Raw genomic sequence first — 144,179 nt, 5'->3', positions numbered from 1 at the left:
CTCTAAGCACTTTAAATTATTATTTTACTGTTTCACTGAGTTTTCCCCATGTATAATATAATGTGAGAGTTATAGTATACTGTGCAATTTTTTTTGTGATATATAGTAAGTTTGCTCATAGTTACTTCCTTTCTCCCACTATATTATCTCCACAGTGTATTTGACATCTGTTTTTCATCTCCTGCCTCCTTTCTCTCACAGTCTGTCTCTAATGCACGATATCACCGCCAATTTTTTATACATTTAGAAGAGATTAAATGTAATACTGGAAAACATCATAAGGAAGCAGGATAGACTACCTCTGATCCCCTAGACCTTCTCAGGGGGTGCCTAAAGGATCTGTTTCTACTTTCCTGACAGACTATGCTATGGATTCCATATACCACAATAACTTCTGTAACAACATACAAATTATCTACAAAGGAGACGGTCTACATTGAATTTAAAACTCTGCATTGGTACCTACATGTTGGTACTTAAATACGCCACACAACACAACAACTCTATTTAGAGCTACCCTACCTCTAAGCACTTTAAATTATTATTTTACTGTTTCACTGAGTTTTCCCCATGTGTGGAGGGGGCAGGTGTGTGTGAGGGATGTGTGGGGTGTGTCTGTGAGGTGTGTGTGTGTGTGTCTGGGGGGGTGAGGTGTATAGGTGTGTGTAAGTGTGTGGGGTATGTAGGTGTGGGTGGGGGTGTGGCTGTGTAAGCTGTGTGTGTGGGTGTGGGTGTGTGGGGTGTTTGGGTGTAGGTGGAGGTGTGAGTGTGTGCGGTGTGTGTGGTGTGTGTGTGTGTGTGGGGGGGTATGTGTGCATGATGTGTGTGTATGTGTGGGATGTGTGGGTGTGTCTGTGAGGTGTGTGTGTCTGTGGAGGGGAGGGAGGTGTGTGTGTGGGATGTGTGGGGTGTGTCTGTGAGGTATCTGTGTGTGCGTGTGTGTGTGTGCGTGTGTGTTGGGGGGGTGAGGTGTGTGTGTGGGTGTGTGGGGTGTGTGGGTGTGGGTGTGGATGTGTAAGGTGTCAGTGTGGGGGTGTGGGGTGTTTGGGTGTGGGTGGAGGTGTGCGTGTGTGAGGCATGTGTGGGGAGTGTGTGACTGTGGGGGTGTGGGGTTGTGTGCGTGTGGGTGTGTGTGGGACGTACTTGTAGGTACCTAAAACAGCCACAGAACCCAAAAGCTCTTTTCAGAGCTACCCTACCTCTAATCACTCAAAATGATTATTTTTCACTACTATTTTCACTATTTTTCACCAAAGTACGCTCCCTGGTACGCTCCCCGGTACGCGTACCGTGCGCTCCCCCCCGCGAAAATCGAAAAAAAATAAAAAACTTTTTGGACCCGCCGGACCCTTTTATGGCCCCCACATCAAACTTAGGCGGTCAGGGGGGTCTACCCTGCCCCCTTTTGGTTATTTCCCCCTTTGTTTTTGCCACCTCTTGTGTCTCGATCCTACCGAGACACAAGATGGCGGCCGCTGCGGACTGTTTCGAATGTTTACAGACACCCGAGAGCCAATCAGCTTTCCGTGCGCAAGTCGCGTGGCGCGCCCAGAGCGCTCATCGGTACGCGCACCGGGGCACGCTTACAGATATATACATTTTTTTAACCTAAATTACTCAAAAACCTCTGGAGCACATATCTTGAGACATAGCAAATGCACATCGGGCTACCAGTCCCTACAATTTTGCCAAGTTTGGTGAAAATCTATTCAGCCGTTCGAGCTAAAAGTGCGACAGACCGCCCTATGGAAATTAACATGGGGAAAACGCGTTTTGGGACCCCCCTTTTATCTCGGCCCCCGCTTGACGAATCCCCCCCAAACTTTCAAGAAAGGAGCGGAGCACCGCGAGACAAAGTTGCTGAAAATGTCAGGCAGATTCCTCAACCGGCGCCAAAGTTATTCCCAATAGAATGTTGCGATTTCCCTATGGAAATCAATCCTAACTATAACTACCTACTGGCGACCGCCAGTAGGTAATATATATATATAAATGTATATATATATATATATATATATATATATATATATATATATATATATATATATATATATATATATATTACCTACTGACGGTCGTCAGTAGGTATATATAGTTAGGACCTAGTTTCCATAGGAAATCCCCAACATTCTATTGGGAATAACTTTGGCGCTGGTTGATGAATCTTCACAAATTTCTCAAAGAAGATGGCTCGCTCCGCTCCTCTCCTTCCCTGAAAATTTGGGGGGATTAGTCAAGTGGGGGCTGAGAAAAAAGGGGGGTCCCAAAACGTATTTTCCCCATGTTAATTTCCATAGGACCTTTAGACACGGCTACAGCTTGAACCGCTGAAGGGAATTACACCAAACTTGTCAAAATGGTAGTGTCTGGTACGCAGATCACGCTTTTGGTTAAATAGTGTAAATCCCTCCAGTAGTTCCTGAGAAAATTTAAAGAGAAAACAGTTATATATCTGTAAGCGCGCACCGTGCGCGCACCCCGCGATTTTTCAAAAAAAAAATGTGGGGGGGGGGGCTTGGGGGGCTTCTCTCTTTTATTTTAATGTCTTTTTTTTAATTTCGAGGGTGCCCACCCCTCGTTTTACCCCCGAGATCACCGCCGCGGCCCGAGGCGTCTCAAGATGGCCGCCGCCGCCGCCTGGTTGTGGGCGGGGCCAGGACGGCGTGGTTTCCGCTTCCCCCTGCCTGGGGGAAGCCTTCGATGTGCTCGCCCGGTCTCCCGTGCCGAGGGGGAGACCGGGTGATTCTGCCGGCTGGTGCGAGGCTCCCGTGTGCTGAGGGAGCCCCGGGAAAAGAGGAGACGCCGCCCGCACCGCAGCGGGGCCCCCGTGGTGTTGGGAGAGCCCCCGCAGGTGCCGGCGGAGAGGAGAAGGCGAGCCACAGGAGAAGAGCCCCGCCGCACCTGTACCGGTGAGTGCGGGAAAGTACTGTGTGGTGAGGAGCAGCGCGAGAACGAGTTAAACATAGGGCACGATTTAGTCAGCCAATCACACCAACGCCTGCAGCACCTTGATAATCCAATGATTTACTCCCCAGACTCAGAGCATGTTAACCATCAACAGGGCAGTGCACTCAGACGGCCGGACACCCTCCACACACACACACCATGCGCCACTCTTTTGGGGTCACACTCTTTGCGCTCTGGGGTACGTACCACTGAAACTGATGCATTGACACAGCATGCTCTGTCACCTTCAAATAGTTACATATAGTACGTAAGTGTAGAAGGCACGTGGGGTGTCGGAGATGCTGTAACTGGAGGGAGACTGCATCCAGAAATCTGTAAATCTTGGAGTACTAGTGTGCCAAAGGAACAACATGGTGGTGTCAGCTGACCCCTCCTCCCCACCTCTGCCCACGGTAACCGCTTTTAACTTAATTGTGGAGTGGGTAAAGGTACAGAGAGAGCAAGAAAACAGAGGCGCGCTTCTCTGTGACCTTCAGAGTAAACAGATCCACTGTTTGTTATCACCACATATGATATGAGAACGCGGGCACATCTCCAGGACGAAGGACGTGTTTTCGAAATTGGCAGAAGTGGGCAGAAAGGATTTAATTTGAGGCTGTGCTGGATAAAATATGTGCACGCTTTTCCTGCATGGCAGGGGCATATGTGAGAGCCGTGTCAGTATGTGCCATCCTTTGTGGAAGTTTTGTTTGATGTTAAATCGAGTCTTTCGAGTTGTGAGCTCGCTGTCAAGTGACCTGAAGGCAATTGGCACTAGAGAACAGGAGTTGTTAAAGACAGTAGGCCTGTGCTTTTAGTGTAGAGCGTCTGACACATGTAGAAGACGTTTGTGCAGTTTTTACGTGATTGTGGGAGTGTTGGGCGGCAGTGTGCTGTTTGTTCAGTCAACCTAAGTTCCCCTATATCAGGAGTGTGTTATTTATTTTTTGTTGAAGGTGAGTACTAGGTTTGAGTGTGATATTTGTTTGGTGCACAGAGCTGGTCGACTTTCCACAAGTTTGATGATTGTTTGGGGATTAGGGGCTTTACGCATGGTGTGAGTTTGGTGATTGACTTCTGTAGTGGGTTTGTACATCTGATCTGGAATGAGTTTGAATATTTTTGGTGATGTGGGGTTGCACACTTGCCATCACTTTGATGTTTGCTTGTTAACTAATAGGGTGGTATACTTGCGATAATTTTGATGTTTATTGATAGAGCTTGGACAGATGCCATACACTTATTTTTGCTGAAGAACAGTTGACCTTTTGCAGTAACTCTGATGGCAATTTGGTGAAGAGGAGTAGTGCTCTCTTCCCACGCGTTTGAGGATTTATTTGGTGGAAGAGGTTGTGCACTCGTGTGTGTGTGTGTGTGTGTGTGTGTATGTGTGTGTGTATATATGTTTGTTTTTCTCACACGTACTATAAAATTCAGGTCACTCTCATTTATTTCAATTGGCATTGTAGCCGTCAGGAAGGCTTTTCTCTTAAGACTCCCAAGGGCGTCTTCTGGTTTAGGTTCAGGTGGCCCTTGCACATTAGCACAGCTTAACTGGAAAATAAACAGCCTCCAGGAATTGTCAATTTCGGCACCCGATACGACCAAAGCGCTCAGCCTCCCCATAAAGATGATGAAGAGCCTGGCATAAACACGTATTTTATGTTTCTTCACCACTCAGAAGACAAGCATTCACTTAGATGGAATTGTTTCAGTGCCATGCCTTTCATTTCCAGACTGTTTAAGACAATGCAATGCTTTTATCATTGGTTAAGTGAGAGGAAACACCGACAGCTGTGGGAGTTCAAAGAGCGCGAGTGTGTGAGAGTTCACCTTTTTAAAAGAAACAAATGGCGACACCAGCTTTGAAATTGCAGAAATCAATGGCCACATCTAGGGTGGTTTCTGTGACGCAAAGGTTTTTCCTCTTTTTTATACCTTTTGATTTAGTAAGGGCAAACTTATAGACTTAACATTCTTCAAAAACCTCAGCCAAACTAGTCTTTCCATAGACAAACATAATGTAATGGGAATAGTTAAGAATCGTTTGCGGTACCCAGAAGTTCATTTTAATGCAAACGTGGAAACTGACACTTCTCGATCATAGCAACGTGTAAGATCTGTGTGTCAGTGAGTTTTACCTGTGATAGAAGTGGACACTGTTTGCGTAACTGATCCACACTCACAATTTCTAAGTGGGATAGGAATTGTGGGTGTAAAAAGAGGAGGGTCAGAGAAGCAGTCAAAGAAAAGAAAAGCATGTAAAGCATAAAATAGTATTGCTTCTGATATCATATATATATATATTACCTACTGGCGGTCGCCAGTAGGTATATATAGTTAGGATTTTTTCTCTATGGGTTTTTTGAAAATTCTATGTCTAATAACTTTGGCGTTTGTGGACGGAATTGGCTGAAATTTTCAGGAAAATGGCACATTTTGTTTCTGAGCAGCCCTTGAAAATTTGGGGGGGGTTCGTCCAGTGGGGGCCGAGAAAAAAGGGGGGTCCCAAAACGTGTTTTTAACATTGAGTTTTCCATAGGGCGGTTGGCCTCACTTTCAGCCCGAACGGCTGAATGGATTTGCACGAAACTTGGCAAAATTGTAGGGACTGGTAGCCCGATGTGCCTTTTGTAGGTCTCAATATATGTGCTCCAGTGGATTTTGAGAAATTAACGTTTAAAAAAAGATATATATCTGTAACAGCGGACCGGTTAGCGCTCTGGTTCGCGGACTTTTCGCGCAACGGAGCTTTGTGAAGCGAAGCTGATTGGTTCTCCGGCGTCTGTCAACATTCCAAACAGTCCGTAGCGGCCGCCATCTTGTCTCTCGGTAGGATCGAGAGACAAGAGGAGGTCAAAACAAAGGGGGAAATAACTATAAGGGGGCATAGTAGATCCTCGCTGACCCCCTAGGTTTGATGTGGAGGTTTTAAAAGGGCCCCGCGGGGCAAAAAAAAATAATAAAAATAATAATTGAACGGCTGAATGGATTTGCACGAAACTTGGCAAAATATTAGGGACTGGTAGCCCGATGTGCCTTTGCTAGGTCTCAATATATGTGCTCCAGTGGATTTTGAGAAATTAACGTTCAAAAAAAGATATATATCTGTAACAGCGCTCCGCTTCGCGTAACGGAGGTTTGCGAAGCTGATTGGTCATTCTGTCACTGGGCTATAGTTGGGCTACATCTGGCTGATATTTGGGCTACATTTGTTTTTTTGTGTGTCTGGCGGCCATCTTTGGGCTACATTGGGCTACATTGGGCTTCATTGGGCTACATTCGGCTAATTAGCAAATAGCTCATCGCAAACTAGGAATGGTAAAGAATCGCTATTTATTCCTTAAAGTTCGCTATTTAGGAAATGCAAATAACTTTGATGATACATATGGCGGTTCATCTCTAACAAGATAAGAAGCATAGGGATAGATTTATGATGACTGGCGCATCACCAGGGATGTGTTAGTCATTCTGTGCCGCTGTTCCGTCACCTATGGTGTGCTGCATTTACAATGCGGCGCATCACGGGGCAAAAACAGCACAGATGCGTGATGTATCTGTGCCGTAAAGGTGGCGCATTGCTGGAGTTGTATCGCAAGTGTGATGAAGGTCCAGCAAGGGTCGGGGGTGCCCCTGTCGCAGGGTTTCTGTTCTCACACAGAACTGTGGACAGAGGATTGGAACCTCGGCGAATTAGGGTGTCCCAAAACTCACGTTAGTAATCAAAAACTATTTAGCAAGCTAGGTACAGTGTCACATTGGATATAACAAACTCTCAATGTTTAGACAATCCAGAATATGAACTTATAGTACCTCAGGATACGTGGAACTCATGAACAGTCGGTCGTTATATATTTCTTAGAAACCAGAACATGGAGTTAAGAAGAACACATGTGTATTTGAAATGTTTATTTACTAATGCCGTCTTCTCAGGCGTAGTACCTTAGATAATAAAAGTACACATATTATCAGTAGCAAAATTACCAGCATAGTTACTAGTACATAAAAAGTGAATGGTGATAGTATGTTAACATGCTGTAAATGAATAAGAGTTAGCAACACTTATAAGCAGCCGCGGGCCGTGGAGGGAGTTACGGTGAGGCAGGGAGGCGGGGAGGGGGAGAAGCAGGGTGGAGAATACAAGTACACATATTATCAGTAGCAAAATTACCAGCATAGTTACTAGTACATAAAAAGCGAATGGTGACAGTATGTTAACATGCTGTAAATGAATAAGAGTTAGCAACACTTATAAGCAGCCGCGGGCCGTGGAGGGAGTTACGGTGGGGCAGGGAGGCGGGGAGGGGGAGGGGCAAGGTAGAGAGGGCTCCACCCTGCTTCTCCCCCTCCCCGCCTCCCTGCCCCATCGTAACTCCCTCCACGGCCCGCGGCTGCTTATATCTCACCCTCCCTAATACACATATTATATTATTTGCTAAGAAGGTCTCTTTGTGTTGGTTTAGGGCGTGCCCATACTTTAGTGTCTTAGATTTGAAGGAATCACATCAGCATACACCAGCTCTCTCTTCATGTGAACCGCATCAACTGTTGTGTATGTGTGTTCGGCAAAGCAATATAAAACCCGCCTCATGCCCAGAATTGGCAGAAGTTGCACTTATGTTATGAGTATGAAGTCGTGGAGATCAGACCTCATAACAATTCTGTATCGTGTTGTTCTTGAAACTTTAGCACTCGCTGTACAGATATAGTTTAACAAGCAAAGCAGATAGTAGAGCAATAACATATTATTCTCATGTAAACCACGATGAACTACTAGGTTGAAAGCTAAAGCAACAACTAAATGTCGTGTGCAGAAGTTGCAAAAAAGGAAAAATGGCGTTTAAACCGGTAATGAGCCCATGCTAACTTAACACGGTGTAAAGATATCCAGGACCTAGATGACACCTCCTCATGATCCGGAAACGAACTGAATAAGATAATAGAAGTGCCATCTCATGAGAGCAGATTGCAAGTTTATATGTGGACGGTCCGCAAGGTAAAGCATTAAAAACTAGGAAAATTCAATGCTAAAGAAAAATAAAACAGCCAAGTACTTTATCGAGTCTTAAGCCAATAGGCAAGGTAAATAATAAAAACTTGACAATTAAGTCAATGAATTGTCAATGAAATGCTAGTACTCAGCATATGAAACATGAAAAAGGTCTATGACATAACTGTGTATGCAAAATAAGCTGCAACAGCCTCCAACAGGAAGTCACCGTCTTCATCCGAAAACAGTTCAGCCATCCAATTTAAAAGCGGAAAAGAACATACGTGCTCTCCCAGCACCGGATCCTCTATCACCATCAGAGGACAGCTCGGTGGGTTTTCAAGAAAGCTGTGTTCCAAGAAAGACTGTGCTGCCGCCAGTAAATTCCAGGGACCAAGTAGTCCATGCATCAATGCCACAGCCATAATCCTTTCGCCAGGACAAATCAACTCGTGAGTAATGATAGGAGTCATCAGCTGATTAAAGTCGACGTCAGGAGAAACCGGTCCGCAGAGACACAAATCAATGGCCCAATCGAAATCACAGGTCAGGCAGTGAAATACAGGCTGGACACAGGTGAAGTAGGAGAACCGAAAAGATAATCCATATGCCGTGCTTAATATCGCCAACGGCATTGTGCCATAATATTCTAGCATGCGATTGCGGAACAGTGTCAGCAGCTGCAGGGTCGGAGGTTGCATAGGAGGGACATCCATATTTAAAAATGTAAAAAAGTACAAGAGCGTCCGCTGGTAATGCAAGTAAAAATGCAATCCACGAACCAGAGTGGAGAAAATGGAATGAAAGGGAGCAGGGATGACTCCAAAGATTTTCTCAAATGAAGTCACGAGACCACTGGTAACAACTTTAAAAAAGTGTGCCAGGGATTTTGTGGAGGATGCGTTAAAGATAGTCGGAAACATGTTGCTGAAATTGAAAGGCAAACCTGTGTACGGGTGTTCGCTATGTGAAGTACGAAAGTTTCACGGGCCGAACTCAAGGCCACCTCTCTCTGAAACAAAAGAGCTCTTATTCTTGTCATGCCGTTGAAACGTGTCCCAAGGTTGGTATTTGTGGCCAGATTGAAAACTCCCTATGTTCATGTGTGGGAGGAAATAGAACATTTCTGCAGCAAATAACCCGTTCACTTACTGTTACGATAAAAGGAATACTTTTAATTAACTCAGAACAATCTTCATTATTGAGCATCAAATAACTACCATTTTGCAACAACTTGAACGTGGGGATGATAGCAGGAACTGGCGTGCCTTGCATCACGCAAGCCATATTTGGTCGCTGTTTGTTGCATGAATCGTGTAACTGTATGTGCCTACACATTAGTGAATGATCTGGCGTCTCAGTGCATTCCTCTCCATTCAGATAAACTTCTTGATCATCTTTGAAACATCTGTATGTGTATGGAAGCGACCAGACCTCATGAACAAAAGCACTACCTAAAGGTTCATAAAGACCTATTGGTATATATTTCATACAATTTGAAAACTTATATAAAGCAAAAGGCAGCGTTATTAAACCGTCGATAAGGCATGGTGCCAAAAAACCCGCAATCCTCTGCTGATGATGTCACTGAGCATGTCATGAATGATGTAATATGTGACATCATCAGTAGTGGATTATGGGTAATAGTATCTCTAGTTTACTCCCCTATAGCTGTCTTTCTTTTAACATAAGTGTGTGTTTCCTTCCCTTATACTTACTGTTTTTGGTTCGCTTCCAGTTCGCGTACCAGCGAGCGAACTAGGAAGCGAACTAAGAGAAATAGAGGTTGGCACAGTTCCAAATATTGTACCAATTTTTTAATAACGGGGAGGTAGTTCTGAAAATAACTTTTTTTTTTATTTTTCTGAACATTTTTTTACTGTAAGGTTCCCGATTCGCGAAGCGGGAACGAAGAAAAAAAAATATTTAAAAAAATAATTATTCATAAACATATAAAATATATTTTTGGATTTAAAGAAGAATAAATTTTACAGCTACAGATATTAGCTGTTAAAAAACCAATGAAATTCACTGAAAAAACCATAGGTTATAGACCATATATAGTTAGGAATTAGCATTTACAAAACCTTGAAAATTCACTGAAAAAACCATAGGTTATAGACCATATATAGTTAGGAATTAGCATTTACTAAACCTTATTTTACTCACACAAAACCATTGAAATTCCATATATAGTTAGTTGCACTAACTATATATCGCGCACCCGCAATCCACTGCTGATGATGTCACATATTACATCATTCATGACATGGTCAGTGACATCACTGATGACATCACTGATGACATCTCAAATGACATCACTGATGACATCTCACTTGATATCAATGATCACATCACTGATGATATCATTCATGTGATAATACAATGCATCTCCTCACACTCTAATATAACCTCCGTTACACCCAGTGTTAAATAGAGAGTATCATTTTTGAAACCATTGACACACCAATACTAGTTACTACATACGCACTCACTGATTCCTATGTCTACACACACATTCACTCATACAATCATTCATACATACAATCACTCATCTTTACAACACTATCATATGCACTCATACACCTATACAGACACTCACACTCTGCCACTCATCCATGGAGTTACTCACACACCTAGTCAGTCCTGAAAAGAATCAATCACACTTCCATTTTCTTATCTATACAGTTAAACACAGAACACCTTACATTTTTGAAACATATACTAACACATAGTTACTCTCTTATAGAATCACTGATACAAGTACACATTGATCTGCACAGAGTCACACACCTCCCAGCCAGCCATACACACACTCAGTCTCCCATACAAATACTTGTGCAACCAATCAATAACCCATATAGCTACTTATATAGCTACTGATGAACACGTGCAGCAGCTTGCACAACAACAGACATACTGATGCACACTTTTAGACAGTTTAGTCACTAACCCGTGCATTCAGTAAGACGCATTTAATCACTCACTCATACAGTCAATCACGCACCTACTAAAACCTTCATTCAGACACTTATACATCCACTCATTCTTCAATATGTAAAACATATTTAAACTTTACAGAAACACATAATCACTGGATGTTGTCATCAGTGATGTCATCAGTGATGTCACTGACCATGTCATGAATGATGTAATATGTGACATCATCAGCAGTGGATTGCGGGTGCGCGATATATAGTTAGTGCAACTAACTATATATGGAATTTCAATGGTTTTGTGTGAGTAAAATAAGGTTTAGTAAATGCTAATTCCTAACTATATATGGTCTATAACCTATGGTTTTTTCAGTGAATTTTCAAGGTTTTGTAAATGCTAATTCCTAACTATATATGGTCTATAACCTATGGTTTTTTCAGTGAATATATATATATATATATATATATATATATATATATATATATATATATATATATATATATATATATATATATATATATATATATATATATACCTACTGGCGGTTGCCAGTAGGTATATATAGTTAGGAGCTATTTCCATAGGAAATCCGCAACATTCTATTGGGAATAACTTTGGCGCTGGTTGATGAATCTTCGCAAATTTCTCAAAGAAGATGGCCCACTCCCCTCCTCTGGTACAATCAGGGGGGCAGAAGCAAGAAATACGGCACAATCAGGGGGGCAATAGGCATGAAATAAGGTACAATCAGAGAGCATCTAGCTCCGGTACAAAAATCGGATCCCTAGGGCTGCTCAGGTGGTCCCACAGGATATTAACATATTTAAACGTTATCCGCTAATAGAATTAGCATTTTACAAACCTTGCAAATTCACTGAAAAAACCATAGGTTTTAGGCCTTATATAGTTAGGACTTAGCATTTAAAAAACCTTTGAAATTCACTGAAAATACCATAGGTTTTAGGCCTTATATAGTTAGGAATTAGCATTTGAAAAACCTTTGAAATTCACTGAAAAAACCATAGGTTTTAGGCCTTATATAGTTAGGAATTAGCATTTAAAAAACCTTTGAAATTCACTGAAAAAAACCATAGGTTTTAGGCCTTATATAGTTAGGAATTAGCATTTAAAAAACCTTTGAAATTCACTCAAAAAACTATAAGTTTTAGTGGTGTTCTAGTTAGCTGGACATTTTACTCATACAAAACCATTGAAATTGCTCCTATTATAGTTAGTTGTACTAACTATATTTCGCGCACCCGCAATCCACTGCTGATGATGTCACATATTAGATCATTCATGACATGGTCAGTGACATCACTGATGACATCTCAAATGACATCACTGATGACATCATCCACGTGACAATCACATACACCTTTTCATACACTATTACAATTTTTCATCACTCTTTGTAAAATACAGAGTATCATATATAAATCCATTGTCACAGCAATACAAGTATCTAAAAATCCACTCAGTGATTCATAGATGTATACACACATCTAATCACTTACCTATGGATTCACTCATACATGCTGTCAATGAACAATAGAACACTATCAATACTTATACATCTATATCGACAATAAACAACAGCACGCATCCTATTCACATATGAAGTCATCCTACTCACTTATGCAAACAATGGATCATACTTACATATTTACTTAGCAAAACACCAAACACCACTTCTTCTATTCATTTAGATAGTAAGTCATAGTTAGTGAATTATAAAATCATTATTACAAGAATACAGTTAATCAACTATTCACACATCTTTGGACAGTCACACACCCCCCACCGAACCACACACACTTTCACACTCCCATACAAATACTCAGTTAACTAATCAATAACTAATATAGACTTTCACATAGCTGGTAACCAACTGTAATCAGTTTACACAACAACTGACAAAGTGATACAGATATTCACACAGTTTAGTCACTATCCACTATATTTAGTGAGACAATATAAATTGGTCAAGTAAACAGTCAATTACACTGCTACTAAATCCTCCATCCAAATATTTATTTATATATATCCACTCATTCTTCAATGTAAATTGCTATATATATATAATGCATATTTAAATAACGAAGCAAACCACATTCACTGGATGATGTCATCAGTGATGTCATCAGTGATGTCATTTGAGATGTCATCAGTGATGTCACTGACCATGTCATGAATGATCTAATATGTGACATCATCAGCAGTGGATTGCGGGTGCGCGAAATATAGTTAGTACAACTAACTATATAGGAGCAATTTCAATGGTTTTGTATGGGTAAAATGTCCAGCTAACTAGAACACCACTAAAACTTATAGTTTTTTGAGTGAATTTCAAAGGTTTTTTAAATGCTAATTCCTAACTATATAAGGCCTAAAACCTATGGTTTTTTCAGGGAATATATATATATATATATATATATATATATATATTCCCTGAAAAAAACCATAGGTTTCAGGTACGTTATAGTTAGAAATTAGCATTTAAAAAAACCTGAGAAATTCACTGAAAAAAAACATAGGTTTCAGGCACGTTATAGTTAGAAATTTGCATTTAAAATACCTTAGAAACTCACTGAAAAAAACATAGGTTTCAGGGGAGTTATAGTTAGTTGGACATTTCACTCGTACAAAACCATAGAAATTCCCCTGTTATAGTTAGTTCAGCTAACTATACCTTGCGCACCCGCAATGCACTGCTGATAATATCACATATTACATCACTCATGACATGGCCAGTGACATCACTGATGACATCTAAAATGACATCCCTGATGACATCACTGATGACATCATCCAGTGAATGTGTTTTTCTGAATATTAAATATGTTTTATATATGTATATCTCAAGGTTAATGGAAGAATAAATGGGTATATAAGTGTGTAAATGGATGATTGTTTTTATAAAATTGATTGTATATCTGACTGATTAAGTGTATCTTAGTGAATACATGGATTAGTGAGTAATGTTTAAATATGAAAATATCTGTATCAGTCTCTCACTTTGTGTATAAGTGGCTGCATGGGTTGGTGAGTAGCTACATGAGTGTCTATATGGGTTATTAGTTGTTTTTTTGAGTATCAGTATGAGTGTCTGAGTGTCTGCATGGTTCAGTGGGGGTATTACTTAGTGCACAGATGCATAAATGAGTGACTCACTGTTTGTATGTGTTGTAGGCAGCATGTGTGCAGGACTGTATAGGTGGATCAGTGTGTGTATGGATGTGTGAGTGAATGACTGTCTCAATAGTGTGTTTATGAGTAACTACATATGTTTTAAACTAGTATATGTGAGTATTGGTGTATATAAGTGAGTATATGTGAGAGTCAGAGATTGGACTAGTTCCTGACAAATGAGTAGGTGTTTCTATAAGGGATTGTTTAAGAGAGTAAGTATGTGTAAGTTTCTGTAGAATTAAGTATGGTAGTGTGTGTATAACTGTATATGCAAGTAAATGGATGTTTGATACTTTGCATGTGTGACTATGTGTGTGAGTGACTCTATGGATGAGTGGTGGTGTGTAACAGGATGTATAGGTGTATGAGTACATATGATGAGTTAGTACATGTATGAGTGACTGTATAGGGACTGTTGGTGAATGAGTGGATGTGTGTGTACATCTTGGAATTACTGAATAGGTGTGTTGTAACTGGTATTGGTATGTCCATTGTTTTGAAAATGTTAGTTTTTATTTTTGAGTGTGTGTGTCAATGGTTATATTAGGGTGAGAGGATGTCTAACACTCTATCACAAGGGTGATGTCATCAGTGATGTCATTTGAGATGTCATCAGTGATGTCATGAGTGATGTCACTGACCATGTCATGAGTGATGTAATATTTGACGTCATCAGCAGTGCATTGAGGGCGCGTGAGTTATAGTTAGCTGAACTAACTTTAATGGGAACATTTCTATGGTTTTGTACGAGTGAAATGTCCAATTAACTAAAACGCCCTTGAAACCTATGGTTTTTTCAGTAAATATATATATTTTCACTGAAAAAAACACAGGTTTCAGAGATGTTATAGTTAGGAATTAGCATTTAAAAAAACCTTAGCAATTCACTGAAAAATTCACAGGTTTCAGAAAAGTCATTGTTAGATTATTACAATGCTCTCCTGGTCTCAGCTAATGAGTCCTCGTTGTGCAGGTTGCAAGTAGTTCGGAATATTGTGCGCACCTTGTATTGAATGCCCCCCTAGAACTGCCTCCTTTCCTCTCCTCCAACAGCTTCACTGGCTCCTGGTACGCACGTGTATTAAGTTTAAAACCTGCTCCACTGTTCACAAGGCCTTGTTTAACAATGGCCCCTTCTACTTTGCTGAGGAATGTAATCACTAGTCAGCAACGAAATGCATTCGAGATTTAGTTGTGACTTTCATCTGTACTTTGTACTTATTGTTACCACCTATCACATCTTATTGTTCATGGGCAATATTATAGGTGTCCGATGATCTTTTCAAAGGGACTGAGACTTACACCATTTCTTTGTGAAGTTTATTGTAATGATGAATGATGCATAGTCAGGGTCTTGTAGATACTCAAGTATATTTATTCTTAAGTTACAGGAAGATGGTAAGTTCATTAAGTGCCCCACCAGGAGCAGCACTCCTCGCTGCTCAGCCCATCTAGACCAACTGACTCTCACCACATACAAACACATTCCAACATTCTGTATGACCTCATCACAGGCTGAGCAGCAAGGTAGAGAGACACTGTAGGGAGAGTGCAACGAGTAGAGTAAGACTACAACACATCTCCCCCATTACAATTGTGAAAAACAAAATGAAAGTGTGAAGCTGTTAGATATTTGTTAGAGCAAAAGAGGATGCAGTAAAATAAGAGATATATCACCCCCGATTGCCATGAAAACTATAACAGTCAAATGTAAGGAAGTAGTGTAGTGAAACAACAATTAAGAGGAAAGGAAGATGCATGAAATGAAATATACAACACATCCTACCCCCTTGATAATTATGAAATAAAGCATACTATACATCCTACCCCTTTGATAACGAACATATTCTCTAAAATTGCATAGAGATGGTAAAACACATATAACACAGAAAAAGAGGATGCACTACAAGAACAAATAATGCACCCTACTCTGTGGTAATGATAAAGAAAACAAGGAATGCAGAACAAGAAAATACATACTTGAACTACACACTGCGGTTACCAAAAACAATTTACCACATGGTGAACCCATTGCGCCAGCAAAACTGAAAACAACAACCCAGAATTGTGCAAACTAAAAACAAAGATAGGACCAAGACCCATAAAAAAAAACTATTGGTAACTTTAAATCGATATCCAACAAATTATGAGAACATTAATCTCATGGTAAACTTATTGTGAGCTATTCTAACTTAAAGGCAAATAATTAATGAGTTTCACAAACTCAAGGCAAACAATTAATGAGTTTCACAAACTCAAGGCAAACAAAATGCGAGTTTTCTTAACTCAAAGAAAACAATTAATGAGAAACATTAACCCAAAGGCAACATATTTCGGGTATGCCTACACCCTAAGGAAGACATATTATGGGAATATCAATACCCAAGGCAAACACATTTTGGGAATTACCACACCCAAAGGCAAACAAATTTTGGGAATTACCACACCCAAAGGAAAACAAATTATGAAAATCACAAAACCCATGGCAAACAAATGATAGGCTTCCTCAAACTTAAGGCAAACAGATTTTGGGTATATGACTAAACCTAAGGAAAACAAATTCTGTTTCACTTAAAACCCACAACAAACAAAATTTGGGATATTATTTAACCCATGGCACTCACGTCATAACTGAAGAGGGACATACCATGACAAACTGAATAGGGGACAGTCTACCAGAGGCAAAAGAAACACCACACACACTAACCAACCACCACTCCAGAAAAAACACGAGACAAACACTATAAATGACCAGCAAAAATAATAATGTCCCATGCTCCCGTGAGCGGTCTCTGTTGTAAATACGGCAAGATTCGCGACGTCTTCCATAAAACAACATCATTTCGACAAAACACACCTCATGGTTAAGAAACAAACCAACCACAGTAACATGCCCCCAATACAACGTTGTGAAAATGCAGATGTAAAAAGCACAAGGTAATATAACACAACAAACTAAAACAATAAACGTGGTCACCGTAGTCTAGGTAGATGAGTGATACCTCATCCGAAAGTCCCTTCCATAGATGAGCGATACCTCACCCGAAAATCCTCACGAGGCTTCTCACCCAGAGTCCAGAAAGTATTTGTCAGATCCAGAGTTTCCACTGTAGTAGTACCACATTCGCAGTAATGACAACCCAGTTCGAAATGACCACATAAGAGGGGTCAACACCAACAAGGATACAGCAAACCCATCTTGGATTAGAAAAGAAAAACGCTGCATCAGTTGAAAAGAGCGAATGATGAAGTGTCTGGATATCGTAAAAGAACTTGGAACATCAAACAAGTCAAAGTCCATCGCAATCCAATCTCCAACGTCGTGTTTAAAATCAAAACAAAGAAATTCATCCCAAAGTGTTAAAATGGCCGCCACTGCGTCGTTAAGCGTCATTTTCTGAAGGAAATAGGCCACGTTGAGCATGACGCAGGTTACACTGCTGAGATCCGTCACAGGGGTCATCTTCACCAGTACCCCGGGGAATTCGAAATGCGTCATCATAAAGACACTGCAGTGGAACAGAGAGGAGCTCTGTTGGCCAACCGTCACCAACTCCACAACGGTGAGTCAAAGCAGAGAAATGTTCTTCACACGCTTGGAAACAATTGTTGAACTTCTGCTAAAACACGCTGCACAACAGAAGTCTAAAGTCTTATTATTAAATTAGACAAACCTCACGATCACGCAGATGTTCATTTCGAGCACCAAACAAGTAAATGAATTGCTTAAGCATATATTTTTTAACCTGTAGATGGCAGCAACAACACAGAAATCAGTCCGAAATGTAAGGAATTTGTTGAATGTTGTACACATCGAAATATTCCAACCTCATTGCGCTGCTTTTAAACATAGCGCTGCGTGTTACACTTTGAAAAGTATCAAGTACATGACATGATAGCTCACATTGCTTAAAGAAATATTAGCTGCGTGTAAATCTTTTAAGTCAGTCAACATCTGCTGCGTTTTAACTCTTTCTGCACACGATGTGATTCCTTCAGGCCACCGATCACACATGGGAACACTCATCCCAGTTCAGGAAAATCTCTCTTTTGGGGGAACACTCACCCAAGTTCAACAAGCACTGGCACATCCACGTTGGGCCGACCGGTCTATGGTCTCTGGTGGGGCATGTGGACAGCCAGCTTGCTTCTTTTACGTGCGTTTCTTCAGTTTTTAATGTACAAGTCCATCTAAGGTAGCTCTCGCGAGTTCCTTCAAAGTAGAGTTCTTAGTTGCAGTAATACTCAAGTTCTTAGTTGCAGGGCAATCTTTCAGTCTTCAGTCACACGTAGTCCTTTTCCCTCGTCGCCAGTATTGTAATGATGAATGATGCGTAGTCAGGGTCTTGTAGATACTCAAGTATATTTATTCTTAAGTTACAGGAAGATGGTAAGTTCATTAAGTGCCCCACCAGGAGCAGCACTCCTCGCTGCTCAGCCCATCTAGACCAACTGACTCTCACCACATACAAACACATTCCAACATTCTGTATGACCTCATCACAGGCAGAGCAGCAAGGTAGAGAGACACTGTAGGGAGAGTGCAACAAGTAGAGTAAGACTACAACAAAGTTAATACTGGTATTTACAATGTTTTAGTACTTTTAGTGGCTCTTCTTCTGATGTGTACTCTTTTTGCCATTTCTGTTGTTTTTATAATCCACCAAGTTATATTTATTGATTGGACTGTGTCGCTAGATTGTGTATTTTATTATTTTCCAAGTTATTTTTTGCATAGTACTGACTATGATGATTTCTAACTGGTATGTCAGTTTTATGTATCTATGGATCCAAAATAAACTAATGAACTCAATTAAAATAATTTGATCAATTAGAATAACTTTGCTAAAATTCACCTCAGAGATAAAAATATTTTGGTGTAGATAGACAACCTAGAGTGGCAAGAACAACACTTTGATGCCATTAAGAGCAGATGGACCAAATTACTTTTTATTACTAACATCACCCTAACAAGAGATTGCATATCTACTATCATTAGCCTGTCATAGAGCTTCTGGACCTGGGCCTCAACTGAAATAATTTGGCCCAATGATTCACCGGTCATGAAACAACAAGATCCAACTGAAGGAAGCTCAGAGATCCCAAACCTTTCATTAAAAAAAACACAATTTAAAATCCAATCACTGAAGTTCTACTAATACCTAGAGTTACATTCTGCCAATGTCTCTGTTAAACACAGTGAAAGGTGGTACAGGTTTTACCCCGCATTTTAGTTCTTGTTGTGACTTTTCTTTAAAAATACTATGAAGCTCACTTGGTGGAGGAGGAACAAACCCCATTGTAAATCAATATGATCTCAGTAAAAATGTCTGCCTTTCCCGGTATGATATATTTTGAAAATGACTTGGGAACACTTACAACTTTCAAGTTAATCAGATTGGTTATACTATAAAGTTCACTTTCTGACAGTTTTTCTCCATTTTGGACTGTGAACAATTGGTTCAATACATTACAAAGAGCTTGTAGATCTATTGAATATGCTCTGTTTTCAGAGGTTAGAATGTTCACGGAAATCAGAGTCAAAACAGTCTTAGAACATTAAGCCCACAGGCCATTTAAAAGTTGTTGGTCAAACCGTCCTCCAGGGAGACAGGGTAAATTACTCCATGGACCAAGTTGAGGTCCTGGCGGCCAATTTCTGACATGCCAGTCAGGCTGGCAGATATTTAGAGCACTGACATTGTACAGCTCTGCCAAGCATGACAGAGCCGTACAGCAAAGTTACATTTTTTTCTATATAGAAAAAGATAAAGACCCAAAGAGGGATTTTGTTTTTGCAAATAAAAAAAGATGATGCCCCCTCACCCTAGGAGCTATCTCCCATGGTGAAGGGGGTGTTTTGCAATTTTCACTGCCCCTTACTGCCACTGATCACTATGTCCCCCGTTCCAAATTGGGTGGGTGGACAGACAGGTAAACTTCCGGCTGCCCTTACTCAATCGGGCCATCAGAGGGGTGTAATCACAGCAGAGAAGGAGCAGTCTCCGCTGTTTTTACATCATAGGTCCTCTGTATTTAAATCGGACAAGAGGACCATTATGCAGGAGTAAAAGGAACTCCGTCACCATTGCGACTTAGTACCTTCTCCACCAAAATATAAATCAGCCCCCATATCTTAAGACTATTTGAATTGGGCCTTATAACATTGCCTAGCCCCTAAGGGAACGCCATCTTTGTTCTGGGACTAGACAGCTTTGAAAGGAGCTTCGGGACAATTAGGCATACGGATATCTGTTTGTCTTAACAGCGATAACTATACCCAACCTACTGCCTTTAAAGCCTTTTGTGCCATCTGACATATTCCCCTTGCCTGACAGCTTGCCCATATAGAGACAATCTAACTAATTCTATACACACATGCTCATTTCCATCTTATTATTAATACATGACAGGGCAGAGAATATTTGTGCGTATTTTTGCAATACCGCGAACAAGAACCTGAGTGTAAATTTTTCTTGTTTCTTTTTTTGGCTCTTTATTATCGCCAGCTTTTGCTGGGGGTAGCTCTGAATGAAAAACATTCTAAATGATGTAATTATGGGCCCAAATTAAGTAAAACATGTTGGCATGCATGAAACCCCATTGTTAGGGATGATCTGTAAATAAGACACACACACTGCTCCCTTTAATTCCATTGGGACTACATGTGGCCAATACAGAGCTGTGCTTATCTTAGCACCAATGAGTTTGCCCTGAATTTCCATAACAGCTTCAATCCACCAATCAGGTGAGTCAAACTACTTAATTTGCCCATACCGACTTTGAGAGTAGGCTTAGAGACAAAAGGTGAAGCACATGTGCAGTTTATGGATGAAAAGAAAAGCTCATAAAAGAGGTAAAATAGGAAAAAACACTTATAATAGAGAATAGGATTTCCGGTTTATTAGCTGGGTGCCCAGGTTGGTCTGTGATTTTTCGTGCCATTTTAAGATGAATACAACTCTATGAGTCGATGTATTTTTATGTATGTACATTCATTTGTATTTATCCTTTTAAAACTGACACTGAACAGCAGCTCAATTATGATTTTGCGCAGCTCTAGAGGTGTAAAACATCAGCAATGTCAAGTGAAAAAATTATATTTTGACAATGTGCCCGATGCTGCTAAAACATACAACAATAAAATATGCATACGCGAAGCCATCAAATTCAAAGGAAACAACGCTTCTTGACGAACAATGAACTCTTGTCACAATAATTTCAGAAGTGCTGAATTACCGTTAGAATCTGCATTCAATCAGTTTTGTGAAACCCCACCATGACAGCAAAACAGGGTAAAGTAATTCTTTATAGTCGCACAATGTGTTGCTCTGAGAGATAATGCCATTGTACCCACCTTCACCAAACAATACACGTTTAAAACACTTCAACTGATCAACACAAGTGAAAAGTTGTTGCATTCACAGAGACATGCTGGTAATACATTTTTGGAAAAATGAAAGTAGACACAAGGCTTTGGCAGGGCCTGCATCTCCTGCGGTGGGGGAGTTGGGCAATCCTGATGAAACCCATTCAGTTCATGAATATCTGTTAGATATATGGGGCCGCCATCACATTTTGGAGGTAGGGTGGAATCATATTGCGTTATGGCACTCAGTAGGCACCTCTATCGAACTGCTTCCTTGTACTCAATCAAATCTAGCATCCAGGCACTGAAACTTGAAAGGCTTGCATTCTTGTGCATGGCCTTAGATTCCAAATGCAGCTTTTCAAATATTCTTCGAGGTTTATGAAGGCTGCTTGATCCAATCCTATTATCTAGTCACTTTCCTATTATCTACACACTTTCCTTAGAAATGGTCGGAAGACCGAAATTACACTAATCCTCAAAAAAGATGTTCTTCACATAAGTATCTACTGGAATCCTCTTTCGAGGGAGATGGAGCATCTCAATGCAGTAATTAAAGACATAGAAATCGTTAATGCAAATCTACCAAAATTGCCAACCAGTTAACAGATTTCACATTTAGAATAGGAAATTACCTCAGAAATCACTGTTTCCAAATGTGTTTTCACTGGTATTTCCTAATAGCCTGTGTGTTCTGTGGGTATAAGAAACCAAGATTGACCAGTCAAATGTGTTGCAAGAAGCGGTTGTATGTGAGTTCATAGAAAAACTATTTCATTGAGTGCCATTACTGAGAAACCATTTCAGCTAATCTGTTTAATGGAAGCCAGATGAATGGCATTCATGATTTCATAGTAACCAATTCATAGAAAGCCTTTTTTTATGTGAAATTGACTTTTGCATGTTAATTCTTAGAGGTGTAATTGTAATGGTTGCAGGTTTTACTTTAAGAAACATTTTTGTCAGAGGTATTTATTTTGTTGTTTTACTTCAGGGGATATTATTTTGGATTTATATATTTTACATAGACAAACAGTCAATTTGAATGTGTTTAAACACCATCCATCCATGACCCTCTCACAACCCTAAACACCATCAATTCATGCCCTCTAAAAATCCCTCCTTACGCCTATCTATACCCATCCTTGAGCCCTAAACTATACACAGCCCTAAACCCTAAAAGCCCTTTCTATCCCCAACGTTCACCAATACCTGAACCCTAACCACACTTAAGCTATACCCATGATCCCTAACAGCCTCTTCTACAGCTACACTCCACCCATCCTTGAATCCTTAAAACCCCTTACCACATTAACCCCATCCATTCCTGAACCCTAAAACCTTCTGCCCATAAACTCCACCCATTTCCAACCCCCTCAAACTTCTTACCACCCTTAATCTCAACTAGTTTATGATCCCTAAAACCCTTCACAACACCTAAACTCTGCCCATCACTGAACATTAAAAACCCTCCCCTGCCCTAAACTCAACCCATCCGTGAATTCTAAAAACACCTCAACAACCCGACATTCCACCTACTCATGAACCCGTATAACCCCTGACCACCCCTAAACTCCTCTTATCCGTGATACTGAAAAACACCTCACTACTCCAACCTCCACCTATTCCTGATCCCTAAAAACCCTCACCTTCTCTAAACTCCACGCCCCCTTAAACCCAAAAAAACTCTTTCTACACCTGAACTCCACCCATCCTTGATCTCTAAATAGCCCTCGTCAACCCAAACACTTACCAATCCTTGAACCCTACAACCCCTCAATACCCCTAAACTCCACCCAAGCGTAATACTTTTTTTATTTTTCCAGTAACAATAAATTGTGCCCCCACCATGCACAGTGTTGTCATCGATGATGTCATTTCAAATGTTCCAGGGATGTTATCAGTCATGTCATCAACATGACATGAGTGATGTAATATGTGAGGTAATTATTAGTGCATGTGAGAACATGAGTCAAAGTTACTTTAGGGCAGAGTTATAGTTAGTTGAGATATCTATATTGGTGAATGTCAATGGTATTTTTTAACTGACATTTTCACCTAACTATTAAGGCTCTTATTACTAGATTGGCAATCCAATGGACAGCTGAACCTGTGGTAGTAGTCCACTGACCACCATACTGGCGGTCTGCCTGCAGCATCAGGATTGTGGTGGTTGGACCACCATGAGACAGCTGCTTACACCAGGGATCCATGATCCCTGGTGGTAGCACATCGGTCTGAGACCCCTAAAATGCTGGTGGTGCTACTGCAGCACCGCCAAGCATATTAGGGGTTTCCTCACCACCATTCTTTTCATGGCGGTGTCACCCCCATGAAAAGTGTGGCAGTGAGGTAACAAAGGGAAGGGCCCCCTTTTGCCTCTGCACCATGGGGTGCATGCAGGGGGGAACATGGTGTGCCCCCCCCAGTGTGCATGGGACCCCCGTTCCTGCAGGGCATGAACTTGAAAGTCCATGCTCTGCAGGAACTACCTTTGATACTCATATTGTGTTGCCTTTTTCAAAAGCATTGCAGTGGGACCGCCAAAGAACAAAAGTGTAAAAATAAGTCGTACTCTGGCAGATGGTCTTTAATGGGCTTGGCTGTCTCAAAGGTGGGGTGGCAGCATGGTGGCCCCTCTCAGAGACCGCCAAAGTCATAATAAATCCCAAATTCCCTTTAACCTTTGGCTTTTTCAGTGAATATCAAACGTTTTTTAAATGTAAAATAAGATATTATTACAATTACTAACTATAACATCACTTTAGATTTTGGGTTTCTTCTGTGAACCTCTATGTTTTTTAATGTAAAGTAAGATGTCCATTGCCATGCATGGCATGGGTTTGGCCTGGTTCAAGTTCTCTGCCAACCCCCACACCCTCTGCACACAGCTGACTATGTCATGTAACCATATAAAGAGTGTCATTTTAACTAAAGCATACCCACTGGCATTTTGTCAAACGTTCATAATACCAAACTATAAAAAGCGGGCCCAAAGGCTTTATCAAGGGGTAAGCACATTAACATATAAAAGGTATACTTATTGGCCTTATCAAAAAGTCATCAATAACTATAATCAAATGTATGTCTTACAAATGCACACGTTGCAATGTTTACTAATAGTAATTGTCCAATATATTTTCAATGAAGCATTAAAAAACCAAAACTTGTCTTTGAGTCTTTATGTAAACATTTTTCAGGCTGCAAAGGGCAGCCATAGAACCAACCACAAGAAGTTCCAGCACTCCAGCCGAAGAGCATACAGTTCCAGCTCCGAATGCTTTAAAAATAATGGTACGCTTTCCTGGGGTCATGGATTTAATGACCGAGGAGACTTACTGCAATTTGTTTCTTTATGTTCATTGGGAGGCTTCTCTGCTCCCTCAAGCCCCCCACAACATTTAAAAAAAGATTGACGGTCGCACTGGCCCTTCTATAGGCATCACTAGCATCCAAAAATATTTTTGAAAAGCCCTTGCAGGGCATCGTGGCACGCTTCCCAGCTGGAGTAGTGAATGTGTATAGAGCAGCTATTACACTCATTTCACGTTCCTGCTTTTTAAATTGTTTTTGTTTTGGGAAGGAGTGTGCGGCCTCCTAGAGCCATTTCATGGCCCGAGGACCTTATTCCATGGTGCACAATATCTTTTTAGAGGACAGGGGTGCATGCATCCCTCCTCCCCATGCATTTCGAGACCCTGAGGACCCCCTCCCCGAGGGCAATCACTTTTTTAATGTGAAGATTTGTGTGCAGCCTCCCCCTCCCTTAACCTTTCGAGGCCCTGGGAAGCCTATCAATGGGGCTGATTACTTTTTTGATGGGGAGAGGGGCATGCAGCTCCCTTCTCCGAGCTTTGTCAAGGGCCTGGGGACACCATTCCCGGGACCAATATTTTTCTGAATGGGGAGGGGTTGCGTAGTTTCAAGGCCCTGGGTTCCCTATCCTCTGTGGACGAATTTCTTTTCATTTGGAGTGGAAGGCAAAGGCCCCCCTCCCTGGACCATACTTGGGCCCTGTGGACCCCATGCCCTTTGGCCCAATGTTAGCAGTGTCCTGGGTACCCTATCACCTGGGACACTGTTCTCTTCCTTACCACCAAGAGCATTCAAATAACTAACACAGTCCTTGAAAGGGTGTACCACAGAAAGTCACTAAATCAACCTGTGCTTAAGTAAACTGCAGCTTGGCGCAAAAGCAGTCAGGCTTAATTTAAAGGCACTGTGTAAATTGTTTATGCAGCACACAAATAGTTAATAAGTGAAAACACATCACAAGAAAAATGCCACACTAGTTTAGAACAATAAAGTAATTTTTAATAAATTAAATGACACCAAAAGAAACTAAATACATTCCTGAGTTATGAATCTTGAAAGTTTTTAGTGAAAAATAGTGCCTAAAAATATAATAAAACACCAACCCATACGAATCTGGTTACACTAGACTGGGCAAGGTCAAAGGTTAGGGCCAATTGCGATGAAACGCAGGTCGGATACAAAGGATGGATTGGGCCTGGTCTTGGCCTACCTTCGAACTTAAAAGAAATTTCTGAAAAGGTTTTAAAGAAGGTAGAGTCTCACAATATACATATCTTACTTGCTCTACATGTTCGTAATGGAGAAGCCTGTTAAGAAATTAGTATGCATGCTATTAACTACAGATCTTTTGCTGAAAGCAAATTGAGCTTCTGTTGCTAAGGTGGTAAAGAAACCTAATGGACTGCAGCATGCTTTGGATCATTTGCCTGTGCAGTTCACAGCATGAATCAATTTTGTTTTACATTGTTTGGGCTGTACTTAATAGAATTTGGTTCTTATTTAAAATCCAGCATGAGAACCACTAAGCATTGACTTTTACCAAGCTTATGATATTTTCTTTATTTGAAAGTAGTGTGGGAATTATGCACCTGCCCGGCATTTGGGAGAATTGCACAAGGGACTTTGGGCTAGATGTAGGTGGCTAAATACCGGTCGGTAAAGCCGAAATTCAGTAAATTTCAGCGTTACAGACCGGTATTTAGCCATGTGAGATGTAGGTATTACCGAATGCCATCGGTAATAATGAATCGGTAAATTAAGGGAAAATCAGTTACTGATTCCTTATTTACCGATCGTCCGACACCGAAACTCCAAAATACCGAATCGGTAAATAAGAAATCGGTAAAAATTCAGTAATGCGATGTACCAAATATCGGTAATACCGAATTTGTGCAAAATTGGTATTTAATAATCGGTAATTACCACTGACACAGAGCAGGTGGTAAGCAGGTGCAGTGCATAAAAACAGCCCCAAAATGCAACAGTGTGAGCAGAATGTGGGCCCTCTACGTCATGGGAAGGCGGCTACGTTTGCGAGCAGCAGAACTGAGGGTTTGGAGACGGAAAGAGCGTGTGTACAGACTGCGTGTCACACTGTTCCAAATGACTGAGGCTGAAATACTTGACAGGTACAGGCTACACCCACAAACCATCCTAGACCTGATACGGGACTTGCAACCATACCTGGAGCATCTGACACCAAGGGCGCATGCCATACCAACACATATGCAGGTGCTCTGTAGCCTGCAACTACTCGCTTCAGGAAGTTACCAGGGTGTGATAGCTGCAGCAGGTGGTGTGTCACAGAGTCACCTGTGCCGTTTCTTCAATTCCTTTTTGGACGCCATGATACAGAGAATGCATCACTACATATGCTTCCCCAGCACACAGGCGAAGCAGCAGAAGACAAAGCTGGATTTCTACCAAAAGACACAGTTCCCACATGTAATAGGCTGCATCCATGTGACCCACATACCAATCTGCCCACCTGCAGCTACAGAATACATATACCGCAACCGCAAATCCACTAATTCCATCAACGTGCACGTGATATGTGATGCAGACCTCATCATTACTGACATTGTGGCCAAATTCCCAGGGAGTACCCATAACTCCCACATATTCAGGAACAGTGGGATCTATACTCGTCTGGCTGCTGGTGAATTCAGAGAAGGATACCTTCTAGGTAAATCAATGTGACACACCCTGATGTATACCTTGGAAGAATGTACTGGTGACCCAAATTAATGGCACTTTCTTTCCCATTTAGGTGACACCGCATATGCCATCCGCTCATTCATCCTAACTCCATACCTCAACCCATCCACCCCAAGTGAGAGGAGATACAATGTGGCACATAAAAGCACACACAACGTTGTGGAGCGCACCTTAAGACTATTAAAAAGCAGGTTCCATTGCCTCCACAAAAGTGGAGGTGCTCGTCAGTTCCGCCCCATCATCTGCTGCAAAATAATGTGTGGATTTAAGGAAGGTTTAGCAACAAGGTCCTGTATACGGGAAGGCATGGGAGGGATAAAATAAAGAGTGAAAGAAAAGGTTATGGAGTCATAGTTGCATGTTTAGACATAGGCGGAATTAACGGAGGTTATGAGGGGAGTTGTTAAGCCGAAATACACTGCATTGAAACTGCGGAAATTAGAGATGTATGCGGCCTGCACCAAAGTGAAAAATAAAGAGATGTGAGGGACAGGAGCAGGAGAGATCGAGGGTTGTGACATTGGTATGTTTTTAGTGTAAGAAGCAAGCTGTTGCTGGTTGGGAAGAAGGGAGGGTATGGTCTATGGTTTAACGCTAGTAAAAGATGAATTGGTCATTAAACACTGAAAAAAACGAACATGAAGCAAAATATGAGTGAAGCACATGTTATTGTATTAATTGTTGGCTATTTTCTATTGATTGTAGTGACCCCTGAAGAAGTGCTATTAAGCACGAAATGCATTGGGTTTTTAGAAAATAAACGCTGCCCTGAATGAAATATGCTTTATTCGTAGTCTTTTGTAGAGGTCCGGATGGACACAGAGAGAACATAAGAAATTTGGGAAATAGCATTTTCACTCCTCGTGTGGAATTTAAATAAGGTCAAGAATGGAAAAAATGAGTACAAGAAGAGAGGATAAATATTGCAAGGAAAAGGAGTACATGTATAAAGATGTCGCCTAGGATGGCACAGTAACGCAGTGCGATTGGTTTGGGGTGAGATGTCGCCCCACTACAAAGATGGTTGACTAATGAGTGCTTTCCGGGCATTGCACTGTAACCAGTCTGCACGCACAGACAGCAAAACATGAGAAGTTTGGGTTAACTTAAAAAAGAAAGAGTGCATCCCGTCCCCCACATTTGATAATTCGCAAAATAATAGCAACATGTGCAATGCTGCATAACCTTGCCACAAAGAAAGGAACAGCAGTGGAACTAACTGACTCTGAGGATGAGGGTGAGGACTATCCACAGCCAGAGCACAGCGCAGCAGGTGTGGCAGCAGCACCAGATGGGAGACAAGGACGGGCTGAGATAACACACAACTATTTCTGAGTCAGTAAGGAGACATAGCCATTTACTGAATTTGAATGTGCTGTGCTGTGAGCTCTTTAATGATCAGAGCTCACCATCAAGATCAAAAGCAGTATCCATACAAACATGGGTTACATCACACATTTCAGTTCAACCAACTCATGGCTGCTTCTATTTCTTGCGCCCACGCGCTGCACTGCCACATTCCATTGCCCCACTGTCTGCACTGCCAGTTTGTCGAGGGCCAGTGCTGTGGCGTTCACTGCACCTCCTGGATTCTGTGGGAGAGGGCGTGATGAGCCTCCTCACTTTCACCCCATCAGCTGTAGTGGCCACCTTGTCTGTTTGTAGCACTTCCAGTGCAGTGTTCACTGTGACCAGCCCCCTAGCCACATCCCGACTACAGTGTGCCATCTCCTCCTGCATGGCTATTGAGCGTCTGCACATAAGATAGGTTGCAGTGGACAGGCGGTTCACCGCCTTAGTGTAATTATCCAGTTTCTGCCTCTCCCTGCACCTAGACAGACGTTCCTCCTCCAACTTGCTGAAGAGCTGCCTAACAGCCACCGCCCCATCGCTCATGCCCTCAGCCATGGTGGTGTTCATGGCACTGATGCCCTTTTCAATGCTATGCAAGCGAACATTCATGTGTGCTATCTCCCATTGCAATGACCTGATTGCTCTCCCTTGCAGGCGCTGGACCTTCAGCATATTGCCTTCAAGCCCAACGAACACACTGTCATCTTCGGCCTGCATGTGAGGACTGTCTGCTCTTGCCCTGCTGCGTCTTGAAGATGTGTGGGCGCGCTCTGATGGGGACTGTGATCTTGACCTGTTGCCGTCCTCAGCCACTGTCGACTGTTGGCCCCCTGTGCTGTCCTCCTCTGACACCTCCATCTGCTGGAGGGTGGCCACTGCATGCCTCCTGCCTGATGGTGGTGGTGGCATATATTGTGGTGGTGGTGGTGATGGGGGCGTTGAAGGTCGCTGTGGTGATTGTGATGGTGGTGGTGGTGGTGGTGGGGTTGTGTGCTCTGCAGGTGACTGGTCCTCCTCCTCTTGTCTCTTCTCTGGCCTGGGTGCCTTCCCTCTGCTCCCCTCTGCTGCACTGCGAGATGTCTTGCCTGTGAAGACAGAATGTAGATATGCTCACTTATCTGGCAGCATTAGCATTTTAATAAACATAATGCCTGCCAATCACACTGACTGTCCTCTGCTTGCTAATTGCTGTCACATGCCTTTGGGTTTGCTGGACTGACTGTTCTGAACATGTGTTACTTCTGACTACATCTCCCATAATGAATTGCAGGTTATGAGTAAAAAATTTACTTGAGTGGGAGTCCCTGTGCCTCTCTGGGGATTGGGGGTGGGGAGGGGGGTGCACAGCATCTTACCTTGTTTGTTGGCAACTCTGGCAGAGCTCTCTGCGTCGCCACTCACACTCTCCGGCTGGAGGGTGGACTCAACCAGGAGCTCCAGGGCAGTTGGTGCAGGTGCTGTGCTCCTCCCTCAACCAGTTTTGCTGGCCTGCTTCTGCCTCTCTGCCATCCTCGCCTTTGCAGCCTTCCTCAGGTCATACCATCTTTTCTTAAGATCCTCTATGGAGCGCTGGGTGACTCGGATGACATTGATCTTGTTCTGAATAGCAAGCCAGATCTGTCTTTTTTGTGATTCTGGCACATGCAGGGACTGCTTGCCAAACAACTTGTCAAGGTCCTTGTTGACATCTTCGATGAGGACCTCCAGCTCCTTCTCGCTAAATTTCTGCTTTCATTTTTTTCTGCTCCCTCCTTCTCCCTCTCCTGGTTTGCCATTTTGCTTGGTTTTGGATGCAAAAATAGTCTGTGTTGCTCCTAGCTCCTCTCTGCTCTTCTCCCTGCCTCACAATCAGAGCCAGATTCAGTGCAGCTGCCTGGGTGTGGCCACTTCCTGTTCGGGAGGTAATTGGGATGCACAGGATTGGCTGATTCCACAATTACCGAATTTTTAAATTACCGATTCGGTATTTACCGATTCGATATTGGGATTCGGTATTTACAAGTCAGTATTGGTGCTTCGGTAAAAAAATGTTACTGATCCATTCTGAACCGCTATTTTTCACCGGTTCCTTAATACCGAATCAGGAACATTTGGTATTAAGGAATTGGTATTTCATGATTACCTACATCTAGCCCTTTATCTTTATGTTATGTGCATCATTTCACTGTTCTAATGCATTATCTGTCTTGGGGGAAAATGAACACACATCAATATGTTGCTATTAAATGCAGCCACATTGGGTTATACTTGTGATGTTAACAAGTGTCAGGCATTATTTCTGCACTATACCTTCCAAGATCCATTTTGACATGAAGGTAGAAAGAATGGATGTTGGACTTGCTGATGCTGTAGCTAAATAATTAACTTGTCAGTGTGAAAGCTCAGAAAAGGTCAATGCACCTTTTTGTTGAAATTGCACTGAAGCAGGTATTCGAAACGTTGAGCACGGGTGGTATCTTTATGTTTCTGATCTGTACTATATACATTTCATACAGTAAATCATTTTTTCATGAAGATTTATTCGGTGCATTAAAAGAACAATGACCATAAAAGCACATAAGCAAAATGATTACATAATTGTACAGATATAACAAGATTAAAAAATCATGCTTTTCCTAAGCTGCATTGACTTACATAAAAACATGGCAATATAAAAACATACAGTAAATCAACGATTTTGTGAGGTATAATGTGCAATGTATGAAGCACAATTTCAGAAAACCAGTGTCTGGAACTTTATTTTATTTTAAAGGTTTTATATAGCGCTGGCTAGACCCGGAGATATCAGAGCGCTTTACATGAGTATAATACCATAGTTGCAGGTTACATTGTTACTAAGGTTACACAGTTATTAGAGCTTTGCAAACATAGTTAAAGGTAAGGTCGAGACTACAAAAAGGACATAAACGTAAAGGAAAAATCAGGCAAAGGGAGAGATTCAGGGGAGGGGGTAGGAGCAGGGGAAGTGGACAGAGAAAGGAGGAGGGAAAGAGGAGGGGAGGGGGAGAGACACAGCATGGAAAGAGGAGGGGGAGGGTGACAGGGACACTCACCGGTAGACGAGTCAAAGCTGCGTCCAACGTCCAGTAAGCTGTGATCCCAGGGGAAGTGGTATAATTTCTCCATCTCTGTTACAAGGTTCCCTTTATGCAGTGGACTCTCTCAGAGGGGTCTCTGAGACTCCAAAGCATACATACTGGATCTTTCCCTAAAAAGGGGAGAGGGAGTGCTTTGGCAAGGGGTGCCATACCATACGTCTACTGTTAGTGGCTCCCTTGGTGCAGTGGACTCTCTCAGCGGGATCATTGAGACTCCAGAGTATAAATATTGGATCTTTCCCCAACAAGGGGAGAAGGAGTGCTTAGTCAAAGGGCACTAAAAGGACAAGGGGCTAGGTGGTGTAGTAGGCAAGGGGAGAGATTCAGGTGAGAGGGGATAGGAGTAAAGGAAGTAGACAAAGAAAGAAAGAGTACTAAGTGAGAACGGACAGCATCAGTTAGGGGGAAGACTGTTTTCTCTCTGTTGGCCATGAGTTTGCCCCATCTCTAAGGTAAAAACCTAGCACAAGCCATTCCAGAAGCTTTGCCATCCATCGCATGAAGCACATCGTTTATAATTCAAATTATTTTTCACAATTCACAGAAGTTTATAGTACGCTGCTCATCAGCAATCCAGATGTTAACATATTAAGTTCTGCAGAGGATGATGTTCAGAACTAACAGTGTTTAACCCATTCATTATCCAGGGGAGATAGTTCAGAATCATGAGGCTGTTGGAGGAAGATCATGAACTCAATGAAGGACAACTCGTGGACCGCAGGGTTCTCTGTAGAGGACACCTATGGGAGTAGGCATAGGTTCTCCAGAACGTTCAGAATGAGGATAAAGTGGCACAAGACGTTGTAGGTGATGGTGTGTGCAGTGCCTCCCGTTTCTGAGGCCAGCGCGCCTGGTATTCCCTAGTATCCAGGGAGAGGGAAGGAGTGCTGGAGGGTTTGGTGAGCCTTCCGATGATTAGTGGTTCTGGGAGGGCAGCTAACACCCCCTGCGCTTCAGCACCCGATGCCGATCTTTCTTCTCCGAGCCCCGCCGTCTGCAACACATCGGCGCAGGGCTTGGCTGCAAAGCTAGAGGTGCGCTGTCTGCTCGGTACCTCCCTGCGGCCTCAAAACATTGCTGGGAAAGTGATGCTGAACATGAAGCGGCCCAGGTACGGGTCCGCGAGTGATGGGTGCCATTTTGAGGGTTCGCCACCGGCTGCTCCTTCCCTTAGTGTTCAAACAAGCATGGTGCCTCTGCAGCACAGGGTGAGCCCCACCGCTCCCTACAGTCCGGCCCGATCCGGAGAATCGGGCCTAGGCCCCGGAACCAGGAGCGCGCTCAACACATGGTTACCCCAACCCCCGGCCAGCACTCACCACACCAGGCCGCAGCGCAGTGTCCGCTCCCCTCAGATCCGGGTGACGAGTACACCTCTCGGCCATTAGGGTGTGCCAACTCGCAGCAGCTCTCGATCCTCAGCGGGCTCATAGGTCTGTCCCGGGTATGCAGGATGGAGGTGAATCAGCTCCGCTGTTGTCAGGTACGGGGGGTTCTTAGAAGCCAAAAAACTGCACAGTGTTAATTTGGTTACGAAATTGCCATCAATGTCAGCGAGCACAACACCCACGAATCCGCACGGCCCAGCACTTCTCAGGTCAGTTACATAGAGGCATCGGGGCTCAAAAGTTACTGTTTACTGCACCTGCGCGTGCGGCGGCAATATTGTTTATTACTGCTTCTATTTGCCATGAAAATCGCTTTCTTAAGCTCTTCCCTCATTTCTCCGGTGATTATTGGTCAGGATCCGTTTTTCTTTGGCCAAATGCTCCACCATTAGGGTTAGTCTGGTCCTCCAGAGTGGAGCCTAGAGCTCACGCCGCCACGTAAGATGGCACAAAAGATGTTAAAGATATGGCCCGTGGTGTAATGTTGGACAAAATGTTTATGTAAGGATGCAGATTTAGAAGGCATCTATATGCACAGTGATATTTGCTGCCACACTCTTGATAACCAAGCTTCCAGAAAGCAAAGCTCTACTCCTCTCGCACAGAAGTAGAAAAACATTCTTGTGGTACGTATTACCCTGGACTTAAATCTTACTCTGAATTCAGCTGTGAGCCTGTCTTGCACTGCACAGAAATGTACAGCAAAAAGTGAGCCAAAGCCATATGAGTTGTCCTATGCTCCCAAAATGGGAGTGGATGAAGCAAGGGTTTATGCATTTTGTGTAACAAATACATATTAAGTTTCATACTATGGTTGATTTGAGTCATAGTGGGAGCATCCGTCACAAATATTGCTTGGAGCTAGTTCCTGCGCTTCTACTGCTTTGACAAAAGAAGGCATCAAATGAGGAAAAGAGCAGCAAAATACGTTTTTCATATTTCTCCTGAATAATAAATACTCCCTTCAATCATGTTTCATTAAGTTATGATTAGGGGTAACGTCCCTAATTTGCTGTAGCACAATTACATGAAATTACTGCTACATTATACAAGATAAAACAGAATTATAAGAGGAGCATAACCCAGCATATAGCACCATTTTCTTAGTGCAAAATGCACCCTCATATCCAAAAGGGACCAGAGGAGGCATTTTGCACTAAGAAAATAGCATTAAATGTAACAGAAAATAACCAGGAGCAGGCACTAGTCGCTCGTGCTCTCTTCCTGTGTTCTTGCGGTAGCCATTTTCGAACCATATTACTCTGTATTATGGGAGCGGGCATAATCACATAATTCTCGGTGATGTCCCAAAACCCTAAAATAAAGTAGCAGGTAATGAAGGGTATACTGCACACAGGGATATTCAAGAGTGTGGGTGAAGTCTGGAAATTACCACAGCCCAGACACAGCAGCCAACAGAGTATCAGACAAAAACTGAGGGTATGCAGCATCCCCTGGAGCAGAAATGAGCAATTCCACTGTGGGTATCTCACTTCCACCTTCATATTGACTTCAAAATATTGTACAACCATAATATTGTGATCCAAATATCGTGACCACAAAACATTTGTGGACAATGTCTCAAAGGTAACTATATATATATTTTGATTTATCACAATAATATTGAAGTTTAAAATATCATGTACTATCATATTAGTTTCTGTGATAATGTTTTAGTGTGTTGTTTTATCTTTTCTTTGAAAATGATTTAATATCTATCATATGTTTTAATACTTTACATTAAAATTATAGAAATAGTTACTTGTTTTAGGTTATTGAGGTTATGAAGGAATTGGGTAGGATAATGAAAGCTAATTAAATAGTATGTTAGTTATGCAATTTTTAAATTGTTCTTTATTTAATTATTTGTTACCTTTTTTATTCAGGTTGTGGGGATTATTTGGGATTTGGATTGCAGTGTTGCAATTAATCTATATATTAAATGACATTCAGGGGCTCATTACGATGTCAGGCAAAATCACGTACACCCAACACCATTGCATATATGGAATCGCCCAACCTTAGGTCGGCGGTTCTGACCGCAGTATTTGGATGCGACCAACCATAGGGTAGTAGGGAACATCTATTTTTCAATGGAAGCTTGTGTGGCTGGCGGAAAAGGCTTGCAGCATAAACTATCATTGAAAAATGTATGTTTCCAAACATCCTAGCAGAGATGTTTAGGAGGGCACCTGCAGAGCGGCGGGCCAGGAGGGAAGGGGGACCTGCTAGAGGCACCCAAAGTTGCTTTCCAACAGCCTTTCCTTGTCAGAAAGGTTAGACATGGAATGACTGTCGGAAATCAACATCGTAATCCTGACAGCAGATCCGCCATCATTAAGGGATTATGAAGGGCTTCCAAGGGACCGACGGGCTATTTGAGCCCTTAGTAAAGCATTGAATGGTCTCTCTGCCTGCTGCCTCCAACCACACGCATTGTAATGCACTGGTCAGACCACAGCAGCAGATGATGGTCGGATCACAACTGTCATTGAATTACTTTTAGTTTTTTAGTTGTTAGGCATAGTGCTAAATTTCATGACTAGTGTTTTTTAGAATTATATATCAAATACTGTTAATTGATTAATATTTTAATTATGTATTTTTTAAATTCTTCATTCTTTAATTATTTTTATTTTTATAATGTAGGGTTTAGTGGGGGGGCTATTGAGGGAATTAGATGGGTATTATCTTAATTAAAATATAAATTCATTGGTATGAATTGGCAACTCTATTTATTATATGACTTGCTAAATGTTTTGTTATTTATTTCCATCATTTCTATCGAGGGCATCTGCAGCTCCTGATGAATGCCTGAAAGAACACTTCACATAGGCCATTTTATCGTTCACTTCACATTCACAAAACCAGCTCCGCAGTAATCTGGCGTTGTAGCACACTGGGGTGGCATTCGGCCACTCCCGGTGGGGCCTGATGATGAAGCATGTCACGACCAGGTCGTGAGTGAGAACCTTGAAGAAAACCCACTGAGTTTTCTCGCAAGCGACTCCAATTCCGGTTCAAAGACAACCTTTTTGCTGCATTCTGTAGTCATTCTTAGAATTGACGCTCCTACGTTGTTGTGTTGTATCTAAGCCCGAGGGGAATAGGAGCGGACCTGTTTTCCCTTCCTCTCTTGTTGTTACTAATTAGTCGATATTTCTTCCCCACAATATTTTTGCGGCAATGTTTCTGTCCCACGATATTTCTCCGTCGATATTCCTACTCTGCACCGTTTTATTTCACACACGGACAACAAAGAAAAAAAAACGTGTTTCGGGGTTTAACCCACTCCTTGCTCATATGATCTAGTAATCACTTGGAGTTTCAGAAATTGATCTTGCTCTACATTGACTCATGATAACAAACTTCACAGCTTTAGCTGTTTTCCTTATCCTTTAAAATCAATGTTTGCTGAATGAGGCCCCAACAACATGGAGTCCACTCTACGAATGTTTCTGCCTTTTATGTAACAGCCTCACCAGCAGATGTAAGGACTTTGGAGCGCAGAACCTTTGGGCTGGGCTGGGCTGGGCTTGAACCTAAATGATCTCCGTAGACATGCAATTTGAATTTAAAGAAGACAGTGAATAGATACCTGCAATAGAAGGAATGATGGATTCCAAAGCATGTGCAATCTGGGCTGAAGATGACTTGGCTGTAGTCCAACAAAGTCATAAAATGCAGCTTCTAGTACATATTTCGGATACTTAATGTGTTTAAAATTTAAAATGCTCATAGCGTGTGTAAAAGTAAACAAAGTGACAACATTGCAGGTAACCTGAAAGAAAGCATGGCAGTCTGGAATTAAAAAGGTGATGCGAAGGCCAGGGATTTGTGACCGCATAGCTTAACAGTGAATGTTCTCTTGATTTTAACTCTCACAGGTCGTGACTATTTTGATATGTTGGTATTGTGGAATGCTTGCAGTAACTAGATCAAAACAAATCATATTATTGTGTAAATCCCATTTAAAGGGCTTTGCATATTTTTGTGTTCTTCTACTTATACCTGAGGCCACGCCCACGGAAGTTCGCCACGCCCCCTCCACGAATCTAGCTTAAAAGCGAGCTGACTACTAGCCCGCAGTAGAGATATCAACACTCCTGAGGCGAGATAGCCGGGAGCTTCGTTCTGTTTTTAAAATTGCTGTGAAATACTATTTTTAACCAATTGTAATTAGCATTTGCTGCACTTTTATCCCGGCACACCCCCACCCCTACCTGATCAAAATCCTCCCGCGCTGCCGATTCAAGGGCTGCCACGGGTCGGAGTTGTTGCCGCCTTTACGGCACGGTCTGAGGCCACGCCCACGGAAGTTGGCCACGCCCCTCCCCCCACATTTAACAATGTGCCCCCGTCAAACACGCAGCGGGCGCGCCAAAGGCAAGCCCGTCTGCGCCCATCATCGCCAAGACATCGCCTCTCGCCTGTCCCCCTGGCCGAGCTCCACGAGAATTCCATCAATATGATAGAGAACTCCTTATCGCCCTGAACCCTGGACGAAACTGTGAGGAGACATCGGGCAACCTCGGTCACACTTGCCTTCAATGTAAGACTTGCCATTTTACCACACCTAGCCCTCGTCATCCCGGGCAGAGACTAGGCTCTCTGAAACCTACCCCTCTTACCGTCCTCCAACTCAACGTTAGGTCCCTCGCTAAACATCATTAGAGGTAAACACCCTCCTACTTGATGAGAACCCTGACATTTTCTTTTTATGTGAAGCCTGATTACGCGACGACATGACTACTATACCTAACCTCAAGCTACCAGATAACTACTTAATGACGACCCTAAATAGAGACGCGAGAGGTGGAGGTATCGCAGTCATCTATAGAAAGCAGTTTATTTGCTCCTTTACCAAGGAAGATATTCCGGGATGTGAAAGTACTCGTTTCAAAATCACAACTAGCCCTCATTTTGCCCTGTCATGCCTCTACATCTAACGCCCCCCTGGACCTGCCTCTAAATTCATCGAAGCTCTCCTGGAGGTGGCAAATTCTTTAGTGGTGAGGTCAGCCAATTTCACTATACTAGGCGACCTCAATCTCCACTTTGATCTGTCTCAAGACCCCACTATCAAAAATCTTCTGGCCGATTTCGCTGTCTTACAACTGAATTCTCTAATCCAAGCCCCTACACACTCAACCGGGCATACATTAGACCCGGTCTTCACCAACATCCCTGAGGTGAAAACAGATGTGCCCAAACCTACGGGATGTTCAGACCACTATCTCATCAAAATGACTATGTTAGTTGAGGAAGCGTCGAACAAAACTGAGCCAACTCGTCGCCTAAAGAGGCCTTGGCATAAACTTTCTACCAGTGACCTACATGCCACTCTAGGAGAATTCTATCATGAGGCTAACTTGGATATCAACATGACCTATGATGCCTTCCATGGCTGGATCACCAGAGGATTAGATACTCTCATCCCAGCCAAATGGACTAAAGGGCGCAGCTCTCCCTCCAATCCATGGTACAACGACACCCTAAAATCCATGCGAAAAGACTGCAAAAAAGCAGAGCGTATCTGGAGAAGGGAATACAATAATGGAGACAAAGCCCTTTACCTATCCAAACAAAAACTCTACCACAAAGCTATATGCGCCGCTCGCTTCTCCTTCTATGCAGAAGAAATTAGCTTGAGCTCGAATCCCGCTAAAGTTGTTTTTAAACTGGTACAAGAACTGCAGTGCAGCAGTTCTCCTTCCCCCAGCATTTCCTCCGTACAGCAATGTGAGGATCTTGCTACGTTCTTTGTAGAGAAAGTACAAAGAATATACAGATCATTTCCACAGCACCCCTCCAATCTGAATAACTCCACCAACTCCATTACTAATGGCACAACTATGACGCACATTCCAGAAATCTCATATGAGGACCTTACCAAACTCTGCAGGAAAGTTAAGTCTGGCTCCCCAGCAGACCCCATGAGACCTACCCAATTTTTGGAATCACTTGAATTTTTTCTGCCTTCCCTGGCCTACATACTGAACCTTTACTTTTCATCGGCTAATGTCCCGACAGCCTGGAAACAAGCTTGGGTCTCCCCTATTCTCAAGAAGCCTACCCTAGATCTCTCCAAACTGGAGAATTACAAACCCATTTCTCTGCTCCCTTGGCTTTCCAAACTTGCAGAGGCCCATGCTAACAAAGCCCTGTCCCTACACATGGACCAAAACAGCATCCTGGACCCATCCCAAAATGAGTTTAGGCCAGGCCACAGCACTGAGTCTGCCCTCCTGGCTACGACTGAACATCTCCAGGCGATCCTCGATGCCGGTCAGAGCGCTGCGCTGATTCTATTAGACCTCAGCGCAGCCTTTGACACGGTATCCCATAGCATTCTGCTAAATCGTCTGGCGACATTAGGGATCTCAGGAATCGCCCTGGAATGGTTCCATTCCTTCTGTCGTGTATTTCTATAGGTTCTGAATCAGTCCCCCTATTCCTGACCCTATTCTGGTTAAACTAACTATCAAGTTAACTAACAGTCAGCCCATGAGGCAAGAAAACCCCCATGATGCAGATACCGTTATCTGACGCAGTCACACTACGGCACAGGAACGTGTTATCTGATTAGGTCATAACGCTTGAGATCTAATTAGACAAGCGACATTCCTCCAGCCCCTGATAAGGCATACGACGTTCTCATAACAAATCAAACCTATGACAACCTGGATAATCCGTGCGGCCATTGTTTTGATTTCACAGAGAACTTTAGTAAAGAATGTGCTAACGAGCAAGTCGTATGACATCTTTATTGACGTATCTATGTCCATCCTTACGTCAATCTCGGCACCTTTAAGGTATAAATATTGCCGACCTTGCCCTATGCAAACACACGCGTGGTGACAAGACGGAGCAGCCATACTTGCCGAAGCCGAGAGCAGAAGCAGACCCCGCTGGCAGCAGCCCCGCCTTCCTGACGCGCTGAGAGACGCGCTGCTATCTCAAGCCGAGAGACCCAGCACCGGCGCTTCCGGGTAGCCCTCGCAGGCAGCCTGGAATATCGAGAGCAGAGAAAGAGATACCATTCCTCATTCATCCTAACTTCCAGGTACAGAACTGAATACCCCCTCACAGAGAATTCTTTAGTTATTCACTTGGCAAAAACAAACTTAACTTAAACTGTAACTTTCTATTCCCGCCCACGCATTAGACTTAGGTCAGGTACACGGGGTAGGTGTATTTAGAAACACCAGTTGAGTACGTTTAGTCAAATGTATATGTGTATGTAAATATATTTTAATCATTTTAAACATCATATGGCTCAGAAACCATATCAATGTTTTTACAGTATTATTTTATACTATTGCTTTTAATGTATGCACTTTACTTAACTATAAGTATTGCAATAATATCGATCCATTTCTCATGTATGAGAAAAGAGACTGATCAATAAATAACACCTTTTTATTGAACACGCCCGTCTCTTCCTTTTCTCTACATTCTGATGAGACTAAGAATGCACGTACTGACTGAGTAAAATAATTGCCTTGTGCTCACACGACTCTCGAGATTGACTCTTGATTAGGGGAGAGCAAAGTTGTCATGTTCTATGGTTGTCAGAAACTAAATCCCTTCTTGTCTAATCAGGGGAGTTAATTCCTTCCTTGAACATTCGAGAAAGTTTCTAGCGAACTCTGAGCTTAGCTGGCAAACCCAAAAATTAAGTCTAGTATCGACAGTAGTAGACCTAGTTAACGTCTGGCCTAGGCCTTTACTGCTGTAGGTACTATTCCAATGCGCAGAGCCTATTGGGAAAATAGGAGCTACACTACATGGCGCCCAACGCGTTTGGAAAGGGCGATAAAACTAACGTAAGACATTTAGAGTAACTCAGTCGTGCTTTCTCACTCAGACCCCTTTTCCCAAATACTCCAAAGACGTCTGGAGTGGGTGAAAGGTTATATCCTCCAAAACCTCGCAGGAGGGAACTCCTATGTATGGTTCTTGGTCAAGTCAACGTTGAAGGATAAACAGTTCCAAAATATTGTGCATCTAATCTTTGTTCCATAAAGAAACCTGATCTGCAAATAGACATAATACCATCCTGTCTGTAAAATGGGAGACAGTGATGAAGAAAGAGAGGCAGTTAGATTAGCTACTGAACTCGCAGATGCTGATGCTACCATGCAAGCAGCAGACCCGAATATAACACTCATTCCGGTCATTAAAAGGAGATCTATAACCTTAAAACTTATAGAAAATGGACTGACACCTAGAGGTGGCACAGTCATATTCGTAATTGAGGCACACGAATATCGGCAGACAGAGGTATACTATTCATGGATACATTTTCCAGCAGCAAATGCTGTAACAAAGTACTTCCACTATTACAAAATAGAGGAACCTCCTGAAACGTACACTCCTTTCGAGGAGGTGGAAGTACCACTCAAATTCCAAGAGCATTTGCTCTTATTTGATGGCGCCCTAAAACACAATAATCACATCACAAGGCTCGGTCCTTTAGGAAGACCAGGAGCAACTTGGCCGGTCTTAGCCGGATACACACCACATCCAGACATCGATAGAATGCCTGCAGCAGAGCTGTTAATACAGCTAAAACAACTACTAAAATTTCATAGACAATTAGTTCAGTATGTAATGCGGACTTCAACAATTCAGCCAGCGATTAAACTTCCACAGCTGACCCCTCACCAGGGGAACACAAATAAAATCACACCACAGAACATCCAATCCTGCCTAGGTAAAGTTCCAGCTAAACGGGAACAAATACCATTCTGGTTGGCACAGAAAATCACCCAAATAGAGGCGGTGTTTCCTGACACCACCCCGCTGGAAAAACACAGGATTCTGACTATATGTCTCCCAATGGGAATCGCACCACACATTGAGGACTGTGACACTTGGGGTACAGTCTTTGCTTCCATCTATACAAAAACGCACGGTGTTCCATCCATTTCGGTAATACCAGATGTGCTAAAACAAATTCAAGATGAATACGGTCCAGAACCTGCTTTAACTCTTGGTATGAAATTACTAAAAGACTTCAAGCAGGTCTCGGCTATATTACTAGCCAACATAAAAGGTGAAGCAGCAAACGTGGCGCTCCGCCAGAGGTTAAAAGAGACAGATATAGCAGACCAACCAGCTGAAATTGCCAGAATCATAGAAAAATCCTATGAAGAACTAGGCAGAGATAGTCTAGGTGGAATACCAGTAAAACCGCAACTGACTACAAATCCAGAAAAAATATTTTTTAATAATAATAATTCACCAAAAAAGAACTGGGATGGAAACAAACAATCCAATCCTAAAGAAAAGAAATTCCAGTCCCGAGGAAGGTCTCCTAGGCGAAGAGAGAAATCTCCAAACCAAAGACAGACGTCACCGCAGAGTGACCCCTCGGGTAATAGATATAACCTTAGAAATTGGGATAATATTAAAAAACCTGATAGATATCAAGACATTGATACACGTCCCTCTCAATCTTTTCAGAATTCCTCGCAGAAATCGGAAAGAAGAGGACGATCAGAACAAAGAGAAGAGCACGCCAAGTCCAAAGACAAGGAACCTGCTCAACTAAAAAAGAAATTACAATTTCCAAAAAAGAAGGTAGCCAGTATCAAGGTAGTTAACAATGCCGAGAATACTGAGGACACAACTGAAAAACGGAGAGTGGGCTCAGACAATGCTAGACAGCGCAGCAGAGGTGAGCATAGCTCGCAAAGTCCTTATGAATCATCTGGAGACAGTGGACACGAATGAATACCTTCAAGTGGAAACTGCAGACACCAGAGTTAGCAAGCCCCACAAGATATACGAGATAACATTACGTATAGAGGGAGATAAGACTAGGAAAATAAGGGGACTATTTTGGGATAACCTCTCCAAAGGCTATGACATCCTTCTAGCTGAAAAAGACTGGCCGCCAGAGTTTGTCAGGGAGTGCCCTCATGGCGAAGAAGTAATTATGCCTGCCTTCTCGAATCAGATCCCGATTCATAAAAAATATACACTTGCTAGAAAGTGGGCAGTGGCCGTAGCACCTGCTTTATATAAAAATCATGTAGGATGGGATGAGGATTCTCCTCCTCACAAAATCCAGTTAAAATCACAACCTACTGAACAAAGGCAGTACCCAATTAAGCAAGAAGCTAAAAAACAAGTAAATGAGATACTAGATCAGCTAGAATACCAGGGGGTGATTGAAACTTGCACCTCACAAATGAACAATCCTTTGTTTCCGGTCTCCAAACCAGACAATTCATATCGTCTAGTTTTGGATTACCGACACCTTAACACATGTTGCAAAACCTTTGCAGTGCAAAACTCACACAGTGCTGCACTAATGAATAACATAGTGCGCAAAAAATACAAAACAACCTTGGACATCTCCAATGGATTCTTTTGTCAAAACATAGCACCAGAGAGCAGATATTTAACTGCATTCTCAGTAAATGGCACTCAAAAACAATTCTGTCGGTTAGCCCAGGGGTACAAGAACAGCCCGGGGGTATTCTCAGCGAGAGTAACAGAATTACTACAACTATATGATGATGAAGCATTATCTTATGTCGATGACATTTACTTAACAGATGATGACTTGGAAACTCACTTGAAAAGAGTGAACACCATAATTCTTGGGTTCGCTGCAGAGGGTTACAAATTCAACTTTAAAAAATCCAGAATTGCCCATCTGACAGTCCTATTCTTAGGATATGAGTTATCAAGTGAAGGTAAAAGCCTGGCAGACAATTTCCTAGAGAAATGTGCCGTAATCCAAGCTCCTAAAACACTAAAAAACCTACAGTCAATTCTAGGCTTCCTAAATTTCGGAAGAACATACATTGCAAATTACGCAGAAAGGGTCAAACCCCTTTATGATCTAATTAAACCAGACTTTAAAAGATCCAATTGGACTCAAACACACACAGAAATTTTGAGATCCTTACAAACAGACATGCTAGTTAAAACAAAATTAGAAACACGTGATAACACACGCAACCTTGTGATCCGAGTAATCCCAGGGAGATGCGGATTCACATACCTGACCTCTAATGAAGGGGAAATGGTACCAATTGCATTCAAATCACACATGTACACAGAAGCTGAACAGAAATTCAGTAATACAGAAAAAATAATTCGTGCAGTTCAAACCGCAATAGCTAGAGAAAAAGACATAGCTGACGGTAGAGATATCACAGTCAGAACAGCAGAATCAGCCTTTGAGGCACTAACAACACCGTGTAATTTACCAACAACAACATTGAATCCGGAATGGATACAATGGGTGAATTCAATCACAACGGACAAAGTATACTACTACTTTGATCCAGAACTAGAAGAATTAAAAAATCTAAAATATGAAAAGACATATCCTCTGCCAATCGACATTCTCACTCTACGACATTACGCCTGTGTAATCTATACAGACGGACATGCTCAACCCTCCGTTTGGGGAGAACAAGCATACAACCCCACATGTGAGATTACAAAAGAAGTGTGGCGCGGAGGTATATTAAAACCTCTATTAACAAAATCACACTCAGTAGAAACTAATTCAGAACAACAAACTGAAATTATCGCATTGAAAATGGCGCTAGATAATGCGGATCGCGAATTCCCGACACTTATAGTGTCAGATTCATATTACTGCATCAAATCATATAACAGCGATTTGCAGACATGGATTCAGAACGGTTACAAAGATGACACAGATGCACCAATAAAGCAGAGACTGCTCTGGGAACAAATAGCTCTTTTACAAAAAGAACTACCAAAGACTCACGTGACTCACTCACTGAGTCATCAACGTGATGGCGTTCACGTTGTAGGGAATTCATTGGCTGAAACAGCCGCAGCGGCAGCCACTAAATCGGCTCCCGTAGTTCGAAAAAAGCGTACATTAAAATACATTGACGGTGAGACATTGCTGGCGGTGAAAACGTCATCAAAAGGCGACTGCTCAGCGTTACCGATCAACTATCCACTCAATTATACATACATAATCGATGCAAACTCCGTCCCTTTTGCTTGAATCCCTGGAGTGGGGGATAGAGTGATTCCAAACATGGACAGGAGAAGCTTGTTAATCGCAGACGCACATATGGGTGAGGGTCTTGGACACCTCAAACTAAAAGATTCTCTGGAAGATTTACAATCACGGTACTGGTGGCCAGGCATGAGCCTACATCATACCATGTTTGTAAAAAACTGCCCAAACTGCAACAGAAATCGCAGTGGGGAGAGAAAAAATAAAATACGGTGGAATCTGACTGCAGATAACATCACCAGTAAAAAGAATGGCTTGCGATTAACATATACAGGCTAGTTTCCACTTATAATGTAGATCCTCAGCACTCGGCTGACGTCCGGACTGTTATACAAAGATTTGCGAGTCTAAATGGCATATACGCTAAGAGCATGCTACGTTCGACCATTGTTTTCACTCAGGCAATCCAGCCTGGGGGGGAAACATGGCCAAATGAGCACAGCCCAGCGGGAATCTTCTCACTTCCTTCCTGAGGGTACGGGATGGTGTAAAGAAAAAACCAAGGCAGAAAGCAATCTATAATAGAAAGGATATTAGGTTCGGGAGCTGGGTGGGTCAAACATCTAATAAGTGTCCAACGTAGTCTAAATAACTTGCCAAGAAATTCTCTGAAGGGATTCAGTCCGTACGAATTATTATTCGGAACTAGGATGTTGATCTCTGACCTTGATAGTCAGACTTCAGTGGTAATAGAAAAAACCTTTGATGTCAAAGACCGTTTGGCTATTTTGCAGGACTTAAACAAAACAAGAAAAGACATGAGCAACATACAGTTGAAACAACAGCCAACAACCACTGAAGAATCACCACCTGTCCCAGCAAGACCTGTCTGGATTCCAAAAGTCGGGGATCTAGTCAGGGAGAAGATCGCGGTAAAGAAGGAATTTGGGCCTTCTTACAGAAAAGCAGTTCCTGTCTTGTCTGTCAACGGGACAAGATCAGTTGTACTACCGCCACTTGCTGGAAAAAAGGAGAACCGAGTTGTATCCATCGACCTGGTAAAACCACAACATGTGGCCGATAACAAACAGTAGGCCAAGTGGACTCCCAATAAGTAGCAGAACACCAAGGTTTGCTACCAGTACAGAGGTCCTAACAAAGAGGCTCATCACTTTCGAATCGCCTACAGAAGAACAACAAAGACTATGCAACAATGCAATAGAACTAAGACCTCTGAAAACCCAAATAAAAACATTTAGCAGAGACACACCAATCTACAATGAAGTACCGAGTGACAATGCAAGAAACAAAAATCCTGAAGCAATTGGAACAATTGACAGAACTGCATCCGGGTACTTCATCAACTTCGATGATTCCTCTGAAAGCCTCAGTGAATCAAAGACACAGCCATCATCGAAATCCTTTAAAGACAAAGCTAAGGAACTTTTGAAACAACTGAAAGAAACATATCTGTTTCTCCATGGATTGGATTTTGGGTGGGTTTTGGTGCATTTATCCTCATACTTTGGCTCATCATGGTATTTACTTTGGGACGCTTCATTGAGGGAAAATATGCTAAAATGGACACAGCAAGTCAGAACATCAACTTGGTCCTCAAACCACACACATCTTCACACGTCGAGAAAAGAGAACTTTCTTCAGCCAACTTCACAGCCAATCCGATACCTGGTGGGGTAGCCTGGGACAACACTGACTATGAAATTTATGGTCCGGTCGAGATCCTGAAATATCCACACCAAATCAAGATCTCCTTGAGTGACTTTGCAAAACCAAACTCATTTGCTGATGATTGGGACTTCGAAAGCATTAACAACATGATGTCTGACTTAGTAATGTCTGCTAAATATACAAAACATGATTATTTGCAAGGTTCTACAAATTATGATAGTATGTATTGCTATAACCATTATGGTAACCATTTTTTGCACAAATCTGCACAACCTAGAAATGTTTTAAATTATAATCAATGGGAACATTGTGCTACACCTCCAAAAGGGAGCTCTAGAACCGTTTATGACAAATATTCATATTTTTCAGGTTTTAACATAAGTAATGCTGAAACATTTTATTTTAAATTGTCAAACAAGACAGGGATGAAAACAATGATAACCAACACAAAATTGATATATTCAGATTCATTCTTTGAAAAAATGAATACTTTTGGATTTGATTATTGGGACAAAAATGTTGAATTGAAAAGTGTTTGGGGTACAAAAGAATGGCAAGTACAGGGTTTAGAAGCTTTGTTTAGAGCCTGCATGATCCCAGAACAAATGATATTTTTAAATGACACTGTTCAACAAACCACCTGTCTTGGCTTAGCCAAAATCAAAGATTTAAATAACCCGTCTATTCCAAAGCCAACACGGTTTAGCAACAGTTCTAAAGATGAAGAGATAGACGTAAACCATATACTAAACCAAAACAGAACACATCCTGATTGGAAACAATGGTTGATCTGGCCCACAGATACAAATCACTGTCAAGATAGATTCCTGAATAAAACACAGGGTTTCAAAATGACCAGGCCAGACCCTAGATATCCCCAAAGACATCACCCAGGGATAATAACAACCTACAGTGTGGGCAAATTATGCCTTCAATGGCTACAGACTTCCACACTGCCTGAAATTAAGCAAAACCTAACTTTACTTACTGATGGTGCTGACTTGCTTGATTTCATACTGGGACCACGCAAACAGCGTCAAAAGCGTTTCATAGCAGCCTCTGTATATGCAGCATACAATGAGGCCTGGAAGGTTACTCAAATTGAGACAGCAGAAAGAATACGGGAAATTGACCGTATCAATTTGGAAAAATCACTTTCTGTAGTGGACAATGGGTTAATGACTCTGTCCTCCAGAATTTTTTCATTGGACAGCATTGTGTCTTCAGCAATCGATATATTATCGCAAGACTTACTGTTATTACAACATGGTCAGTCACAATTGCGTTCTATTGTACACCTTGGCTGGACGTTACAAAATCTGCGTTCAGGCTATGTGCCTTGGCGTTTAATCAACACAACGTCACTATTCCAAATCTTTAACCTTACTGATAGACAAATCGGTATGGCGCAAAAGGGTGCTGATTATACAATCTTGAGCATTGAAAAACTAGAAAGATTACCATTGACAATGTCAGAACGACCTGTCAGTGAATGGATAATCCATGGAATAATAAATATTCCAATCTCAACCTTCAGGTTTCAATACTGCCAAAAATATATACAGGCTGGCATGTACGAGAAATTGGGAAAGGGGTACCTTAAAACAACTTGGAACCTGCCCTATTCACATGCATGTGTCAGTAATAAAGGACAGAGAGTGTTTCTTAGTGGCAACAATTGTGCTATGTCACTAAGCGGCACGCTTCTGTGTAACGGAATTAGTTTGCATGGAGCCTGTGAAGGGAATTCATACAACCTTTCATGTCACCAGCAAGGCGCACCTGCAACTGAAATAGAACCATTCCTTCAAAGACTCTATAATGGGAGTTACATTCTTATTGTAGACCGCAGATGTTGCAGTCTTATGCCCGGGACTCCTTATCTAGTAACTACAACGGCGAAGGTCAAGTGCTGTGGACGTTCTTTGTTCCCCAGCTCCTTTCCAGACAGGGAGGCAAGGGCATGGCCCAGTTTGAAAATTACTTCTATTCGAATAGATACTTTAAGCAGAATGAAAACAGTGCTTCTTCAGACGCCTACAAGGCTCACGTCATCAAAAGAAACTATGATCTACAAGTCGCAAGCACGACTGCAGAGATACATACATTATTATCAACTAATTCCCCCGTACATTTCGCGGAAATCCTGAGCGAAATCTTAAATATTTCTGATACCACAGGGGTCTCAAAGGTATTTAAGACAGTATTTTCGATGGCATTAACACCATTCAAAGCCATACTGGGTATTTTTCCAGATTTCGTCCATTCGATTTTTGGCGGACTTCCCCTGATCCTGGGACTAATTGCAGGAATCCTATTCCTAGTCCTTATTTTTCGTTATGGCAACCCATGTCACAGATCAAACTCTCGCGACAATGGAAGATACGATCCTAGCCATTGGATACCGGGACCGGATATCAAAAATCCTGGGACTCTCCCGGCTTAGAGACCTGAACATGACTTGGTTTCTATCATTTCGACCAATGTGGCAAAGGTGTGTTTTACCTGTACTAAGGTGTCTGCTATGCGGAGAAGAATGCGTGTTAGACACCTGTCTGACGCTACAATCGGATGCGCCAGTGGATGCAGATACACTGTTGGTTCCTACCAAGGTTCACGCTTTGTGCTGCCCTCAAAGGCTGCCAATCCTGATGACGGCATTCCTGGAATCTTCACCACTACGATTGAAGAGTAGTGAAGTTCAAGATGAAAGCAGCATCGAACAGGTACGACCTTCTGTCAGCAATGCGAATCAGAATGTCAATGCAGACAATCATGCGCACGAATGCATGGTTACCCCTATTTCCGACTTAGTGGAACTTTCCCATGAAGCTGTTGACAGTTTTTTCGAAAGCCTGAATGATATGATGTTCTCTCCAGAACAGAAATAGAGACTTTTGAGTAAACTCGCACACGGCGTTCCCTGAATTCGGCCTTCAACTTTAAAAATAAAGTCACATGAACAATTTCACTCCAGTTCACGGACAGCAATTTTTTTCAGCAAGCCCCTTAAAATATTTTTCTACATATTTTTTCCCGGGACACTGATCTTCTGCTTAAAGTAAGAAACTATTCCTAGAGAACTAAGATTTCTATTTTTAGATACTTTATAGACTTTAGCTGCCCGCTGGTATGTTCACGAATATTTTATTATGTGATGAAATGGTCTCGAACTTCCTTTCTGTATAGCCATATTAAGAGCCATTTCATGTGTATTTCTCATATACCAGTAAGCAATAATGCATACAAATGCGTGTTTACTTTTGCATTTAATTCATAGCTTAAGTGCATACAATATATATGACTGCAATTTTTCAGTATATTTGAAAATTTCGAAATGCATTTATGTATTTTGGGGTGGTAAGGTATACACTATACTCTATAGTATGTTGTACTATGTTATACTATGCATAGATTAGTAGATATGACCATAGTTAGCGTGGAGTGGGTGTCGTGTATTTCTATAGGTTCTGAATCAGTCCCCCTATTCCTGACCCTATTCTGGTTAAACTAACTATCAAGTTAACTAACAGTCAGCCCATGAGGCAAGAAAACCCCCATGATGCAGATACCGTTATCTGACGCAGTCACACTACGGCACAGGAACGTGTTATCTGATTAGGTCATAACGCTTGAGATCTAATTAGACAAGCGACATTCCTCCAGCCCCTGATAAGGCATACGACGTTCTCATAACAAATCAAACCTATGACAACCTGGATAATCCGTGCGGCCATTGTTTTGATTTCACAGAGAACTTTAGTAAAGAATGTGCTAACGAGCAAGTCGTATGACATCTTTATTGACGTATCTATGTCCATCCTTACGTCAATCTCGGCACCTTTAAGGTATAAATATTGCCGACCTTACCCTATGCAAACACACGCGTGGTGACAAGACGGAGCAGCCATACTTGCCGAAGCCGAGAGCAGAAGCAGACCCCGCTGGCAGCAGCCCCGCCTTCCTGACGCGCTGAGAGACGCGCTGCTATCTCAAGCCGAGAGACCCAGCACCGGCGCTTCCGGGTAGCCCTCGCAGGCAGCCTGGAATATCGAGAGCAGAGAAAGAGATACCATTCCTCATTCATCCTAACTTCCAGGTACAGAACTGAATACCCCCTCACAGAGAATTCTTTAGTTATTCACTTGGCAAAAACAAACTTAACTTAAACTGTAACTTTCTATTCCCGCCCACGCATTAGACTTAGGTCAGGTACACGGGGTAGGTGTATTTAGAAACACCAGTTGAGTACGTTTAGTCAAATGTATATGTGTATGTAAATATATTTTAATCATTTTAAACATCATATGGCTCAGAAACCATATCAATGTTTTTACAGTATTATTTTATACTATTGCTTTTAATGTATGCACTTTACTTAACTATAAGTATTGCAATAATATCGATCCATTTCTCATGTATGAGAAAAGAGACTGATCAATAAATAACACCTTTTTATTGAACACGCCCGTCTCTTCCTTTTCTCTACATTCTGATGAGACTAAGAATGCACGTACTGACTGAGTAAAATAATTGCCTTGTGCTCACACGACTCTCGAGAATGACTCTTGATTAGGGGAGAGCAAAGTTGTCATGTTCTATGGTTGTCAGAAACTAAATCCCTTCTTGTCTAATCAGGGGAGTTAATTCCTTCCTTGAACATTCGAGAAAGTTTCTAGCGAACTCTGAGCTTAGCTGGCAAACCCAAAAATTAAGTCTAGTATCGACAGTAGTAGACCTAGTTAACGTCTGGCCTAGGCCGTTACTGCTGTAGGTACTATTCCAATGCGCAGAGCCTATTGGGAAAATAGGAGCTACACTACACTTCCTGAAGGACAGATCCTTCCGGGTGTCAGCCCCCCCGTTTCTGTCTAAACCCCATCCCATTAGACAGGGGGTCCCACAGGGCTCCACACTGAGCCCATCCCTTTTTAATCTTTATGTGCAGCCACTTGCGGAAGTGGCTTAAGAGTGGGACCTAACGCTGGTGTCTTACGCTCATGACACGCAGCTGGCCATCACTCTCACGGAAGGCCCTTCCACCTCGCCCTCCAGATTTAGGGATGGTCTTGCCGCAGTAGCCCAATGGATGACGGACAACTGCCTGCAGCTTAATGCAGGCAAAACGGAGGTACTGCTCCTCGGAAAGAACACCAGTTACTGGAACGAGCACTGGTGGTCCTCATCACTAGACACTATCCCACCCTCCAAATCCCTGGTCAAAAACCTAGGTGTCTGGATGGACTCTTCTCTCTGCTTTCAAACCCAAACAAAAAAAGTGGCAGCTACCTGCGTTGGCCTGTTGAGGAGTCTCAGCCCTATCCTTGGCTTCTTCGATGCTAAGTTTCGCCAACTTATTGTCCAAGCCACAATCCTCTCCCGCTTGGACTTCGTCAATGTTCTACTTCTTGGCACCAACAAAGGAGAGATAGCGCGACTACAACGCGTGCAGAACTCTGCGGCAAGAGCCTTGGTTGGTCTTCCCCGCAGATGTTCGGCCAGAGCCACCATCCGTAAGCTGCACTGGTTACCCATCGAATCCAGAATCCAGTTCAAAACCCTTATTATGACATTCAAAATACTTAAACTCGGATGCCCTGAGCTATTGCGACCTCTCCTTACACCGTACGTGCCGCGGCGCAATCTGCGTTCATCTGGCCAGCACCTACTGAACGTACCCCGTATAAAGCTCTGCCGCACTGGCGGTCGCTCCTTTAGGGTTCTGGGAGCCAAGCTCTGGGACGCTCTGCCATTGAACATCCGTTCTTTGGAAAACTTATCTACTTTTCGGAAGGCCATCAAGACCTACCTGTTCCCCTCTCACTAGGCCACCTGTCTATTCCACTCTTCTCTCTCTCAGTGTAGTGTTTGTGGTCTCTTAGCGCCGGGACGCCTCTTTGCTGGGGCAGCTGTCGCGCTCTACCAAACTATTACCATAACATACATGTTTCGGTCATTTTTGCTGATGGGAGACTTTTTTTAAGCATACGTGTCTTGTGGGAACTGTGACCAGCATATATAGTCTGAACAGCATTGTCTATGTTCTTTTAGAAACAGTCATTGCAATACATTAAGCAGTATGTTTGTGTGCAAGGGCATACCTCGTACCATTTTCTAACATGGACAATAGGGCCAACGGATTTTGCATAAAATGTATTTAGTGCTGCGTTTTCATGTGCTGCACACATCAGCTTGTACTGTATTTTTCATTGTGTAGACTGCTGTGTGACTTGTACATTGTATCGTAGTACAGTTTGAGGAGGTATCGTACATTGTGATCTACAATGTGTTCTGAGGTCAGATGTGATGTGGCATAATGCTTGAAGTGTAACACTGTATAGTGTGTTATATGCATGAGTGTATGTAGATATATATAGGGTAAACTGTGAAGTATTTTGTGTGTCCCATCAGGTAGAAGACATTTTTTATTTGGTGGACCACGAGAGGCGTGCATTAAAACAAGGACCTCCAGAAGCCATATTACAGATAATGCCCTTGGGGTACAATGGGCAGGTGTATCTGTTTTTTGTCTCCCCGGGGTACTATGGTATTACAGATGGGGCCACAAATGCTTGTGCGGCTCCTTATGTAATAATGATTGCGCTGGTGTAAATATAGCAATGTAGTGCCAGCACTACCGACAGAGTCCATTCTCTCATTTGCATGGGGGTGTAGCCCCATTAAAATGAGGGAATCACTTTGAATCCGCGCCCGTTCTGTATTATGGACACAGGTTCACAGACAAACATACCCTTAGAAAGCCACTGAAATGGTGGTGAACGGTCACTTTACCCTCTAAAGCCCTGGTTCCCAAACTGTGCGCCGCGGCGCCCCGGTGCGCCGTTATCAGTAGCCAGGGGCGCTGCAGCACGATGTGGCTTTAAACAACATGCCGAGTGGAGCTGCAGGGGCTCTTAGAAGGGGTGAAACGACAGCAAGACCTCATTGACCTGCAAATTGTCTTTTAAAGAGCTGCGAAGTGCTCGGTGCGGCTGCGTGTGTGCCCAGGAAGCGCTCTTATCCCTGGGCTGCCACATACAACGGGGGGAGGAGACTGGGGGGGCTGAAGCCCTTTGAGTCCAGCTTTGGTGTGACTGTAGGGCAGGCCCCCTACAGTCACACCAGAGCTCTGTGCACCTCCCGGAATGAGGTCCCTGCAAAGTCTGCCGTGCAAGCGCAGGAAAGATGCGCATGGGAAACCTAAGGCAAGATGCGACCCCCTGGCAGCGGCCACCCCCACATTAAAGCCTCCTCATTGGACGCATGCGGCTGGTGGGGAGGACTTGTGGGTTCTTTAAATTTGTCATCACAAAGCGCCCTGGATGCACAGGGCTGCTCTGTGGGGCGAGTGGCTATGCACCGTTCTCAGGTGCATATCTGCAGGAGGGACTGCTTAGAAACCGAGCTGTCCGGCTCGTGGCAGAGGGCAAGGAGGTGACATAAAGAGAAAGAAATGCAGGCCTGTCACCCTGCCATTTCCACCCGCCAAACGTTTGCTGCTGACTTTGAGTCACACATTTGCAGCACTTTCAAACGAGGACTGGCACTTTTCAGTAAGCCAACGATTACCTGCACGAACATATCCCGCAGGAACACCCATGAGCCCCTTTTCATGGGGCCGAGAGAAAAGCCCCTCTTCCTCCTTCAGGGAATCTGCATTGAGGCCATATGCGTCCTGCCCATGCATAGTCGTCTGGAGCTCTTTTGCAATATTTGTACTTGTACAGTCATGGGCCACCTTTTGTTGGCAAGGTACCATTAAAGAATTGTAAACAAGCTTTGGTACCCTGTCTGCAAATTAGATTGGATTAATTTAAATTGGATTTTGTGAAAAAGGTCATAAATATAGACACAAGTGAGTGTAAATATTTTATACAAAATATTTTTAAAAGACCTTATGGAAGAAGGATGTTATGCGAGCAGATAGATGCCCTGTTGACCCTTGGGACGTAGCAGTAGTATCCAACCACGCCGAAGATGTTTCTGTGGAACCATAGCATGCTGATCTATTGGTAAAATCTTTCTGACCTTTCCACCAGCGAAGTGGGACATTGCTCATGACATCAATGAAGGTTGCCATAAAAGAACAATGGGCCAGATGTTCGAACAGTGTAAATTGCGTCTCGCAATTTGTGCTCGATTGCGAGTCGCAATTTACAATGTACAAAAGTGTCAGCGACACAGATTGCGCTTCCCAAAGGCCGTGGTTCCCAAACTGTGCGCCTCAGGCACCCCGGTGCGCCGTTATGAGTTGCCAGGGGCGCCGTGGCACGATGTGGGAAATTGCAGTGGCAGCGCTAGAAATTAATAATGCCACCTGCATAATCGTGTAAAATCCACCGCTTTAAGGAAACAGGAATGGAAAGGGGAAGTCAGAAGGCACGTATGGAGATGGCATGGACAGAAGGGGTAGTCGAAGGTCATGAAGAAAGGAGGCATGCACAGAAGGGGCAGTCTGAGGGCGCGGGGGCAGGCATGGACAGAGGGGGCAGTCAGAGTGCACGGATGCAGGTATGGACAGAAGGGGTAGTCAGGGGTATGGGGCAGGCACGGACAGAAGGGTAGTCTGAGGGCACGACAGAAGCAGGCATGGACACTAGGAGCAGACTAAGTGCGCGAAGGGAGCATGCATGGAGAGAAGGGTAGTCTGAGGACACAAAGGGAACAGCATGGATAGAAGACACTGTCACAGGACACGAAGGGAGTAGGCATGGAAAGAAGTGACAGTCTCAAGACAAGAAGGGGACAGACATGGGTAGAGGGGGCAGGAGAGGTCACAAAGGGAGCAAGCATGGGCAGTACGGGCACTCCTAGCGCAGGGCCAGCCACAAGGCATAAAACAAGAGACGGGGAGACATCCAGGGCAGTGGGAGAGGGTTGTCAGGGTTCTGGCAGGCAGGGGGAGAGGGTAGGCAGGGTTCTGGCAGACAGGGGGAGAGGGTTGACAGGGGTGTATTAAATGAATTTTGGCGTGCATGTTTGCCTGTTGGGTGTATTTTTCCTCCAGTATGCAATGATAACACTGAGTGGCTCTGTTTTAACTTGGTGGAATTTAACTCCAGATTAACCAAGAGTTCTACTGGGTTTGGTCTAGAATAGATTAGAAAAATTACGATAGCCCTGTCTGTAAATGCAGATCTGAAGATGTTCTTTAAACAAAATACACTTTTTTAAAAATTTCATTGTGAATGCATATTCCATATATTCAATAGGCAATATGCATTTACAATTAAATAAAAAAAAGTGTATTTTGTTTAGAAAACATCTTCAAATGTGCGTTTACAGACCGGGACATCGAATTTTTTCTAATCTATTCTAGACCAAATCCAGTAGAACTCTCGGATGGTCCCTGAAAGGGGAAGGCATTCAAATATTACTGAAACATCAGTATGGTCACTGGCTTCAATACAGCCTCCCACGCCTGAGTTCACGACGCATTTACATTCTCAATGAGAGAAAACGTATCAGCACATAAAACAAAAGATTGTTTTTCCCCTTTTACAACTGTTATCTTTTTATTTTGTTACAAATATGCTTAAATACCTTTATTGTATCCCAATTAATTTAAGGAAGACAACAGGAAGTACTCCCGAGGTCAGGCTTACATCCCCACCCACCCGTCCACCGGTAAAAAAATGGGGGGGAGCCACGGCCAACTGCCAATTACGTCAAGGGAGCCACGGGTCAAAAAAGTTTGGGAACCACTGCCCTAAAGGAAGCCCTCTAGAGGGGTGAAAGGGGGTCCCATGGAACTTCTTAGACATCCCTGCAGGAGGGTACATTCACTTCCTGCACCCACCTGCACAGGGATCACTAACCTCTCTCTAAAGTGAAGGCAGGTGTGCCTGCACTATAAAACACAGAGTGGCTTTCAGCAGTCACTTCATGATTCACTGATTATGCAGCCCCGAGCGTGACATGAGATTATAGCTGCCCTTGGGGGCAGTGTGTTCATTGTAAAAGGGTGCAATGTCCCTGTTTGTGCAAATAAAGGCAGGGCATCCTATCACTAAATCGGGCCCAGATGTTGTAAATATTGTGATGTGGGTACTGATAAGAGTAACACAACTCATTGATTAGCTCTGTGTTGAGTTACTCTGGAAGTATCAAGATATGCAGAGCCACAAAAGATGACCTTGCGTGGATTGATAAACCCGATTTAGGTTTTGTGTTGCTCTTGCGTCCCCTAGTGTGGTTCAAGGGCAACGCAAACCCTTCATAAATATGCCACAAAAAAGAGCAGCGGGGCTTGAGTGCACCATTTCTGCTTCTGAAAATCAGCATATAATCATTGGAGAACCTATTTCCTATTGTTGGAAGAAATTGTAGACCACAAATATCTCCTGTGACTGAATCCTCATAGAGCAGAACTGCACAACCCATATTTGATATCTTTGCAAATCAAAACATTTCCCTTTTTGCACATGGTTCAGATCTTTGCTTTTTGAAGGTTTTCACAGATCTATCTGCTTCTGTACAGTAAATGTACACAACCACTGTCATCCAATGAAAAACAAGCTGTTATGATCTCAAACTGACAGAAGCAAGTGTAAAAAAAAGTCCTTGGAGAACTGAGATTTTTCTGTATTGATTTTTAGTTCATTCTTAGATCTCGTGCCTGGAAAACGTTTTCAAGGAATACAGAAATGAGGCTCTGACTGGCTTTAAAACGCACTGCAAATTCTGAATATAAATATGTATTTTACAGACATGCAGGTTGTAGACAGCATTATAAACATTGCACAGTGCATAACATTTGAGTTGCAGAAGCTTGAATTTGAGGTCTCCGGTGGGGAAGTACGCTTCCTTTTGTAGTAGCAAGTGTGGTAGTTTTTCCATCAGCCGCATGTATAGAATAGGGTGTAACTTCCTTTGCATTGGCAATGTTGCACAATACAAATCATTGTTATTCCACTTGTCCCAAGAGATATACCTACAAAGTGTCTACAGCTAATACCCTTCATCTCACCCCTCCAGGTGGGTCAGCTACTCATTGGAGATATAAGAATGCAAATACTGAATTTAACAAAAACTATTTGTGAAATATTTCACATGCCGGGGCATGTGTTGACCTACCCACAATGGGAAATTTTCCAACTTCAGGCAGAGGAAGTCTATGGTTGTAATAAAGACAAGCATATGGGTACAATACGCAAATCCCTTTATTACTGTGATTCCCAGACTCAATAAAGAAAAATCAAGAACATTGTGACTTCAATGAACCACAGCATTGTTACATTGTTACATCTGAGCAAGAGTTTGCCAGAGATTGCAGGAGTTTATGCGATGAACAACCAATAAAGAGTATGTATCCACAAACACATGCAAAGCAGAAGCAAGAACGCAAGAGCCAAAAAAAGATCTTGATGAACCTGCAACAAAAGATGCAAAAGCAGGCATGTAGGGAAAGTTACTGACAGGCACAAAGTAAGAAACACAAGGCATGGCCTATGTATCAGCAAGCTGTAACCAACAACTCTGAGAACTGAGTATTAGAAACCTCCAAGAGTTCTGTAAGGTGGAGGCCAAGGAAGAGTAAATTAATTTTGGGCATAAACATGAAGGAAAGAGAAATGCCACATTGAAAAATTCGACAAATGTTTGGTAGGCATGAATTATTGATGTGAGGTAAATGAAACTCATGATGAGGTGCACGTGGGTTTGCTGAGCATTCTAGGAGTAAAAGGCCGATATATTTCCTTGGTTAGTAGGAAACCTGAGTATGTGTGCATTCATTTTGCACACAATTAGCTGGGGAGAAACAAAGTACTGTATATTAATTGGGATTTTAATATTCCTGAATTTTATCAATGACATCACATTTCACAACTGCACAACTGGTCATATATTCACAATTGTTGGCACAGGGTCAGTGACGAGACCATTTAGAGTTTGATGGAGTGGGAGCTATGTCATAAATTGGCAGAGCTACCACCTCATCTAACTTGCAGTTCCCTCAACTCTTCTAGAGGTAGTGGCACAGGTAGGTTTCCAAATGCAGAACCTCTGCTGGCTCTGTTGTTAAATACCCTTGACCAATACACTTGGGAGGGGCACTCATACATTATAGTCCCCCACCTCCCTCCCCAATCACATACACCCACACGCAATGCAACACCCACTTTGCACAACCCCTTCATCGCACTGCTTATACAGTGGTGTCTACAACAGCAGACTTTGATAGCTTACACTCTGCATAGCCGACATATGCAGTGAGACCATACTTAAAGGAAAGACACATTAGGACAGTGGTATTAAGTTTAATAGTTTATTTCCTTTATGTTATGTTTGGTCATTGCATTGTACAGTATCATAAACTGTTAATCTCTGAAGTGAATTATTGTTGCCATTGCCATATAGTAATGTCATACATAGCGTTTGCCCCCCCCACCTATTCGACACAATAATGCGAATAGGGATGTACAATAAATGTACACTTAGGGGCTGATTAGGATCGCGGTTTTCCCGCATCCTCCGGGCCGGCGGAAGCCACCGCCGGCCCGTTGGATGCGGGAAAACCGCTTGGGAGGCACGAAAGACCCACCACCAAATTAGGATGGCGGTGAGTCTCAAAATCTGTCCGCAGCTTTTCCGCCACGGTCGCCTTCCGACCACAGTGGAAAAGCTCTAACATGGCTGGCGGTGTCTATCAGACACCGCCAGCCATATTAGGATGTCGAAAAACAGATGCCTTTCCACGGCGGATTCTCCGCCATGGAAAGGCATACGGTGAATTCTTTGGGGCCCGTTGCGGGCCCCCAGGGTGAGTGGGGGGTTGGTGGGTGCACATGGGGGGTACCTATGGTACCCCCCTGCATTTGCGTGCACGAAGCAGCAGGCACCGTGCGGTGCCTGCCGTTTTGTGCATGCAAATGCTAAGCATGCATATTTAACCTATCGGAAGGTTCTGCTTCAAGCAGCACCCGCCGCAATGTTAAATATTGAGGATGTGACCGCCAGGCTGGCGGTCACATCCTAATTGCACTGGAGGGACCGCCGCTGCCCCTGCGGATGATCCCTTCTCCTCTAGGGTGGCGGACGGATGCAGGTCCATCCGCCATCCTAATGAGCCCCTTAGTTTGTCATAATCACAGCTGTATGATGTGCTGAGTTTAAAATGAACACAAATTATTCACAAAAAATAATACCCGTGACCCGGCAATCAGTACACAACTGGAACGCATGGCGTGCATGCATATGAACATTATTACAATTTTTAGAACATTTTTAAAACATATTCATTTTAATTATATACTCAAATGCAACAATGTACATGGCATACAGTAAGACAATCGCTTGTCCATCTCTACAGTAACTAACATTAGATTTTTATCAATTTCCTGATTAAAGTCCTGATAATATCAAATATAAATATGCTTTCAAAATTGTTTTAACATTTTTTGCTTCACCTAGGATGACAACATCTGGTACCTCACAGGACGCAGCTATATTTTGGTGTACTACATACATTCTACTTTATATAACCATTTGTGCTTTATTTTTCCATAAAGCGTGTCATTACATTACAGTGGGAAACACTGTGTGCAGAGAATGCATGTTTCATTTATATTTTTCTTGCACTTTCTTTAAATACTGTGAGATATCTGGTAATTAATTTAATATATTTGATTAATATACAAAAAGTGTCTTCCGCTCGAGTTAGGGAATATTTGAAATGCTTATAAAGTAAAGTGTCAAATGCACATGTCACTTTATGTATTTCTTGCACAATCCAGATGAAAGTATCTGGTACTTCATTTTGTGAACTCTTGAGGTGGTATGAGTTGTTTGACATTTTAATCTTATTATCCTGATCATGTTCAGTCTTTGGACTAGATGATTAAATTAATTTGCATGAGACATCAATACTACAAAAATTGAACAAAACTTCAATAGTGAATTTATCATCTAAAGTCTTACAAACGATGAAAAATCAGTATTTGAATTCGGGTCCACTTTTGTACCTGGCAAATATACAGATTTTGTCAGACTAAAAATTGAAGCATTGAATTTTTTTTGGGGGGGGGAATAAGACTCATAGCATTTTTTTTCTCATAAAGACCATTCAATTGAGGAATCCTCAGGTTTATAGAAAAAGTCAACATTCTGCCCACATCCACAAACCATTCAAAAAGAAGTCATTGAATTTCAGCAAGCAGTGTTCTCAGTGCTCAGTCAACAGGAAAGTAAAAAAGGCTTCTGCAAAATCAACATTACAAAAAATCAAGCAAAAGCCATTCAAGAACTCAAAAATGACAACTCAGTTGTGATAAAATAGCTGATAAGGAATGAGCAGTAGTCCCATGGGCTAAATACCAATATCTAAAAGAAGGCTAAAGTAATGTCTCTAATAAAAATTGGTATTGTTTAATATTGAATGATCCAACAAAATAAATTCAAGACGAAATTTCAAAAGTCTTACAAAAAGGATTTGACAACTATATTCACTGTCCAGAAGATTTGGGGTATTTGAAGAAAATGAATCCCAGAATCCTAGTGATCTATTTTTTGTCCAAAATTCATAAGTATGAAAAAATCGTCCAAGACGATTGTCTCGGCTGTGATTCTATTTTTGAGCCCATTTCACAACATGCTGACATATTTTTTATACCTTTTCTTAAAAAGGTTTCTCCTATTTAAGAGGTGCAATGGATTTTATTAATAAAGTAGAAGGACATCAATTCATATCCCAAAAACAGTGGATGGTGTAATTTGATGTTGTCTCACTTTACACTCTCTCAAGAGGAGGCACTAGAGACCATTGAATATTATCTGGAAACAAGGCACAAACACACCGAGTCCCTACACATTTCATAGTATAGTTGGTATCGATAGCTCTCAAAAGGAGCTATTTAAAATTCTAAGTTGAATACCTATTCAGGGGACTGCCATAGGCTGTTCTTTTGCGCTGGAAATGGCGTTACTTTTCATAGCACTGTTTGAAGAAAAATTAATTTACAGCAACAATCCATTTCCTATCCATATCACACAATGGGCACAATACACTGACGATATATGCTGTCTATGGAGTGGAGATGAGGAAAATCTGATTGCGTTCTATGATTGGCTTAACGACAACAGCCAAGATATTAAATTCAGCATGACAAAAAATAAAACTAGTTTGAAATTCCTGGATATTGAAGTCAGGTCAATAGATAAATAATTAGTTACAACATTACACAGAAAGCCAACTGACAAAAATGATGCACTCCGCTACAGAAGCTTTAATTCCTGGAACTTATGAGACAATTTGCCCTATGGTAAATTTTTAAGAATCCATATAAATTGCACCAGAAAAGAGAATTATTTTCTTCATGCTGCCATACTAATGGATAGATTGAATGAGAGGGGCTATCCGCATTAACCTTTGAAACACTCAATGAGAAGAGCGTGGTAAAGGCCACATGAGTGTCTGCTAGTCAAAAACATAAGAATACATTAGAAAAGTTGATTTGTGTTTGTACCTACTGCCAAAGTCTAACAACTTCAAAAAGATTATCTGCAATAACTGCCACTTGATAAAAAGTTCAGAAGGGGGGTTTGAACTTCCCCTGTTTGCAAAGAATAAGAATGCAAGTTTTAGTAAACAACTTGTAAGAGCCTACAGCACACAGATAACTAGGAAAGCTGATTTGCACATCCAATGAAACTGGAAACCTATAGAGGGTCTCCACAAATGTAGGACTTGCACAGTTTGCAGACAGACAAGTGAAGGTTCTGTTTTTCAAAGAACTTGGAGCCAATGGAAACATGTTTATTTCTCAAACTATAAAAGGAAAAATGTTGTATATATGCAATAATTCATCCTTGAGACAAAATGTATATCAGAAAAATTAATCAAGAAGTCAAGCAGTGAATAATACAATACAAGTGCCATATTAGGACTAAAACACTCTAAGCCCCCCTCAGTAAATTATTTTTTTAGTTCAATAAAAGTTTATTAAACATGGTATAGATAAGAATACATAATACAGCAAAAGAAATATGGGGAAAGAAAAGGGAGGGAAAAACAGAACAATCAGATTACATTTTAAAATTTAACAAAACAATGATAAATGATAAGCTCATCATGGGTGTGAAAGAGAAAGAAAAAAGGGTATGATAATGATAAATAAAAGTAAATGCACCAAAAGCTATGCAATAAATACTATAGCAAAGAAAGGGGAATGAAGAAAGGGTATCATGGAGGTTTGGGAACCTCCCTTTGTGCAGGTCGTTGGCAAAAAGAACGAGTTGTACATTTCTCTAAATACATTCTAACAGGGAGCCATAGATCTGCACGTTTAGCCACCAACTGGGTAGGAAAAACAAAAGCATTGTCTAGTCGATGATTGTGACAAACATTGTACCACCATGCTTTGAATGTAATATTAGAAGAAGACTTCCAATGAACAGTAATTTGTTGAAATGCAACAGCCAATAGTAAATCAACAATACGAACAAAGAGATCCGTCTCGTCCCAGCAAGGAGAGAGACTACATAAAAATATATGTGTGGGAGAAAAGGGAATACAGGTAGAGAAAATAACGTTAATTTGTGCCCAAACTTACAACCAGAATGCATGCACGTTTTTGCAGAGGAACAGCATATGAAAAAGGTGGCATTAGGTAAAGAACAAGACCAACATGTATCTGGGGTGGCAGGGAATCTTTTGTGCAGTGTAGAGGGGGTATAAAGCAGTCGGTTATATTGTGATGTATTTACTATGGGTACTGTATCGATCCCCCTAATTCTGACCCTTGTCTGGTTAATAATTAACTAGCAGCCATTCAACTGCACAAAAACCCGTTATCTGATTAGCCATACAACGGCACAGAAGCACGTTATCTGATTAGGTCATAGCGCATGCCATCTCATTAGGCAAGCACTATTTCTCCAGCCCCCTAATAGGCATACGGAGTTCTCAAAACAAATCAAACCTACAACGACCTGGGAAAATCCCCGAAGCCATTGTTTTGATTTCACCGAGAACTTCAGTAAAGAATGTGCGAACGACCAGTTCGTATGACATCCTTATTGACGTATTTATGTCCATCCTTACGTCAATCTCGGCACCTTTCAGGTATAAATATTACCGACATTGCCTTAAGCAAACACACGGTGGTGGTGACGAGATTGGAGCAGCAAGACTTGCCTAGGAGCCCAGCTGACAGCGAAGCCCACAGATGCTGCCCCTCCTTTCTGACGCGCTGAGAAGGAGACGCTGCCTTTTCTCCTGCCGAGAAATCCAGCTCCGGCGCTTCCAAGCCGCCCTCGCAGGCAGCTGGAATATCAAGCCCTGAGATAGAGATACCAGCCCTCCAGCCTTCTAAATCCCAGGTACAGAACTGAATAACGCCTTGCAGAGAATTCTTGAAGCTGACCCTTGGCAAAGCAAACTTAACTTAAACTGCTATTTATCTACTCCCCGCCCACGTATTAGGCTTAGGTCAGGTACACTGGGGTAGGCGTAGTTAGAAGCACCAGTTGAGTACGATTAGTCAATGTATATATGTATGTATCTATTTTATCCATTTTAAAGTATCATATGGCTAAGAAACCATATCAATGCTTTTACAGTATTATTTTATAATTCTGTTTCTACTGTATGCACTTTACTTAACTATAAGTATTGCAATAATAGCGATTCATTTCTCTTGTACGAGAAAAGAGACTGATCAATAAATTACATCTTTTATTGAACACGCCCGTCTCTTCCTTTTCTCTACAATCTGGTGAAACTAAGAATGCACTGAACTGACTGAGTAAAATAAGTTGTCTTTTGTTTTCACACGACTCTAGAGATACACTCTTGATTAGGGGAGAGCAAAGTTTTCATGTTCTATGGTTGTCAGAAACTAAATACCTTCTTGTCTATCCAGGGAGGTTAAACTCCTCCTTGTCTATTCGAGAAAGTTTCTAGTGAACTCTGAGCTAGCTGGCAAACACTAAACTTTAAGTCTAATATCGTCAGTAGAAGACCTAGTTAACCTCTGTCCTACGTCTATACTATTGAAGATATTATTCCAATGCGCAGAGCCTATTGGGATAATAGGAACTACACTACATGGCGCCCAACTGTTTGGATAGGCGATAAATCTAACGTAAGACATTAGAGTAACTCAGTCGTGCTTTTTCACACAGACCCCTTTTTCCCCATAATACTCCAAAGACGTCTGGAGTGGGTGAAAGGTTATATCCGCCAAACTTCGTAGGAGGAGACTCCTATGTATGGTTCTTGGTTTATTCAACGTTGAAGGATACATTGTTCCAAAATATTGTGCATCTAATCTTTATTTCCATAGAAACCTGATCTGCAAATAAACAAAATAAACTTCTTGACAGTAGAATGTCAGAAACTGAAGAAGAAAGGGAGACAGCTAGAATAGCAGCTCAACTCCTAGCAGATGACAATAGTCTCCTACACCAAGACCCGGATGCAATACTCATCCCGGTCAACATAAGAAAATCTATAACTTTAAAAGTTATAGAAAATGGGCTGACATCGAGAGGTGGTACAGTCATATTCATAATTGAGGCACACGAATATCGGCAGACAGAGGTATTCTATTCGTGGATAAACTTTCCAGCAGCAAACGCTGTAACAAAGGACTTCCACTATTACAAAATAGAGGAACCTCCTAATGAGTACACTCCTTTCGAGGAGGTGGAAATACCACTCTTTAATGGCACCCTAAAACATAATAATCACATCACCAGGCTCGGTCCACTAGGTAGACCAGGAGCAACGTGGCCGGTCCTAGCCGGATACACACCACATCCAGACATTGAAAAAATGCCTGCACCAGATCTTTTAGCACAGCTAAAACAATTAATTAAAATACATAGACAATTAGTCCAATATGTAATGCGGACTTCAACAGTCCAACCAGCTATTAAAATTCCACAGCTGACCCCTCATCAGGGGAACATAAATAAAATTACACCACAGAACATAGAGTCCTGTCTAGGTAAAGTACCCGCAAAACGGGAACAAATTCCATTCTGGTTAGCACAAAAAATTACTCAAATAGAGGCAGTGTTCCCCGATACCACCTCTGTTGAGAAACACAGGATTCTGACTATCTGTCTTCCAATGGGAATCGCACCACATGTGGAGGACTGTGACACTTGGGGTACAGTCTTTGCTTCCATTTACACAAAAACACATGGTGTTCCATCCATGTCAGTAATACCAGATGTGCTAAAACAGATTCAAAATGAATATGGTCCAGAATCTGCTTTAACTCTTGGTATGAAACTACTAAAAGACTTCAAGCAGGTCTCGGCAATATTACTAGCCAACATAAAAGGAGAAGCAGCAAATGTGGCGATCCGCCAGAGGTTGAAAGAGACAAATATAGCAGACCAACCATCTGAAATTGCCAGAATCATAGAAAAATCCTATGAGGAACTAGGAAGAGATAGTTTGGGTGAAATACCGGTGAAACCCCAACTAATTGAAAGTCCTGAAAAGGTATTAATTAAAAATAATCTAAACACTCAAAAGAAGAGCTGGGATGGACATAAACAATCCACTCCCAAAGAAAAAAGATTCCAGTCCAGAGGAAGGTCTCCTCGGCGGAGAGAAAGATCTCCGGACCAAGGACGCAAGTCTCCCCAAAGGGAGCCCTCTGTGAAAAAATACAACCTTAGAAATAGGGATAATATAAAAAAAACCTGATAGATATCAAGATATTGATACACTTCCCTCTCAATCTTTTCAGACTTCCTCGCAGAAATCGGAAAGAAGAGGACGATCAGAACACAGGGAAGAGCACGTCAAGTCCAAAGACAAGGAACCTGCTCATCCAAATAAAAAATTACAGTTTCCAAAGAAGAAGGTAGCCAGTATTAAAGTAATCAACCATGCCGAGAATACTGAGGACACAGCTGAAAAATGGAGAATGGGCTCAGACAATGCTAGACAGCGCAGCAGAAGTGAGCATAGCTCGCAAGATCCTTATGAATCATCTGGAGACAGTGGACACGAATGAATACATTCAGGTGGAAACTGCGGATACCAGAGTTAGCAAACCTCACAAAATATATGAAATAACATTGCGTATAGAGGGGGATAAGACTAGAAAAATAAGGGGTCTCTTTTGGGATAATCTCTCCAAGGGCTATGACATCCTTCTAGCTGAAAGAGACTGGCCACCAGAGTTTGTCAGGGAGTGCCCTCATGGCGAAGAAATAATTATGTCTGCCTTCTCTAATCATATTCCAATTCATAAAAAATATACACTTGCAAGAAAGTGGGCAGTAGCCCAAGCTCCTGCATTATATAAAAACCATGTGGGATGGGATGAGGACTCTCCTCCTCACAAAATCCAGTTAAAATCACAACCTACTGCACAGAGGCAGTACCCAATTAAGCAAGAAGCTAAAAAACAGGTAAAAGAGATCCTAGATCAACTTGAATACCAGGGGTGATTGAAACTTGCACCTCGCAAATGAACAATCCTTTGTTTCCTGTCTCCAAACCAGATAATTCATATCGTCTTGTGTTGGACTACAGACACCTTAACTCATGTTGCAAAACCTTTGCAGTACAAAACTTGCATAGTGCTGCACTAATGAATAACATAGTGCGCAAAAAATACAAAACAACATTAGACATTTCTAATGGATTCTTTTGTCAAAATATAGCACCAGAGAGCAGATATTTGACCGCGTTCTCAATAAATGGCGCGCAAAAAAAATGCTGTTGTTTGCCCCAGGGGTTCAAGAACAGCCCAGGACTATTCTTAGCGAGAGTAACAGAGTTACTGCAAATATATGATAATGAAGCATTATCTTATGTCGATGACATCTATCTAACAGATGATGACTTGGATACTCACTTGAAGAGAGTGAACACCATAATACTTGGATTCGCAGCAGAGGGTTACAAATTCAACTTTAAAAAGTCAAGAATTGCCCATCTAACTGTCCTGTTTTTAGGATATGAACTATCAAGTGAAGGCAAAAGCCTGGCTGACAATTTCCTAGAGAAATGTGCTGTAATCCAAGCACCTAGAACACTAAAAAACTTACAATCAATTCTAGGTTTCCTAAATTTCGGAAGAACTTACATTATAAATTATGCAGAGAGAGTTAAACCTCTCTATGATCTAATAAAACCAGATTTTAAAAGAATCAATTGGACTCAAAAACACACAGAAATTTTGAGATCTTTACAAACAGATATGTTAATTAAAACAAAATTACAAACACGTGATAACACACGCAACCTTGTGATTCGCGTCATCCCAGGAAGATGCGGATTCACATACCTGACCTCTAATGAGGGAGAAAAGGTACCAATTGCATACAAATCACACTTATACACAGAAGCTGAAAAAAAGTTCAGTATTAAAGAAAACATTGTTCATGCGGCTCAAACGGCTATAGCAAAAGAAAAGGACAAAGCTGACGGTAGAAGTATTACAGTCAGAACAGCAGAATCAGCCTTTGAGGCATTAACAACCCCATGTAATTTACCAACTACAGCATTGAATCCAGAATGGATACAATGGGTAAATTCTATTGCCATGGACAAAGTAAAATACTACTTTGATCCAGAATTAAAGGAATTAAAATATCTAGAATATGAAGAAACATACCGTCTGCCAATCAACATTCTGCCTTTACGACAGTACGCCTGTATAATATATACAGACGGACATGCTCAACCCTCAGTTTGGGGAGATCAAGCATACAACGCCACATGCGAGATTGTAAAAGATGTGTGGCGCGGAGGTAAACTGAGACCTCTATTGACAAAAACACACTCAGTGGAAAATAATTCAGAAAAACAAACTGAAATAATAGCGTTAAAAATGGCGCTAGATAATGCCGATCGCGAATTCCAGACACTTATAGTGTGCGATTCGTATTACTGCGTCAAATCATACAATAACGATTTACAGAAATGGATTCAAAACGGTTACAAAGATGACACAGGTGCAACAATAAAGCAAAAAGTGCTTTGGCAACAAATAGTTCTTTTACAGAAAGAACTACCAAAGACTCACGTGATACACTCACTGAGTCATCAGCGTGATGGCGTTCACGTTGCAGGGAATTCATTGGCTGAGACAGCCACAGCGGTAGCAACTAAATCGGCTTCCGTAGCTACAAAAAAGCGTACAGTACAATACGTTGACGGTGAAACAGTGCTGGCCGTAAGAACGTCATCAAAAGGCGACTGCTCAGAGCTACCGGTCAATTACCCACTCAATTATACATACATAATCAATGCAAACTCCGTTCCTTTTGCTCGAATCCCTGGAGTGGGGGATAGAGTAATTCCAAACACGGACAGGAGAGGCTTGTTAATAGCAGACGCACATATGGGTGAGGGTCTTAGACACCTTAAGCAAAAAGATTCTCTGGAAGAATTACAATCAGTATACTGGTGGCCAGGCATGAGCCTGCACCATCACATTTTTGTAAAAAACTGCCCAGACTGCAACAGAGATCGCAGTGGCGAGAGAAACGGTATATTGCCATGGCATTTCGTTCCAGATAATAAACACAAAAAAAAAAATACCCATCATGAATAATGCGTCATATTAACATGTAAAGACTATTTTTCACTTATAATGTAGACCCCAGCGCTCGGCTGAAGTCTGGACTGTTATAAAAAGATTTGCGAGTCTATAATGGCATATACGCTAGGAGCATGCTACGTTCTGACCAATATTTTTCCTTTAAGCTCTCGCGCTTATGGGGGATGCATGGCCAAATGAGCATTGCATAGCGAGACTCTTCTCACTTCCTTCCTGAGGGAAACGGGATGGTGTAAAGAAAAAACCAAGGCATAGAGCAATCTATAACGGAAAAGGTATTAGGTTCGGGAGCTGGGTGGGTCAAACATCTAATAAGTGTCCAACGTAGTCTAAATAACCTGCCAAGAAATTCTCTGAAAGGACTCAGTCCGTACGAACTATTGTTCGGGACAAGAATGTTGATCCAGGATCTTGATAGTCAGACTTCAGTGGTTAAAGATAAATGCTTTGATATCAAAGATCGTTTGGCTATTTTACAGGACTTAAATGAAACAAGAAAAGACCTGAGCAACATAAAGTTGAAACAACAGCCAACAACCACTGAAGAGAAACCACCTGTCCCAGCAAGGCCTGTCTGGATTCCAAAAGTCGGGGATCTAGTCAGAGAGAAGATCGCGGTGAAGAAGGAATTTGGGCCTTCTTACAGAAAAGCAGTTCCTGTCTTGTCTATCAACGGGACAAGATCGGTAGTACTACCGTCCTTGCTGGTAAAAAGGAGAACCGAGTCATATCCATCGACCTGGTTAAACCACAATCATGTGGCCGATAACAAATAGTAGGACAAGTGGACTCCCAAGAAGTAGCAGAACACCAAAGTTTGCTACATCCACAGAGGTTCAAACTGAAAGACTGATCACATTTGAAAAATCTACAGTGAATCAACAAGGACTATGCAACAAAGCAATGGAACTTAAACCTCTAAAAACCCAAATACAAACATTTAGTCAAGAAACACCGACCTACAATGATGTAACTACAGACTATTCTAATGAAACAAAGCAAATTCAAAAAGCGAAAAGTAATCCAGAAGCCATTGGAACAATTGACAGAACGGCATCCGGCTACTTCATCAACTTCGATGATTTCTCTGAAAATCTGAGCGAATCTGAGAAACAGCCATCAACAAAAACTTTTAAAGATAAAGCAAAGAAACTTTTTCAACAACTAAAAGAAACGTATCTGATTTCTCCAAGGATTGAAATTTGGTTGGCATTAGGTGCATTTGTCCTCATACTCTGGCTCATCATGGTACTATGCTTGGGACATTTCTTTGAGGGAAAATATGCTACAATGGACACAGCAAGCCAGAAAATCAACTTGGTCCTTAAACCACACACATCTTCACACATCGAGAAAAGAGAACTTTCTTCAGTGAACTTCACAGCCAATCCTATACCCGGCGGTGTAGCATGGGACAATACTGATTATGAAATCTATGGCCCGGTTGAAATCATGAAGTATCCACATCAATTTAAGATCTCGTTAAGTGACTTTGTAAAACCAAGCACATTTGCTGATGATTGGGACTTTGAAAGTATTAATGATATGATGTCTGACATAGTGATGTCTGCTAAATTTACAGAACATGATTATTTGCAGGGTTCATCTAATTATGATCAGATGTTCTGCTACAACCACTATGGTAATCATTATCTACATAAATCTGCACAACCTAGAAATGTTTTAAATCATAACCAATGGGAACATTGTTCTACTCCTCCAAAAGGTAGTTCGAAAACATTTTATGATAAATATTCATATTTTTCAGGGTTTAACACAAGTAATGCAGAAACATTTTATTTCAGATTGTCAAATAAGACAGGTATGAAGACCATGCTTACAAACACAAAATTGATATATTCAGATTCATTTTTTGAACAAATGAGTACATTTGGTTTTGATTTCTGGAACAATAACATTGAAGCAAAAACTGTTTGGGGTACAAAAGATTGGCAAGTACAAGGTATAGAATCATTGTTTAGAGCCTGCATGATCCCAGAACAAATTATATTCTTGAATGACACTATTCAACAAACTACCTGTCTTGGCCTAGCCAAAATCAAAGATTTAAACAAACCGTCTATTCCAAAGCCGTCAACGAACAGCAATAACTCTATAGATGTTGAGATAGACGTAAACCATATTTTAAACCAAAACAGAACACATCCTGAATGGAAACAATGGTTGATCTGGCCCACAGATACAAATAACTGTCAAGACAGATTCCTGAACAAAATACAGGGGTTTACATTGACCAGGCCAGACCCTAGATATTCCCAAAGACAACATCCAGGGATAGTAACTACTTACAGTGTGGGCAAGCTCTGCCTTCAATGGCTACAAACATCCACACTGGCAGAAATTAAGCAACACCTAACTTTACTTCAAGAGGGTGCTGACTTGCGTGATTTCATCATGGGACCACGCAAACAGCGTCAAAAACGTTTCATAGCGGCCTCTATATATGCAGCCTATAATGAAGCCTGGAAAGAAACTCAAATTGAGACAGCAGAAAAAATACGGGAAATTGACCGTATTAATTTGGAAAAATCACTTTCTGTTGTGGACAATGGGTTAATGACTCTGTGCTCCAGAATATATTCACTGGACAGTATTGTGTCTTCAGCAATCGATATAATATCGCAAGACTTACTGATGTTACAACACGGTCAGTCCCAATTGCGTTCTATTATACAGCTTGGCTGGACGTTACAAAATCTGCGTTCAGGCTATGTTCCTTGGCGTTTAATCAACACTACGTCACTATTTAATATCTTTAACCTTACTGATAAACGAATCAGTTTGGCACAGAAGGGTGCTGACTATACAATTCTGAGCATTGAAAAACTTGAGAGATTACAATTGACAATGTCAGAACGACCTGTCATTGAATGGATAATACATGGGATAATTAATATTCCGATATCAACTTTCCAGTTTCAGTATTGCCAAAAATATATACAGGCAGGCCAGTATGAACGGTTGGGTAAAGGGTACATTAAGTCAACATGGAACTTGCCCTATACACACGCATGTATCAGTAATAAAGGCCAAAGTGTGTTCCTTAGTGGCAATAATTGTGTGAGGTCACTAAGCGGTACACTTCTGTGTCAGGGTATTAGTTTGCATGAAGCCTGTAAAGGGACTTCAAATAACCTTTCATGTCACCAGCTAGGCACACCTGCAACACAAATAGAACCATTCTTTAGGAGACTCTCGAACGGGAGTTACATTCTAATTGTAGATCGCAGATGTTGCAGTCTGCTGCCCGGAAAACCTTATCTCATAACCGTGACTAGGAAGGTCATGTGCTGTGAACGAGTATTGTTCCCAAACGATGCACGAGACAGGGAGGCAAGGTTATGGCCCAGCTTGAAAATTGCTTCTATTCGAATTGATATTTTAAGCAGAATGAAGACAGTGCTCCTACAGACGCCGACCAGGTTAACGTCATCAAAAGAAACGTATGATCTCCAAGTTGCAAGGACAACTGCTGAGATTCATTCACTGTTATCAACCAATTCCCCCATACATTTCGCAGAAATACTGAGCGAAATCATAAATATTTCTGATACAAGTGGAATCTCTAGTGTATTTAAGACAATGTTTTTAGGTGCTTTAACCCCATTCAAAGTCATACTGGGTAGTTTTCCTGACTTTGTCCATTCCATCTTTGGCGGACTTCCTCTCCTTTTGGGACTAGTGGCAGGAATCCTATTTTTGATCCTGTTACTTCGCTATGGCAAACCATGTCACAGATATGACTCCAGCAACAATGAAAGAAACAATCCGAGCTATTGGCTACTGGGACCGCATAACTAAAGTCCTTGGACTAGCACGGCTACAAGATTTAAATATGACTGGTTCCTTTCATTTAGACCGATGTGGCAGCATTGTTTTATGCCTGTATTAAGGTGCTTGCCATGCGGCGAAGAATGCGTGTTGGACACCTGTCTAGCACTACAATCGGATGTGCCAATGGACGCAGAGACTTTGTTGGGTCCGGTAACGGCTCATGCATTGTGCTGTCCCCAGCGGCTACCAATCCTGATGACGGCATTCGTGGAGACTTCACCACTACGATTGAGGGGTAGTGAAGTACGAGATGAAAGCAGCATCGATCAGGTACGACCTTCTGTCAGCCATACTGATAACAACATCAAGGAAGGCAATCATGCTCATGAATGCATGGTAACAACTTTTTCCGAGTTAGTGGAACTTTCGCAAGAAGCTGTTGACAGTTTTTTCGACAGTCTCAATGATATGATGTTTTCACCAGAGCAGAAAGAATGACCTTGAGCAAGCTAGCACACGGCGTTCCCAACACCCTGAATTTGGCCTTCAGCTTTGAAAATAGAGCTAACTGAAAAAAAAAATTCTCACCATTTTCACGGACAGTGACAACTCCCCAAAAAATGTTTTCAACAATTCCTTTTGGGACACTGATCTTCTGCTTAAGGTAGAAACTATTCTTAGAGAACTAAATTTCTATTTTAGGTACTCTAGAGACATTAGCTACCCTCTAGCGTGTTCATAAATGTTTTATTTTGTGATGAAATGGTCTCGCATTTTTTCTTCTGTATTAAGAACCATTTCATGTGTAATTTTCGCATTTATTCATGCTGATTTAAAGATATGCGTAATAGATTTTGCATTATTATACTGCTTGAGTGCATATAGTAAATATATTCATCTTTTCGTGTATTTCGCATTTCCGATTTTCAAAATGCATATGAATGTATTTTGGGGTGGTACGGTATACACATGCACTGCTAGTTTTGTTTACTATGCCTAGATTTGTAAATATGGACATAGCTTACGTGGAGTGGGTGTGATGTATTTACTATGGGTACTGTATCGATCCCCCTAATTCTGACACTTGTCTGGTTAATAATTAACTAGCAGCCATTCAACTGCACAAAAACCCGTTATCTGATTAGCCATACAACGGCACAGGAGCACGTTATCTGATTAGGTCATAGCGCATGCCATCTCATTAGGCAAGCACTATTTCTCCAGCCCCCTAATAGGCATACGGAGTTCTCAAAACAAATCAAACCTACAACGACCTGGGAAAATCCCCGCAGCCATTGTTTTGATTTCACCGAGAACTTCAGTAAAGAATGTGCGAACGACCAGTTCGTATGAAATCCTTATTGACGTATTTATGTCCATCCTTACGTCAATCTCGGCACCTTTCAGGTATAAATATTACCGACATTGCCTTAAGCAAACACACGGTGGTGGTGACGAGATTGGAGCAGCGAGACTTGCCGAGGAGCCCAGCTGACAGCGAAGCCCACAGACGCTGCCCCTCCTTTCTGACGCGCTGAGAAGGAGACGCTGCCTTTTCTCCTGCCGAGAAATCCAGCTCCGGCGCTTCCAAGCCGCCCTCGCAGGCAGCTGGAATATCAAGCCCTGAGATAGAGATACCAGCCCTCCAGCCTTCTAAATCCCAGGTGCAGAACTGAATAACCCCTTACAGAGAATTCTTGAAGCAGACCCTTGGCAAAGCAAACTTAACTTAAACTGCTACTTATCTACTCCCCGCCCACGTATTAGGCTTAGGTCAGGTACACTGGGGTAGGCGTAGTTAGAAGCACCAGTTGAGTACGATTAGTCAATGTATATATGTATGTATCTATTTTATCCATTTTAAAGTATCATATGGCTAAGAAACCATATCAATGCTTTTACAGTATTATTTTATAATTCTGTTTCTACTGTATGCACTTTACTTAACTATAAGTATTGCAATATTAGCGATTCATTTCTCTTGTACGAGAAAAGAGACTGATCAATAAATAACATCTTTTATTGAACACGCCCGTCTCGTCCTTTTCTCTACAATCTGGTGAAACTAAGAATGCACTGAACTGACTGAGTAAAATAAGTTGTCTTTTGTTTTCACACGACTCTAGAGATACACTCTTGATTAGGGGAGAGCAAAGTTGTCATGTTCTATGGTTGTCAGAAACTAAATACCTTCTTGTCTATCCAGGGAGGTTAAACTCCTCCTTGTCTATTCGAGAAAGTTTCTAGTGAACTCTGAGCTAGCTGGCAAACATTAAACTTTAAGTCTAATATCGTCAGTAGAAGACCTAGTTAACCTCTGTCCTACGTCTATACTATTGAAGATATTATTCCAATGCGCAGAGCCTATAGGGATAATAGGAACTACACTACAATATATGAAAAATATAGATTCTGTCAAGGACGCCGCTCTGGAAGTTTTACGGATTTTCATCCAAATCTTATCCCAAAGATAGATTGGCCATGTTGTGGATAGGTCATTTTCCCATTGTTCCTCCACCTTGGTCTTAGGTCTGGGGAATGTGTGGGCATGAAGGTGCTTGTAGACAACAGAAGCTTTAGGAAGGTTTCGTAGAACAGAGTGTAGTTGTAGAGTGGGACTAGGTGAAATAGGAGAGGGGGTTACCCCGGAAAGTCTCGTGTAAGTGTCTATAACCGTTGCTTTAAGCAGAAGATATTTAGGAGCAAAGGAAAGGGGCAAGTCAAAAGTAGAACGAAGAGTGTGAAAAGGCAAAAAGGTAGATCGTGAGAATAACTGTGAAATCCAGAGCAACCCTTTGGATCTCCAAGATTTCCAATAAAAGGGTTTGCCTCGAATTAGAAGATGTTTATTATGCCAAATGGGCGATGAGAGGAAATCAGCAATGTTCGTAGGAGGGGAAGGGTTAGAGGACAAAAGGAGTTTGACAGTGAATTTATGGATAGTAGTGGGAATTGAGGAGGGTTTGTGGGAAAAGGAGATATATTCAGCAAAAGAGAAAGGGGAGAGAAAGAGGCGCTCAATCTTGGTCCATAGAGGACAAGGGGAATCAGGGTCTTGTAACCAAAAGGAAGCTTTACGTAACAGAAAAGCCTTGTGGTAGGCCAGGAAGTCCGGAAAATTAACTCCCCCTTCGGAAGCGGGACGAATGAGTCTAGCAAGGGACATCCTGGATTTTTTACTGTGCCATAAAAAGGATAACAAGACTGAGTTGATTTTCTTTAAAAATTTGAATGGGATCGAGACTGGAAGGTTGAAAAGGGTATAAAGAACAATGGGAGATAACATCATCTTAATGGTGTCCAAGCGACCCCACCAAGACAAGTAAAGAGGGTGCCATTTAGCAGTTAGGTCCGATAATTTTTTAATGCATTTAGTAAGACAGAGGGATACAGTGTCAGAGATGGAGGGGGTGATGTGCATTCCTAAATATTTAATGTGGGAAGGGCTCCAGGTAAAGTTGGAGGTGCTGAAATCAGGTTTAAATGTGAATTTCGTCAGGGGAAGGATCTCGCACTTGTCATTATTGAGTTTGTAACCAGAAATAGAGGAATAATACCGCACTTCCTCCAAAAAAGCAGGGATGGAGACAGTAGGATTTGAAATAAAGAGTAAGATATCCTCTGCGTAAGCAGCTAGTTTAACTAAGGATTCTGGGGTCTGAAAGCCGTGAATATCGGGATTTTGGCGTAGCTTGGATAAAAAGGGTTCTAAAGCAAGGCTGAAGAGAAAGGGCGAAAGGGGACAGCCTTGACGGACACCTCTGCTAAGATTAAAGTAAGGGGATATTTGACCATTGGCAAAAACTGCAGCTCGAGGGCTAGAATATAAAAATGAGATTAGGGAAATAAATTTAGGGCCAAAACCAAACCATTCAAGAGTATGGAAAAGATAAGGCCATTCGACCCTGTAGAACGCCTTCTCAGCATCCAGGGCTATCGCCGCGAAGGAATGTTGAAGATGAGAAGATTTTGATAAAATGTTAAATAAAAGCCTAATGTTATCAGTAATGTGACGACCTTTAACAAAGCCAGACTGTTCTTCACCTAAGAGGTCAGGGAGTAAGTGGTCTAACCTTATCGCTAATGATTTGGCAAAGATTTTATAATCAATGTTAACAAGGGATATTGGTCAGTAAGTTTTTGCAGTATTGCAAATCTTTTCCGGGTTTGGGTATTAGACAAATGTGTGCGTCTGAAAAGGTCCCCGAAGAAGTACCCAAATCGGCAAAAGAATGAAGAAGGGAATGGAGCTTTGGAATTAGCAATTTGGAGAAATGAAGGTAAAACTCAACGGTAAAACCATCTGGGCCGGGAGCTTGGTTCAGTTTAAGCTGTTGGAGTGCAGTAAGCAATTCTTTCTGTGAGATGTCATTTTCCAAAGAAGAAAGATTGAGGGGGAACTGTGCAGGCATTTGAATAGTTGAGAAGAAGTGTGTGAGAGATTGAGAGGAGGGTTGAGTGTCAGGAGTATATAAGGTCTCGTAGAAACTGGAAAAGGCAGCAAGGATGTCAGCATCTCTATGTTGCAAGCGTGCATTGGCATCATAAACAGAGTCAATTAATATTTTGTTATGCTTAACCTTCAAATAATTAGCAAGAATCTTCCCAGCCTTATTCCTACCACCATAGAATTTCGCACTTGACTTAAGTAAATATAATGAAGCATCCTCAGTAGATTTTTTGTTGAATTTAAGCTTAGCAGCGAACAAAGCAGTCATCTGTCTGTGGAATGTGATGTAAAATAGGCGTGTTCCAATCTTTTAATGTCAAGGAGGAGGAATTTAGTAAATTGGCGAGCAGTTTTGCGTTTTTTTGCGACATAACAAATAATAAAGTCGTGGGCAGCTGCTTTGAAAGCGTCCCAAACAGTGTGTTTGGAGATGGGCGGGACATCATTAAACAGAAAATATTCATTAAAAAAAGCAGTGAAGGAAGAGGAAAATTTGGAATCTAAAATGAGGGCATTGTTAAAACGCCATCTTCTAGGTCCATCGACTTTGGGGATAACGTCTAGGCTAACTACTACTGGAGCGTGATCCGATAGCAAAATCGGACCAATTTCTGCTGCAGTAAGCGTTTGAGCAAGATCATGGGAAACGAAAATGTAATCAATCCGTGATTGGGAGTGATGAGATGAGGAATAAAAGGTAAACTCCTGTAACGTTGGGTTACATAATCGCCATGAGTCAACAAGCTTGTGTTGGGATATAGCTTGAGTAAACAGCTTATGTGATTTAGTTGGGATATAGGTGGCATCAGATTTCCTGTCTAAAAATGGATCAAGAGGTTGATTACAGTCCCCAGCAAGAATACAATTATCATCCATGAATTGGGTGATGCGTGGAGAAAAGTCAGCCCAAAAAAGGGGGTCGCCATTGGTGGGGCCATAAACATTAAGAAGAGAGATTGGAACACCTCTAATCAATAGTCTAACATGTGACCATCTGTCATTAGTATCAGATTCTTGGGAAATGACTGTGAAAGGAAGAGATCTGCGACAAAGAATTGCAACACCATTTCGTTTGCCATCGCCTTGTGAATTAAAAACATCTCCCACCCAACCTCTTTTAAGCTTAGCAGATTCTACGTCAGAAAGGTGAGTTTCCTGAAGAAAAGCAACATCAACATTCAACTTGGCTAAGTGAGATAGAATGCATTGACGCTTAATTGGGGAATTAATACCGTTGACATTCCAGGAAATTATATTCAAAGACATGACTTATACATTAAGGCAACATAATTGTTGTAAAAGAAACCTATATAAAAGGTAGTAAATGCGAGCAAATCAAGAGAAAGAAGAGAAGCAAAGAAAACATTGTGAGAAAAGAGATGAATAGAATGAAAAAGGAAAAACCTGTATATGTGAAAGGCATACAAGAGAGTAGAAGAGAGATCCATGAGGAAGATTGAAGAAAAAGGAAACAAAGAAGCATAACAGAGTGAAATAATAGAAAGAAAGAGGGAATTTGCAGATAAGAAGGAACATGCAAGTAAAAGGAATAAAGGAAAAATAAGAGAGGAGTTGAAGAAAGATGCAGATAGAAAAGAAAAAGGAAGGAGAAAACTACAACCTGAAAGAAAAGAAGTTAAAACCGCTGCAATTACAAGGAAGATGAAACACGAAGGGAAAGGTAGGGAAAAAAGGGAACAGAATAACAAGGGGAAGTGGGGGAAGAACATACCTACAAAAGGAGAGGACAAAATGGAGCTGGGGGAGGAGGGGCCCATAGGCAAGGCAGCACAGACGTGGACGGCAAGGCATTAAGCCAGGGAGACATCATCAAACGGGGAAGAGTCCTCCAAAGACAAAATGGGAAATACAAAACCAATTACAAACATGAATCATAGGAGAACAACGAAGAACAAGGAGTAAGCGACAATCATATAAGCAGAGGGGAGTAACGAGCAAGGGAACAGACCAAAATAGAAGGGCATAGATACATCTATAACGAAAACATCAGAGGAGCAAAAACCAGTACGGCAACTGTTCAGCCAGGATGCGACGAGGAAGGCTCAGAAGAGTCCATGGCAGTAGTTTTGTGTGCATTAATGAAACTCTGTAGTAGTACCGGATCTTCAAAGGTGGTGGTTCTGTTGTTGTAGGTTACTTTAAACAAGCAAGGATGATACAGTCCATACCTATCACCCATGGAACGAAGGACATCTCTCATGCCTAAGAAGGCCTTTCGACGATTAGCAGTTGCCTTTGCATAATCATGGGCGAAGAACAGAGGAGAGCCAGACCATGATAATTTCAGTGAGGCTTTGGCAGCCATAAGGACCTTCAGAAGATCTGTGTATTCCAGGAAATAGAGAATGACACCTCTTGGTCGCTGCGACATTGAAGCAGATGTAGGTAGACGCCCCAGCCGGTGTGCACGCTGTATGTTAAGAGTCGTACCTTCTGGTAGATGAAGCAGCTTAGGAAGAAAGGATCGGAAGAAAGTGATCGGGTCAGAACCATCAAGACCTTCGACCAAGCCGTAAATACGTAAGTTATTCCGCCTATTCCTATTTTCTAACTCCTCCACCTGTTTCTGAAGGGCGCCTACTTGTGAGGGTATATGGGAAACCGCATTATGATGTTCCTGAAAGGAAGCAACAGATATTCAACTGAAGAGACTCTGGTTTCGATTTGCGACCAATTTTCTGTAAGAGTTTGAAGTTTGGCATTGGTTTCCTCCATAAAAGGACGTAGGGTCCCGATTTCTTCCAAAAAAGGTCGAAAGGACCTTATCTCTTCCAAAAGGAGTTCCATTGAAACAGGTGGAGATGATTTGAGAGGCGAGGGAGGATCATTCTTTAGCCTCTTGGTGTTGGTTTTCCCTGATGGTGTCTGGAAAGGTTCCATGGCAGTGTCGGAGCCAGATGAAGTGAGAGAGTCCTCTAATTTAGAGAGAGCAGAAAATACTTTTGAATTTTTTACAAAAGCCACTCTCGTCGTAGATTTGGAGTGTATGTGCGACATAAGTTTTAGTCGTCCCATATAAAATATAGGAACCGATGTCAGAGCACAAAGCGCACAATGCAAGCAGATGCGCGTGTGTTGATGCTGGGAAAAGAATGAAAAATTCAAGGAGAGACTGCTGGATACGAGAGGGTTCTGACTGAAAAAACTGTTGAAATGAGGTCCAACATCCGCCAACAGAACATAGCAAGTGAATAACAGTGCCAGCGTAAATTAGTAAATAGCAACAGAGCTGCCACAGTCACTTCAATTGCATTATAATAAGCCAAAATGCGTAGCTTGGAGGCTCCCTTGGTCAGTAAATGTGGTGAAACAATAACAGCGAAAAATGACGCACTTTCAACCTGAGTATGAATCACCCGGCAAAAGGCAGCATAAATTAGAAGTGCAGCAGACGCTCAAATATGAGGGATTGTCCATGTAAACTGTAAGCGGGTTTCATTTAACAGGAAATGAGGCATTGAACATGAAACACCATGTGAGGAAAACGATGCTGCAGCCTCTCATTATAAGGTTAGTGGAAAAAATATGAGGTGTTAATAGATGGTGAGGAAGGCAGGTAAGTACATGCTGGCGAAAGTTCAAAGCTCAGAAAGCGAGCGGTTTCAGTGTAGATAAGGCTCCTCACAGAAGAGGCGCTAAGAGATAACGAGCGGCGGCGTCATAAAATGGCGGCCGCGGCAATACCTTGCATGAAGCCGCTAACTGCCGTGATAAGTTCTCCGGTATCAGGGCATGCCGAGCAATGAAAATAGTCGCGGCGTTGTCTGGAGATGTTCCGCCGTTGACAATGGGCCGTGTGGCAGGAGAAGTCGGGCTGCGAAGGATATGTCTCTCGAGGCGTCAGCCGAGCCTCACACGGGGGCCGCCATCACCATCGGGTGCCAAGCCACGCCCCCTCCTCAGTAAATTATTTAATCAGGAAATGGCACACAGAGAAAGACATCAAATGGACAGTACTATGTGTATTTCAGCCTAATCCAAGAGGAAGCAATCCTTATGAAAAAAGAAGAAAACGTAGGGCCAGATCTACGAAGTGCAATATAGGGCCTCGCAAATTGCAACTTGTTTACGATTTGCAATTTGTGAGGCGCTATTAGGCATGTACAGCAGTCTGCTTAGCACTGTTTGTGATTCCCAATGGGATCGCAAATTGCGAGGCTCATGAATATTAATGAGGCTCTGGCAATATGCGAGCCCATTGGGAATGACAGGCACTCCCAGGGATGGTGGCCTGCAGGACTCAGCAGACCACCATGTCTGGGACTGCTTTTAAATGAAGCAGTTTTTTTTGTTTTAATTCCAGCCTGTTTTCCTTAAAGGAAAACAGGATGCATTTAAAAAGAAAAAGAAAATGAAACATTTTTGTTTCATTTTTAATGGCAGCTAGTGGTCCCTGGGACCACTGCCTGCCTTTAAAAAATATTTTTAGAGACAGTCCCAAAGTGGAAGTGGTCCCCTGGGGACCCCTTCCAAATTGCGACTGCAATACCACCCTCTTGAAGAGGGTGGTAATTTGCGAGTGTTTGCGGTTGTAAAACATTCATACATGGGGTTGTGGTTGCTATTAGGAAGGAAACACCCCTTCCTAATAGCAAGTCACAATTCCAAAATTGCGAGTCACAAATAAATTGTGACTTCCTATTTAGGAATTGGGCATAGCCCTTTCACATTTTGCATGCGCAAACGGGTCGTAACCCCGTTTGCACATGCAAAATAGGATCGTACATCTGGCCCTTAATCTCATAATTCAACACTGTCAATCATGGGCTCAATGAAGTGCCCAAAGTTAATAGACTTCAAATGAACATGACATTATTTAAACGTAACTTTTAAATTGTCATCATCTTGTGATATCTAAATTGTCAATATAATTAAAACTTATGGATGTTTAATATACCTATTAAAGGCTTTCTATGTTCAATTAATTGATCACAGAAACCGCTATCCCAACTCAAAGTTGCCCTATTTGATTACAGTTACCAGCGTTCAATAGGAGACTGTGGTAGCACTCTATTACTCAGGTCTGAATAAATTATACAAACAAACGGTGACAATTCTAGCCTGAATTAAGGAGACACCAAGGACCGCTGTTACTTGACCTTCCAACCAACGGAGAAAAAGTAATTTTGTTTCCAACAAATGCAATCAAGTACGGGGCTATAAGACCGTTTTTACGAAAGTACATTTTAACTTGCAGAAACCCGAATGAAAAGTCTCATTAATATCTTTAACTTGAATAGACGGCAGCACATGCCAGCACTAAGGACCCGAGGGCTGAACAAAGCTACATAATACATGCCTTTTCCAAACCACGACAATGTTTAATTTCATCGAAGTTATAGCGATCCCAGGGGCATATTATCAAGGGCATTATCGCTGCTTTAGTGGGACTTTTTCCCGCGAAAGCGGCGATAATTTTATCGCCCTATTAGCAAGCTGTCGCTAACAACAGTTAGCGACAGCATGTAGGCGATAGCGACCGGTTTGGGGCCCGCTTTGCATGTCAGCGATATTTATCGCTAATGACATGCAAAGTGGGCGTACCCAAACTGTTAGCGACTGAAAGCAGTCGCTAACATCGCTATTGCCTATTATCAATGCAGGCGAAGCGATAAAAAAATTAGCGCTAAGCGCGAATATTGTCTAAACCTAACGCCTGCTCAGACCACTTCTTAACCTGTATATCCAATGGGAGGTGGATATTCAGGTTAAGACCCTATTGGCGCTGGTGCGTGAATATCGCTTGATTTCCAGCGATATTCACGCATTGAACTGCTATTGCCGGACATTTTATCGCATTTTGAGATAAACGTTGCTAATAGCACGTTATCTCCGCGATAACATCCGGCGATGCGCGGCGAGTTCGGATATTCGAGTTTAGAAGGAGAATCCTTCTTATTAAAAATAAATCACAAAAGTGTTTCACTTTATTTAAAGCGCACCCAACTTGGATGCACAAGTTTGGAATGAGAAGCTTTAGCTGAGTCAAACAGAGATTGCATATGATAGACAGTGCTTGTAAATCAAGATGGAAGGTGAAACACACATAAAAAACTGGCACATACAACTTAGATAGTTTTGGGGAAGATACTAAAACACCCAACTATGTCATTTTATGCTAAAAAAAACTCAAAATGTATGCTCTAGCCTAAAACTTATGAGCAAGCTCCATTAACCATAACTCTTATTAAAGAACCTGAATGAAGGTGGATTAAAAACGGCAGCAGTTTGACAAAAGATTTCTTAAAAGTCAACAAGGGTGTTCAATCACAAGAGATACAAGGTACCTAATAAAGTCTAAATACTGAAAATAATAAATCAAAGAATTAAGAGCAAGGAGGTTATCAACTAATATACTCCATGTATTTTTATTCCAGAGAACACAGCCAGTCAGAGTCATGAGGAGAACCCCAAATTATTAAGAGATTGCCAACTCGTTGATGGACACTCTTGAGGAGTGCCGTACCAGATCTGTTTTGTGGGCATTTACAATGAACTGCAACTCCACTCCAACTAAATAACTTTGGAACCCCCAAGAGACACTATTAGCAACAGGCTCACAGCAAAGAGAATGATAGTAATCATAACCTCAGCACAATGTCAAAATAAGTTGACTTGTTTTAAGAGCACTATTTAGGTTTATGTTGAAATTGTTGACTGGATTTGAAAGCAACATTACTTTTTTTGTAGTGTTTTTTATACACAATTTACAGTCAATTATACATTTGTGTTAATGAGGCTTAGCAATTGAATATTCGTTTCCAGTTCTGCTGGGTATGTTTGTGGTTATGGAAAATGAAATGTGGCCCCCTTTTTTGATATGTTTAATGTATACAAATGCATTAAAGTGTTAATAAAATAATTGTGAATAAATAGATGGGCCAAGACAAGTAGTTTACTTGGCTTTGATTTAAAAAACAATTTGTTTGACCCTGGTTATTTATACATTAATTTGAGAAAATATTGCAATGGTACATTATCATATGTTTGTAGAATGCTGAAATCAAGAGTGACACAAACTGGTGTGGAATATGAAAGTATAATCATTCTTGCCATGGGCTCAAATGTGAATCTTCTGTTATGTGCTTATGGTTGGAGTGACCTGTTGCTTGTAACTGGAGACAGACTTGTGATGCCAAATCATCATCAGATGATGCACACATGTTATGATGACAGTTGTGAGATTGGTCCGCCTGGTATTTGCAGCTACATGTCCATAATTGGTGGTAAATTGCTCTCACTTCTCAGTTAATCCATCGCACATTAGTCATAAAATGAATGATTGCAGCGGCCGATGCTATTGCTCTTCATATCAGTTTTGGTGCAATCCTAATTATGCTCACTTTCTGTCCTTCTCCTTGACTCTACAATATTGTTTCTGTTTTACAATCGGCAGACCTTCTCTTCTCCTGCATGAAAGGCGAAAGCTCTATACCACTCCTCCTTACATTACTGGACAAGTTCAGCACGGCACCCAAGACGGACATTCTGAGAAAAATGCAGATGCTCAGTTCAATTTGGCATTTATATACAGTATCATTTTTCATTTACCAATCATAATATTTTACAACTGTGTGTGTTCCATAATTTGTATTTTTCAAACCTAGATCAAACAACATTTAGATTTAACCTGGGTCTCTGGGCTGAAGGACTGTTTGCAATGCATTTAACTGGACAACATCATTCCTTCATTTCCTTCCACAACATATCGAAGATGATGTGCTGATGATAGCCCTGAAGAATACTGTTATTGTGTAGTGTTTGTCTATGTTACACTTTTTTCTCAACTTCCCGTTTTCATCCATTCATCAACCCTTAACACTCCTTCCCCAGGGCTGTGTGATTTATTGAGGTGTGACTTAATTTACACCATGAATGGATCACATGCTTGGTGGGGATGTTGTGGTGCAAGCGACACCAACTCACAGCAAGATCTTTTATTACTTGAGCAATAGCTCACACCAGCCCTACTTACGCACCCATAAATAAAAGGGATCTATATTTTAGATATATAATATTATTCGCCAATATCATCATTCAGGCCTTGTGTTGCATAAACGCATAAAGCAAAAACAAGGAGATGCTGGATGGAGTGCTGAAACTTTTCAGACACTCCCCCCAGTCACAGATCTGCGTTAAACCCATCATAGTTTTTTAATTCACTTTGCCACCCCAGTTCTGACCCATCCATATGCAAATAAGTCTTGACCCTTTGCCTCATGGGAACAGTCCAGCCAGAACTGCCAAGGCAAATCTTCCCTGGAGCAGAAACAAGCATCCTGGGACCGGTTTCAGGGTGACACCCCTCAACAGCCAGGCTAGTTTGAATCCAGTGGCAAAGTGAGCAAGGAGCCCATGTCTGGGCATACCCTGCCAACTTAGGGCAAACAAAGCAAACAAGATGATGGATGGAGTGCTAACATTTTTCAGACACTCTCCCCAGTCACAGATCTGGGTCGAATCCATCATCGTTCTTTAGCTCACTGCCTCCCCAGTTCAGACCCAGCAATCTGCAAATCATTTTTGACCCTGTGCCTCATGGGAACAGTCCAGCCCTAACTGCCAAGCCAGGGTTTCTCTGAATCGGAAACAAGCATCCTGGGACTGGTCCAGGACAACACATAGCCTTGTCCATTGTTGAGTCTGAGTCTATTACTCCTAACTCAAGGATTTCATAAATTTAGTTTAAATTAAATACTAGCCCCCCATTGCTCAAAAGAAGTTGCTATATTAAATACTAGCTCCCCATTGCTCAGAAGAAGTTACTATTTATAGTTTCTGTTATAATTTTAGGTCTTCTTTGTTGTGTAATGTTGGTAGTCCAGTCTCAGTCTTTGTAAAGTTATGATATGAATATAACCCACTAACCGTGTTTTCTTTCAATCTAGTTGCCTGTAATGGATCATTCTTTTGATTAAACCTACAGTTGGAGTTCACCGAGGTGGGAGTAGAACCTCACTTGTGTTGTCATTCCTGGCACTACTACTACAACCACCACTAAGAAGACTCCTTGAGAAACTCTGAATTAAGGTTTTAGGAGATTGAGAGTGGTAACAGGCATTGCTTCAACTATTCAGGTAAGAGAACTATGGAGTGAAGCAAACTAGCTGAGTGAGTATGTAAATAACTTCTACTGCAGATAAGAAAGTTCTTGTTTATCTTGGATGTTGAAGTCACTATAGGCAATGGCAGCATACCCCGTAAAGGTTAATATAATTACAGAGGGTAGTAGGATAAGGCTATAGCTAAATATAACTAACTGGTATACACTTCGATAAGTGGATTTAAAAAATATGGTGCGTGAAAAGGCTGCAGTGCAAAGTAAAAGTAAAACCCAACAAACGATTTCAGGCATAAAGTACAAGAATACTTTTTCAAGTTCAACATTATAAAACCCACACTATCCACCCACAATAGGCCCCCCTCTCTCCACTCAAACCACTCTTTCCCCAACCAATGACCAATAAAAAGGCCAAGAAAACTAGTCCAAAATCCTGGCCCCTGCCCATTTCCCACCCTCTCCGCCCACACCGAAATCCCTCTCATCAAAATAAAAAATAAAAAAGGGTTTCATTAGAGAGCATCCAGAATCTTCCCACTTCCGGCTCAAGGCTTGCCACCTGCTAGCAAAGTAGCACCAGCCCGTGCAGGACACAGCTTTGAAAAAAGTGGTCTGGGTTGGAGGGGGGCAGCAGTAGTGGGTTGGTCAGCTGCCGGCAGCACTGGTGGTGTTGTGGTCAAGATGGAGGCTCTGCTGTCTGGCTGGAGGAAGTGGGGCCTGGGGCAGTAACAGAGGCTGTCTCAGCCTCCTCCACCTCCAGAGCCACCACCCAACCATATTGTGCCTCGATGGCCTCCACCCTTTGCCGCTGCAGCCTAGCTGCTATCTCCTGCTGAGTAGGTGGTGGAGGTGGACCAGCAGAAGCAGCTATATTTTAAAAGAAGAAAAAAATTGAAACTATGCACTTTGCAATCACTTGTTAAAGAATACATAATCACACCATAGCAGTACATTACAGGTCCCCTATGACCATTGGAATTTAATGCGATTAGGAGTCACAGGGCCAATTTTTACCAACACATGCCTCATATAAAAGCACTGACTGCCAGGAATTAAGCCATAATACTACCAGATTACAAACCCAAAGTGAGTGTGTGTTTCTTTTAAATAATTTACTAGGAAACAACTAAGCAGCCACTTTGTGTTTTAGAAGAAAAATAAATGACCTCTCACTAATGAGGAAGGCGTTATGCGCAATCCCAGTACAAGTATTCTTGTGCTAAATTAATGGATGCATGCTAGCCTATCTGGTGCTTTGCTACTCTCTGCAGTCTGCAGCTGGGGCAGCAGTAATGAACAATTATCTTAATTTAATACCAATGGCCCTGCTCTTCTCCAAATGCCTTTCAATCCTACCCTGACTCCAAAGAGGCAGAACAATAACAATGATAGTATGCCGCGTAGAAAATGGAATATGCTGTAAGTAGACTCTGGGAAAAATGATGAATATGCAGCACAGGTAAAGGAACGGGATTCAGATTTTATTTGACATGTTCTTCACAGAGTATCCCATCTACAAAAGTCAAAATCAGGCACTTAGTCCCACTTAACTCACTGGCCTCACCCTTGACCACAAATTATTTTCAACAAATTTATTTGCTTGGCAGTAAGAAAAAGAAACTTAGCTTACTCTACTGCAGGGTAATTTAGAGGGATTAGGCTGGGTAGGTAGAGGTTTTGCTATAGAAAAGTGGGGTGTTTCTAATCATCATGTGCTAAGCTTTGGTTTAGTCAGTTACTGTAGTTGATGAATGTCAAAGGGGAAACATTTGAACAGAGTAAACCATGGAAGCCTTGAAATATATGATTATGCACATAAATCACTTGAATATTAAAAAGTGGTACATGTCAAAAAGATATTTACATTTTTTGGGTAGGCTGGGGAAGAAGTGCTAGGGCAGAATAAAGGAGTGAAGTACTAAGAAGTGACTGAGTGGGAACTGGGAAGGAAACACACCTTGTTTTCAGTTTGCAAATGCATTTAAAACCATTAGCAGCTGCTACTGGACAGGTGTGGTGGGGTGGGGGTAGAGGACTGAAATAATAGGAAAAAAAGGACTTATTTTTAATGACCGGCTGCTGCCTCTCCTCCTTCCTCTCCCTTCTCCCTGTCCGGGTGGCAGAAGGAAGCACCCGGCACTCAGGCTCCACTGAACCAATCACAAAGCTACAATGCAGCATTGTGATTGGTCTGAGCGCAGTGGTTTGGCGCTCAGACGAGAACAGGGATCCTGTGCATGTTCCTCACCAGGCTGTGTATTGCAGCTTGGTGAGGTACATGCAAAGTGTGCATGAAATGTTTGGTCAGTCCAAGAGGGCCGGCCAAACAGTTTGTGCGCACTTAGGGGGTGCACACCACTCCTCCCACTGCTATCGCCCGCCCCGCCATGCCTCACCCCAACTGACTGCAGTAGGAAATTTAAAATGGTAATAATACGGTATTATCATTTTATTTTTCCTTTTGAGCACTGTGGCGATGCTCCTCCGCCTTAGCGGAGGAGCCGCCACTGATGAAAAATTTGCAAATGCCACATCAGTTGAAGCAGACACACATTGCCCAGCCAACACTGCAGTGTTGAATTGAACCATGCTGCACTAAGGTCATGGATGGTGACATTCCAGGGGCAGGGAGGTGAGAAAAGGTGATGGGTGGGATACATATCTGCCTTGCTTAATAAATAATAGAAGTATACTAATAATTTGTCAATCAACAAGCAATGTGACTTACCACCACCCGTTCCTGCCACCACATGTACTCCTCCTCCAACTGCCTCCGCTGCTGTGTCTGGTGCTCTAGAAAAAACATTGCAGATTTTAGCTGTCAGATACGTCTCCCCCTGATTATTATTATTTTTTCAAATACAACTGCAACACATCACTAGGCCTGGGTAGAGTATGCAGAGTTTTACTTTACAGAACTCCGCGAAGTGGCAGAAACACTCTGCTACTCTCTGCGGAGTTCCACAGGTGGAGGAGTCTGTTAAATCGCTCTGCTCGCACTGATTATTTTGCTCTGGGAGTTTTCCCACACTGTAAAATCAGTGCGAGCGGCACTATGCTTCGTGCCAGAGGTTGCTTCTGCTTTCTGCCGCTTGAGTAGACCTTCTACTCGAGCTGCAGCTTCCTCTACACGTTTGGCAGAATTCTTAATGGGAGCGGTCATGACCTGCCGTGACCTGCCGCAACTGCCTAACTGCCGGCACTGAGAAATCTCACTAGAAGGTCACGCTCGCAAATTTTTCTCACAAGTGATTACAGACTTAACGTTGGCGAGCTTCTCCAGAGAAATTACTCCACTCCCTGGCACTTTGCCTAGTTTTTCAGAACTCCGTGTGGAGCGTGGAGAAGACAAAGCTCAGTGAACACCGCCGGCAGAGCAGAATTCTTTCCCCACCTCTACACATCACTAAAGTTCAGTTAGCAGTATATTCGATCGAAAATATCACTTTGGGCATTTTGTTCATTGACAATGTTTTAAAAAACAGGTATTCAAGGTAACCAAAAACATTTTGTAATGAAGGGGCAGAAGTATGATGGCGCTGAGTCTTTGAAGCGCAGTGAAGTGTTGGAATAAATTGATCAATGAAGGCCTGGCAGCCTTGCTTGGCAAATGCAATGAGACCTCCTAATACTTCACTGCTATACTGCACTATCATGGAAACTGCTGGTTTAAAATGAATGATAACACAATGCAGCATTGGGGGAGGCGGGGTATAACAGGACCATGGGCACTCTCTCATTTTACTGTTTGAGCATGAGCAACAGAAAGAAAGCCTTCTCAACAAACATGCGTAATGAAAAATAGCTTACTTGGGCCTGCAATCTTCACAGTAGAGTAGCTAAAATGTGTTCTCTTAGTCTTATAGTACTAGTCTACAAGACATATATGTGGAGCGGGAGAGCTTACTAACAGAGCAGAAGAAAGCTACGGAGTAGTACAGACAAGAGACAGTCAGCCATGAGAATATTGAAAAAAGGGTCATGAAGGGATAACAAAACTTTTACAAGCATTAGATAGAAGAGTAGTTGAAAAAAGGAGGCAGTATAAAAAAATAAACCAAGCAAAGTTATTCTAAATGGGGAGAGGCAGAAGTTAGGGAAATAATAAAAATAACAGGAGTTCCTCGAGCTAGCAAATCCCTTGGCCGCTGCTGCGGTGCTGGTGTTGCTGGTAATACTTCCACCCACCGCAGTACTGGTGATGACAGCTTCTTTACCTTGACCCGCCTTCGATGGTGCCCTCTTCTTGTGCTTGGGTGCTGATATAAGAAATATAGAAGATAAAAAAAAAAGATCAGTCATACAGTTAATCTCCCCAAGATAACGGTAAAGGCAGTAACATTGTACTTTTCTAAATCAGATTGCCTATAGTGCTAGTATTGACTTGACCTATTCCTAAAGTCCTACCCCTAAGTCATATTCCTAATTTCCTAAACCTGAACTACATTTGGAACTACTAATGCATTGTAACAAATGATATTTGCTTCTCACCCCCTTTGATTGGCCAACTCAGTCTCCCTTTTCAGTGCATCAGTGCATACTACACATCACTGAGAGATTGGGACTGTATGAGCCACATAGAGAAAGGCACAAAGAACTCTAACTCATTGATATTACTTCCACGATATTAATGACAGAAGAGAGGAGTCTGCATTACTTCTTAAATATTAAGCCCCAGCAAGCGCAGACAAGTGTGATTATGTACTGCAGAGAATCTGGCTAGGTCAAGCTGGATCACATAATATTCATAACGTTACATAAACTTAACTTACCTCAGAGTGTGAACAGCATGCTAGTTGAAAAAAGGTATTAGCATTTTCAGAAAACAAACAATAAATAGTTACTCACGGAGCCCGCCAACCTTGACATCCAGCAGGTTGAGCAGTTCCTGGTCACCGTGAATGATGTCTGCCCAGTGATGTATTGGTTTTTGCACTGTGCGCTACACTCCAGTGTTCCGGTTCTCATACTGGCTCACTCTTCCCCACAGTAGCCGACACTCCCACATGGTGTACCCACTTCCAGGCCTGCCGACTGCTGCCAGCCTGGAAGGGAGGTGGTGCTGCACAAAAAAAACAAGTGCAGCCACCTCTGCCTCAGAAAAAATGGTATAGGTCTGCACCCCTTAGTGGCATCAGTAACTGCAAGGTGTGCTGCTTGTAGCAGCCGCACAGGCACAACCACTTGCTCCCTGGTGCTCCTCAGACATGGTGCTGGGGTTGAAGAAAAGAAGTAGAAAGGAAGAACAAAAGGGCATAAAAAGAAAAACAAATAAATAAAATACACAAAGACACACACTGATAAAAAAGTAAATGAGGGGTAGATGAGTTAGATGCGGAGGATTTAAATGGATCAAAAAATCAGGCCCAGCATCATGCAGAGAACAGAAAGCATTAACGCAAAATGGCCATGCCCATGCAGACTGTGTGGTGCTGTTCCGCAGTGATGTTTCAGCATAGAAGGGCCCATTGTGCTACTTCATGTAAAAAAGCAGCTCAAACCAGGCGGATGGCCTCCTCTGCCTACTCATGGAGTTCCATGGACTCTACTCTATGAAATGCTATTTAACTCTGCGTCACTGCACTCTACACTACGACACACCACTCTTCACCGCTGCACTGTACTTTACAACATGCTACTCCACTTGCACTGTAGGCTCAGTTACTCACTAACATGACATGAGTCCCTTGCTCACTGCACCATCAGGATTCAAGCAAGCCGGGCCGAAGACGGCTGCAATGCCAGAAACCGGTCCCCGGAAGCTTGTTTCCTTTCCAGTAAAGAATTGGCTTGGTAGTTTGGTCTGCCCTGTTCCCATGATGCACTGGGCCAGGGACAGACTAATGTGCATGTAGCCAGGTTCTGAACTGGGATGGTGCAGTGAGCTAAAAAACGGTGATGGATCAAGCCCTGATCTTTTGACTGGGTAGGTGTGTTCTGCTTAACTCAGATGCTCTGTCCATCACCACCCCCTTTTATGAATTGTTTTGGCCACTATAGGAGTGGAAGGGTATGCTCAGACATGAGTCCCTTGCTCACTGCACCATCAGGATTCAAGCAAGCCGGGCCGAGGACGGCTGCAATGCCAGAAACCAGTCCCTGGAAGCTTGTTTCCTTTCCAGTAAAGAATTGGCTTGGTAGTTTGGTCTGCCCTGTTCCCATGATGCACTGGGCCAGGGACATACTAATTTGCATGTAGCCAGGTTCTGAACTGGGATGGTGCAGTGAGCTAAAAAACGGTGATGGATCAAGCCCTAATCTTTGACTGGGTAGGAGTGTTCTGCTTAACTCAGAAGCTCTGTCCATCACCACCCCCTTTTATGAATTGTTTTGGCCACTATAGGAGTGGAAGGGTATGCTCAGACATGAGTCCCTTGCTCACTGCACCATCAGGATTCAAGCAAGCCGGGCCGAAGACGGCTGCAATGCCAGAAACCGGTCCCCGGAAGCTTGTTTCCTTTCCAGTAAAGAATTGGCTTGGTCGTTTGGTCTGCCCTGTTCCCATGATGCACTGGGCCAGGGACAGACTAATTTGCATGTAGCCAGGTTCTGAACTGGGATGGTGCAGTGAGCTAAAAAACGGTGATGGATCAAGCCCTGATCTTTTGACTGGGTAGGAGTGTTCTGCTTAACTCAGATGCTCTGTCCATCACCACCCCCTTTTATGAACAGTTACTCACTAACGGCACCAGCAGATATACTTTTCTAAGATGGCGGAATACTTTTTGGGTACTTGTCACATGCCGTGAATAATATGACAGAGCCAATGATATATAGGTTGTTTACAATATGGCGCATACGCTGAACGCCATTTCGCGGAATTTCGAATGAAATATGAGATATCTTGCAGTAAGGTACTGTTAAGGGAGTAGGAGTGCATGTTGGGACTCAAATTCATTTTTAAAAAAAAGAGGGATTACCTAGAAGTTATTAGTGACTGACCTTTCGCCTTGCTATAGGCAATGATTTTTACCGTGGTAGTTTGGTATAATCATGCGTGGAATATATTTATGGTCAGGATAGAGGATACTTAGTGGGGGTGAACTCTGTCGATTTACTCCTGATGCGGGAATATTGCTTCCCTAAGATGAGTGAGCACGTTATAGGCACTCGTCATATAATGTTAACCACAAGACAGGGCTAACGATATATAGGCGGTTACGAAATGGCGCTTACGCTGAACGCCTCTCCGCGGAACCTTGGACGAATGAATAAGTATTTTGCGGGTAGGCACGGGTTGGGGAGATAGTTCTTATATTGTGACTTGATCCCTTTAGAGATTAAATCTAAGTTTATTTAGTGTTGAAATAGAAAATACCTAATGTGGGTAAACTCCATTGTTTTATTCTTGATGTGAGAATATAGCTACTTCTGTACGGTTGGCTGCCCGTTTTTTTCTATCAAGTCATGAACATGTGACACGTTTATCATCTATACAAATCAGACTAACCCTCAATATTAACAGAAGGTGAACAACCAGAAGATGTAACTCAAAATTACAAGGTGAACTGTGATAGTTTATTTACGGGAACTATAGAGATTATAGTAATTAATATACAATATATTTTTTCCCAAAAATTTATTTTCATACTTTACGCGTATCTTATTTCAGTTCATGTGTAGTAGACAACGAAGCCCGACACAATTTAATAATTCCACACTTGCAGCGTTTAATTAGCAAGTGTGAAGATATTTCTCTACGCTAACAGGTAATTCTAATAGTCTATGATGGGCATCATTCAGAGTAATTAGTATATTCATATTTGGTAACTCTACATGTTTTTTATCTTATTTTAGTTTTGGAAGTGGATTACGGAATTTGATGCAGTTAGACTAATCTTCACTTGCAAAGAATGATTTAGCAAGTGGGAAGGTATATTATACAAGTCAATTTTGATTTAGTTCAGGACCTGTCATACAATTATCAGTTTCAGCTATAGGTAATGGTTTATATTTTACCCCATAGGTATTGGAGAACGTCTCACTCTTTTTCAAGCATTACCTCTGGAGCGTTACATCATTTTGCTATCAGGTGATGCTAATTACTTTAACCATATTAGTTTGGGTGATTAACTTACTTTTACTTTAGTTGATTTACTGAGCTTACTTTGGTTATGCTAACAATTGATTTCCCCACACTATTTCTCCTATCCTTTTCTAGGTTATAAGGTGTTTCTGCTCTCACTTCCATGTACACATTTGATTCTATCACTTGATGAATGAGTTCACAAATCCCTAATACTGGTGACGGTTTTATGTAACATACAAAGACAGGATAAGGAACATATTATTATTAATTTTGTATATAATATCTCTTGACTTTTTGCAGCCCTGAAGAAGTCTTTTGTGCTTAAGGGCACACGACGAAACACATTTTGGCTGCTTTTTGCGAAGGCTGCTTCTTGTGAAGAATTGTATTACATAGCCAATTTTGTGATGTACTGTACTACGATAAGCTTTGAAGATATTGCAAGAATAAATTGAAATAAAGAATATGAACTTTTCAGAACAACGTGTAAAGATTCTACATTGAATCTAAATGTTATAATGTGCTCAGGGTAGACTTTTTTCTTTAATTTGTGTTTTCCTCTTGGAGAAAACAACACGAGGTTGAAGTGGTAACCAATCTTTCTCCCCTTAGTAGCACCCTATAGCAGCGGTGTAGCTAGGGGGGTGGTCTGCCGCAAGCGGCACTGGTGTTGGGGGCGGCCGCACGACGCTGGTGGCCCTACTGTAGTAGTATCTGTATTGGTCGACTATTGGATGGCGGCTGCAGGAGTAAAAAGAAGTGCATCCTGGCGTTGCGCGCGCAGAAGTGTGACTAAGGGGTACAGTGTGAGGCGGCGGCCTATCACCCTTTAAGGGCTATTGGATGGCAGCCGCGGGAGTAAAAAGAAGTGCGACCTGGCGTTGCGTGCGTGAGAAGTGTGACTAAGGGTGGTAGGCCGCTGCCTCACACTGTGCCAGACTCAGAGTGAAGGCGGGCAAGGGAGGAGATGGAGAACCGGATACATCAGTCGAAGGGAAAGCAGGGGCCTGTGATCTTGCACGGCTTCCACCGCAGTAGAGGAAAAATAAAGGTGAGATTTTGCTCTATCTGCACTGTGGGAAGTGAGAACAAGAGCTGTTCTGCAATGCAGGCGCCGGGGGATGGAGACAAAGTCACTGTGTTTTCTCTGTCACCTCGTGTCTTGGGAGCGAAGGCAGAAAGGCAGCGGCCTGTCCTGGCACTGCACCCGCTGTCATAGAGGAGATCGGATATATTTGGCACTGCATGATTTGGCATCAAGGGGGATCAAGGAAGGATGTGTGTGGATTGGAACTGCAGGCATTAGAGCATAGGGAAATGTAGTGGGGCATGTGTGGCACTGCCCTACAGTAGGGTGAAGTGGACACGCCAGGCAATGCGGCTTAGGGGGAGCAATGCTGATGTGTTCCATACTGCTGCATGCCCTGGGTGTAGGGAGAGCAAGATGGATGTGTTCTGACACCCCCTAAAGTGAAGGGAGGGGAGATGTGCTCTTGTGCTGACACAGCATGGATTGGTGTCAAGGGTGTTAAGGGTGATGTGCTCTGCCCGCATCGTGTCATGGAAACATGGGGGAGTGTTTTTATTTGGCCTACACCTCTTTATTTTCCATTTCTGTATTTGATTTCAGTTGCCTTTCCGCTGCGGCTTTGCATCCTGATGGGTGAGGTGGGTTAGGGCACCGCACCTCATGCACACCATGCTGGCCAATAGCACCTGCGGTGGTCCGTGTTTGAAGTGGGCCTCATTTGGGAGCCCATTACACATCATATTGCAGGTCCTTCCACGTTTTGTCCCTTCATACTCTATCAGGGTGTTCAATATGGACCCAGGAGAGCAGGATGCATGTCAGATGACTACTGGCTATGCATACATTTTATTTTAGATTACTTGTGGCTAAACTTGTCTTATGGGAACTTCGAGAAAAACGGGCAAGGATCCAACCGTCCTGGACACATTTTGGACACCTCTAAATTCATTGCGCCAGAGTGGCTGTCTTTTCCTGCTCATTGAGCCGAGGGGCGTAGCTTCCGGTAGTGCCTGAGTCCCAGAGACCCGAGGAGCCCTCTGCATCATGGTTATTCCTGTATTTTTCCATTAAAACAGCTTGGGAAGGGGGTCATTCCCTTTCTTGCCCCAGGCCCCACACACTGACTATGAGGCAGATTCAGCCCTTTCTTTCTTAAGGGAAATCCTGCACTCACTACTCCCACCTCCTCCTGAGGCACCTGGGCAGCATCCTTGGCACAGTGACAACAAGAGCCATACGTCATTATTACACATACGACCACTAGCCGGCCTCAACACTTTGTACAGGCGCAGTGCCGAGAATGGGACTACACAGAACCTGATGTGCACAATTCAAAACCTTTTTGAAGAGGTTGGCACCTGAGTGTCCGTCATACTTAGGCTGTGTCGTGGTGAGGCTGATGCAAATATTGCTGTCCTGCCAGGTTACTGCAATTTCTCAATACATGGAAAACAAAGGAATTAAAACAGACACTGGGACTCTGAGTGCTGGCAGCAGGATTTTCAGAATGCTGACGTGGAGCACCTAAATAAGAATGGCGTGAGAACTTGCACATTCACTCACTCATCCTCCTATACTCCTCTGAGTGAGTTAAGCACTCCATACCTGCCAACTTGTAGACCAATCTCACTGTGTGAATAGGGGGCAGGCCCTTGAAGGGGACTCCTGCCGAGAAATACCTACAAGGCAATTGTTCACCCAACCTGCACGCAAGCCGCCCCCCCAAAGAAAAGGTTGTTGACATTGGTGCTGATGGCCTGGGGTGTTTTCACACTCCTTAATTGATGTCAGCAGTTCAAAGCCCCCAAAAAGTAGCTGAAAACCACTATTTAAAGTGTTTCTCAGCTAGTTTTCCCAGCCAACATGTGATATCGGCTCCTCACCGGGAGACAGTGTGATTTTAGCCAATATCATGTGTCAAACGGTGGCACTGTGAGAGTTGGCAGGTATGGCACTCGTTCTTGAAATCTGTCTTTAAGCTACATACCACTCACACCTTAAGTGTACATGTTCTGTTCTGCAGGAAATGGAAGACTGCACTTTCTGCCTTCTGTGAAATAGGGAAGCTTGCTTTGCAATTGCCATCCTTTCCCTGTTGTGTGAGGCTGTGACGCTTGCACTGCAGTTGCTTTATTTGTACTGTCCTGTGATGGGAAAAGCTTGTGCAGATGCTACCACTCGTGTAGCTGGAGGGGGGGAGGTCTGCCCCAGGTGGCACTATTTTGGGGGCAGCAGCCGCGCAGCACTGGTGGCACGTTGCGGCGGTCTTTATAATTTATTTAGGGATACTCAATGACACTACTGTCAGCCATTACAGTAGTGTCAGTGTCCCCAAATAAATTATAAAGGCTGCCGCAATGGCCACCAGTGCCGCACGCGCTGCCCCGTTTGAAGTGCAAGCGCCCCTGTTTGCAACTGCTTCCTGCTTCCTGCTGCGCACGCATCACCACCTAGCTTAGTGGTGGTTTTGTGGTGTGCGACTGGACCGAGGTCAGAGGGGATAGACTCCAATCAGCTAATGAGCTCTCTGAGCACAGAGATCCAGCCAACGAGCCCTCCCCTCTGTAGGGTGCAGGCAATCAAACTGAGGCGCACAAGGGTCTGTATTGGTACAGCAGGCTTTGAATTTCTCTGTGATTATTGCCGCCCGACGTACCGTGGTTGTTGTGGTTGCTTGTGGGTCCGTCCCAGGGTCCAGTGGAGGACCAGAGCCAATCCGAGAGGAACTTCTACAGTGCATCACAGGTATCTCCACAGTTGTTTGGAACGTCTGAAGACAGGAAAGAAAGGAGAGGAGCAGACAGTTAGGTTCACCGGCAAGAGTGTTGAAAATGATGCAACTGGCAGTTTTGCCCCTCAGTACCACACGTGATGGTTCCTGAAAGGATACAAGCATCCATGAACATGGGTCCCAGTATGCTATTTTCTAGTTTTCTTTACCATTAATAATAATAATAATACAGAAACTTGTTAAGCGCGAACAGCTACCTCTGGAGAGGTGTCCCGGCGCTAGCGAGTCCTACAACAAGAGTGGGTAATCAGGAGGGAGAACAGGATTTATTGCGTAAAAAGCCAAGTTTTTAGGAGTTTCCTAAAGCTGGCTTCTGACGTGGCGGATTGGATGGCAGGGGGCAGGGTATTCCAGAGTTTAGCCGTGCCGGCCGAGAAGGACCTGCCTCCCAGTCTAGCTTTCCTCACGCGCGGTACAGTTAGCTTGAGCAGGGAGTTTGAGCGCAGCTCTCGTTTTTGGTGGTAACGGGGGAGTCGGAGTTTAAGATAATTGGGACACGTGCCTTTTAGCGCTCTGAAGGCCAGGGTAAGCACTTTGAACTTAATTCTGCTTGCCACTGGCAGCCAATGCAGCTTGTGCAGATGCGGAGAGATGTGCTGCCTAAAAGGGACACGGTTTATCAATCTCGCAGCCGCATTCTGCACGATCTGCAGGCGATGCACCGCGTATTTAGGAAGATCAAGATAGAGGCCATTAGAATAGTCGAGTCGAGATGTGATTGTGGCGTGAACAACCATTTTACGACACTCGACTGGTAGCAGAGGCAGAAATTTCCGCAAATGTTTGAGTTTATGCAGGCAGCCAGCAGTGAGCTGTTGTATATGAGGTAAGAAAGACAAGTTCTCATCCCATTTTACTCCTAAATTTTTTGCATGTGTGCCAGGCGATGGGGCAGGGCCCATTTCAATTGACCACCACAGATCCGGCGGAGGATGTTTAAGATTTCCGAAGAATAGCACCTCCGTTTTGCTCGCATTCATTTTGAGCTTATTAGTGTTCATCCATTTGGCCACGTCTTGAAGACAGCCCCTGATTTTACTGAAGGCTGCCTCGGACGTGTCTGTATATGGGAAGACTAATTGAGTGTCGTCCGCATAGGATATTGCCTTGACCCCCCATTTGGCAATCAAGGTGAACAGCGGGGCCAAATAGACATTAAGGCATTTTCGAGAATTACCATGATATGGATCAGTAATCCCACAAACATCCTTTTATTTATGAGACATGTTGCTGTCATGAGTGTAAAATCTGAACATTTTGGGAAAGCAACAGTGTGGAGATTTTAGTAGCAAAGCATTTATTGTGGCATTGATTATGCATTGTTGGGGAAAGCTAATACTTCCTGGAATCCGAAAGCACTGATAAGGCATTAGTGGAGGAAGAGCATGCGTACCTCAACACTGATGAGGCCCTTCTGTGGTAAGGCCATATTGCTGAGGTCCTGTAGCAATGAGGCGGTGCTGGTAAGGCAAGTTGGCGGGGCCTTGGATTTTCAAGATATTAGAACACATCAGTTAAGAAGCTGGCACTGTTGATAGGCCTGGATGCTTTGGTGGATGGTGATGCTGTAATCCTGCAGGTTCGTGCTTTGTTGTTGCTATAGTGGCTTGCTGCTGTGGTGGGCCACCAGTGCGACTCTCATTTAATGCAGGCTGGTGCTAGTTTGGTGACAAGATAGTCAGACCGTAGAAATCTCCCTTGACTTGAATTGAACTTAGCTTTTGCACACACTCCAACTTAGATCGGCACCAAGCAGTAAGCACTAGGAATTTGGCAGAAACTCTCTGGCTGCAATGGTGTGTGTGTGACTGTTGAGACTGGTGTGACTCTGTTCTAAGGCCAGGCTATATGTGTACCTCCCCACCCCCACCTCCCCTCAGTAGTTCATGCTGTTCTGAGTTTGTCATTGCATTATTGTACCTTAAGTCAGAGCACATCATGTTTGTGCATGTCCCCACTGCTTTAATGGGGGACCATAATGTTTGGTCATTTAATGTCAGCTGGAGATGATAGATCCCCAAGCAGTGTCATGCATGTGCATGTTTGCATTGTGCCGAGGGGATTACCAGGTAATCGTTAACGCAACTCTCTGATGGATGTCACATGTGATAGATTATGCAGTTTGTGTGTTCTCCTTTGTACTGCCATTCACTGGTGAATTCAACTGTGTAGCCTTGGACCGTGTCATATATGTGCATGTAACTTGCATGATTGATCGAGGTAACTATTAGCGGGGATACTACGTGTGTCTGGGACCACTTTCAAGTGCTCGCCGTCCTTTTTCCCTATCACCCCTCCCCCCCAGGGCGGCAACCTGAGGGATACCTCCAGGTGCCACAAGCTCTAGCTATGCCTCTGCCCAATAGATTGTAAGTCTGTATTAATACTGCCGAAAACGTCTGTTGTGCACCAGTCTCTCCTTTTCTATACCTAGTTACCAAGTAGCTTTTCTCCTTTCCCCTTGTATCATCGAGGAGAATGGCCCTGCACTAGAACGCCATGTATGGGTTCCATTTTTTATTAAAGAATACTGCCCCAGATACGCTAAGGGGCACCCGGGGAGCAAAGACAGAGGCAGAAGCAGACGTGTTTGTACACTGGTGTGGTGGCCTTTCTACCACTAAGATCCTCTTATATGGTAAATTGTGGGGCCTGTCAGTGTCCTTTCCTATAGTACCACATCTGTGCATCCTGTCTAGCTCAGTTTGAATGTTGCTAGGCTCAGAAAAAAGATGTAGTGCTGCGGGGGTTGTTTTCATACTAGGTAAAATATCCACTACCCTATGGTGTTCTACTTTCTTGGTTTGTATCTTGGCCCTAATCCGGCATAGATACAAGTGGATGAGACATTTCGCTTTTTCAGGGGCTATTTCTTGGGATATTTAAAGTTAGTCTGTGCCCATGACCTGAGGTTTTAGCAGGCAGGCAAAGCACAACCTGGCAGACACCTAGCACCCACGGCGGTCATGTGCAGGTACCATGTGTTGTGCAAGAGTACAATGTATATTGCAGTTGCAATACTAGTATTTGGTTCATTGTAAACATGTTGAGGTAGGCTCCATATGACTAGGCAGATTTCTCACTACGGATGGATGCAGCTGCACCCATGCTAAGACAACTTTTTTTCTTGAACCCTCTGACCTTGCTGGGATTTTGGAGGTTACTACTGAAGAGGTGGCAGGCTGCAGTAGAGGTAGTGCACTTATGGCTCAATTGTCGATCTGTTGGATAAGAGCTGTGGGTTGTAGGCTAGGTTATTAGAGAAACATACATCATTATTCAGTCTCAGAAATTCCTGTGCCTGTCCTTTTTGGGGCTTTATCATGCATCCATTTTCCACAATTTTCTGCGAGGTACGGGATGGGGGGCCCCAGTGTGGGCATAATTTTGGGAATCAATGAGTTTTGGTCATGGGTTACCCGAGTTTTATTTTGTGGGTCCTTTAGTTCTCACCCCTCGCTGGGTATTTCAGCAGAGAGAGCTTCTTGGATGTGTGGCTGACTCTTTTGACCTAACTATTGGTTTATAAGCATTGTCAGTCCTCTAATACCCTACCTTTCCTAATGTGTTCATGTGTATGTGTACTTTTATTGATGCGGATGGTACCGTTTGACCTACACATGCATGGTGCCCCATAAAAGGAAGAGGGTGTGTCACAATTTTGGACGTTGTGGATAATTGTAATATGTCCTGAGGACATGTGTATTCCCCTCTGGTCCCTGCACGTAGTGTGTAAGGAATTGTTCCCTAATGGAGTTGGGTGTTTTGACTACATAGTTTTTCTGAAAGCTTTGTTTTGGGCTACGTTTGGGCTTCTTTCTGCGGGTCGTTTGGCACCGACCTAGATTCTCAGGTAGTGTTGGTTTTATTGTAGCACACCGGTGAATGTTGAGAAGCTGCTCTGTGGCCCAGTGTGATTCGGATGTGGCAATGACTGGGACCGGGTCTATTGCTCCTTTGGACGATGTTCATGAGGCCTTACGGTATTTGCTTCAACAAGCTGGGTGTGGTGATAAGCATATCTGAGCAACTTGTACGGGGTCTGTGATGGTATTATACAGAACATCTTTCCATCCCAGTGCCCTTCTATCCATCAGATCCAAGATGCTTTAGGTATGTTACCTGGGGATCAGTGACTTCTTACCAGGTGACTCACTTCTCTCGCTGTTTTGGAGGGACATGATCTGATGAGCAGACTTTGGATGTTTGGAAGTATTAGGGGAGAGGAGAAGGCTAGATATTTTGCTTACAATGGGAGTCAGATGAAAAGCTGGGACTTGTCATGTGGCAGGTAACAAGCTGGGATGGCTGATTGCCCTGGTGTATTCACCCGCTGATGTGGTGCCAAATTGTTGCTTATTCATGTGTGGACTACGGAGTTCTACGGGGCATCTTGGCATCTCGCTTGTGCAGAAAACCTGGATTCTGTCATTTGGAACATTGCCTCATTTTGGAATTGAAAGTGGGCCTCCATTAGTTCGAGGCGTATATAGGGTCCTTTCGCTCTAGTTATGTTATGTTATGTTATGTTAAAAATGCTATTTTATAGCGCACGGCTACTCCTAGGAGTGTCCCAGCGCTTTGACAAAGAGCCCTCAGTGTAAAGAAACATAACCCTGCGAAAATAGAAAAAAGCAGGAGAACAATTACTGTGAAAAAAGCCAGGTTTTTAGTCCTTTCCTGAAAGAGAGCAGGTCCTCAGCTTTCCTGAGCAAGACAGGCATGTCGTTCCAGCCTTGAGACGCTAGAAAACGAAAAGAGCGTCCTCCGATTCTAGCCCGGCAAATGGAGGGAATCAAGGCTTTGAATAAAGTCGCGGAACGTAGCGTCCTTCGAGGCACATAAAAAGCCAAGCGCTTCTGTAGATATTTAGGACCGATCCGATGAAGGGCCTTGAAGGCAAAGGTAAGCGCTTTGAAAACAATCCTCTTAGCGACTGGGAGCCAGTGCAGTTTTTTTAGCAACTCTGTGGCTCCGACCCTGCGCTGGAGACCTAAAATGGCTCTAGCCGCAGAATTTTGCACAATCTGCAGTCACGTCAGAAGATATTTCGGCAGGCCAAGATAGAGAACATTCGCTTAATCCAGATGCGAGCCTATCAAGGCCTGCACGATGATCTTTCTATGCTTCAGCGACAACAGCGGAAGAAATTTCCGTAACATTTTCAGGAGGCCGAAGCATTTACCGGTCAGCCCAATAATCTGAGGGCCAAAGGCAAGGCCATCATCAATCACAAAACCCAGATTTTTAGCTTTGGAAGAGGCAGCATCCGGTGGAGACATATCTGAAGCCACCAGGCCTTCCAGCCAGGATCAGGTGGACATCCAAAAAAAAGCAACTCCGATTTATCGGGATTGCATTTTAGACTGTGTCGCTGGAACCAGGTAAAGATGTCTCCCAAACAGTCTCTTATCCGCAGGCCATCAAAATCCTTACCTTTTTCAGATGTAAAGAGTCTAGTCATAGGAACCCGTCCAAGTTGACCTCGGCTGAGGGGATCTGGGTGTCTGTTTTTATGTATTGGTCAGGGGGCTGTCCTGCTCCCTTGTCAGACTGCCCTCCCCTGAGGTGAGGTCAGCCAACCCTCCCAGAGTACCAGCAGCAGAGTGGGGCCTAGGCTGCCGAAGGTATCTGATTGGGAATTGTGACATGGATTCCCAGTTGACATATCATATGGCAGCCCAAAATCCTACGCAGTTGCAAGTAAAGGCTTGATTTTTTCTTACAGTAGTTGTGTCACTAGTTTTTATTGCTGGGGTTAGTTTTTTTAGGTGAATCTGAAGTGTATGTGTTTTTTAGGCGTACTGCGCATTTGGATTGGGTAATTGTGTAAATGTATTGCCTCCCCAGCCAGTCACCCCTTCCTGCCATGGTGGTGGCCCCAGCCCGTGCTGGGCTGATTTCCCTGCCTGCTCCTGTTGCCTTGTGTTTTGCGCAAAATCTGTACCATGTTGAGGAAGTGTGGTTGCTGACTGATTTCCTTGTGGCTGAACATGCAGTGCACTCATGTTGATCTGAGTTTGGTTTTGTAAATTGGGATTTTTCTGGGTCTGGCCCGGTCCTATTGATCAACGCTCATGGTATGCTTTTTAGACGGCATAGGTAAGCCAAGTGGTCCATTCTGAGGCAATAGAAAGATTCTCTAAGGTCTGGCTGCCACTAGCCTTCCTTCCACTGGTGCCATAACTGGGCCGCAACCCTCTGGGGTTCCGCAATTGAGTCGCTTTCTAGACTGGTGTCATCTGCACGCTTGCGGTCAATGAGGTCCACATGCGGATGGTTTTACTCAGTTTGTGGTGGGCTGGCTTGGTGGAGTTTCCCCGGGCTTGCTCTTGGTTTTGGCCCTTCCTGGTAGGCCATTGCGTAGGGAGTGCATGTGGTGGCCTACTTCTCTCTGGCTCTGGGACTTTCCCCATGTGGCAAGTGGTCGACCTTCTTTTGGGTACTGTACCATTTGCTGGTTACGCTAAGTTTCCTCCAATGGTCACTCACTTGGGCACCGTATTTGGCAGCAGGTAGAGGGCGTAGGGCACAGGGGATGCACCGCATCCCCTGTGCCCTATATGGGGCAACCTTGTCTGCACCACTTCCTCAGTCAGGGAGGTGCCAGAGTGTTAACAGGGGCTGAGCTAGTAATACTAGGGGTACACGAGGTCTGTTTTTCACCGCCATTGCCCCTATGTGCCTTGGGCCGGTTCCCCACCTAGCATTGTGGGACTCAGTAGCCATGCACAAGTTGAGGTCCCAGATCTCATTCTCCTTGCATACCTTACTGGCTAACAATTTCTTTTTCTTTGAGGCAGTTTCCACTAAGAAATGGTGTGGGCAGAATGCCCACCGCCGAGCCAATTCATATAGCTGGATGAGTTTTTCTGTATACTCCAGGACTGCCCTCATGAAGGGGTTTTAACTGACGGGGTGACACCCGCTGGTGTCGATGTGGTATGGGAGTGTATTGCTGGTTGGTGCACTGAGGGGGGAAATCCAGAGGAGGAGTAGACTATTGCCCTGTTCTCAGCAACCTGGATTTACATTTTCAGTTTGGTCTTTAGGTCTCGTCCCAAGATATTAGTCAGGGAAGAGGGAAAGTACACCAACTGTTCCCACACCCTTAGCCCCAAAATACCAGATGGAGGGGTTAGGTGAAGGGGATCCCTGCCATGATGCCCGTGACCCCTTGCATTGTTGCAGTAGTCTTTGATAGGGGGACTGTCCCCTCCCATAGGCAAGACCTCATCGCCCTGTGTCAAGCAGAAAACGGTAATGTGCCCCGTTTATCTACATCATGACCATGGGGTCCTGCTCAGGGCAGCCTGGGGCAGACAATAGTGGGTGTATATCTTTGGTTGGCCTGTCTGTCTCTGGCTTGACTATTCTTCCATCCTCACACTTGCTGTTGGATCCTGGGGGACTGGTGTCCCCTTCCTCGCTATCTCTAGTTGTGTTAATGTTTAGAACTGCTACGAGGTTCCTGGCCACTCATGGAGTGTATATTTTGTGGGGTAAATGTGGCAGATGGGCGGAAGAACTTTAGGGGATTCTAGGACTGAGCTGGGGTGTGGTTGGATTAGCCGAAGTTTGCCGATCTGGCAACCTTCCAATCCTAGATTTGGCGACTTGCTGCCCTGTGAAGGGCCCTCCAACCCCCTCGACTGGCAAGTTGGTGTAACCTAGTGCAGGAACGGCTGGGATTGCCAGCATCAGAGAGAGTACTTTGTGCCAGTGTATGATGGGAGAGGTGCAGATGCCTTGCTCTTGGATTCGGGGCCAGAATTGTAGTTCAGGGCTACCTTGAAGATGGCCCACAATTCTAACAGTACCTCTCTTCTAGTCCTTTTCTGTCCTACGTATTTGGTCTGAATTTGCGTCCTTGTGTGCTTGATTATGTTGGTGTAGTAGGATCCCCCCTCTGGCCAGAAGAAAGCGTGGGTCTTAGTTTGTGCTTGCCATGTACAACTCAATTTATATAGCGTTTTAGCATGCTTTGGGAATCTACTTTGTATGTGGTCTGAAGACAACTCCTTGATAGGCTGAATTTTGTTAAAGGGATTTAGTGTACTCCTAGACTTCTCTGGTTTTTGCTTTTAATAAACTTAAATCATTTTATGTTTGTGGGGAAAGAGCATGCACACATGGGTGTGCCAACAATAATTACTTTTACTATGCTCTGAGCTTAGAAGGAGAAAGATACATTAAACATTTAGTACATAAAACAACCCATGAACAACAACAACCTGTAAGAAAGTGCAATTGTTAATCCAAAACATTATGAATTGTTTTCAAGCAAAGGAACGGCAAAAATGTTAACAAATGATGACTTATTCATAAGCACAGTTGCAATAATTTATCAGCTCCACAACTTTAAAAAAATGCATTAATTGAGAAACCACTATCGAAATAAAAGCGAAAAAGTGACAGGAAGAAAAAATATGACTTTGTAAAAAAAATCTTAGCCTTCTCTGAGCACATGTTGCCCATTGATGAGGGGAGGCTCTGTGCAGTACACAGGACTAAGTGAGCCTGATAATCTGTCACTTTTGGCTCTGCAACAAAGATAGCAACAATGTACGCAGATTAAAAGGAATAACTTGACAACTACAGGCACAAGCTACACCCTAATCTCCAAGGTCCACATTTTCCCCTAACATCCAAACTGCATCCTGTTTCACACTTAGAGGCTTAGCTTACCATCGGTGCCATGCCCAGCGGTCCAAGCAAATAACAACTCTCGTTTCTTTTCAGATACTGCTAGTGTAATGAAACCGATAGCATTAAGAAAACTCCATTAGATAAAAAAAGGAAGATTGAAATGCTGGGTCTATATCATACACCAGAGCCTATACATACCATCTGTGTCATGCGCATCGGTTCAAGCGTAGAGCCCCCTGACCCTATATCACAGCAAGGGATAAAGTGTGCCATCTGTATCTCTCGCAGAGGTCCAAGTGGTCCCTGAATCAGACCCAAAGACATGCGCACCATCTGTATCACATCCAGAGGTCCAAGCGACTAAACTACATTCACCTTCCCTCGACTGCTGACTATCAAATAAAGGTGATCACCACCGCTGGCGCCCTGCAACTATTCAGCCTGAACACATAAATTAGGCAATATGTCAAGTTTCTGTAAGTGGCAGGGCACTCAGGTTAGGTTTTTGTGCTTCTCCTAGTTTGCAATATGCCAAACGCTGGGACAAAGGATCAGATTTATGGCCAGATGTAGGTAGTGAATTAGCGATCGCAAACGCAGAAATTCGCAGAATTTCCAGGTTTGCAATCAGTAAAACCCCCTGCGTAATGTAGAGGCAGAAACACTGAATCTCAAAATAAAGAATCGCTAAAACCAATGGAATGAACCTAGCGATTCCTTATTTAACGAATATGCCACACCGACTCACTATTTAGTGAATTGCTAAATAAGGAATTGCTAAATAAATTCGCAGAACAATGTACCTAAGAGTCGCAAATTACCACTAACTCAAAGCAGATGGTAACCAGGTGCACAGCATATAAACAGCCCCAGAATGCATCTGAGTGATCACAATGACGGCCCTCTATGTCACTGCAAGGCGGATACGGATAAAAGCTGCAGCTGAAAGGATCTAGAGACGACAGGAATGTGTATACAGACTGCGCATCTCACTATTCCAAATCACAAAGGCAGAAATCCATCAGAGGTACAGGCTTCACCCAACCACCATCATGGACCTGATACGTGACCTGCACCCACTCCTGGAACACCAGACACTAAGGGTGCACGCAATATCTCCACATGTGCAGGTCCTCTGTTGCCTGCACCTACTAGCATCCGGCAGTTACCAGGGGGTAATAGCTGTGGCTGGTAGTATCTCACAGAGTTGCCTGTCGTGCTTTTTCAACAAATTTCTGGATGCCATGATGCAAAGGATGCACCACTATATCAGGTTCCCCAGCACACAGGCAGAACTCTACACGACAAAGATGGAATTTTATCAGAAGGCCCAGTTCCCACATGTAATAGGGTGCATTGACGGGACACACATACTAATCTGCCCCCCCTCGGCTACTAAGTACATCTACCGTAACCGCAAATCAACACATTCAATCAACATACAGGTTATATGTGATGCATCCCACATCATTACCGACATCGTTGCAAAATTTCCAGGGAGCACGCATAATTCCTACATCTTCAGTGGGATCTATACCCGTCTTGCTGGGGGTGAGTTTGGAGAAGGACACCTGCTAGCTAAATAAATGTGACACACCCTGATGTGTACCTTTGATTGATCTATTGCTGACTGCGGATAATCTTTCTTCCTTTAACACCTAGGTGATAGCGCATATGCGTTGCGAGCATTCATCCTAACTCCATGCCTCCACACATCTACCCCAAGTGAAAGGCGATTCAATGTTGCACGTAAATCAACTCGGAATATGGTGGAGTGTACATTCGGACTCCTCAAAAGCAGGTTCTGTTGCCTCCACAAAGGTGGAGGTGCACGGCAGTACCGCCCTCTGACCTGCTGCAAAATAATAGCAACATGGGCCATGCTGCATAACCTGGCTAGAAAGAAAGGAACACCCGTGGAACTCACTGAATCAGAGGATGAGGGAGAGGATTGTCCACAGTCAAGCACAGCGCAGCAGGTGTCGCAGCAGCACCAGATGGGAGACACAGACGGGCTGAGATCACACAACACTATTTCTGAGTAATTAATGAGACAAAGCGAGTAATTGCAATAGCGTAACAATGTTTAATTGGCCTTAAGTCAGGTCAGGCAATAGGACAGCACACCGCCACACCATGATGGCCTCACAGTGACTCAACAACCCCAACATGGCATAGATGATCCCCATGCAATGTTCACAATCCCTTCATTATTTCAACTGGGTTACTTGACCCATCTAGCAATGCCAGGGGATGTCTGGTTTTATTTTCTGCGCTCAATTACAGCACTGCTGCGTTCACTAGGCACACTATCCTCCCTAGCAGTCTGTCCTGTGGCTGGCCCATGCCTTCCACTGCGCCTCCTGGAATCCTGTAAAAGGGGCGTGATACTGCTGTGGCTTGTTGCCTCCTCACTTTCACCCCATGCCCCGATCCTGTGGCAGAAATTTGCGTGGTCTGCAGGACCTGTCCCTGCGCCTTGCCCCATGGTCGCTTTCCATCTTGCTGCATAACAGCCTAACAGCCTCTGGCATGTCCCGCATGCCCTCAGCCACGGGGTTGTTAAGGCAGTATTTGGCCTCCTTCATGTCGCACATGTGTTTGTTGTTGGCCACCATCTGGAGTTGCATTGCCCTTATTGTTTTGCCTTGCAGGCGCTGAACTGTCAGTATCTTCCCCTCCAGACCTGCAAAGACACTTGACTCCTCTACTTCAGGACCGTGTGCCCTTGGTCGGCGCATTTGGGCACCTGTGCTGCCAAGCTCCATGGGGGACTGTGTTCCTGCTGTGTGTCCATCCTTATCATGCGGGGTCTGTTTGGCTCCCATGCTCTCCTCCTCTGAGCCCTCCATATCCGGGAGGCTACCCACTGTATGCCTCCTGGCTAACGGTGGTGGTGGTGGTGGTGTTGGTGATGGTGGTGGTGGTGATGGTGGTGTGACCTCATCAGGTGTCAGGACATCTTCCTGGGTGTCTCTTCTGTCTCCCCTCCTGCAGCCTGGCACGATGGCTTGCCTGTGAATACAGAATGTCCATTTACTCACTAGTTTAGCAGCATTTGCCTTACAATAAATGTAATGACTGCCAATCTAACTGTCTATCCCCCGCTTTCTTATCTACTGATGTGTGTGACATGCATTTGGGTTCATAGGGACTACATTTCCCATGAAGTATTGCTGATTACTGGCAAAGCATGGACTGGAGTGGGATTCTTGCAGGGTAATTGGGGGTTGGGGTTAGGGAGGGGGCACAGCATGCTATGCATGCATCTTACCTTGTCTGTTGGCTCCTGTGGCTGAACTGTCCACGTCTCCAATGCCACTGACGGTCTCCGGCTGGAGGGTGGACTCCACCATTTATTCCAAGGCAGTCGGTGCAGGCGCTGTTGATGTCCCCCCACCTGTCTTTCTGACTTGTTTGAACCTGTCAGCCACCCTCTTCTTGGCACGTTGGCAGAGATCACACCAGCGCTTCTTAAGTTCCTCTATTGAGTGCTGGGTGACGCCGATGGCATTTATTTTCTGCTGGATCACAAGCCATATTTTCCTTTTTTGCGATTCAGGAACGTGCAGCAATTTTATCCCAAACAGCTGGCCGTGATCCTTCACCACCTCCTCAACTAGTACCTCCAACTCCCTCTCACTGAACTTATGTTTTCCCTTCCTCTCTCCGTCCTCCTTTCCCTTCTCCTGTGTGTCCAAGGTATTTCTGGTGTGTCAGGAAGGTGTTTTCTGTGCATCTCCTGGGGTTTTGCTTCTGCTCCCTGCCTCTCCCACAGCTTCAGGATCAATGTAACTGCATTGGTGTGGCCACTTCCTGGTTGTGAGGTCATCAGGAAGCACAGGATTGGCTGATTCACAGATTTGCGATTTTTTGAAATACCGGATTCGCTAAATACCAATTCGGTAATAAGGAATCGCTAATGCTGAATTGGTCATAAGGATTCAGTATTTATTTTAGTGGATATTACAGAATCGCTATATTTTAGCTATTTTTTAGCTACATCGGGAATTGCGAGTTCTTAATGGCGATTCAGTAAAAATCGCTATTAAGAACTCGCAATTTGGGTTTTACCTACATCTGACCCTTAGTCTCTTACCTATTGAAGGTGGCTTCAGGACGGACTTCTGCCCTGAGGATTCAGCAGAACTTCCAATCAATTGCAGAGTATGCTCACCGTTCTTTCTACGCAGGTGTGAATCTGTATTGGTGGGGTCCTGTTCCTTTGGCTGCAGTCAGGCTCCACTAACCAATCTCTCATTGCTGGCTCGCCAAGAGCTTGCTCAAATGTGAATCTACTTAAAAAAAAATAAAAGACAAGAGGCGTTTGGCAAAAAAGGGACAGTTGGTTTAATTAAACACAGCGGCCAGATGAGCAGGCAACAGAGTCAAGGTCTGAAGACTGACTCAAACCACATTGATTTCGGCCGACATTTTATACATTATATGAAGCTTCAGTAAGTATTTTGAACATTCATTTGGAATCAGAAATCTGGGCTTAGTCATGGAGGCATACATCTGGTCATTTGATAAGAATCACAAGTGGATCTTGACCATGCATGGACATTAATGTAGGGCCAGCTGTCCATCAAGGGGAGCATGTGATCACTGTGTGCAGAGTGTATGCTGTGTTCTGTTTGGCTGAGTGTTTCTAACTTAGTGTGGCAGTTTACTTTATGGTGTTTTGGGAACACACACCCCTCCATGTTTTATTGGGGTCAATCTCCTAGGCCCATTGTGGTGTTACTGCCTATCTATGGTATCTGTCTCTATTTTCCTGTTGGCATGTTTGTCTGAGGGTTACGTGTCACCCCACCTGTGATCTGTGAATCAGTTTCTTCAGGCCTAAGTTGCAGGGTCTGCCAGACCACACACTTCTTTTTTCAGATGAATTCAACAACTCAATTTATCTAGCTTTTTAGCATGCTTTGGGAATCTAGTTTGTATGTGGTCTGAAGACAACTCCTTGATGGGCTGGATTTTTTTTAAGGAATTTAGTGTACTCCTAGACTTCTCTGGGTTTTGCTTTTAATAAACTTAAATCATTTTATGTTTGTGGGGAAAGAGCATGCACACATGGGTGTGCCAGCAATAATTACTTTTACTATGCTCTCAGCTTAGAAGGACAAAGATACATCAAACATTTAGTTCATAAAACAACACATGAAAAACAACAACCTGCAAGAAAGTGCAATTGTTAATCCAAAACATTATAAATTGTTTTCAAGCAAAGGAACGGCACAAATGTTAACAAATGATGAATTATTCATAAGCACAGTTGCAATAATTTATCAGCTCCACAACTTAAAAAAAATGCATTAATTGAGAAACCACTATCGAAATAAAAGCGAAAAAGTGACAGGAATAAAAAATATGACTTTGTCAAAAAAATCTTAGCCTTCTCTGAGCACATGTTGCCCATTGACGAGGGGAGGCTCTGTGCAGTACACAGGACTAAGTGAGCCTGATAATCTGTCACTATTGGCTCTGTGACAAAGATAGCAACAATTTACACAGATTAAAAGGAATAACTTGACAACTACAGGCACAAGCTACACCCTAATCTCCAAGGTCCACATTTTCCCCTAACATCCAAACTGCATCCTGTTTCACACTTAGAGGCTTAGCTTACCATCTGTGCCATGCCCAGCGGTGCAGGCAAATAACAACTCTCATTTCTTTTCAGATACTACTAGTGTAATGAAACCGATAGCATTAAGAAAACTCCATTAGATAAAAAAAGCGATTGAAATGCTGGGTCTATATCATACACCAGAGCCTATGCATACCATCTGTGTCATGCGCATCGGTTCAAGCGTAGAGCCCCCTGCCCCTATATCACAGCAAGGGATAAAGTGTACCATCTGTATCTCTCGCAGAGGTCCAAGTGGTCCCTGAATCACACCCAAAGACATGCGCACCATCTGTATCACATCCAGAGGTCCAAGCGACTAAACTACATTCACCTTCCCTCGACTGCTGAATATCAAATAAAGGTGATCACCACCGCTGGCGCCCTGCAACTAATCAGCCTGAACACATAAATTAGGCAATATGTCAAGTTTCTGTAAGTGGCAGGGCACTCAGGTTAGCTTTTTGTGCTTCTCCTAGTTTGCAATATGCCAAACGCTGGGACAAAGGATCAGATTTAGGGCCAGATATAGGTAGTGAATTAGCTATCGTAAACGCCGAAATGCGCAAAATTTCCAGGTTTGCAATCAGTAAAACCCCCTGCGTAATGTAGAGGCAGAAACACTGAATCTCAAAATAAAGAATCGCTAAAACCAATGGAATGAACCTAGCGATTCCTTATTTAACGAATATGCCACACCGACTCACTATTTAGTGAATTGCTAAATAAGGAATTGCTAAATAAATTCGCAGAACAATGTACCTAAGAGTCGCAAATTACCACTAACTCAAAGCAGATGGTAACCAGGTGCACAGCATATAAACAGCCCCAGAATGCATCTGAGTGAACACAATGACGGCCCTCTATGTCACTGCAAGGCGGATACGGATACAAGCTGCAGCTGAAAGGATCTGGAGACGACAGGAATGCGTATACAGACTGCGCATCTCACTATTCCAAATCACAAAGGCAGAAATCCATCAGAGGTACAGGCTTCACCCAACCACCATCATGGACCTGATACGTGGCCTGCACCCACTCCTGGAGCACCAGACACTAAGGGTGCATGCAATACCTCCACATGTGCAGGTCCTCTGTTTCCTGCACCTACTAGCATCCGGCAGTTACCAGGGGGTAATAGCTGTGGCTGGTAGTATCTCACAGAGTTGCCTGTTGTGCTTTTTCAACAAATTTCTGGATGCCATGATGCAAAGGATGCACCACTATATCAGGTTCCCCAGCACACAGGCAGAACTCTACACGACAAAGATGGACTTTTATCAGAAGGCCCAGTTCCCACATGTAATAGGGTGCATTGACGGGCCACACATACCAATCTGCCCCCCCTCGGCTACTAAGTACATCTACCGTAACTGCAAATCAAAACATTCAATCAACATACAGGTTATATGTGATGCATCCCACATCATTACCGACATCGTTGCAAAATTTCCAGGGAGCACGCATGATTCCTACATCTTCAGTGGGATCTATATCCGTCTTGCTGGGGGTGAGTTTGGTGAAGGACACCTGCTAGCTAAATAAATGTGACACACCCTGATGTGTACCTTTGATTGATCTATTGCTGACTGCGGATAATCTTTCTTCCTTTAACACCAAGGTGATAGCGCATATGCGCATATGCGTTGCGATCATTCATCCTGACTCCATACCTCCACCCATCTACCCCAAGTGAAAGGCGATACAATGTTGCACATAAATCAACTCGGAATGTGGTGGAGTGTACATTCGGACTTCTCAAAAGCAGGTTCTGTTGCCTCCACAAAAGTGGAGGTGCACGGCAGTACCGCCCTCTGACCTGCTGCAAAATAATAGCAACATGGGCCATGCTGCATAACCTGGCTACAAGGAAAGGAACACCCGTTGAACTCACTGAATCAGAGGATGAGGGAGAGGATTGTCCACAATCAAGCACAGCGCAGCAGGTGTCGCAGCAGCACCAGATGGGAGACACAGACGGGCTGAGATCACACACAACTATTTCTGAGTAATTAATTAGACAAAGCGAGTAACTGCAATAGTGTAACAGTGTTTAATTGGCCTTAAGTCAGGTCAGGCAATAGGACAGCACACTGCCACACCATGATGGCCTCACAGTGACTCAACAACCCCAACATGGCATAGATAATCCCCATGCAATGTTCACAATCCCTTTATTATTTCAACTGGGTTACTTCACCCATCTACCAATGCCAGGGGATGTCTGGTTTTATTTTCTGCGCTCAATTGCAGCACTGCTGCGTTCACTAGACACACTATCCTCCCTAGCAGTCTATCCTGCGGCTGGCCCGTGCCTTCCACTGCGCCTCCTGGAATCCTGTAATAGGGGCGTGATACTGCTGCTACTTGTTGCCTCCTCACTTTCACCCCATGCCCCGATCCTGTGGCAGCAATTTGCGTGGTCTGCAGGACCTGTCCCTGCCCCTTGCCCCATGGTCGCTTTCCATCTTTCTGTAAACCAGCCTAACAGCCTCTGACATGTCCCGCATGCCCTCAGCCACGGGGTTGTTAAGGCAGTATTTGGCCTCCTTCATGTCGCACATGTGTTTGTTGTTGGCCACCATCTGGAGTTGCATTGCCCTTATTGTTTTGCCTTGCAGGCGCTGAACTGTCAGTATCTTCCCCTCCAGACCTGCAAAGACACTGGACTCCTCTACTTCAGGACCGTGTGCCCTTGGTCGGCGCCTTTGGGCACCTGTGCTGCCAAGCTCCATGGGGGACTGTGTTCCATCCTTATCCTGCGGGGTCTGTTGGTCTCCCATGCTCTCCTCCTCTGGGCCCTCCATATCCGCGAGGCTACCCACTGTATGCCTCCCTGCTAACGGTAGTGGTGGTGTTGGTGTTGGTGATGGTGGTGGTGGTGATGGTGGTGTGACCTCATCAGGTGTCAGGACATCTTCCTGGGTGTCTCTTCTGTCTCCCCTTCTGCAGCCTGGCACGATGGTTTGCCTGTGAATACAGAATGTCCATTTACTCACTAGTCTAGTAGCATTTGCCTTACAACAAATGTAATGACTGCCAATTTAACTGTCTACCCCCCGCTTTCTTATCTACTGATGTGTGTGCCATTCGTTTGGGTTCATAGGGACTACATCTCCCATGAAGTATTACTGATTACTGGCAAAGCATGGACTGGAGTGGGGTTAGGGAGGGGGGCACAGCATGCTATGCATGCATCTTACCTTGTCTGTTGGCTCCTGTGGCTGAACTGTCCACGTCTCCAATGGCACTGACGGTCTCCGGCTGGAGGGTGGACTCCACCATTTGTTCCAAGGCAGTCGGTGCAGGCGCTGTTGATGTCCCCCCACCTGTCTTTCTGACTTGTTTGAACCTGTCAGCCACCCTCTCCTTGGCACGTTGGCAGAGATCATACCAGCGCTTCTTAAGTTCCTCTATTGAGTGCTGGGTGACGCCGATGGCATTTATTTTCTGCTGGATCACAAGCCATATTTTCCTTTTTTGAGATTCGAGAACGTGCAGCAATTTTATCCCAAACAGCTGGCCGTGATCCTTCACCACCTCCTCAACTAGTACCTCCAACTCTCTCTCACTGAACTTATGTTTTCTCTTCCTCTCTCTGTCCTCCTTTCCCTTCTCCTGTGTGTCCAAGGTATTTCTGGTGTGTCAGGAACGTAGTTGCTGTGCAGCTCCTGGGGTTTTGCTTCTGCTCCCTGCCTCTCCCACAGCTTCAGGATCAATGTAACTGCATTGGTGTGGCCACTTCCTGGTTGTGAGGTCATCAGGAAGCACAGGATTGGCTGATTCACAGATTTGCGATTTTTTGAAATACCGGATTCGCTAAATACCGATTCAGTAATAAGGAATCGCTAATGCTGAATTGGTCATAAGGATTCTGTATTTATTTTAGTGGATATTACAGAATCGCTATCTTTTAGCTATTTTTTAGCTACATCGGGAATTGCGAGTTCTTAAAAGCGATTCAGTAAAAATCGCTATAAAGAACTCGCAATTTGGGTTTTACCTACATCTGACCCTTAGCCTCTTACCCATTGAAGGTGGCTTCAGGACGGACTTCTGCCCTGAGGATTCAGCAGAACTTCCAATCAATTGCAGAGTATGCTCACCGTTTCCTTCTACGCAGGTGTGAATCTGTATGGGCGGGGTCCTGTTCCTTTGGCTGCAGTCAGGCTCCACTAACCAATCTCTCATTGCTTGCTCGCCAAGAGGTTGCTCAAATGGGAATCTACTTAAAAAAAAATAAAAGACAAGAGGCGTTTGGCAAAACAGGAGCAGTTCGTTTAATTAAACACAGCGGCCAGATGAGCAGGTAACAGAGTCAAGGTCTGAAGACTGACTCAAAGCACATTGATTTCGGCCGACATTTTATACATTACATGAAGCTTCAGTAAGTATTTTGAACATTCATTTGGAATCAGAAATCTGGGCTTAGTCATGGAGGCATAAATCTGGTCATTTGATAAGAAGCACAAGTGGATCTTGACCATGCATGGACATTAATGTAGGGCCAGCTGTCCATCAAGGGGAGCATGTGATCACTGTGTGCAGAGTGTATGCTGTGTTCTGTTTGGCTGAGTGTTTCTAACTTAGTGTGGCAGTTTACTTTATGGTGTTTTGGGAACACACACCCCTCCATGTTTTATTTGGGTCAATCTCCTAGGCCCATTGTGGTGTTACTGCCTATCTATGGTATCTGTATGTATTTTCCTGTTGGCATGTTTGTCTGAGGGTTACGTGTCACCCCACCTGTGATCTGTGAATCAGTTTCTTCAGGCCTAGGTTGCAGGGTCTGCTAGACCATGCACTTCTCTTTTCAGATGAATTCAACAACGGTGATGCAAGCTCATTATTATACGTACAAATATCATGACGTGCATTGATATAGCATTTTCAAATATTAGCAATGCTACTCCAATCTATGCTACTCAACCGTACGCCACTACACTGTATGCTAATCCACAGTAGACCACTCCACTCTGCGCTACTACACTCCACTACTTCACTGTATGCTGTTGCTGGGGTATGAATTTACCGTAAAACTTTAAAGCCAAGAGGCATTTGGCAAAACAATACAAGTTGGTTTATTAAAATGCAGCGGCCGGAGAGTATCAACAGAGTAGGGTCTGAAGAAAGTCTCTACTAGTTCAGGAGGTAAATAAACTGATCTGGCATTCTTGGCCTAGTCATAAACATCGAGTACAACGATTTGATAAGGGGGACAGAGGTGGCTCTCGATCTTGGGGAGAGCTAGTGTTGGCCAGTGTGATTGCATCTAGATGTCCAGCGTGGAGAGCACGTGATCACTACTTGTGGTCTGTATGCTGTGTCCTGATTGGCTGGGTTCATAACTGTATGTGGCATCCTCTTTGGAAACATTTGCCTTTGGTCAAACGTGTTTTATTTGGGTCAATTTCCTGGGACCTGTTTGTGGTGAAACTGCCTATTTGTGGGATAGATCAGTATTTTCCCTGATTGCATATGCGTCTTTGTGCTAAGTGTAACCCCACAGAGACCTGTCAATCGGTATGCTCGGGTCTGGGTCGCAGGGCCTGTCTGACCATGTATCTCCCACTCAGCAATGAAGAGGAGGTCTTCTTGGGTGAGTCCGACTGCAATTATATGAGTTTTGTAGAATGTGTAAAATTAACGTGGTGGTCATTGACATCATTTTTAAAGAGATTCTCAGTATTGTGTGTCTATGATATTATGTTTACTGTTATTGATATTGTTAAGCGTGCATAGATCATGGCATACATTGACATAGTTTCTACTGGTATGGACATTGTATGCGTGCATAGATTATGGCATACATTGACATTATTTATACTGGTATTGACATTGTTATGCTAGCGCATTTGACCGCATGCATCGACATTGCATTTATTGGTATAGCTGTACTCTTGCCTGCATATATCATGGTGTGTAACAACATCATATTCATGGATATTAACATCCCCCTTCCAGTTAAATTTTCAACTACTTCGTCCCCCTCACATGTCATTATTCTAGACTGTGTGTGTTGCTGTAGTGTCTGTTATCCTGTCACTAGCTATTTGCCTTCTACCTAATTAGGGGATGGCATTTTTACAGCAGAAACCCCTATTTGTAGGAAACCACACAACTGTAGTATACCCATGAAAACTGGAAGTAGTGACATGAATAGTTTGGGCAACCATACGGGGATCCAAGTAAAAATACTATGAAACCAGTCCTGCTCAGGGGCACCTCCCTCCTTCTTCTTGTCAGCTTGTAGACAATGCAGTGCTTGGAGGGCAAGAGCGAAAATTCTGTTCTTGAGATCATTTCCGGGGATAAAGTACAACAGAAAGCACAAATCTTGGCACCCCCTGCTTCCGTCGCGATCATCAAGTGCAACACATATAGATGTTGCATCACCATAAGACGGATGGCTCTCAGTTCTTCCTTGATAACTTTGAGGACAAGCTCAGTGTTGTTAATCATTTTTTACTTATACCCCACCTGGTTATTTTTAACCAGCAGGTATTCGCCTTCATATATATGGTGAAGAAGGGTATAAACCCTCCTGCATTTACTTGAGTCTCTGAAAACAGTCTCAATTCTACCGAAATGTCCTTATACTGAGCCCAGCCAAAATAATTAGCAGTTTTTCTTTGAGCCTTATGCAACAGAGTTGTTTTCTTTTGTAGCGGATGTTGAGACAAATTAGACAGATCTTCACCATGGATGACCAGCGCTGGTGTGTCTATGGTCATGAAGGTGAAGAGGCCCCGCCTTCCAGGGACGAGTTGGGTGTAGGCAAGCTCACCTCACTGCCAGTAGAAATCCATCAATGTGGCGGGCCATTGCAGATCTGGTAGATGCAGTACTACTTCACAGTTCTCATTATAACCAAGTGCTATGATTCCTTTGCCTCTGCAACACAAGCAATACAGTGTAGGTTTCTGTACAACTAGGGATTGCCCCTTCCCCTCCAACCCTGTGTACCTATAAGTCTTGGAATCCCAGATTTCCTATCACTGGGCCTCTATAGTGGCATTTGATCCCATCCCATGACACTCATTTCCTATAGCATGATCGAGGTGAGTGGCCCTGGACTGGAATTCCATGTACAGGGCCCACTTGTCTTTAAAAAAGGTGGCCACAAATATGTTAAGGGCCATTCTGGGACCGCAGATGAAGGTGGGAGCGAACATATTTGTGCACTGGTGTGGTGGTCTTGCTACCACCAGGAACTTCTTTTCTACAAAGTTCTGGGGCCAAACAGTGTCCTCCCCTATAGTGCCCCTTCTGCACAACCTATCTACCTTGGATTGGATATCACTAGGTTTGGTAAATAGGTACTGTGCTCTGGGGTTGGTCTCCTACCGGCTGATATTTACTATTGCTCTACAGGGTTCTACTCTATTGAGCCAAATCTTTGCCCTGATCCTGCAGAGTTGCAGGTAAATTAGGCATTTTTCTTTTTCGGGGGCTATCTCTTTGGATAGTTGAGACCATGACTGTGATAAGGCCTATTGCTTCCTTGGACGATATTTCATGAGGCCCTGTGTATCCTATTCAACATGCTGGGTGCGGTGGTGAGCCTATCCATGCACCTCTTGCAGGGGGGTGAAATGGTCATCTATGGAAACCCTTTCCCTCCGGTTCCCAGGAGCATGGTCTGATGAGCAGACTTTGGATGTGTTTGGAAGTATTAAGGGAGAGGAGGAGGCAAAGCGTCCTGCTTACAAGTCAGGTGTGCAGCTCGGATTTGTGCTATGAGTAATGAACTGACATGGCTGATTGCTCGGGTGAATTTCTCGAATGGCTTGGTGCAAATTGTGTGCATGGACTGCAGAGTTCTATGGGTCACCTCAACATCCCATGTGCATGGTAAACCTGGCTTCTGGACCTGGAGCGCTGTCTTGTTTTGGAACCAAAAAGGGGGGCTCCTATTCCTGGAGGCCTGAAAAGCATTGGTGAATTGAGTCCTTTTGATCTGGGACATGCCCTATTGACTTGGGTGAAGGTACCTGGGTGCCTGCTTGTCTGCACCAGTTGGGGCCGTGGTGCTCCATCACCAGATTGTCTTGCCCTGTGGTTATGGTCAGCAGTGTGAGTCCATGCCCCTGCAGGCACCCAGTTGGTGAACTAGTGTCAGTCAACGTATTATGGCATCCCTGAGTATTTTCTGAGTGGATGCAAAGGCTTGAGTTTTATCCTAATGCTGTCACTAGTCTTTATGGTTGATGCAAGTTGCAAAGTGGGTATGAAGTGGGTGTCCTACTAGGGTGTTGGGTTACTTGGACAATCCTTGGTGGTTGTGCCTCGGTTCAGACTCAGCCGGATGGGAGGACGCTCCTTCCGAGTGAAAGCTGCAGTTCTCTGGAATGCGCTCCCCCTGGAAATCCGTCTTCTGGATGATCTAATATCTTTCCGTAGGGCCTTGAAAACTTTTCTGTTTTAAACTCCCCCTGTTTTAAGTGCTCTGTTTTTGGTGCTGGTTTTAGTGTTGTGTTGTGTCTGCCTTTCCCTTGCGCCAGGACGCTCCTTTGCTGGAGCATCTGTGCGCATTAAAAATGTTAAAAAAAAAAAAAAAAAAAAAAAAACTGCATTTTGGGATTGGGTAATTTGCATAAAGGTATTACCTCCCCAGGAAGTTATCCCTTCCCTGCTGTGGCTGTGACCCTGGCACTTGTTTGGCTGAGTTTCCTGCTTGTTGCAGTTGCCATGTGGTTGGCAACCATTTGGTCTTTGTCGTGTTAGTGTGTTTACGGACTGATTTCCTTATGAATGAATGTGCTGCGTGCTCTGAGCTGATATGGTCTTGTTTTCATGGATAAGTATTCTGTGGGGGCTGTCCTGGGACAATCTTATCTACTTGTGATATATTTGTATGCGTCACCGCTTAGCCACGTGGCCCATTCTGTGGCAAAAGTGGCATTCTATGAAGCTAGGTTACCACTGTTGGATCCCTCTGTGGTTCTGTCTTCTTTCAGTCAGGTGCCACTTGCACGCTTAAGGGTGCCGAAGCACCATTGGGGGTGCTCTTGACTGCTTTGTGGTCATTCTAAGGAGTAACCTATGGGGGGGATATGGACGGTAGCCTGCCCACTCTAGGCCCAGGGAAGACATATCGTTGGGGTGTTGCTCCGTCGGTCGGGCATGCAGAGTTTTCTCCAGAGGTCGCAATTCCAGTTACCAAATTTGGTAACGGGTAAGGGGCCCCATAGTGTGGGGGGCGCATCACTCAGCCCAGGGCCACCTTCTCTGTGCCACTTCCTCACTCATGAAGGTGCCAGGGAGGTGACAGAACCTGAACCAGGTAACCCCAAGGGCGCGCATGGTCAGGTTGTTGGTTGATACCACCATTGTCACTATACGCCTTGGGTCTGCTCCCCACTTAGCCTCGGGGATGCAGTGGGCATGTGCATGTCGTGATCCTTGGTCTCTGGCTCTCTGTGCACCCTACATGCTATCCTTTTGGCTATCTCTACCAAGAGGTGGTGTGCACGGACTGTCCTCTGCTGGGCTGGTCCGTATAACTCTAAGAGGCCTCTTGTATAGTCAAGGACTACACTCTTGAAGGAGGCTCGATGGACCGGGATCACCCTGGCTGGCATCCCCGTGGTGTAGGAGAGGTTTGCCAGTTTGTACTCTAGGGGGAGGCTTCAGGGGAGGAGCAGGCTATAGTCCCAATCACTGTGAACTGGATGGACAGTTTTTTTCTTGGACAGTAGGCCCCATCCTAGTTTATTGGTCGGGGAAAAAGGCTAGTGCTATAATTGTTCCCTTATCCTATTCTCCCCTATTTCCAGCTCAAGGGAATCCATGAGGAGGACCTTTGCCACGAAACCCAAGATTCTGTGTATTTTGCCAGTGAATTTGATATGGGGCTGCTCCTTCCTGCAAGCATGATCTTGCCACCACTGTATTCACCAGAAAGTGGTATTGTGTCTCGCCTAATAATGTCGTGACAACAGGGTCTTCCGCAGGGATGCACTGTGCTATCAGTGGTGTGAACATTTTCTTAAGTGCCTTGCTGGTCTCTGGAGATAGCTTCCTGTCTTCCCCCTGGGTTGGCAGGTCCCGCCCAATGCTATCGCCCTCGCTGTCAGATTCTGAGGAGCTGGAGCTTTCTCACCACATGTTGCTAGCTCTGTAGTCCTGTACGTTGCATGTTGGGGCCACCCTGTGGTCGGCCCATAGTATTAACAGGGACTTTCTCATGGCCCTCTCTTAGTAATTTACAAGTAGTAAACTTAGACGTTTGTCTCAGTTAAACTTAAGTTTTGATCTTACGTTTGACTGAGACCAAAATTAGACGAAAGTCTAACTTTACTACTTGTAAATGCTCTTTGTGCATACCAAAAGTTGTAAAGTTGGACTTTCATCTCAATTTACCTTTATGAATTGGGCCCTTAGACTTCAGGTCTAAATTGACACATAAGGTCTACGTTAGACATCCAGTCTAAACTTAGAATTAAGGTCTAAACTTAGACTCTAGATCTAAGTTTTCCTTTGTGAATCTGGCCGGCATGTCTATCCTTGTTGGGGGATCATAGATTGACCACAGAACTTGTAAAACCTAGCCTTGTTAAGCATCAATTGATGTTGGGCGCTTACGAGATACAACCATAACCTAAATGTGTGTACATTTCCTGTCACAGGTTTGTTCTAGCCCATTCCAAATTTGACATTTTTCATCGTCTGACAACATTTCCCATCATTAATGACTAGTCAGAAGTTTTAATTAAATGTCCTTGTGGCTTTCTTTCTAACCAAAGTACCTTACATATCCTCTTTTTTTTGCACATTTTAGAAGAATATCAGAAAACGCTTAATGTTGCCTATTTTGCAAGAATTTAAAATTGAACAATGTTGCCCTGCCTTTTTGTCTTTGCAATCCCTACCCACTTTAGTCATTTGCTGTATCTATGGTCCGAGCTTCAGCTCAGGAAATCTGTGGTTGTTCAAAATAATTTGGCTGTATCGAGTTGAACATTCTTAAGTTGCATTATTTGCACTAGATTAAACTACACTGTAATTTTAGATGGTTTTTATCTCCTTTCCTAACTTATTTATGTATATTTTTTAACTATAATGTGATTTAAGGTACTATTCTTTAATATTTTATTGTTTTTCAATTCAAATAAGTTTTTATTGGATGTTTCAGTAGCAAATAAAATAAAATACAAGTAGTACAGACTTAAAGACATACATTGTTACAGAAGAGCAGTACAGTACAATAGAGCGAAAGGGGTCAAACGTAATGAACAGTAGGTTACACAATAGTAATGCATACATCATCATATATACCTCATTGGTCCTACAGACAACATTTGTCGGCCTATCCATTAGATTATAGGTAGAGTGCAATGATCTAACAGGGTAATTCCACACTGTCGGGTTGGGGTGGTGTCAGAGCAGAACAAGAGCCTCGGGGGGAGAGAATATCTAAGGTGGTTTATGGGTGGTGAAATAACTGTCAAGGGTACACCACATCCTTCTCATAGGTGCGCGCCAAGGTGATTGTTGGAGAGCAATGTTATCCGCACCCCTTAGGCTAATTATCCAGTTGAGCCAGCAAGCAAAGGTAGCTTTGCTAGAGTCCTTCCAATTACTAAGGACAATTTTAATAGCTGCAGTGAGCATGAAATCAAGTAGTGCCCTGTCGTCGGTGTGGAGAGAAGGCTCTAGAGTGAATCCGAAGGCTAGGTATGGCAGTTCTCTGGACTGGGAGATGGGGAAAAGTTTACTGATCAAGTCAAATATCTTGTCCCAGAAGGGGGTTACACAGTCGCAATGCAGGATGATGTGTGCTAAGTCGCCTTCCGCCCGCTTACAGTTCCAGCAGAAGGCGTCTTGGGTGATGTTATGAGCATAAAGACGCACCGGAGTCCAGAAAGTTTTATGGAGGAACCAATATTTGGTCTGGGATAAAGCCGGGCTAATTTTGTGTCGCTTGCATGACTCTCAGGTATTGGTCCAGTCCGCTTCCGAAATTGGTCTAGATGACAATTCAGTCCAGAACTGTGTGAGTGGTGCGGTGAGGTTGGTCTGTTGGGGGCGGATAAGTTTGTAGAGATGGGACACTTGATGTCCTAGTCTGTTTAACCTACTAAGGTAAGATGGGAGGGAGGGTGGAGTTAGAGAGAGTTTCGCTTTAGAGAGAGCGGTTTTTATATTTAAGAAGGTGTAGAACTCAAGAGGCGCAAGACTATACGTAGTTTGTAGGTCTCTGAACGGGATAGGGTAAAACCCCTTGAATAGTTGGTGAGGGAAAAAGATGCCTTTCTTAATCCACTGCGAGTTCTGCAGGGGTTTGCCCTTGTATAGTATGGATCGGTTGTACCATATAGACTCCCAATCTGAGTGGCTAATATTAGGATCTAGAAAATTGTCGATTTTAAGAAGTGCTGTTTTGGTGTTGCGAAAGATTGATTTCGAGTGTGGTAGTATGTTTAGATTGAGTGAGAGGGCTGCAGCGGGGGTGATACCGTTTAGGAGTGCTTGTTCGACTTCCAGCCAAACTGGGGTGTAGTTCCCCTCGGAGGCTAGCCCGTGGGCACCTTGTCTCGCAAGGAAAGCGGTCTCATAGCGCCTGAAGTCCGGTAGATTGACCCCTCCTAATGACTTGTCTAATCCTAATTTTTTAATGCCAATCCTCGCTTTTTTCCCTTCCCATAAGAAGTTGGCGAGAGTTTGATCAAGTTTGTGGAAGAAGTCTTGGGTGAGGGTTAGGGGAAGCATTGAAATAAGATAGTTCACCAGGGGGGAGATCATCATTTTGATGGTCTCTATTCTGCCCCACCACGTGATGAAGCGGGGGGACCATCCTTCCAGCAGGTTTTTTTATTTTAGTTAAGGTAGTCTTCTCATTTTGTTGAAGGGCTTCCAAAAGGGAGTCCCCAAATTCAATCCCCAGGTACTTGACAAATCCTGATTGCCAGCAGAGCCCAGAATTCCCCAGCATGTCTTTAGTGGTTAGGATGTTTAGAGGTTTGACCTCCGATTTCTCACGGTTGAGTTTATACCCTGAATGGGTGGAGTATGATTGAATGGTGGACATCAAGGCGGCGATGGAGGGCTCCAGGGATTCAGATACTATCAGGATATCATCCGCATACGCAGCTAGTTTAACGCTGGTATCGCCAAAGCTTACTCCTTTAATGCTGTTGTTCTTCTTAATGTCAGCAATAAGGGGTTCCATTGCAAGGAGGAAGAGTGACGGGGAGAGGGGGCAGCCCTGTCTGGTCCCCTGTTCCAGGTCGAATGGATCTGACAGTGAGCCATTTATGGCAATGCAAGCGGATGGGGAGAGATATAAGGCCATAACAATGTATATGAAGGTGTTACCTAGGTTAAAGGTGGACATACAATGTTTAAGAAAGAGCCAAGATACCCTGTTGAACGTTTTCTCCGCGTCCAGGGTAATAGCTACGGAGGGAGCATCAAGCGCCTTGGCTCTTTCTATAACATGGCAGAGGAGTCGCGTGTTGTCATTAGACATGCGATGTTTTAGGAACCCAACCTGTGATGTACTGATTAATTTAGGGAGGAGTGAGTTCAGTCTGGCCGCGAGGATTTTGGCGTAGATCTTGCAGTCCAAATTTATCAAAGATATAGGTCTATAGTTTTTTGTCAGTAGCGGGTCCTTCCCCTCTTTGGGTATAATAATAATGGTGGCCTCGCTCATGGATTATGTTACTCCTTTTTTTGAGGCAAAAGATTGGAACAGTTTTAGTAGGGTTGGGCTTAATGAGGACCCGAGTTCTTTGTAAAAACCGGCTGAGAAACCGTTGGGGCCTGGTGCCTTATTGCGTTTGAGGGTTTTAATGGAAGCCGAGACTTCTTGTAGGGTGAGCGGAGAGTTCAACGACAAGTTATCAGCGGCATTGAGTTTTGAAAGGCCTAAGGAGTTCAAGTAGTTGGAGCATGCTTGAAAGTCGAAGTCTAATTTATTTTTGTAAAGATCCTTGTAAAAGGACTTGAAGGTGTGGAGAATGAGGTTTTGTTCAGTTTGGACAGTGTTATTCTGATCCTTGATTGAGGCAATGTTGAATTGCCTATTCTTATGTTTTAAGTAGGATGCCAGTAATTTCCCTGCTTTGTTACCTTCACATATCCTCAAGGACTTGAATTTATTAACCCAGACCCCCACCCTCCTACTAAGAATCACGTTATACTCATACTTCATTTTAGTGAGGTCGTTTAGGAACAAAGTATTGTGAAGGTCCGCAGCGTGAGCTAGTTCCAGATTCTTAATATCCCTTTCTAAAGCAACAAGCTCTAAATTTAGTGTCTTGTTAGTTTGTGCCCGGATACCAATTATCACCCCTCTTATTGTGGCTTTAAGTGCGTCCCAAACATTCGCAATGTCCGAGCCCGGAATATCGTTCAAGGCAAGGTAGCCTTGTATGGCTGTTTCTATTTTTTTCTTGTTTTCTGGTTCGGTGAAAATATCATTGTTGAAGCGCCATCTCTTCGGGGGAAGGATAGATCTGGAGCCTACTAATTTAGTTTGGATGCTGGAGTGGTCTGAGACCAGTTTGGGGGCGATATTGGTTTCCTCAATGAGGTGGGTGAAAGGGCTATTAATAAGGATGTAATCGATCCTGGAGTAGGAGTTATGGGGAGTCGAGTAGAACATGTAATCACGGCCGTCAGGGTGTTGCAGGCGCCATGAGTCTTGTAAGTCAAATTTGGAGCAGAGGCGTTTTAAGCTGTCGTGTGATCGGGTGGGGTGGTAGGTGCAATTTGATTGGCAGTCGATTACTGGGTCTAGGGGCAAGTTGAAGTCCCCCCCAACTATAAGTAGTTCATCTTGAGGTACTTTTTCGAGTATGGGGGAGAGTGAGTCCCAAAAGATCAGATCATCACCATTAGGGCCATAAATATTAAGAACGTGAATGTGATCATCGTTCTTTAGAATGTGAGCCATGACTAATCTGCCATCAGTATCCTGAGTGTGTGATACTGAGGAAATGTTGGATTTTTTTGCAATAAGAGTAAGGACCCCTCTCTTTTTGTGTACTGCTGAGGAGCATAAAGTGTGTGAGATCCAGTGTTGTTTGATAAATTCAGCGTCCTCTTTAGACAATTTGGTCTCCTGGAGAAGGAAAATGTCACCCTTGGATTTGGCTAAATATTCTAGGACCTTCCTCCGTTGAACCGGGTGATTGACCCATTTGACGTTTAGGGAGACAATGTTAAGGCCTTCCGATATAGACATGGTCTGGGTCATGAGGCTGTAGTGAGTCGCTTGTGGAATGATAAACCTACTGAGTTAAAAGTTACAGCTTAATTGGCTACGTTAGCTGACATGGCACAGCTGAAATGTTTGTGAAGGTCAGAAAAGGGCTGGAAGAGCATGTGGTAGACAATCAACCATACGCATTTCTGTTTGTTAGAGATCTGTACTGATGAAAATAAAAGGACACAGCAAAAAGCAAAACAAGAGCATAAAAGGCATACTGAAACAATCCAAGAATTTTCTCCCCCCCACCTCCACCTCCCCCTATCCCTCCCACTACCCACCCCATCATCCTCCCAACCCTCCCCCTCCCCTCCCTCCCATAACCAGAGTGAAGGAGCAGCAACGGCAGTAATATTTTATTGTTTTAACATGACAATGGAATAAAGCTGTTTTTGATTTGATTAATTTATTGAAACAGAAAACCTAATATCTAAAACACTACCTAACTCTGTCTCACCTACACTATAATTAACACTAGCCTATACTACCCTACACAACACTGAGCCTATTTTAATAACTTTTGACACATGCCCACTTAATCATAAACCCCTTCAAACCCCTTAATTCCCATAGGTCAGTCCAATGCAACCATCAAGGGTATCCCAAACATATGCTACCTACACATAGCATAACTAACCAAAGTGTTCCTAAACCTACATTAAACACTAATATAAAATGTATAAAAAACAGGAAAGGTACTAATGTGTGGTGACAATGCTCTGGAGTGCCTCCTGGCCACTTTAGCGAAATCTTTTGTTCCTTCTCAATCCTGGCAATCCTTCGGTCCATATGACGGAACCCTCGGGCAAGCAAAATGTGAATATTTGTACATGCTGCGCCTCTGTTCCTCTTTTGTCCTGTACCTTGCTGCCGCTGTCCTCCTGAGGATTGAGGAAATGGCTGTGACCTTCCTTGCTGCTGAGTGGCAACCAGAGATACTATAGCTGTGGCGACTATTGTGGTTGGGAGCATGTAGATGTTTCTCAATGCCAGCTGACTTTGCCTTCTGATTAGGGGTGGGCGACAAATCCGCTCCGCTGACAGAGTTTTGTCCACTTTGCGCAGAGCTCTGAAAAACTCCATGAAGCAGCGCAGTTTGGAGTTTTCCCTCTCACTCGGTTTGCCAACATTAAGCGTGAAAAATCATACGCTAGGCCACCGCCAGGTGAGATTTCTCAATACAGACAGTTGCCAGGTGAAATTTCTCAATGCAGACATTGAGGCAAATCGCTGCCATTCGCATTTGAGAAACATGACGCTCGTGTTGAGGAAGCTGCCACTCAAATAGAACATCTACTCGAGCAGCAGAAAGAAGCAACATCCTCTTGTGCTGTGCGTGGTGCCATTCATGCTACTGGTGCTAATATCAGTACAAGAAACACTACTTACCGCACTCTGCCACTCATGGAACTCTGCAGAGTGTGGCAGAGTTTTTGTCAGCACTTCATTGAGTTCTGGCACTAACTTTGCCCTGGGCTACTTCTGACATGCATGGTCCATTTTCCTAAAACCATTGGCTATCTTGTGGATGCATCTATAAAATTCCTGTATCAAAGCAAATGTTTTTACCATGTCTGCTGTCATGTGAGCAAGGGAGAAAATTGTACCTCATATAGGGTCAAGTTTCATGTGTACATCATGTATCACAAAATGTAACTGACATTGTTATGCAATCATAAGTGCAAGTCCATAGGTACACCTAATCTTGCTACAAAGAAAAGAACAATATACTTTCAATATAATGAGTTCTCCAATTACAATGTGTCAAACTGACCCAAATGAAGTCAGTGTAGGTGTACAAAAATCTATTGAGTCACAATATAGAACCATGCATTTCACTCATAGCAGTGATCCCCACTCATTCTGATGTGTCAATGGTAACTAATACCCATGGCCCAAATATGCACACTTTTGGTGTTGGTCTTGCATAATGCAAGGAGGCCATGGTCAAGGCAAGAAGTAAGTGAGTTGTGTAAAGGTAAGTAAGGATAGCTTGTTTGGCTCTGCATATCTCACGTAATCTGGAGTTATGCAAGGCAGCCCACATTGTTGATTTGCCTTACTCTGTGGCAGGGAGCCAATTCATAGATGGAGTGTGGGTCTCTAACTGCATCACCACATTTATTTTGACTACTTCACAGATTTAGCAACAGTGCTAAATCTAGAAATGCATCACAGTGCATCAAGTCCACAGGTGAACCTAAACCAGGAGGAAGATTCTAAATTCATATTTATTATTCTTCATTGCCCCTGTGCTGCATTCTGTAGCACACAAAGAAAGAACAAAAGCCTCTCAGGAGTGTGTTTATGCAGGGAGGAATCCTCACCTGGTCAAAGGTATTTTGCCTACAATGCAGGCACCTTTACACCATGATACAAGAGTGCCTGCATTGGCATTAGGCAGGCAAAATTATACCACCAGCAGGAAAGGAAAGTGCTGCATCATGGAATCACTGTTAGTCCTGCCATTTCCCTTTTACACAGTGCAGCAAGGTGGATTCCTACATTGCACTGCATGGAAGATTGACATACATCCCACAAAGGTAATAGACAGCCAATGAGGCTGGCACATATGTGCCAATATATGAGAAATCCAGTGCATACGTCCTGCTGGGCAAACTTAGGCCAATGACTTTGTATCCATGCAGTGAGGTCTACTGGAGCTGCACAGGTTTAACACCAATGATATTGCAGGTCTGAGCTAGATGGACACATTTATAACTGAGATATGCAGACTGCCATCAATGCTACAACTGCAAGGCTGCAACACAAGTTCCCTGCCACCTGGACATCTACCTTCACACTGTGCAGTTGACAGGCTGTGAGCTATTGTTTAAAAGCAAACGTTGGATCGATACATTACCTGCACTACAATCATGCAGCCTCTAGGGCAATCAGTGTAAAGGAGCCACTGTCACTCCATTCTACATAGGTTTGCCATGGACACCTCTGATGGAGGCCCAGTCACCCCTGCGACAGGATTACAGCAGTTATACCTCAGTTAAGTGGTAATACTGAAGTATGTTTGGGTTGTCTAGAAGTTACTCACACCCCCGCAAAAACACCTGTTGAGATGACAATTGTGCCTTTTTATGGGATGTTTTCAAGAAAAACCTAAATTTGGGATGTAACTGACACATTTCCAGCATCTATCTGTTATGCAATGATTGCAATGTGATGGCTAACTAGGTGACATTATCATGAATGTCTGTGCAAAGTGTTGTTAGGTATGACACACAGATATAACATCCCCATATTTCAAGGGGGGTTTTGCAGATACCTACATTGACACTACATGCACAATAACATGCCTCCTTGTTTATTTTACAATAGGTTGATACTTGTGATGTTGTGTTTGATCAATGAATCTGAGTGATATGTTGGCAGGTGGTGAATACCTTTCCATACACATCACAATGCTACAAGTCTTATGAATCACACACACTTGTCACAGAGCAACAATCATGTCAAGACACTTATTTTCCACATCAGTATCTCTGAAGCTGTCAATTTCATCTTGTGTATATGGTCAATATCCACCTGCAAAACAAAAAAGGAAAAATTGAACTAAAAATAGAGCTTCTACAAACACTTCCATATCTAAACTACGCCCTATGACATACCAGTGTAATGGCATATTTAGACATGCTTACACCCATATGAATACATTTGCAGACCATGGACTGCAGCTCATCACCTCGTAGGGCTGATCTGCCTGGAGTTGAAAGGTCAGAGAAGTCTTACATCATGTGCCACAATCCTGCCTCATGCAGGTGATTTTGTAGGATCTGCTGGACAGCTTTATCACATGTCCCCTTGCAACATGAGGCAAGGTTGCAAGCATTGGCACTAGCCAGGCAAATGTGTGCCAGCGCTAGTAAAGGATAGGAATGAAGTGCAATATGTTAAATGCGACACAATCCTGTCTTTTCACCTTCACGCAGCTCAGCAAAGTGACTTGCTGTGCTATGTAAAATATCGAGAAATTTGTCCTTCCTACATACACACTAGCCTTGCCACACGGACACACCTTATACATTGTGCAGTGTGGATTATGATATGTATTGTGAAAAGGGCTGATTTAGCCACATATTGTGCAGTGTTTGTGTCACATGAGTGAGGGAAAACAGCAATAAATTATTAATTCTATTATATTTCCCTGCTTAAACTTTCTATTCTTCAGTGCTCAATACTTTTAAATAGTAACCCTCATTTGGGCAAAGGGCTGCTTTGTATTACTTAGCGTCAAGAGTGCTAGCTCCCTGTAATGCAACACAGCATTTATGGCAGGTGTGCTGCTTTGTGCGACAATTTGATACATCTGCCACTCTCTCTTGCCTTGTATGGCACAAGGCATCCACACATTGCAACAAAATTACCGCAAACCAACTCCTTTGGCTCATGATTAAAAGGAATGAGAGAAAGAGAAAAAAGAGTTGGGGAGAGGGAAGGAGGGGAGGGAGTAGCTACAATGAGCAACAAAAGATTAAGTCTAAGAGAAATATCCAATAGAGAGAGAGTCCACAGTGAATGTTGCCACACAGGCGGGAGAATCTTGGCATATTGGGGGATTGTGGTGGTTTGTTCTTCTGTAGGTACTTGTCAAAAAAGCATCGCATAGTCATCAGGGGCTCGAGTGGCCATGGAATTTGGATTGTAGGATGTTAACAGCTGCCTTAATTAAGAAAAGCAGGTTTCACCATTGATCAAAGGCGTTGATGGTGGTTGATTTCTAGTCCGAGAGACCACTTTTGGTGCCCAGGGAGAGGAGAAGGTCTACAAGTGAAGAGATGTGGGGCTCAAGATCTCCTGCATGAGGTTTGGCATACCGACCTAAGGCTGCTGTGAGAAATTCAATTTTTGTTGGTGTTTTGGTAATTTGGGACAGCAAGTCCATAATGGAAGGGTCATCTTATGGTGGGAGAACATGTGTTGTTGGTCCCTGGGTTCTTCCTCACAGCGCCAACATAAGGCTGAGGCCCTCACCCCTAATTGGTGTAGTCCGGATGGGGTCCAGTATTTTTTGCGGATGGTCTAGAATCTGGACTGTGCCAGTGTAGGGGTAATTTTGGCTTTGAATTGAGAGCTCCAAATCTTTTGCCAGGCATTTTCGTCAATACAGGGAGAGCCCGTTGAGTGCAAGTGTGGTTTTCCATTTCCTGTCAAATAATCTCAGGTCCTGCCCATTATGTGTGTCAGGTAGTTTATTGAGGTGGGAAGTGGTGTGGCCTTTTCCTATATGAGTGGCTTACAAACGTTTAAGTTTGGACATAGGGTGGTTTCAGTTTACCGAGCATGCTCTAGAGTCGTGAGAATTCATAGAAGGCAATACATGGTCAATCAATCAATCAAGAGTATTTGTAAAGCGCGCTACTCACCCGCTAGGGTCTCAAGGCGCTGCTACTGCTCGAAAAGCCAGGTCTTGAGTTGCTTCCTGAAGAAGAGTGGTCCTGGGTGAGTCGTAGGTGGGTGGGGAGGGTGTTCCAGGTCTTGGCCGCCAGGTAGGCGAAGGATCTTCCTCCGGTGGTGGTTCTGCTGATCCGTGGGATGGTGGCGAGGGCGAGGCTGGCGGAGCGGAGCTGGCGGGTTGGCGTGTAGAACGTGAGGCGGTTGTTGAGGTATTCGGGGCCCAAGTCGTGGAGAGCCTTGTGTGCGTGGGTGAGGAGTCTGAACGTGATCCTCTTGCTGACGGGGAGCCAGTGCAGGTCCCTCAGGGGGGCGGAGATGTGGCTGTGTCGGGGGATGTCCAAGACGAGTCGGGCTGAGGCGTTCTGGATGCGCTGGAGTCTTTTCTGTAGTTTGGCGGTGGTCCCAGCGTAGAGGGCGTTCCCGTAGTCCAGACGGCTGGTGACGAGGGCCTTGGTGACCGTTTTCCTGGTTCCAGTGGGGATCCAGCGGAAGATCTTACGGAGCATGCGGAATGTGTTGAAGCAGGAGGAGGTAACGGCGTTAACTTGCCTGTCCATCATGAGGGAGGAGTCAAGGATGAAGCCCAGGTTGAGCACGTGGTCTGTGGGCTTGGGTGGGGGGCCCAGAGCAGGGGGCTACCAGGAGTCGTCCCAGACGGAGATGGGTGGGTCGAGGATGAGGACTTCTGTCTTGTCTGAGTTCAGTTTCAGGCGGCTGAGCTTCATCCAGTCTGCGATATCTTTCATTCCGTCCTGGAAGCTGGCTCTGGCGGAAGTGGGGTCATTGGAGAGGGAGAGGATCAGTTGGGTATCGTCGGCGTAGGAGATGATGTTGAGGTTGTGCTTGCGTGAGATGGCTGCGAGGGGGCTCATGTAGACGTTGAAGAGGGTGGGGCTGAGCGAGGCGCCTTGAGGTACGCCGCAGATGATCTTGGTGGCTTCTGCGAGGAAGGGCAGGAGACGGACTCTTTGGGTTCTGTCGGAGAGGAAGGAGGTGATCCATTCCAGGGCCTTTCCTTGGATCCTGGCGTGGCGGAGGCGGGTTGTCAGGGTGCGGTGGCAGACCGTGTCGAACACAGGCGAAAGGTCGAGCAGGATGAGGGCAGTGGTTTCTCCATTGTCCAGCAGGGTCCAGATGTCGTCGGTGGCCGCGATGAGGGCGGTCTCGGTGCTGTGGTTCGCTCGGAATCCGGACTGCGTTCGTCTCCAGGAAGGCTGTCAGCTGTTTGTTGACGGTTTTCTCGATGACTTTTGCAGGGAAGGGGAGGAGCGAGATGGGGCGGAAGTTCTTGAGGTCTGAGGGGTCTGCGGTGGGTTTCCTCAGGAGGGCGCTGATCTCTTCATGCTTCCAGCTCTCCGGGAAGGTGGCGGATATGAAGGAGTTGTTGATGATGTCCCGAAGTTTGGGTGCGATGATTGAGTTGGCTTTGTTAAAGATGTGATGTGGGCAGGGATCGGCTGGGGAGCCCGAGTGGATGGTGTTCATCGTGTGGGTGGTATCTTCCGTGCTGACCTGAGTCCAGGCGCACAGGGTGGGGCTGGGGGGTGTAGGTTCGGTGGTGGGGTACGAGTTCTGAGCGCCGAAGCTGTCATGTATGTTGACGATCTTACGGTGAAAAAAGGTGGCCAGAGAGTTGCAGAGGTCTTGAGAAGGCGTGATGTCATTGTTGCTGGCGTTGGGGTTGGAGAGCTCTTTCACGACATTGAAGAGTTCCTTGCTGTTGTGGGTGTTGTTGTCCAGTCTTTCTCTGAAGGATGACCTTTTGGTGGTGCGGATCAGCTGGTGGTGTTTGCGGGTGGCATTCTTGAGGGCTGTCATGATATCCGTTGACTGGTTGTGGCGCCAGGCTTTCTCGAGGTCACGGCAGGATTTCTTGGAGTCTTTGAGATCGTTGGTGAACCACGCGGCTTTCTTGCTGATTGAAGTATATTTGTAGAGTGGAGAAAGGGATCATATTGACATGGAGTCTGAGGCTGAATATTCATATGTACCTTAATTAAGGTATCTACATTACTGCATGCTGCTGATACATCAATACATACCTACGTGGGCTCCGATCTCCAAACCCAGCAGGTCAGTACATCAGCGTCATGGGAAATTACATCCGCCCAACAATGTGGATGCTGCAAAACTGACAACTGTTCATGGGCCACCTTGGCTATGTGCCAATGCTCCCTCTCCCATTGATTCTTCAAATCCTTATGCGTATTCTTCGCTGCCCGTTTCTCCTGAAGCAAGGCTCTGCGGCAAGTAGTGCATGACCAGCTACCTCAATCCATCTACTTCTTTCTCTGTAAATGTTTTCCCTTTCCCCCCTTCCAGACATAGCGAACATTGCATAAGCCCCCTATACTTAATCCACTGAAATCAAAAACACCTCTTGAACCGATAACTATACCTAACTACTACCCCTAATTAGACAACCATCCAACAATACAAAGACAATTAGAACTCCAAAAAACAACATTTAGACACAGAAACTACACAAAATATGATTTACAGGGTTCAGGACAGACATAGATTTCACCAAAAACATCCACAAATCCACCAAACTCTCCCTAAACTCCTCAAACCACCAGTACCAACCAGCAGACACTCACAGAAAGTTAAAGTAACATTTACACTTTCTGAAATGCAGCCACACCCACAGAATCTTTTCCTGGGTGTGACAGGCAGGTTTTCTAGCAACCCAAAAAGATGATCGATGGAATGCTGAGTATTGTTAAACATTCTCCCCTGTCACAGATTTGGGTCAAATCCATCCTTTTTTTGCTCACCATGCCCCCCTCATCAGCCAGGCTAGCTAGAATTCAGTGGTATAGTGAGCATGACCCAGATCTTGGCATACCCTTCTCACTTAGGGCAACTATAGCAGCACAAAAGGATAATGGACAGAATGCTAAACATTGTCATACATCCAGCCTCAGTCAGGTTATTGACATTTTTACAAATTTTTCTGACACCTTGCTACACAAATGTACATTACATAATGCACTACTCTCTCATAAACAACGCACGGTCTGACGCTAAACTAATGTACCTACGCAGCGGCCACTATAGCACAAAGCCATGCAGTTGCATTTATGCAGCAATACATAGGGCCATGCAATGGCCTATAGAGTGCACTGCAAATAGCCATGCAATGCATATATTTACTGCGCATTGGCCTATGTAGTGCAATACACATAGCTATGCAGCAGCACTTACAGAGCAATGCAAAGGCCCACACAATGGCCCGAATACAACAATACAAAGGACCACGCAACTCATTTCTTAAGGATTTTCAGTTTGCCATCACATGGAGAGATCCAATCATATGTGTTGATATTTTTCAGCAATATTTCTTATGAGTGATGTAACAATTGTGAAATATATGGGTACGGATACATTTTGGAAAGGTACATGTGTGCCTGCACAGTTATTCATACAAAGAGCCATATGTTTGACATACAGCAAAGCACCTTGCTAGCCCGCAGTGTGTCAAAGAAGAAGGGTCAGAATGCTCCATAATCGTCCTTATATGTAGCCTTCTTGTCCTTTCCTGAGGCTGGTACAGGTGTGCCCACCCTGCACCAACAAAGCCACCCTTCAATCATGTTACAAGTGTTCCTGGCTTGCAGACCGGTACATTTTGGTGCAGGACATACACAACCCTCTGAGGCATTTCCAAGATTGCTACTGAATGCAGCACACTTAGAAAGTACTAACATGGTGAGGAGATTGTAGTATGTTACCCTCCTGCACATCAGGTAAGGAGTTGTACAATTAGGACATATTCCATGGTCTAGAAATATGTGTCAGTCTAGTGATAGGTCAATATCCCTGTTTGGATACATGGTAGATGGCATACCTCTCTGCTGCTGAATGACACAAGTATGCATTTTGTGCAGATGTAGATTCCTCTAGTTTCTTCATGGCACTCAGGGACACACAAGGGACCATAGAATGTTTCTGGTGTTAGAAATCTATTCAGAGGATAAATGCTTACGTGTAATATCTCACAATCTACACACAGTTACCACTTTGGAAGGGCTTTGTGACACAGAGGTTAAGGATATTTCCAAATGTGTGTGTTGACCATTCACTACCCTTGCATACTTCCACATGGTTGTATTTGGTGTATGGTTTTTGATCACTATAAGAATGACATCCACCTCCTTCACCTCGTGTAGCACAAGAGGACCTCACAACATTCACAAAGACCAGCCTTTTATGGTGAGGGCGCACAGTAAAGTCCCTTAGCTCATGTGTTTTGTCTAGGTATTACTTGTAACTGAACGCAGCTGCCAAGCTTGTTTGCAATAAAAGCAAGTGTAGCTCAGCATCATAATGACTGAAGGAATTCCACTGGCTGCCTGTGCAACAGAAACCCAAGTTCAAACTTATGTGCTATTCACATAGAGGGCTACACAAACTTGGCCCTCGAATCTTGCAAGACAAAATTGAATTTTACATTCCTACATGACAACTGAGGTCTTGCAATTTCACTCCAGCCAAAACTAAACGCATAAAAAAAACAGAGCAAGAGTTCGATCCTTCTCCAATCTGGCGGCCGTCCACTGGAACAAACTCCCTCTAGACCTTCGCTGCATGGATCATTATATGGCATTCAGAAAGAATCTGAAAACAACGATATTTGCAGCTTATACCTTGATTCCCAACACTTAGTCTGCCAGGTTATTTGATCACTATCATACCAGGACACTGCTTTCCAGCACCGTGATATCCCGGGGGATGATTGATGCGCTTGACAAGTACAAATACAAATCATGAATTGTGTGACATCAACTTGTCTTACTGAATAGTTTAACCAAGGCTTATGGCATTACACAACATAAATTGGTGTGAACTTATATGAGCCATATATTAGTATTAGGATGTATGATGATTGTCATAATTGAGTTATTCAGCTTCATCCATTTGACACCAGACTCCTTTGCACTCATACATAACTCAGGGCTGTTACTGATAGGTGGTCATACTAACCATGATGCGTCTATGCGGTGATACATGCAAGTTCTTCAAACATGACTTGCTGCCAGAACAGACTATGATGTTCTTTGCTTGATCTTCTGAGTTCCAAAGCTTTCTCATCATTCAGAGTACATATCATACCACTGCTTGAGTCTCTAATGTTTTAGTTCAGTGTGATTACCAGTATACATTAGCAATTAATTGGTAGGCACAACATGGTGTATATAAAACTTTGTACACATACATTTGTTTTCTTTGGACTTTACCGGTGACAAGTGTCTTTGCATGATACAGGTGTAGTGGTACTTTATGTTTGTTTAGTAATTGTGATGAGCATTCCCACACTAGTGTAAATTGTGCACTATACATTTACCCTCATACATTAGTGTGGTATCCATTCTGTGATCCTCGTCATCATGGATATATACAGATCATTGCACATGCATCTACATTACTCATTGGCTGATAAGCCTTCGTATCTAGCATCTTTGTGACAATCACCACAGCACACAGCTGATTGTTGCATATCTCAATCTGAGTGGGAAATTCTTTTCTATGAATGTCACGTGTTTTATATGCCACACTTGAACTTATTCTAGAGACATTACACCCTTTGACAAAGTTCCTGTTACTACAAAGTCATTTTACATTGAGGAGTTAAATAATGCAAATGGCACTTGTATGTTGAGGCATTGACAGCTGAACAGTCATGGTGATGTGATGGTATTATATTTTTTAAGATCCATGTATTGAGGGCGATGTATTTATGTGAATGAATGAATGAATGAAACATGTATTGTTCAGTTACTAAAAACTTAAAACAACATTATACAATTTTTCCTACATTTCATACATTATTAAAACCACATAATTAAAAGAAACTTGTCATCAATGTATAAAACCAAGTATAAATAAAACCATCCTCATTGTCCACAGTTAAGCAATTTCTTCTCCACTATTTCTATAAACTTCAGAAGTCTACCCGTAAATTGCAAGCTTTCTCCTTGTAAACTGGCTATGACTGCTTGTCGCATGTTTGTATTATTTGACTATTAAAGTCCGACCTTAGCAGCCGCCTACGTTCCTCTATTAATGCAGGGCAGCTGCAGATGATATGGCAAATGTCTTCCCTCTTGTAATAACAGAGGCGACACACCCTCTCACTACTCATCAATTTCCATGTAGGGGCATCTCCAAGAAATTGGCTATTTCCAAATCGGAGATTCATCAGCTTCAGCTTTGCCCTCTGGCTATTTGAGTCTCCTAAATATTTTTGGGGTTTTAGCATTGAACGTATCTATCGCCAGTTTGAAATATTCATGTGCCTGCTTATGTTTATTATCGCATATTGCCTTACACCACTGTCATAGGCGAGGAATTATTATCCCTTTTAATTTCGTGGCAGAATTTTAAATAAGCTCCTAAGCTATTTAGGTTCTGTTTTTTAAGTCTGAACTCAAGTCGGATTTGTGCCGGTGAAGAATGTCGCAGAAGATTAAACAGGCGTCTGTAAGTCCCTGTCACTAGCTTATCTGTGGTGTTGTTAGCACAACCTCTTAAGGTCTCTACTCCATATGCAAGAGTTGGCACATGTTTAACTGACATAATTTTTAATAGTTGGTTAAGGGGAAGGCCTTTTAAGTTATTCTGAAGTATGGAAAATGCAGCAATTAATGAGTTGTTTCTTCTCTGTAGTGCAGCGCACTGGTTTTTACCCGTGCCCCTAGTATCTATTATAACACCCAGATATCTATATTCAGTGACCGATTCTAATACAGTACCTTCCATTCTCAATTTTGGTCTTACAGCCAACCCTCTAGTCACCAGCATTGTTTTTGTCTTTTTTAAATTAATCTTTAGGTCATGAGTGGAGGCGTACTGTGCACTTTCATTAATTAATCTCTGCAGACCCACCTTGGTATAGCTTATTAAAACAATATCATCGGCATAAAGTCAATGTGAAACATTAAAACCTGCAACAGTCGGAGAGTGAGAATTAATTTCACTAAGCCTTGATGAAATCCCAGCTAAATACAAGTTAAATAATGTGGGAGCCAAAACACACCTCTGCTTCAGCCCGTCCCTTATCACCATTTTTTTTTTTACAAAACTGTGCCTTGGCCCAACCTTACTCTCGTCCAATTATTAGTATATAGCAATTGTATCGCTCTCAACAATCTCGGTGAGATTCCCATTTTCGTTAATTTGTTCCACAGAATATTTCTGTGCACTGTTTCAAAAGCTGAGCTAAAATCAATAAAACATAAGTGAAGGTTCATCTTACGGCTTCTGGCCATTTCCATTATAAGAATTAGCATTTGAATATTAATAATCGTCCCCATGCCTTTAATAAATCCTGTTTGATTTTTGGTAGTAAATTACTGGCAGCAACCCAAGCCGTGAGTTCTGTTAGCAAACACTTAGCAAAAAACTTTGCTTCACAATCCTCTAAAGCTATAAGTCCATAGTTAGCAGGATCCAAGACTTGACCAGCTTTGTAAATCGGAGCCAAAATTGAACCCCTCCATTTGTCTGGGACTTCTTCCCTCCATAAAACATAATTGAACAAGTTTGACAATTTCTTTGCCCAATATTGTGGATTTTCTTTATATAGTGCTTGAGGGAGGCCATTTGGCCCTGGTACATTACTCCGTCTGCTAGAATGTTTACTTTTTCCCACTGTTGTCTTCTGGATCATTTGCTGGGCGTTTTTCCTTTCATTATCATTGACCATTGTATTTTCAACTGAACTTACATCTGTTGGCTTTATTATATTTCTGGTGTAACCTGTCATTGATCCCAAATGCTTCTACCAGACTTCTCCCAATATATTTTTAATCAGTTGTTGTTGTTTCCCACCATTGGCTTGATTGACCAGTCTCCAAAATTCATGTGCATCTTTACGTTTTGCTGCATAGTTAATTTTACACCAGAACAGATCAAGCTCAGTTTTTGTTTGTATGCATACTTCTTTTTTATAGAGTGACCTCAGTTTTGGTAGTATCTTACTCCTGACATTAGAGGATGGTTGATTTCTTAGGACCCTCAGTACATTGTTCAATTTCCTTTTCGCTATCTTATGTTGAACAGTCATTTTTTGGGGAAAAGATGTAGCCGATGTTACCATGCCTTTTGAACGCACAGCATTTTTCTTCACTAGATTAGGTATGAACTGCTCCCAGAGAGTCAATGGATTTTGATCTGTTCTATTTAACTCTTCCTCCCGCTGGTCTCTTGCTTTTTGTTTGATCTTCTGTATTTTATTTACAGTCCAGTTTATCCTTCTATAGGTCAGACCCATAGGTTCCCCTAACTCAGGGGCATTTTGTTCGTGTCGGGTAATATGAAGATTGAGGCGGATCATTTGTGGTTGGTGATCACTTTCCAGACCATATCCCAGATTATAGCTTATTATTGATTTGTATAATGGGAGAGACACTAAAGTGTAATCAATAACAGCTTTGGATTGTGCCGTAAAAGGAGTCGCCTGAGCTGGGATGTCCGGATCCACTCGGCCATTCAAAACTCGAAGGCCATGATGCTCCAGGTTTATCACTGTATCTTTACCCATTTTGTCTAATGGCAAGTTGCATCAATTGCCGGGATATGCCAAAATTGATCGAGCTCCTCCTATATTTGATCCCTAGGCGCCCCATGGAAGAAATTCATATTGAAATCCCCTGTCAAGATTATCGAAGGGACTGGATTCATCGTGCTTAATGTTATTAATAGGCTCATTATTATCTCTATTGTTTCTTTTTTTTTGCTGCCAAGAGGATGAATGTATACATTTATTATCATCAAAGAAGGGATCTTATTTCTTGTGCTAACCGGCCAGACATTAATTGCTTGAATGTTTGAATGGTTGATTTCCACTTCTTCGATCTTTATTGTTAAGGCCGCTGAAAAATATATGGCCAAACCTCCTGCTGCTTGCCCCTTCAATTTTGTTTTAATTGCTGGTTTACTATAGTATAAGTATACTGGTAACTTAATTTCCTCCTGTGCCCATGTTTCTTGAAAGAGGATTATCTGATATCTTCCAATGTATGTTAAGAATTCATGATCGTCCACTTTTGCTGCCAAACCCTCTATGTTCCATGAGCAGATGTCTACTTTTACTGCCAGACCCTCTAAATTCCATGCACGGGGGTCACCTTTATTTTTGTGGTCAATGAGACGGTTTATATCCTGTCATTCTCTTACACCTTTGTCTGTCCTGACATTCAAGGCACTCGGTAGCCAGGACCAGTCCGACTTTGAGTAAAGAGTTGTGCTCTCCTTGGCTTCAGTGTAGTTCTAAGCCTGAAGGGTAATATTGTCCCTTAAAGGGGTAATTGAGCTACTCCTGCCCCTTTCAAGATTGTCATTGCACCCAATTGCTGATTTTTATTGCCCATTTGTGGACTTTTCGTTAATTTCTGTCTTCCCCTATCACCTTCTTCATTGACCCTCTTAAAATGTTTGTCTCCACCCTTCGGTTTTAGAAACTGTGGATAGGGTTCCTCCTTTTCTCTTATCATCTCAATACCCCATGTTTCAAATGTCTCTTTTTCCGCCCATAGTTGGTCCGCTACCTCAGCAGTCGTCTATATGATCATTGTCGCTTCCTCACCTCCCCACGACGGGTTACTTACAAATGTAACTGAATGTATATCCGTGGACTCTATGTGTTGTACAACCCCTATATCCTTGGTCATTCGAATCATAGACCGTCTATTTATCCGATCAAAGTGACCCCTTGATTTATATTTTAGCACAAATGTCATATTACAATGAATACTAGGCAAGCTGTGCCGTGTTGTCCTGTCCTTTTGACCCTGCTTGATCGTGCAGACTATATCCTGCTGAATGTTCTTAACCTGCCCTGTTTCATTTCGGTTGTTCTTTCCCAATTGACGTTCCTCCTTCTATTGTTGCCTCTGTTCCCTTTGGGGCTCATCATCATTCGTTAGCGATTGTTCACATACTTGTTGCATTCTGGTTTCCTTACATCTGTCCCCTCCACCATGTTAAGCGATGTTTCCAAAAGCTCCACCTTCTCCACTGTTTTAATTTGGTTTATATGTTCTTTTTTTACAATTTTGGCTTTGACTAATTCCTGTTGAATATCTACCAGTTGACCCTCCTTTTTCTTCGTCATTTTCCCTTTCGCACTAGCTAATGTATTTATGTTGGCTCATATGTATGGTCATTCCAATCAATATTTGTTTTTAGTGGATTCGTTGTTATACATGCATATACCATGACTTACAAATATTGTCTGTCCAAAAAAACATGGTATGTCACATATTTGTCTGATGAGTCTTCACCTCTTTTTGATGACTGTGACTGTGATTAGGTCAACATTTTTTTTTTTAATGATACAGATTTTTTGATGTCCGAAAAGTGATTTATTTTGAGAAATCAAATATCATGGCTCAGTGACTATTGATTCTGTGCAGAGAGGAAAAAACACTTATCAACAATTGGATTCTGTCTCACATTGTGTACCATGTATCTGGATCAGATTGATTGTCCTCGTTATGTTCATGTGGGATTGCAGTCTCATATTCCCATGGGAAATTTTTTGAGGCAGGCTGTTAGACACGTCATCATTAGGGTGGTCTTCCCCTAACTT

Source organism: Lissotriton helveticus, chromosome 8 (genome assembly GCF_964261635.1).
Source record: "Lissotriton helveticus chromosome 8, aLisHel1.1, whole genome shotgun sequence".
Classification (NCBI taxonomy): Eukaryota; Metazoa; Chordata; class Amphibia; order Caudata; family Salamandridae; genus Lissotriton; species Lissotriton helveticus.
This window is presented reverse-complemented; position numbering follows the sequence as displayed.